The sequence below is a fragment of the Dendronephthya gigantea genome, unplaced genomic scaffold (assembly GCF_004324835.1).
Source record: "Dendronephthya gigantea isolate DGI-Jeju-01 unplaced genomic scaffold, DenGig_1.0 000130F, whole genome shotgun sequence".
Classification (NCBI taxonomy): domain Eukaryota; kingdom Metazoa; phylum Cnidaria; class Anthozoa; order Malacalcyonacea; family Nephtheidae; genus Dendronephthya; species Dendronephthya gigantea.
Window position 1 is genome coordinate 215,653 of NW_021163140.1, and position 144,179 is coordinate 359,831.

General features: G+C 36.7%; 15 protein-coding genes, 2 long non-coding RNA genes and 1 pseudogene across 18 annotated transcripts; 13 read left to right on the forward strand and 5 right to left on the reverse strand.

Annotated features, from left to right (window-relative positions):
- Nucleotides 1-1,396: 1,396 nt before the first annotated feature.
- Nucleotides 1,397-2,617, forward strand: LOC114536070. Its single transcript, XR_003688389.1, has 4 exons — nucleotides 1,397-1,469; nucleotides 1,911-2,015; nucleotides 2,174-2,282; nucleotides 2,484-2,617. It is a non-coding gene; the product is annotated as an uncharacterized LOC114536070 (long non-coding RNA).
- A 5,919-nt stretch (nucleotides 2,618-8,536) lies between these two features.
- On the reverse strand, nucleotides 8,537-10,509 carry LOC114536101 (uncharacterized protein K02A2.6-like). Its single transcript, XM_028557453.1, has 2 exons — nucleotides 10,197-10,509; nucleotides 8,537-10,134 (listed from the first exon to the last, which is right to left on the reverse strand). Exons 1-2 carry the CDS (start codon nucleotides 10,507-10,509, stop codon nucleotides 8,537-8,539), a joined length of 1,911 nt encoding a protein of 636 aa, XP_028413254.1.
- A 1,064-nt stretch (nucleotides 10,510-11,573) lies between these two features.
- LOC114536102 (angiopoietin-2-like) lies at nucleotides 11,574-17,168 on the forward strand. Its single transcript, XM_028557454.1, has 9 exons — nucleotides 11,574-11,853; nucleotides 12,055-12,219; nucleotides 12,331-12,388; nucleotides 14,917-15,025; nucleotides 15,343-15,373; nucleotides 15,904-16,110; nucleotides 16,198-16,281; nucleotides 16,709-16,870; nucleotides 17,104-17,168. Exons 1-9 carry the CDS (start codon nucleotides 11,574-11,576, stop codon nucleotides 17,166-17,168), a joined length of 1,161 nt encoding a protein of 386 aa, XP_028413255.1.
- A 14,835-nt stretch (nucleotides 17,169-32,003) lies between these two features.
- LOC114536103 lies at nucleotides 32,004-34,206 on the reverse strand. Its single transcript, XM_028557455.1, has one exon. It carries the CDS (start codon nucleotides 33,300-33,302, stop codon nucleotides 32,004-32,006), a length of 1,299 nt encoding a protein of 432 aa, XP_028413256.1. The 5' UTR covers nucleotides 33,303-34,206.
- Nucleotides 34,207-34,824: 618 nt separating this feature from the next.
- Nucleotides 34,825-50,647, forward strand: LOC114536086 (ancient ubiquitous protein 1-like). 2 transcript variants are annotated; one of them, XM_028557436.1, is made up of 15 exons: nucleotides 34,825-35,587; nucleotides 39,468-39,517; nucleotides 40,926-41,063; nucleotides 41,292-41,376; nucleotides 41,790-41,858; nucleotides 45,784-45,923; nucleotides 46,500-46,539; nucleotides 47,229-47,273; nucleotides 47,567-47,640; nucleotides 48,089-48,155; nucleotides 48,346-48,433; nucleotides 48,704-48,865; nucleotides 49,333-49,439; nucleotides 49,915-50,024; nucleotides 50,138-50,647. In XM_028557436.1, the coding sequence occupies exons 2-15, from the start codon at nucleotides 39,474-39,476 to the stop codon at nucleotides 50,172-50,174; spliced, it is 1,206 nt and encodes a 401-aa protein (XP_028413237.1). In that variant the 5' UTR covers nucleotides 34,825-35,587; nucleotides 39,468-39,473; the 3' UTR covers nucleotides 50,175-50,647. The 2 variants fall into 2 exon arrangements, with proteins under 2 accessions (XP_028413237.1, XP_028413238.1); XM_028557437.1 differs by lacking the exons at nucleotides 34,825-35,587; nucleotides 39,468-39,517 and adding an exon at nucleotides 40,614-40,646.
- On the forward strand, nucleotides 36,674-37,714 carry LOC114536087 (nucleoporin GLE1-like). The gene is made up of 2 exons (XM_028557438.1): nucleotides 36,674-36,847; nucleotides 36,960-37,714. The coding sequence occupies exons 1-2, from the start codon at nucleotides 36,834-36,836 to the stop codon at nucleotides 37,660-37,662; spliced, it is 717 nt and encodes a 238-aa protein (XP_028413239.1). The 5' UTR covers nucleotides 36,674-36,833; the 3' UTR covers nucleotides 37,663-37,714.
- LOC114536088 lies at nucleotides 37,766-38,460 on the reverse strand. The gene is made up of 2 exons (XM_028557439.1): nucleotides 38,430-38,460; nucleotides 37,766-38,316 (listed from the first exon to the last, which is right to left on the reverse strand). Exons 1-2 carry the CDS (start codon nucleotides 38,455-38,457, stop codon nucleotides 37,898-37,900), a joined length of 447 nt encoding a protein of 148 aa, XP_028413240.1. The 5' UTR covers nucleotides 38,458-38,460; the 3' UTR covers nucleotides 37,766-37,897.
- A 699-nt stretch (nucleotides 50,648-51,346) lies between the features above and the next one.
- On the forward strand, nucleotides 51,347-56,042 carry LOC114536092 (tetratricopeptide repeat protein 1-like). The gene is made up of 8 exons (XM_028557443.1): nucleotides 51,347-51,852; nucleotides 52,463-52,523; nucleotides 52,634-52,746; nucleotides 53,239-53,275; nucleotides 53,385-53,474; nucleotides 54,505-54,563; nucleotides 55,467-55,521; nucleotides 55,734-56,042. The coding sequence occupies exons 1-8, from the start codon at nucleotides 51,358-51,360 to the stop codon at nucleotides 55,847-55,849; spliced, it is 1,026 nt and encodes a 341-aa protein (XP_028413244.1). The 5' UTR covers nucleotides 51,347-51,357; the 3' UTR covers nucleotides 55,850-56,042.
- A 755-nt stretch (nucleotides 56,043-56,797) lies between these two features.
- LOC114536093 (tachylectin-2-like) lies at nucleotides 56,798-60,432 on the reverse strand. The gene is made up of 2 exons (XM_028557444.1): nucleotides 60,359-60,432; nucleotides 56,798-57,659 (listed from the first exon to the last, which is right to left on the reverse strand). Exon 2 carries the CDS (start codon nucleotides 57,649-57,651, stop codon nucleotides 56,929-56,931), a length of 723 nt encoding a protein of 240 aa, XP_028413245.1. The 5' UTR covers nucleotides 57,652-57,659; nucleotides 60,359-60,432; the 3' UTR covers nucleotides 56,798-56,928.
- A 1,855-nt stretch (nucleotides 60,433-62,287) lies between these two features.
- Nucleotides 62,288-63,549, forward strand: LOC114536104. Its single transcript, XM_028557456.1, has 2 exons — nucleotides 62,288-62,521; nucleotides 62,665-63,549. Exon 2 carries the CDS (start codon nucleotides 62,830-62,832, stop codon nucleotides 63,547-63,549), a length of 720 nt encoding a protein of 239 aa, XP_028413257.1. The 5' UTR covers nucleotides 62,288-62,521; nucleotides 62,665-62,829.
- An 822-nt stretch (nucleotides 63,550-64,371) lies between these two features.
- Nucleotides 64,372-65,904, forward strand: LOC114536105. The gene has a single exon (XM_028557457.1). The coding sequence runs from the start codon at nucleotides 64,372-64,374 to the stop codon at nucleotides 65,902-65,904; it is 1,533 nt and encodes a 510-aa protein (XP_028413258.1).
- LOC114536077 lies at nucleotides 65,904-68,727 on the forward strand. The gene is made up of 2 exons (XM_028557431.1): nucleotides 65,904-68,464; nucleotides 68,608-68,727. Exon 1 carries the CDS (start codon nucleotides 65,964-65,966, stop codon nucleotides 67,458-67,460), a length of 1,497 nt encoding a protein of 498 aa, XP_028413232.1. The 5' UTR covers nucleotides 65,904-65,963; the 3' UTR covers nucleotides 67,461-68,464; nucleotides 68,608-68,727.
- A 7,528-nt stretch (nucleotides 68,728-76,255) lies between these two features.
- On the forward strand, nucleotides 76,256-77,439 carry LOC114536078 (vicilin-like seed storage protein At2g18540). The gene has a single exon (XM_028557432.1). The coding sequence runs from the start codon at nucleotides 76,594-76,596 to the stop codon at nucleotides 77,320-77,322; it is 729 nt and encodes a 242-aa protein (XP_028413233.1). The 5' UTR covers nucleotides 76,256-76,593; the 3' UTR covers nucleotides 77,323-77,439.
- Nucleotides 77,440-83,632: 6,193 nt separating this feature from the next.
- On the forward strand, nucleotides 83,633-85,632 carry LOC114536106 (annotated as a pseudogene).
- Nucleotides 85,633-86,595: 963 nt separating this feature from the next.
- Nucleotides 86,596-95,680, forward strand: LOC114536091. Its single transcript, XM_028557442.1, has 2 exons — nucleotides 86,596-86,754; nucleotides 90,330-95,680. Exon 2 carries the CDS (start codon nucleotides 90,338-90,340, stop codon nucleotides 93,491-93,493), a length of 3,156 nt encoding a protein of 1,051 aa, XP_028413243.1. The 5' UTR covers nucleotides 86,596-86,754; nucleotides 90,330-90,337; the 3' UTR covers nucleotides 93,494-95,680.
- A 1,450-nt stretch (nucleotides 95,681-97,130) lies between these two features.
- On the forward strand, nucleotides 97,131-115,386 carry LOC114536107. The gene is made up of 14 exons (XM_028557458.1): nucleotides 97,131-97,212; nucleotides 99,677-99,755; nucleotides 99,942-100,089; nucleotides 100,218-100,339; nucleotides 105,024-105,232; nucleotides 105,425-105,617; nucleotides 105,762-105,856; nucleotides 106,068-106,140; nucleotides 107,333-107,557; nucleotides 107,695-107,733; nucleotides 111,259-111,393; nucleotides 112,464-112,551; nucleotides 112,648-113,022; nucleotides 115,307-115,386. The coding sequence occupies exons 2-14, from the start codon at nucleotides 99,684-99,686 to the stop codon at nucleotides 115,384-115,386; spliced, it is 1,854 nt and encodes a 617-aa protein (XP_028413259.1). The 5' UTR covers nucleotides 97,131-97,212; nucleotides 99,677-99,683.
- Nucleotides 115,387-116,545: 1,159 nt separating this feature from the next.
- LOC114536108 (techylectin-5B-like) lies at nucleotides 116,546-120,882 on the forward strand. Its single transcript, XM_028557460.1, has 4 exons — nucleotides 116,546-116,632; nucleotides 117,705-117,792; nucleotides 117,889-118,263; nucleotides 120,518-120,882. The coding sequence occupies exons 1-4, from the start codon at nucleotides 116,546-116,548 to the stop codon at nucleotides 120,772-120,774; spliced, it is 807 nt and encodes a 268-aa protein (XP_028413261.1). The 3' UTR covers nucleotides 120,775-120,882.
- Nucleotides 120,883-126,048: 5,166 nt separating this feature from the next.
- LOC114536074 lies at nucleotides 126,049-129,613 on the reverse strand. The gene is made up of 4 exons (XR_003688393.1): nucleotides 129,516-129,613; nucleotides 128,425-128,534; nucleotides 126,641-126,752; nucleotides 126,049-126,135 (listed from the first exon to the last, which is right to left on the reverse strand). It is a non-coding gene; the product is annotated as an uncharacterized LOC114536074 (long non-coding RNA).
- Nucleotides 129,614-144,179: the final 14,566 nt, after the last annotated feature.

Sequence of the window (144,179 nt, forward strand, 5' to 3'; positions counted from 1 at the left end):
TCTTATTCTCTTTGAGTGCCACGTATATATATATACATATATATTTAGAGGTTTAAAGGGTCTTAATTTCCAGTGGAATTATACACACTTCAAATTCAAGCCAATATCGTCGTATATCGTAAACTCTCTATATTATTTGACTGGCGGCGCCGAGCTAACCACTTCGAAGATAGTAAACACAGCGCCTGCCGGCAGTTTATAGTGATTTGCGAAACAACTGTTCTGTTTATGTATGATCCTCTAAAGTCAAGCATTTCCTTTCAGAATCTTTCTTCGATTTCAATGGCATATATTTTCTTATCTCCATCAAGTAAACTCTTCATTTCAAAATACTTGTTTATTTATATGAGAACGTGGACATAAGCACATGCATGAACGCGTTTAAGCTATGCAATGACTTTGCATTATACGGCAAAAATTATACCAAATCACAATTTTAAAATGTACTATATCCTATTCTCCAAAAGACGCATGATTCATCTTAAAAATTAATTCATAGCTGAAAAGCATAGCATGGGAATATGGGACTCAATGCGCTGCGTACATTGAAATGCTACTGTCGGAAACGTAAATGGTCGTGCACCTACAAAGACTTGTGCATCTGTAGGTACTGTGAAACATTAACTGACATAATCAAGTAAAAGTTTGAAGATGAAGTCAGCGCTCAGTTGCACTTTAATCTAACTATATAGCGATAAAGTAAAAACGAAAATAATTTTGTGATTTATACATAAGACATATAGACTTGACCTTAATTTATATATCAGACCCTTCTGTTTGAGCGTGTCTGAGGTTTCTTGTTATGTTCATCAATCAAATTATTTCCATTAAACGAAATGCAGCAGTAACAGGGTCAGAGCTAGGAGCTTATATTACATTTAATTGAACTACATCTGAACGTCTCGGTAGGTCTTCAGGAATAAATTAACGTAAAATGTATTTTGCAAATTACGAACATCTATATACTATGCTGCTAGCCACATATTTTTTAGTATAAGCTTAGCAAGGAGCGTCTATGCAGATGTCACTAATATAGAAATATGACGTCAGTTCAATGCGTCTATAATAACACCACGCATGCACCTTGATTATCACCTAAAATGTTTTTTTTTCTGCTTACTCTAAGGAATAATGTTCTATAACATGCCAACAAGCATTATACTTTTAGACCTATAAGCATGTTTTCATTATAGTCAGGTTGCAGATTTAATCGAATTACTCAAGCAAATTCGTTAGTATTGCGGCCTTCGGAAAAAACGTTACTAATCGATATTGTTAATTTACAGCCGACATACTCTTATCCGACATATACATAGTGAAGTGAATATTTATATAGAAATAAATATGACATTTTCGGACCAACGGATAGCATATATACTTGAGTCAACGGGACCCGAAGTCATTGACGAACTGAAGTTTCTCTGTGAAGTTTTGAGATCTTTACTGTTGTTAGACTGCAAATATCTAAGGTAAGCTTCATCTTGTGTTTGAATAGTTAGGATATTTATATTTGAATATTTATGTATATTTATTTGGATATTTATATATTCTTTACTTGGGTATCTGGTATAGTTGTTTTAAAAATTAAATTTTCCTGCTGAGAGAATCACGCAATTTGTAATATCAGTGCAAAATATTGATTTGCACATGTATGATTGATTATACGGAAAAATTTATGCAAAATTCCCATCTGATCAATTGCTTTTTATTTCAACTATTCAATGTAACTACCTCATCTTTTCAATCAATCAAGCGAGTGAACATGCACCAGTTAAAATAACTTTCCCAAGTTTTTCCAGGGGCTTGCAGAATTGCAGTAATCACTCGCTGCGATAAATAGATAAATAGCTCGTGTTTTTAATTCGTTCTCATTGATTGACATTATTCATCTCTGTCTTGTTAATTTCTAGATACATTCTCTACACAAATGGATTTCCGTCTGAATATTTGTCTGTTGTTCGTACTTTTCGTGGCATTTTCAGATGTTGAAGGCCATGAACCTGTACAACAAAAAGGTAATATTATATTTTTAACTGTAAGGGAGGGTAATAAATCAAGTTAGGGTAATATGGAAGGACGTCAATTGGTTGGGTTGTATACACAAGTGTGTCTTTAAGAAGAAAGAGAAAAATTATCAAGAAAAGTATAACAAAGGATACTGATTTTCATTTAGCTTGTAACATTGCAGTGGGCGGTTATTGTATCCCTGGGGGTGAGCTTTGTCCTCCGCCCGATGTTCCGTGTGGCTATGAATGTCCTGAACCCTTTTATCAATGCTGTTGGTATGTATTTTATGTCCGGCATATTCGTTACCATTTCTGACACAAGGAGAGATTCATTTATAGCTATACGTATTCCGTGTTCCGTATTTTCATTTCTGAATCCAAATCCTTCCACTAATTCTTAAAGCACTTGAAACAAAAACTTTCGAGGTTTGTTTTATTAGTTTGTTTCCACAATATTTTAACTATTTTTCTTTTCAGCTGACGTGATGGAAAATAAAACTGGAATGGTGTAATTTGGCATCTGGTTTTTTCAGTTTACTTTGATTAATTAAAGGGGTAGATTTAAAGTTTGAAACATTACAGTTTATATATTTGGGCGAATAAACGAATATGTCTCACAGTTTCTATTATTCTGATTTTTTATTCCAACGCAACCATCTTGAGGTATTACGGCTAATTATTTTGTGCACAGATTTGGTTTTTAGCCCTAGCTAGCAGGCAAATCATTCAAAATCACTACAATTTCACGCGTACATGCGTTTCCTATTTGCATCAACTAAACTCCAACTCAGACCCATAAGTATATATATACATTATTGTTTTATGCACACTGTAGTTTCGGCCTTAACAAGCATTGATAAAGTTGAATATATCTTACATGCTAAAAGGTGGAATATTTTCAAGGCGTCCAGACATTTCTGACGCTTTTAAACTACAAGGATCAGGCAGTATTTTGTCTTTAATTTGCAATCGATCGCTCAGGTCAAGCTTATCTTTGTGGAAATCATGGCTGAAAGCTTCAATTTTAGGGCTGCTTGCGCAAACACAACCAAATCTGCCTTTTGGTTGTTCGCTGCCGTTATTCCTCTGTCCAGGAGAAAGTTTTTCAGATTATACACATTCTTATTGTGCAGGGATTCATCTATACTGTTTTAGTATACACCCGACTATTGTCTATTACAAATCCTACATTCTGATTGGCTACTCAACCATCGTCTATTCGTGATAGTGCACGTTTGGGAAAAATTCGCTCGCGCGACCGTATAAAATTGAATTAATTAAATTATTTTTCGGTGTAATTTTGCGGTGTATCGATTATTTCCTCGAAATTAATATATCTAGGTACAGGGTGTATACTAAAACAATTAGACAACTCGCCTTCGTTGCCTATGAGCGGATAGTCAACTCAGGCTTCGCCTTCGTTGACTATTCGCTCATAGACAACTCGGACTCGTTGTCTAATTGTTATATAGTCGCGATATCCATTGTTGGGCTTGTAAAATATATTGTTTTCAATGTTTTGCTTGTCCGAACTTTTTCCCGCAATGCAGATTAGCCAATCAAGTCTTTCCACGCGAAACCCACGGGCCGCGTGCTGAAAGGTCTATTAACTCTATATTTAGAACCAAATCCGAATCATCTTCATCTACAAAACAATGATTTGATTAACTACGCAATGACGCAAATGCAACGAATAACAACGATATCAACCTAATAACAGAGTAAACACTCATATGGAACTATTGGTGGCGTATGGTAATTAAACACATAATTTTTCTGTACCCTGTTTTTTAGTGCGCGTGAGCTAGAAGTGATCAAATGCGCATTGGATTTATTGCTCAAATATTTTCGATTGATTTGATCTTTACAATAATCTAGGCACTTGCCGAGCATGCGCACTAAAAGTAGGTACACTAGTTCTTGCTCTGTTTCTTTTAGTTACTCTGTGACCACCTAATTTATTCAAGTGTAACAATAAGTTTTTGTTTCAAATGAACATGCACTCAGTTCTCTACTCGCTCTAAATTCTTTGTACGATTTATTGGTGAGATCATCACAGAAGCGAATGTGTGTGCAAACATGACTGTTTTTTCCATGCCATGCGTGTTCCTTACATTTTTTCTAAAACTGTTCTCTGTCTGTTTTACCTAAAAACATGTTTATGTAATTTGGACATGCTTGTGAATTCGTAAACAGCACTAGATTTGTTTTGTTTGGCAACTGGGTCCTTAGTGTTTGTGTACATACTTAGTGTATTCAGACAACAAAACTAAAATTTAGTCAAGAACACAGTCTGTTCATTTAAAACAATGATTTATTCTTACGCTTATATTAATTAGGTTTTGTTTAAGTTAGCGTTGTTATATTCTTGACATTTTGCGTAATTGCGCAGTTAATTAAATTTTAAAACATGCTAGATATGAGGATCACTCAACCTCGCAAGCCAGGCTCTTTTATCACTCAGAATTGAATATGAATATAGAGTTTAAAACTGACTATTTTCTAAAAATTTTTATTACCACAATGAATCTATTCGGAATCATTTTTATCTTATAGCATTGTACACATGCATGGTCGGCAACAAAGCGGCGTATTCAAGTGATTTAAGTTGAACTTGAACTCGGCGATTTAAACATAACATGCATAGCCTAATACGTCTTCAACTTTAACTACGAAATATATAAAATAAACCGTAAAGCTAAAATCTTCGCCATCGTGGTTAATTATTAATGATTTCGAAGTTTTCGAGTCTATATGTTTGTGGTATGCACTGTTTGTATAATATTTAATTTGTGTAAGTAAAGTTTTACTGTGGTATAATCTTACGGTTCCTAAAACGCTCCTATAACCTCTCTGCAATAAAAATAGTATTTTACACTCTATGCTCGACTGAAGTAAGTTAAAAAGTTCAGTTTGCTGTGTTAATATGACGCGACGTCATGTGACTTATACGTGTTCTATCACCTGCTCTGTTGACTAAGCGTCATTTCAGCAACTGCATGTCGAAGTAAGCACAGTTGACGACCTCAGGCAGTGATGTTTAAGATAATAACTTTACTTCCACTGATTGTTCAAATTGCATATATCATTTCACACAGCTGTCCTCCCGGGATTTATACTATCATTTCAACAGGTAAGTCGTCAGACTTTTTCTCTTGTTCTAGCGAAGTCATTTTCGTAGTGTTGAGAAAAATTGAATTCTTCAAATATTCGTGTTTAATAACTTTTTATATAGGTGGTCTGGGTTTATCTGCTGATGAAATCATATCGAATCATACCATTAAACATGGAATTGTCCCGATAGAATGTTACGAGCACTGTCAGAAAGAACCGGGTTGTCTTGGATTTAACTACAGAGACCATGGCCAGAAAATTCGGACATAATTAACATTCTACTTCCGCCTAAATTTGCATATGGTGTTAAAATAAAGCTTCGTGAGTTTATAGTAAACTGTAATGTGCACAGTACTAAACGCTAAAAATACACCTTTAGGTAGGTCAATTATAATTTGCCTTAATTACTCGTTGCAGAGCAAGTTAATCTTAATATTTTTATATAGTATTTCAAAATATTTTATCAGTATTCGTCCTGCATTTTCAAAAAAAAGTTTGATTATTTATCACGTTGAATACCATATAAAACAAAAACCGTAATAGCGTAGAAATAAAATAAAAATGCAGAGCCAACATAAACCTTTACCAGCAAAATATTACCTCAGGATCTTTAATATGACACGAATTACAAGAAACAACCAAGGCAAATTGCAAAGATGCAATGATTTTCTTAAATTTTGCGAAATTTAAGAATGCGCAATATAATTTATAGTTCTGCAAACGAATAATATTTGAACAGATATGCAAATTTGCTACGGCAATCTGCATATTCGATGTCCGCAATTTCTGGCCATGAAGATCAATGTTGTGAACTGTCAACTGACCAACATCATTGGAAAGAAAGATCACACCGCACGGAGAAGGCGAATGGATTTTAATGCTCGATGATAAAGCGGTATGTCTATGCAATTGAAACTTTTGATCAGGGTTCGACGATTAGACCGACAATAGCGTCCGGCTTTAGCAGTAATGCGCTATATATACCAAATCAATACTGTAACGTGTTTGTTTATTACGATACTTTATAAACTCAACGAGAAATCGTGAAAATGTAGTTACATGCTTACAATCTATATACTCTATTGTGTCTGCCTTTGTAATTGTCTCGCACACGCCGTCTGCTGCGCCTGTCCATCAAGATTGCGTCGTGACGTCACCTCATAATATCGTGACATCTTTCCCTTTTCTTTTCCGACAAAACAAAACAAAATATAAATTATGGAATAGATATGTATACAATCTTACTAAGGTACTTCAAGTTCGAATTGTCCAATGCTTTCAGTTCATTCCATTACATATTCCTTGTGCCACCCAGGTTTGCATCTTACGCGTTCTGAGCGTCGTGGTGGTTTTTCGCTGTTCTCAGCCGAGGGTGCACTGTCTAATGATGGTGTGTGTTCGGGGTTAGCTTCATTCTCCACCAAACGGTTCTCTGGTTCCCTTCTGCTCTGCTCAGGTTCAAACTCAGGATCATTCCCAGCAACAGGTGGTGTTGGAGGTCTTTCTTGCGATGCCCGTAGTTGTCGGCGATTTCGGCGGTACTTCCTACCGCTCACATCTACTTCGTATGATCTGTTGTCTAAAACCCTGGTACAAGTTCCAAGCGTCCATTTTGTTGCGTTTGGCAATTTCATTCGGATAGCTTGACCTTTCTTCAATGGTTGAAGAGGTTGGTGTGTCTTGTTATAATGGTGAATTTGTCGCGATTTCCGAGCAACTAGTTTATCTCTTGTGCTTTCACTGATTGGCTGTTTGAGAAGATTTTATGAGTCGGTAGCAGTGTTCGCGTACGCCGCCCCATCAACCGTTGGGCAGGAGATGTTCCCAAACCCTCTGTGGGGGTATTCCTCCAATCTAAAATCGCCAGCAATGGGTCTTGACCAGCAGCTTTGGCTTTTGTCAACAGCATTTTGCAGGTCTTGACCGCATTCTCTGCCCGGCCATTTGATTGCGGGTAGCGAGGGCTCGACGTTACATGTTTGAACTGCCAATCATTTGCGAATGTTGAAAATTCTGCGGCGGAAAACTGAGGTCCGTTATCGGTTATCACTGTGTCCGGGATTCCATGTCGTGCAAACTGGACTTTGCATGCTACTATAACTTTGTCGGCGGTAGTTCTCGTAAGTTCTTGGACCTCGAAGAATCCACTCCAGTGGTCCACGAGAAGGACAAAGTGCTGTTTTCCAAGCTCAAACAGGTCCATACTAACCGTTTCCCAGGGACGAAATGGTAGTTGGTATGGTTTTAATTCTTCACGACATTGTGCAGGTTGATGCGCCTGGCACGTTGGGCATTTTGAAACCAAATCCTTAACCTCTGCGTTCATTAAGGGCCAATACAATACTTCTCGGGCTCTTCGGAGACAGCCTTCTATTCCAATATGAGATTGGTGAATCTGCGTCAACATTGCTTTCCTCATTGATGTGGGGACTACTAAACGTTCTCCAGCGAAAACTAGTCCATTATCTACTACAAGTTCACTTCTTTTGTCGTAGAAGGGTGACAAGTCCTGGCTGCACTGTCTCTTGGATAAAGGCCAACCATTCTTTACAGCGTCGATGATGCTCTGCATGGTCTTATCTGACGTTGTCTCCCGTTTGAACTGCTCGAGTCTGTCCGGCGAAATCGACAGATTCTCTGTATGGTCGATCTCTTCCAGGGCTCGTACCTCCGTTGTGTCATGACTCCAAGATTCAGTTGTGTTTCGATACGCTCGACTCAGTGTATCCGATATCCACATGAGTTTGCCTTTTTTGTATTGAACGTTGAGATTGTAATTTTGGAGGGCCAGCAGCATTCTCTGCAACCGTTTGGGTGAGCTATGTATAGGTTTGGTAAAAACCGCTTTTAGGGGTTCATGATCTGATTCTATGGTAACAGCTTCTCGACCCAAGATATACTGATCAAATTTACTTGTTGCCCACACGATTGCAAGTAACTCTTTTTCGATTTGGGCATATCGAGTTTCTGTATCTGTAAGCGCCCTCGAAGCAAAAACGACAGGTTGTCCGTCTTGCATTAAGACGGCTCCTAGACCAGTGTCACTAGCATCACATTCGATAGTAACTTCCTTGTTGACATCATAGTATCTTAGGACCGGCGTTTTGACTAGTGATTTCTTGATAGTGTCATACGCTTGCTGGTGTTGCTCGAGCCAACACCATTCTACGTCTTTATCTTCGAGTCTTCTCAGCGGTTCGGTCATGTCTGACAATAAAGGTAAAAATTTTGCCAAATAGTTTATCATCCCGAGAAATCTTTTGAGGCCTTTTACGTCAGTTGGGGCCGGCATGTCTAAGATTGCTTCAACTTTTGCTGGGTCAGCTTTGAGGCCGTCAGCGGTAATGAGGTGTCCCATGAAACGGACTTCCGTCTGTGATCTCTTCATCTTCGATTGATTCAGCTTTAGGTTCCACTCACGACATTTCTGGAAAATTAAACGCTCGCTCATTCGCTTCCAAGCTTCGATCAACCTCCTCATCTGTTTCTCCAAATCCCGCGATAAGGAAATCATCTGCTATGACTTCAACCCCATTGAGATCTTGAGCAAACTCGTGCATTCGCCTTTGCCAAACTTCGGGTGCACTCGAGATTCCGAAGGGCATGCGAGTCCAACGGTACCGTCCGAAAGGGGAGTTGAAGGTTGTCAGATAACTTGAGGCTGTGTCAAGTTTGATTTGATGAAATCCGTCCTTAGCATCGCAGAGTGTGAATTTCTTGGCACCCGCCAATCTTGATGTGACTTCGTCCACTGTAGGTAGTTGATAATGCTCGCGTCGTATAACACGATTAAGGTCTCGTGGGTCGATGCATATGCGGATCTTATTCGGCTTGACAACTGCCAACATGCTGGATACCCAACAAGTGGGTTCTGTAACAGGGACAATGACTTCTCGATCGACTAGTTCATCTAGTTTGGCTTTGATTTGGGATCTTAATGCGACTGGAACTCGTCGAGGGGCGTGGATAACTGGCTTCGCCGAGTCTTCTATAGTTATCGTGTGCGCTCCTGGTATCTCGCCTAGGCCATCAAAAACGTCGGCATACTCGTCTGCAACATGCGGTTTGTCCTTTGGATGCTTTATTGTCAGTGCCAGAATGTCACATTTACTCAAATTGACAACACCTAGAGCAATGCTTGTATCTAACGATAGTACTGGTTGATAATCTCCGTTGATAATATTAAAATTCAAGGTTCTTTGCTGATCTCCGAACCATACAGGCAGTTTAGCTCTTCCGGTAATCTTACGGTGCTCACCTGTGTAAGAAACGATTTCCTTCTTGCAGGGTTTTAGGCGTTGCAATTGATTGTCACCAGTGACTTGTATATATAGGCTTGTCGGGAGAATATCACATTGCGAACCAGTGTCTATTTGAAATTGAACCGAGTTTCCCGCCTCTGGCTTCGAAATTTGCAAATTAATCACAGCTTTGCGTGCTTTAGACTCGTCACCGTCCGAAACAGAGCTGATACAGTAACGATCTTCTTCGGGTTTTTGATCGACTTCCGTAGTTTGGTTGATTTCTGTTCCTTTGCTATTTTTTCCTCGACATTTCCGCGCAAAATGATTCATCTTATCACAGTTAAAACACTTTCTTCCGAACGCTGGACAATTCCGTTCGTCGTGAGTCATACCACAATTCCCACACTCCTTAAGCAATCCTTCCTGTTGGCGGTTTCGCATTGGATATCTAGGCGGTTTTGTCTTCCGGGATTGTTTACTTTCTAAACCAGTATCTTTTCCTTGTGTTCCCCTAAGCATGTTTACACAATCCTCTCCTGTGCTCATTAGCTTGACTTGTTGTTGTGTTTGTTCCGCGGCTTTGATAGTGTCCACTGCTTTCTGTAAGGTGAGATCGTTTAGCCTTAGTAAACGTTCTCGGACATGATCATCGCGAATGCCTAAAACAAGCCGATCCCGTAAAATTTCGTCTGGTGTAATCGTGTCATGAGCACAATTTCTAGCGATTGTTCTCAGTTCTGTTAGGTAGGTTGCAATGTTCTCTCCTGGTGCTTGGTTTCGATTGTTAAAACGGTATCGTTCATAGATTATTTGAGTTCTCGGTGAACAATACTCATCAAATTTTGAAGGACAACATCGACATCATTTTGATTCTCATCTTCTCCCCATGCAAATGTGTCGTACGCTTTGACACCGTCCTCGCCGATTACGCTTAATAAGGTTGATACTCTTACAATACCCTCTTGTTTGTGTACACCAGTTGCAATCTCGTACCGTGTCCATGATTTCTTCCACGACTTCCATGTAGTTGCCAAATTATCGTCGAATATGAGCGATTTCGGCGGTGGCAAGTTCGATGGCGCTACATATATTTGTGGCGCCTGAGCCATTTGTGGCGCTTGGGCTTCTCCTTGAGGCTCGACCATTGTTTTATTTCAAAGATCCCACTCCTGACACCATGTAACGTGTTTGTTTATTACGATACTTTATAAACTCAACGAGAAATCGTGAAAATGTAGTTACATGCTTACAATCTATATACTCTATTGTGTCTGCCTTTGTAATTGTCTCGCACACGCCGTCTGCTGCGCCTGTCCATCAAGATTGCGTCGTGACGTCACCTCATAATATCGTGACAAATACCTCTGTAATATACAGACTTGGGCAATGTGCGAAAATTCGCAAACAAAAGGTGTAGAGAAAATAGTGAGTAAATCTTTGGGAAAGGCGGGAAAAATACAACTCAGGCGATAACGTTGTAGCTAAGCCTTGAAGTCAATGAGTTCAAATTATGCTTATTCTTTCAGTATATTTATGCAAAGTATTTTCTTATTAGGAAAAGAGAAGAAATGACATTTTAAACTCAGGTATGCCCAAAATATGAACTTTCTTCCACACTATTTTGCCAAAGAAAAGTAATATTATATCTCTCTTTTATACCGACGGGCCATATTTATGTTTGCTGTGGTAATCAAAAATTAATATTTAAGCAGCAGGATCTCCATAAAAAATTTAAAAAGCCTACTTCAAAATATTTGGATTAACTTTTCTGCTTACTAGCAGTAATATTTTAAAGTTCCAGTACTTTGTATTGTACAGTTTACTATATATAAACTCACGATCCCAAATTTAACATGCATCTTCTCCACTTTCAAAGCCACAAGCTGTGCGCATCTGTGTCACAAGGGGATGAGAAAATATGGTGTTTACACAATCGATCCTGCAATCGAGAGAAATTATGACCTACCTACTAATAGTAGCATTTTACTGTTTACTAAATAAACCCACAATGCCAAATTTAGACATGCAAATTTTCGAAGTAGCTAAAATGTTAATTTTGTCCGAATTTTTTGTCCATGACATCGCTAAACCTTAATGTTTTCCACTTAAAGCCACCAGCTGTGCACACCTGTATAACAAAGGAGTGAGGAAAGATGGTGTTTATACAATCGATCCTGATGGCCTGGGGTCGTTTCAAGTCAGATGTGATATGAGCACAGACAGGAGAGGCTGGACCGTATTTCAAAGACGACAAGATGGAAGTCAAGATTTCTACCTTGGATGGTCAGACTATAAAGCAGGCTTTGGTGATATTAACGGCGAGTTCTGGCTGGGGCTTGATAAAATACGTTATTTGACCAAATCTGGCCAAAATGTTTTAAGAGTTGATTTGATGGATTTTAATGGCACTGAAATTCACGCTAAATATGGGACGTTTAGTGTGGCTGATGAACCAGACAAATACAGATTAAGTATTGGCAATTTTTCAGGTATGCCAAATGATTTAATTAAAAAAAATGTTTTGAGCAAATTCATTACTTTTTCTTCAAATCTCAAATATTTTCGGGCTATTTATATCCTGATATTGTGACATATTTGAACGCAATTTTCAGAGGTTCACACTTAGTTCCTTTCCGGAAAACATTACTAGAAGACAAAATAGTGAATTGAGCATATTACTTTTTTAAAAGGTGATGCAGGTGATTCTCTGGCTGACCACAATCATATGCAGTTCACTACCAGGGATAGTGACAATGATATATTTAAGAGTGATAACTGTGCTGTGAAAAGTAAAGGAGCTTGGTGGTACAACAAATGTCATCGTTCCAGCCTCAATGGCCTGTACCTGGGTGAAGGTGAGAATGATTTCTCCGGAATAAAATGGAAAACGTTGAACCATTATTCAATGAAAAAGACGGAGATGAAGATTCGTTCACACAATTTTTAACATAATTTCTGTACAACAGTTAAGAAACAAACATTCACTAAGGAAGGCAAAAAGCACGTGTGTGATATTCGGGATAGGTTTGGGGATTTTCTTTCAAAAAACATAAGCAAAGTGCAATGTTTAATTAATTATAGTCATCTTAGTCTGGATGGAATATGCTTTAATATTTGTTAAAATTTAATTATCTTGACGTAAACGTTCCCATGTAACTACCGTAAATTGAAGTAAATAGGAATTCATGGAATCGCATTATATATTTGTTGTTAATTTACAAGGTTGGACAATTCAGTCTAAATTTTAGTCGTTTCCCAACTTGGAGAGCTTTGTAGGTTCAGTTTCCATACACAACCAACGAATAAGTATTAATCAACAAACGACTCACGTTCATACTATAATAGTCTTTTAATCGAATAGTCTAGTTCTTGCATATACATATAGTGACGCAGGTTGAAAACCGTACTGTCCTCCCGAAGTTTATATTTATATTAACTATCAGCAAGAATGTGTGTGTGTTATATACCAAACTATATAATTATATTCATGAATTGTCATCTAAGCGACGAATCTGCGTAAAGTATTAATAAATGAATCTATGTCTAGAGTTGAAGCAACTTCAGTATGTAGCGCACGAGTGACTAAGCAGGTAAAAACTACACCATAAAACTTGACAATACTTCTTCCTCGTTTAACTTCAATTGGGCCAAAAATATCAACTCCAACTCGAGTTAACGGAGGTTCATCCGGTATTAAACGTTCCACAGGTAACTTTGCCAACTTCTGATTTTCAACCTTCGCACGGTATTGTTTACACTTGACGCACTTGTTCAAAGTCTCTCTGACAGGCTGACAGCTGCATATATTGCCCCTTATGATCCAATGTTTCTGACGAAAACTAGAAAGTACATGATTTTTTCCTAAATGCCCCAGTGTCTCAAGTTCTTGACGAATTAATAACTTCGCTAAAGTGCGACTTACGTGGCACAATAATGGAATGTTTCACTTCTTCACAATCCGTTGCATGACTTAGGCGTCCGCCAACTGTCAACAAACCTCCCTTTAAATGTGAATCTAACTTGTACAAAGGACTTGTTTTCTTCGCCGTACACGTTGTCTTTTGCCAACACTTGGTTTTCTTTCATTTTCATCACATGGTTCTAAACGACAAATTTCGTCCAAGAAAAACTGACGCTGAGCGTAACGTAAGTTTACTTCTTTGGATTCCTTCAACTCATTCAGTGTAAGTGTTCCAGCATGTGTTCGATGAGTCTGATTCAAATTACCAGGAGCTAGTACTGAACGACTCGCACAGAGGTTCTCAAGAATGCGTTTGAAATTTAGTAACCAGGCAACACATCGCTTAAGCTTTTGCTATTCAAGCCAATATAGCCTACTATGATAATCTTTATACGAATAGTCAATTTACATTCATCTAGTAAGGCAGGTTGAAAACCGTACCGTCCGCCCGAAGTTCGTTTTATATTTTGAATTAAATATGTTAATTTGGCCACTACAGGATCCTTAGTGTTTGTGTACATATTTAGTGTATTCATACAACAAAACTAAGGTTAAGTCTCACTGAGAGCGGGTAAAAAGCACAGCCTGTTCATTTAAAACATTAATTTATTCGTACGCCTATATTAATTATTCATTTGCGTAATTGCGCAGTTAATTAATTAAATTTGAAAATACGCTAACGTCATATCTTTTAAAATATTTGTCGGCTAAAGATGATTCAGAATAGTATAGAATTGAAGAGATATAAAGTTTATATTTGACTATTTGTCAAAATTTTTATTAGCACAATGAATCTATCTATTTTAAAGCATTGTACACATGGTCTTGGTCATGAAGCAAATTTATTGCTCGGCAACAATGCGGTGTATTTCAAGTAATTAAAGTTGAACTTGAACTCGGTGTTTGGAACATAACATGCACAGCCTAATACGTTTTTAACTTTATAACTACGAAATATATTGAATTACATAAATAAAATAGACAGTAAAGCTAAAATCTTCGCAATCGCGATTAATTAATAATGGTTTCGAAGTTTTCGAGTTTATATGTTTGTGCTCTGTACTATTTTTATAATGTTTTATTAGTATAAGTAAAGCTTTACTGTGTTTTAAACTCTATATGTTGGACTGAAGTAGGTTAAAAGTTCAGTTTGCTGTGCTCATGCATATGACGCGCGTCATGTGACTTAAACGTGTTCTATCACCTGCTCTGTTGACTAAGCGTCATTGCAGCCACTGCATGTCGAAGTAAGCACAGTTGACGACCTCAGGCAGTGATGTTTAAGATAATAACTTTACTTCCACTGATTGTTCAAATTGCATATATCATTTCACACAGCTGTCCTCCCGAGATTTATACTATCATTTCAACAGGTAAGTCGTCACCCTTTTTTTGTTCTAACGAAGTCATTTTCGTAGTGTTGAGAAAAATTTAATTCTTCAAATATTCGTGTTTAATAACTTTTTATAGGTGGTCTGGGTTTATCTGCTGATGAAATCATATCGAATCATACCATTAAACATGGAATTGTCCCGATAGAATGATACGAGCTCTGTCAGAAAGAACCGGGTTGTCTTGGATTCAACTACAGAGACAAGATCAATGTTGTGAACTGTCAACTGACCAACATCATTGGAAAGAAAGATCACACCGCAATGACGGGAGAAGGCGAATGGATCTTAATGCTCGATGATAAAGCGGTATGTCTATGCAAATTGAAACTTTTGATCAGGGTTCGACGATTAGACCGACTATAGCGTCCGGCTTTAGCAGTACTAGTAATGCGCTATATATACCAAATCAATACCCCTGTAATATACAGACTTGGGCAATGTGCGACAATTCGCAAAAAAAAGGTGTAGAGAAAATAGTGAGTAAATCTTGAATTAAACGAAACCTTTGGGAAAGGCGGGAAAAATACAACTCAGGCGATAACGTTGTAGCGAAGCCTTGAAGTCAATGAGTTCAAATTATGCTTATTCTTTCAGTATATTTATGCAAAGTATTTTTTTATTAGGAAAAGAGAAGAAATGACATTTTAAACTCAGGTATGCCCAAAATATGAACTTTCTTCCACACTATTTTGCCAAAGAAAAGTAATATTATATCTCTCTTTTATACCGACGGGCCATATTTATGTTTGCTGTGGTAATCTAAAATTAATATTTAAGCAGCAGGATCTCCATAAAAAATTTAAAAAGCCTACTTCAAAATATTTGGATTAACTTTTCTGCTTACTAGCAGTAATATTTTAAAGTTCCAGTACTTTGTATCAATTTGTACAGTTTACTATATATAAACTCACGATCCCAAATTTAACATGCATCTTCTCCACTTTCAAAGCCACAAGCTGTGCGCATCTGTGTCACAAGGGGATGAGAAAATATGGTGTTTACACAATCGATCCTGCAATCGAGAGAAATTATGACCTACCTACTAATAGTAGCATTTTACTGTTTACTAAATAAACCCACAATGCCAAATTTAGACATGCAAATTTTCGAAGTAGCTAAAATGTTAATTTTGTCCGAATTTTTTGTCCATGACATCGCTAAACCTTAATGTTTTCCACTTAAAGCCACCAGCTGTGCACACCTGTATAACAAAGGAGTGAGGAAAGATGGTGTTTATACAATCGATCCTGATGGCCTGGGGTCGTTTCAAGTCAGATGTGATATGAGCACAGACGAGGTGGGCTGGACTGTGTTTCAAAGAAGACACGATGGAAGTCAAGATTTCTTCCTTGGATGGTCAGACTATAAAGCAGGCTTTGGTGATTTGAGCGGCGAGTTCTAGTTGGGCCTTGATAAAATACATCGTTTGACGAAATCTGGCCAAAATGCTCTAAGAGTTGATTTGGTGACCTTCAAAGGTGCTAAACGTTACGCTAAATATGGAACGTTTAGTGTGGCTGATGAATCGGACAAATACAGATTGAATATTGGAAGTTATTCAGGTAAACTCGAGAATTCCTATTGGCCACTTTTATCTTATATATATGCATGCAGCTATTACATGAACTGCGTAAATTGATAATTTTTTATCTGCTCTTGAGCAAGCGAATAATTTATATAGTGTACATAGGGTGTAAGCCAAAGCAATTTTAAACTTGGTTTCCTCGGCTAAAGTCTTACGTTTTAATTCATGATCAAGGCCTGGAATCATATGATTACTGTTTTTGCTTCGAATCGTTACTCAGCAATCAGCATGCATACATTGGTGAGATGCAAAAATTTGTAAGGTAATTTAAATGATATAGCCAGAACGGGCTCTCAGAAAAGGCCTCTTACTCTAGAAGAGTCTATTAGTAGTAAAATGAGTAAACTAAAAATTTCGAGCTATAAAGTTTATACTATATTACTTTTTGTACGTTTTCTTGAAAGGCGACGCAGGCGATTCTCTTGCTCTTCACGATCAAATGCAGTTCACTACAAAGAATAATGACAATGATGCTTCGAGTAGTAATTGTGCTACCGTGTCCAATGGAGCTTGGTGGTACAAAGGCTGTTATGAGTCCAACCTCAATGGCCTGTACCTGGGTGAAGGTAAGGTTAATGGCTCTGGAATAAACTGGTACCGTTGGAAAAATCAGCGCTCTATGAAAAAAACGGAGATGAAAATTTGTCCAAACTGATTTTAAGATACTCTTGCACTTCTCGAGTGTGGTACATTCACTTGTTGTTGTTGTGATCAAATAGTACAGTGATGTAGAAGTAGTAAAATAACAATATAGGTGAATTTTAGTTACAAATATCTGTATCACCTGGTATCATTTCAGATAAGGTCATTCGTAAGCTCAAACTGGATGAATGCATTTATACCGAATTGTTGCAATCATCTTAGTCCTTAAAGTCCTTGATTTTTCACACTCATTCGCTACATTATGAACAATTTTTCTTTAACTATACTTGATGTGACATGGCCATAAATTGCGGACATGGAATTATTGGAATATGCAGATTGCCGTAACAAATTTGCATATCTGTTATTTGCATGATGTCTTCATGAGTGGCTACCTTTTTGAACAACCCCTGTTTATTGCCAATTCGATAAAAATGGACCCCATTGGGTAGAAATGGCGTCAAGGATGGTCACACATTGTAATAACAACCGGGGCACACCGATAAATTACGCATAAATCAAATTTGCGGGTCTTCTCTACTTTTCTTTCCCCCATCCTTCTACGTGTGCACTTCAGTTTCAAGTTTGGGCAGATGCGAAGATCCCGTTTGCTTTTCAGATCACACTAGGCGACGAACAAATATAAAGAAAAACAATAAAAGAACATTTGAAAAGAAAGATATATTAAACAAATATAGAAAATCTAGAAAATAAAGCTTTTTAAGTCAATCGTCATTCTTCAAAATATACTAAATTTATTAATTGCATCTTATTTTTTGCAACAAACTGAACGTAGTTAAAACATTTCCAACTGAAGTTCGTAGATGAGTTACAGTATTACTTATTTCATCATTTATATCAGCATTTTCGCGCCGCTATTTCCTAGCGCCAAAAATGTCACCAAAATGACAGTAAGGAAAATTCTATAAGGAAATTTCTTTTGAAGCAAAACTGTTCATGTTACATTGCTTTCTTTAGAGAACAACGAGGAGATACGGGTCTGACTACATCACGGGCGTTCTTTGAGAGCGCCCGCAGTAACTTTGTAATGCGGATAAACTGCTATTAGCAACCTTTCCGGTCAGCAAACATTCATAGTAATTGCGTAGTAATTCATTCATAGTAATTAATAACTCCTTTTTAACATATTGCGGGAAATTTTGTATGTTAAACGATGTAAAATAAAATAAAGCAAATTATAGACCATCGATTTTAGAATTTCAGGCAATGTTTGATTATTTAGATTATTAATTCAGAGACAAACGTAGTCTTATCACTGCCAATCAAGAGCCGGAATCGAGATTCAGTTGAAGTTTGAATACAATGATCAGCTAAGATACCAGATAAAATGGCATCCGAAACAAATATTTCGATTACGATGTTTTACTTCACACGGTTGTATGTATTAATCATGTATTGGCAGCATTGCGTTGAAGCATTGAAGCGAAGATAATATAAATAAATCAATACATCAGCTAAAACAGAACGAAGTCAAATTTAAATAATTCTTTGCTGTCCAAAACTGTTCGTAAAACCTTTCAAAAGTTTTTAATTCGTAAAGGATTGTACGTGCTTACGTGTTTCCGCACCTTATTCATCCATTTTGAATCGAAGTTAACCGAGGATTAGAAAGTTAAACCACCTAGCTAGCACGGTTAATTTTTTTATTAATTTTAACACAGGGTTAACGCTAACCGGGCTTTGTGCAATGCAAATCAACCGAGGTTTGAAATTTAACTTTGGTTTAAGTACTTTTAACCCTGGGTTAGCGTTAACCTGCTTTTGAACAACCGGCCCCAGAGCTTTAAATAACCCAAATGACCCTACACCCTAATCATGCAACCTTAGTTCATTATACAGTTTTATATCAAGTACCCTCTGGTATTCAAATATCAGGCCGCGTTACAAAGTTACTGCGGGCGCTCTCAAAGAACGCCTGTGATGTAGTCAGACCCGAGAGTTAAGCCACATAAAATTCACACTGGGCTTAATATTTTGTATTTTTATACACATATGGGACTTGAATGTAATTCTTATAACACAGGAGCGTACAGCAGTTAAAGTTTATACAAATTATGGCATTTGCAGTTTTTTTGATACACCCTGTATATGTATATTTGGCACTACTGTAGAGACGAATTAGCGGCAAATTTTTACAGTGAATAATGTCTCTCTTATTCTATACTTATTCAACAACACTTAATAAGTGTGAATATCTTATCTCAAAAAATATTCACGCAATATTCGAACATATTCTAGGTGAGAACATGGGGTGTGTTTTATTCACAGGTATTCACGTCGGAATACCCCTAATACCCCTATTATTAATATATATATATATATATATATATATATATATATATATATATATATATATATATATATTAGGATGAGGATGGTACTCGGGAAAGGGAATGATTTGTAGTAGGATGACACCGAGTGGCAGCCCGCCATGGCAAGCAGAAAATTCTACTTGACCACGGCAGGATGTGGTCAAGTAGAATTTTCTGCTTGCCATGGCGGGCTGCCACTCGGTGTCATCCTACTACAAATCATATATATATATATATATATATATATATATATATATATATATATATATATATATATATATATATATATATATATATATATATATATATATATATATATATATATATATATATATATATATATATATATATATATATATATATATATATATATATATATATATATATATATATATATATATATACACCCATTTGCAAAAACGTTGGCCGCAGATAGACAGACAGATAGATACTCGAAGTCTAATTAGAATTGCATATGATTACATTTGCATGGGATTTCAATCATATTACACAACATATGCAATTCTAATTAGCTTTTGGGTATTTATCTATATATCTATCTGCGGCCAACGTTTTTGCAAACGGGTGTATATATATATATATATATATATATATATATATATATATATATATATATATATATATATATATATATATACATATATATATATTATAGAATAGCTACCTTCACTCTCATAGTGTCTTAAATTCATCAAATTCTATTGAATTATGAGTGGTTTTATTGAATTTATTGACAATTCTATACATAATATACAGTACTGTTCAGAAATATCCTATCAAAAACCTATCCTATATATCCTAGGTCAAACCTCGGTCTGATCACCGTTAAAGCGAGGTCAAGGTTTTGGACAGTTTTGGTGGCATCCATGTAAATTTAAATCCGTGGTGATTTACATATACAAATAAATTCTTATAATGAATTTTGCGTTTGTGCTTTAATGCGAGGCCAGTTGTGTGGATGTCTTCAAGTGTTCTTAACTCTTTCAGGCACTCATTATATTTATCATTTCCGACACTGATGAAAAACCATCAGTTTAATCGTTGATGGCTTGATGCACATGCAAATGTTTTGTTACACAAAAACGTCCCATAGTAAACGTCTCGCATCATACATATTCTACAGTCTTTACAATTGGCATCAAATTTTGACAATGACTAAACGCAGAATATTTTGAGTGTACGTCCTTCACATTGCGCTAATTTCTGTGAATGTAGCGCTGTAAAACATATAACAACTGCGTAAAATAGACAAAACATGCACTTCTCGATAGTATAAGGCAAGGGAAGCGTCTATGTATAGTCACTCACTTCAGTGGGTCTATATACATAATAAGCGATGATTTATAATAGCATAGCCCCGATTGATGATAAATGTAAAAGCATGCATGCAACTTGATTAACCCTAAACTGTAATTTTATAATTTTTTCCCGCTCACTCTAAGGAACAATATTCTAGCATGCCAACAATCATATTATTCATATATACTTTCAGATCTATAAGCATGTTTTGTTATGTTCAGGCTTGCAGCTTATACTCATATTACTCGGGCAAATTTGTTAATGCTGCATGGCCATCAGAAAGAATGTAGGCTACTGATCGATATTGTTAATTGACAGACGAAAAACTCGTATCCGACAGAGTGATGTGAATAGTTCTATGAATATCCCTGTCCTTATTGGTGGATTTTAAGTATTGTTTTCCTAGTGATTTGAGTGGGGGTCAACGTTACTTGCTTCGACCCTTATGCTGAACAGGACTGAACAAATTATACGAAATTGCGTGTATTTGCTACGAAGTACAAATCAACACATACAGTGAACAATTAATCACTCCAATTTACTGTGTCTGGATTTCGAGATGACCCCCTCTAGAATTATGTTGTCAGATGCAACTCAAAAATATTAGAACAGCATTTTTAGACCAAGGAATAGCATATAATACACGGGTCAATAAAATCCTAAGTCATTGATGAACTGAAGTTTCTCTGCGAAGTTTCTCTCTGAAATTTTTACTGTTATATATCAGACTACAAATGGAGGTAAACTTCATCTTGTGTTTCAATAGTTAGGATATTTATGGTTTCTAGTTCTGTACCTGGTGATCTGATATAGTCATTTAAGAATTAGATTTTCCCGTTTAGAGTAAATCGCACAACGATTGTAATATGCAAAATATTTATTCGCACATGTATATATATAATTTACTCAGTAAAGAACAATTTCTACATCGCATTATAGAAATCGTTCTTAGCTTACTCTAAGGAATAACATCTAGCTTACCAACAATCATATATACTTTCAGATCTATAAGCACTGATGTTTTTATTATGGTCAGGCTTCCAGGTTATAATCATATTACTCGGGCAAATTCACTAATATACATGCATGGCCATCGGAAAGAACGTTACTGATTCATATTGTTAATTGACAGACGAGAAACTCGTATCTGACATATAGTGCTGTGCCGGAATAGTTATATGAATACCCTTCTCGGTATATTAGACCAACATTCTTAGACCAACGAATAGCATATATACTCGGGTCGATAGAACCCTAAGTCATTGACGAACTGAAGTTTCTCTGCGGAGTTTTGAAGACTTTACCTGAGGTAAACTTCTTATTGTGTTTCAATATAGTTAAGTAATTTATTTGGAATGGTTACCATACAGTTATTTACCTGGTGATCTGATATATCCATTTAAAAATTAATTTTTTTCTGTTGAGAGTAAGCCACACAGTAACTGTAATAAGCAAGATATTGATTTGCACATTTATGATTATCATTATACGGAAAAATTGATGCAAATTATTTTATTTTAACTATTCCATCATTTTAATCAAGTGAGCGAACGTTAAGATTATAAAATGCGCGATGCAGTGAAAACCTTACAGGCGGCTTTCGAAAGCACTACAGCCAGGCTTAAAAATGTTACAATCCGCAATTTTCACAAAGAGGGCTGCAGGAGTGCCGTAATCATTCGAGAATCGGCTAGGTTATGATAAATAGATCAGCAAATTCACGTCGTATTTTCATTCTGTTCTCATTTATTCGTGTTACATTTGCCTATGTCTTGTTAATTTCTAGATATACACTATCCACACAAATGGATTTCCGTCTGAATGTTTGTCTTTTTCTGATATTTTTCGTGGCATTTTCTGATGTTGAAGGCCATGAATCTTTAAAGCTAGAGGGTAACATGTTTAACTATATATAAGGGAGGGTCATATAGCAAGCTAGGGTATTATTAACGGACGTCATTTGGTTGGAGTGCATATATATATAAATATATATATATATATATTTGTTTGTAAATGAATGTTCTCCGGATTTAAAATTTTTTATTGAGCTTTCGACTCGGTCAGTACAATTTTAAATCCGCGGAGAACATTCATTGACAAACAAATATGCCTGGATTACAAATCTTTAAACATAAATATATATATATATATATATATATATATATAATTATATATATATATATATAAATATATATACACACACACATATATTTAAGAATAAGAATAAAGGGGAAAAATTGTCTGAAGGATACTGATTTCCATTTAGACTGTAGCTTGGGAATTGGTTTTTGTATCCCTGGAGGCGAGCTTTGTCCTGATCCCTATGAACCATGTGGATACGAGTGTCCAAACTTTGAACAATGCTGTTGGTATGTATTTTTATGCCATATTCGTTACCAATTTTCACACAAGATGATGTTAATTTATAGCTACGTATTCTGTGTTCCGTGTTTTCATTTCCAAATCCATGCAGCACTGATTCTTTCATTGCCATCCGGTTGAAAACTACGCACGCAGCTAACTTCGATTTTATCCGCAAGTATTTTATCAAAAGAAATTGTATTATCTTAAAGCTAAAACACTTATCTATTTGTATAATCTTGCCTAAAAACCTACAAATATTTGCAGCTTACTTTGTGATCAATATTTTCATCTATTTTGATTAAAATACACCGGTTTTGGCGATTTGTTGTGATATTTTCAACAAACATGTTTACAAACGGAAAATCCGAAAATTCGCATACAACTATATCACCATATTGGCGAAAATTTGACGAAAAATCGAAAAAATTTTGCTCCAAAAAGGCCGAATATATGACTTCTTGGGACAATTCTACCCACTGGGTATCAGGTTAACAGAAATATTTATTAATTTCCAGATTATAACAGAAGCAATTGGGTTATAGTATTTTTCTTAAGCTATATTTTGGTGGTATTTTTGTGTTTATTTTGCCCGCGCATTCGCAGAGTTATTGGAATTTTAAAAAAGTCGGATCGACTCTAGAGTCCGAAATTAATCTACACCGGACGGGAATGCATGCATGAGTGGAGAACAAAAACTTTCGAAGTTTTTTTTATTAGTTTGTTTTAACATTATTTTACCTCTTTTTTTTCTTTCCAGCTGACGTAATGGAAAACTAAAACTGGAATAGTCTCATTAAGCAGCTATTTTGTTCTGTTTACTTTCATTAATTAAAGGGGTAGATTTAAAGGTTGGAAAAAATTCCGGTCTATATAATTTGGTGAATAAACGAATTTGTTTTCAAAGCTTCTGTCATTCTATTATTTATATTTTAATTAACGAAACCATCAGGAGGCATTACGGCTACTTATTCTTCGCACAGGTTTTGCTTTTAACCCTAGCTAGTAGGCAACTATAGCTATATAATTCAAAATCACCAAAGTTTCACAACTGTACCGCTGTATGCGCTTCCTATTTTGTTTGCACTATGACTCAGACCATTGTCAAGGAAACTACATGAAACTACAGCATACTAGAAATACATGCATGCAGCAACTCCTCCCCATTTCAAACAAAGCAATTTTTTCCCGAGCTAGCCAGACCTCAATATAATAGATGATGTTTCACATTTTTCGAAAACAAACGCGGTCGTAAAGGTGGAATGAAATCACCGTTTACCTGCTGCAGGCGTTCCATGCAGTTATAGTCATATAGACTTATAGTTATTAATAATACTTCACTATAGCCAAACCTTCAAAGCAGCAAAAATAATTTTAATCTCCAAACACAAAACGTCGTCAAATACTGTTTTTCAGTTATTAAATCATGCTGTGATTGCAGTGAATGCAGTCGATTCTATAAAAGCTTCAAAGTGATATTTGTTTTATCAAATCTCCGAATTACACTTTCAAGTACTCTTCTTGAAGTTAAAACGATGATTTAAAGCCTTAAATAGCCGGTGAGGTATTCGCAAAACGACATACCAAGTTAATAAAATGCATTCTTATTGCAAACAGGGAATAAACAAAGTAGAAACCTACTATTTCAAGGATTATAAAATACGAGTTGTTCACCGCTTAACTTTCACAACTTAACTTTTCCAGTTCTGATCATATTTTAATCTTTTCCCAGTGTTTATGTAATTTTATTTGATCCGCATTTCATATTGTGTTTACGAGACATTTTTTAAAAATACAGTTTGCAAAATGACAGTTTTATTGCTGACGTTTTTCATTGAAATACAAACATTTTGTCTTAGCCAATCAGCAAGTTGCTAATCACCAGTCCTTACTCGTTCAAATTTTGCATGTGCACATAAGTGCCATGACCATTGAACGTCCAAGGTCCATGACCACTGTCTATATGAAGAGAGACCCAAGATTTTCTCTCCTTCCTGGGTGCGAAGCTTGCTGACAAGAAGAATTATTCTCCAGCTATGGCGGTTAGCTGTGTACGACGAAAGATCGCCTTTGCATTGCTTGGAGCTCGTGTGGTGTGTGTTCGTGTCAGTCGAAGTTGGAGGACTGTGTCCATCACATCAACTAATGACATTACTTTTTCTGAATGAAACTCGAACATTGGCGAGTTTAGTTAAGTTGTTTTTGTAAATAGTCTGTAGAACCGTTATACTTAGTTTTAATGCATGATCGATTATTGTAATTTTGCCCGTAATACTAATAAACGTATTTGAAACCACTGTCTATGAAATTTGGACAACTTTGGATTCCGCTATGTTCTGTCACAATAACCGGGGGTAATTTCCAATCTCCGGGCCGGCTCAGGGATAAAGAGCAGTCTCGCACCCAGGCGCTTTTAAAGGTAAAATATATAACGCTGCATTCAGATATTGTATAGAGGTCAGCTGAAAAAAGCAAGCGCGCGGGGGTGCTTGGGGTGGTTTTGTTAAGCGAGGAAGCGCCCAGTGAACTCTATATATATGGAAGGCTCGCTCTAGTACATTGCGTAATCTAAAAGTGAAGCCAAACATGGCGGATCATGAAGGCTGCTTGGGTACCGAACCAGACCTCCACGCACGAGCTGTTAAAATTCCAAATGGCGGCAACGTGTAGGAGTTGAACTCGGTCAGTTTTGTAAACACAACACAAATATACGGCATAAGTTACCTCTCTAGAAAGAATAACATTGCTATGTAAGGTTGTAACAAATTGTATGTATTCATTTTTAAAAACTTCGTAATTTTAAAACTTTGTAACGTCCGAAATGTTAGCTTTTTTATTTTTCGTCATAGTTTTATAATTCGCGTTTTTAATTTTCACGCGCGGTTCGCGCATTTTATGCTTCGTGGAGGACTGGTTCGGTACCCAAGCAGCCTTCATGATCCGCCATGTTTGGCTTCACACTTTGAACTGGAGCGAGCCTTCCATATATATAGAGTTCACTGGAAGCGCCTGGCAAAAAATGACGGATTTCTGACAAATCGTGACCGATTTCTGAAAAACGTTTGTATTTTGCAGTTTTTACTCATTATTTATAATATTTTTACTGGAATCGACTGTTGATGGGCTAGCCAAGTATTAGGAACGTTTCCTTTGGCGAAGAATCGTCTGAAAGTACTTTTCTTCAAATATTTTCCGTCGGAGTGACAATATCGTTGAGTACTCAAATAATTTCACTCTAGGTAAAATCTTATCGCAAAAAATTCCACCAACTTCTATTCTCCCAGATACCTACATCAGAGAATCAACACAGGAATTTACTTTTAGTGAGATAAGTGAATTAGAAGTCTTTCAATTGTTGACAACAATGTCACTTAATAAGGCAACCGGAATAGATAAACTTCCAACAAAACTTGTCAAATTAGCAGCCCCGTACATTACTAAATCACTTACTGCAATATTTAACAGGTCTATATCAACTGGAATATTCCCTTGCGAATGGAAAGTTGCCAGAATTACCCCAATTTACAAAAGCGGTGTTAAATCTGATATGGATAATTATAGGCCTATATCTGTCATTTCGATAATTGCCAAAGCAATGGAAAAACTTGCATTTAACCAACTTTATTCATATCTACAACAATCAAATCTTTTAACAAATTCACAACATGGTTTCAGACCTCTCCACTCAACTGTCACTGCATTAGTAAAAATGACAAATCAGTGGTATCGAAATATGGATGAAGGCTTGATCAATGGAGTTGTTTTTCTGGACTTAAAAAAGGCATTCGATACCGTTGACCATAACATATTACTTAAAAAATTATATCTTTATGGGGTGAGAGGTAAAGCCCATGATTGGTTCAAGTCGTATCTAACAAATCGTATCCAGTACTGCCAGGTTAATAGTAAATTATCTGGGCCACGTACAATTATTACTGGCATTCCGCAGGGCTCAATACTCGGTCCTCTATTATTTCTTATTTTATTAATGATCTTCCTAATAGCCTACAAAATGTGGACTGCGATATGTTTGCTGATGATACTGAAATAGGAACTGCAGGTAGAGACATAAAATCAATTACAGAAAGCTTAAACACTGACCTGGCCAATATTTCAGACTGGATGTCAGCCAAGAAATTAAGTTTGAATAAGAGCAAAACTGAGTACATGATAATTGGTTCTCGCCATAATATTAAAAAGTGTGCTTCCGATTTACTGATTGAAATTGAAAACACGCCTATTAAGCGAGTTAGCACCACCAAATCACTGGGTCTGATGCTCGATGAGACCCTGACTTGGCATTCTCAAGTAGAACTCATTACGAAGAAAGTGAACAGGAGTTTTTATGTTCTGAGACGACTTCGAGAGTTCTCAGACTTGAAAACTCTTGTTACAGCTTATAAAACCTTGGTCCAACCACACTTTGACTATTGCTCACAAATATGGGGATGCCTTGGAATTACGTTGCAAAATAAACTGCAACGCTTACAAAACAGGGCAGTCCGTATCATTACAAAGCGTGGTTATGACTATAGGTCTGTAGACATACTTAATGAACTTGAGATGCCAAATTTGAGTGTTAAAAGAAATAACCAATTATGCACTACAATGTATCAGGTAAAAAATAGCTTAGTTCCTGACTATCTCATTGACCTTTTTACGAAAACAAACGCGGTGCATGACTATCAAACTAGACAGGCTGAGCATAATCTTCTACCACCTAAGCCAAATACAAATTTTGGTAAAAAATCCTTTTCATACAGAGGTGCAGTGGCTTGGAACAATTTAACATCTAATCAAAAAAAACTCTGAATCTATAAAGTGTTTCAAAAGTAACTTGGTAACTAGTAATATGTCTTAGTGTGATAATTGTGATGAACAACTTAATAATTAGTAATATGTGTGATAATTGTAATTTTCATTTCCTCCTATATTCTATTATTTAATACTAGTATATAACTTAATCTTATTTTTAACTATAGACGTAAATGCACGGCCTATTGGAAGATCACTTTTCACTCTTGTAAATATTTCTTTCTTAAACCATTGTGAAATAGTACCGTGGGTAAATTAAAATTAAATTAATAATAATAATAATCGCCTGCCGTATTTACATATTTACTATTGGGAAGAGCGAAAGATAAACTAATATTCGTTTGTTTACAGGTTTTAATAATCCGATGATGAATTCAACGCGATATGGCAACAACTTGAATTTAAAAGTAAATTGATTCCATACGTGATACTTTAATATCGGATATAACTTGTAACATGAAATGTTCAATATTAATCAACCTATAACATTTTCAAAAACCAGTGTATCAGTAAAAACCTGAATCTAATTCAAGTAATTATAATGTATTAATTATTAATATCTCCAATTCACAATATATCATTTATTGTAAATTATTGTAATATAAGAAAAATTATTGACTGGAATCAGACCTTTGATCACCACTGTATACGCATACGCTCTCATTTTATATTTATGTATATACATGTATATGGTTTTATTTCAAAACGTCACACTTCATATCATAGTATAAAAGTTCTAAGGGTAAATCAAGCCCCGTTTACACTACATGCAGTCAATTTATCGGCACGGCACGCGGCTAAAACTGTTACCCGTACCCATATCATCTGTGCCCGACCTTTGTTTTGGTAGCCTGGGCTTCAATTACGATTTTGTGGCACCTCACTCGATGTAGGTAAATTCTAAAGGTCTTATAATTTTAAGTGAAATCATACGCAGTTGAGAAACTATCAACTATCGGTCCTCCGGCATGAATCAAACCTACGCTTATTCGATGCCGGCGAAGTAGTGCTCAGTCTTGCCACAGAGGTACACAGAAAAAACATCCATTTTAGCATTCGATCGCTTTATCCTTATCTACTTTTTTAACAATTTTAAAGGAGGTAACTGATTTAACGCCAGTGTATTTATTTCAAAATAACTAAAGAGTTTATTTATAACTAATAGTCTAAATATTTAGTTCACATTAAAATATTCAACTACAGTCATTTAATCTGTTTAAAAGTTGGCTGTCAGGGGCCGGTTGTATCAAGCCCGTTTAGCTTAAACGGTGGTTCAAAATAGAAAGCAAGTCAATCGTTTTACTCAACAAGCAAACTAAATGTTTTCAACCTTAATACAAAGATATACTGTTTACAACTCGTATTCAATGCATAATATCCAAGTTGACTCATTCAAGGGAGACGAAAGAGCTTTATTTCATTTTGACTTATCCATGAACGTTTAAGCTACACGCGGGCTTGATACAACCGGCCCCAGACCCAGATTAGCTGCAGGAAATCCAGGAATACGTTAGTTATCCCGGCACCGTCATTGCTGCCAGGAAGAAAACTAAAGGCTTCGAAAAACGGTATTGCAATGACAGACTGGAGTAAAGTACGCGTTTAACTCGTAATTTAAAATATAACAATTAAAGCCATTGATTATGGATTTTTCAATACAAAGGCCATTGGGAATGGCAAAACAGTACTGTACAGGGTGTCCCAAAAAAAACGAAAACTATTGAAATCCCCCATAACAATGCTATTGTTATAGTTTGAATGCCTAAGCACTCTGTTGGGCCCACAAGTGTATAAATCGGGGTTGCCATAAGCATTTTTATGCATGCATATGATGCAGTCAAATTTGCTTGTTCGCAAAAATGATATTTATTAACAATATTTACAATTTACAAATATGGATAACATTATTTAAAGTGCATATCAACCAATTTTTTTTATTTCATAAATGGGAAGTATAGGTGGCTAATAATGAGGATTCGTTTTGGTTTTTGATGATTTTATATTTTTTCATGTCTTTTTCTGACCAAATACTGCGAGATTGTGAATGTTGACCGTCAGTTAAAGGATAAGCGGAAAACTGGTACGAGTGACGTAGCGCGAGGAACCCGTGAAAGCTTCGCGTACCAATATACTATTAATACGGTATTGCAAAGACTTGTATATGATACATTTTAACTGATAATACTACATCAACAATGTCTAAAACATCCCCTGACTCTGAAAATGACTCTATTCCGGATGATGATTTAGAATATAACTATTATCCGGGTAAATATACAATTATTGAAACGGAGATATTTAAGTGGATTTGGAGGGTTTCAACTCGATACTTTACGCGACGATGCTGTTTTGTCCGTGAACTCTGGCTATTTCGACTTTGTTCACCTGATGTAGGAGCGCTCGTGATTTTGTGAATTGTAGGAACAGCATCTTTTTTCAACACTGGTCGATTTACGAAAGTCGATCCAGGAATTGTAATGAACGGACATTCAAAATCCTCGCTCCGAAAGTGCTGCGAGCAAAGTCTGGAATTCGCTGTTGGAGATTATTTCGCCCGCTTTGTCTGTACAAAAGTAACCCAAATTCGCCGTCGCTTTCTGTCTAAATCGTTGTCTCCAGGGAATTTATGAAGACCAATGTTGTTTGAAGGGTCAGGAAAATTCGAGCAACCACCAGCAACACATCTATTCGGCATTTTGCCTCGTTTATAAGGGTTACCGAGAGTTAATTACACAGCACTTTGTGCGCAAGCAATACCGTGTGCAACTTTGTATTAAAAAAAACAGCAAGCACGGCAGGACTAAGGGTAAATACAAACTCGCCAAATGTATTTAACTTTTATAATTACCGTGCTAGCAAGTCGCAGTTTGTCATATTCTATTTGCGTGGGGGCATAATTTTGTGGTCGACCACAAACACAAACATCCCATGTAAACATCGCATCATATTACCTTCAGAAGCTTGCCTAAAACTGTATAAATTATACAATCTACATGCGACCGTTTCGCGCACTCAGATTGTTCCCTTTGTTGATTTGCATAAACTGCGTCAGCTATATATTCATTTAAAATCGCAATTTTCGCATGTTCCTAGATTTATATATGGTGCGTGAACAGTACCGACTGTAGCATTGTAAAGCTACGAAAAGTGAACGCTGTAGCTTCTAGCCTGCTTGTAGAGTGTATTCAAATTTGCGAAATATCGCAGGTCGATGACTTACTGAATTTATTTTGTTATGACTGTGAAAGCAAGTCACAGACTGTGCTATTTTATTTGTGTAGGGACTAGGGCATTCAATTCCACGGACGACCGCAAAAAACAAACCATGATGTATTAAACATGCGTCATATCGACATCCGAGAGACCATCTAGAAATTTGCAATCTATAATTGCTGCCTTAAATGCGGTTTCACCTACATACATTGATTTCCTTTATTTATTTACATAAACTGCGTGCACTATACATTAAAATGCTCTCATGATGTTTCTAGGCATAAACTAAAAGAGTAGATCAAATCTCAAATTCGACAGTGGAGCATATGTCTAGATACAAATTCCAAATGAATGTTCCTCGCCGGTTCCTCGCGCTACGTCACTATACCCAGTCTTTTGAGATTTTAGTTTCCACGGCCAAAACAATATGGCGACCCAAAATCGCTATTTTCTATGCAATTTTGGCTTCCAAAATCTATCAAAAACGATGCATATCGAACTCGTTCATACAAATTAGGTATATTGGCCACCTATACTTCCAATTTATGAAATAAAAAAAATTGGTTGATATGCACTTTAAATGTGCATCTCAAGGACCATGTCCTTCGACATGTCCCCTTTGTCTAGCAACACAAAGCATTTAGCATTTTATAAGTTGCATTAAATCCCCACGGGCTGAAATTCGTGAACACGGCATTCAAATTTTAACAATGAGTGATTTCAATAGTTTTCGTTTTTTTGGGACACCCTGTATAGTAATTTATTCTCCCTTATCTGGGATCCGCCTGCAGGCATGGATGTCTTGTCACGGAATATATTTAATTAAGGCTGAAGCTTTAATGCGTTCCAGACACCGTCTGAATAACTTTGAGCGATTTCCGGTGAAATAATGCTGTCATCGTAGCAGAACGTGTAATGTAGTTTGCCGTTTAGGCCAATAATGTAGTTCCCAAAAGTTCCAAGCCTTTTGTGAATTGGTGTACCAACTATTAACTTTTGGAGATGAAATAAGTCTTCATGCAGGGCTGTTTTTCGTCAAGACAGACCCAACATTCGATAGGGTAAGAGACGACTTCTTTCGAGACGCTAGTTTAAGACTGCCTTCATGTAGAACGTTTTTTATAAACATTTGGCTGTCGGTTTCGACTTTCGATAGAAATTTCAAGTGCTTATCGCGGCCAATATCGTGGCGGATATCTTGCGTTAACGAGCGAGCGAGTTTCCAGAAGTCTGTATTTGACGTGGGCAGCTCGATGTCGTAGGTCAGTGCACCATAGTGGCTTGCAACATAGTCGTTTGGGAGCGTAGGCTGATGATTTTCGCCAACGGACGTGAGACATGTGATATCATTTGTTGCATTAGTGGAGAATTCAGTGGTCTTGAGAAGACCGCTAAACGAATAATGACAGGCAGCTAGGATGGCCCCGGTTATACTGCAGTTGTTGTTTCCACATTGTTGAAGGAGGGAGACTAGCTCGTCGGCTGGTATGGTACGGATAAGGACTTTCGTTCTTGGTTCTGATTTCAGTGGATCATCTTCAATCGTAGGAAACTGGTTTAGTACTGGGTTAATGTAGTCCCGCGAAGATATAATCCGGCTTGGTGTAGAGAGATTCTTAAGTTTGTGTGATAGAAGCGACGCAGAGCTCGGGTACAGTGGTAAACTCGGGATATCTTCTACATTCGGTGCGGTTCCTTTAGCGATGTTTTCAAGATAGCCAAGAGTTTGCCTTAAAACCGCGACAAGACTTCGCCCATTAGCAATAGCGTGCGATATCGCTAATGCCACTCCTCCCGTGTACGTTTCGGAACTTGGATGAAAATTTGCGGGAATCAACATGGCTTTCCAGAGTGGTCCATCATCACGGTCGAACTTCGTATTCGCGAATATTTCCTCTGTGATTGCTTCCGTGTCGTTGATGTCTTTATCCAGGGTCGAGAAGCCAAAACTAACGCGTCCTTCCTCGCTTTCGAAATATTTCACGCCTGCGGTTTCAGTTATTGTTGCTCGTAGCAAAGGTTGCTGGTAGGATACCATGGTTAGGGCTTCACGCAAAGATTCTTCTTCAATTGGAACTTTCGATCTTACCTCAGTTAAAAAGAGATACGAGAAACCAATCCCGGCTTTATGGCATTCGTGAAAAAGGGACTCGAGGCCGTCAAGAGGACGCCTGCTTATAACACGTTGCTTGTAGACGTTGTTTGGTAAATCCGTTATTTTGCTTTCAAGCTGTTTCGCATAACTATGGGCACGAAGAATTTGAAGATATCTCGAAGCTAAAAGCACTTTACGTTGAAAACAACTGCGCAACATTTTTTTATTTCAATGTAGTGATTCAGATGCAAATACTTCCGTGCAGAACTTGCAACCCAAACGGGGACCTCACACTATTTTATGCAACGCTAGGAATCTGAAATATCCTTATGTCACGCAAGGCTTTCTTCAGTTCAGATGTATGCATATTAAAATAGTTGTAAACATAGGAATATCAACTGGTATGCCAAATACCAAAATTTAAATATGAATAACAATTCATTATCTTCTAAAGGCATTCAACGTCAATGCAATGGCATAATTATGCTGGCCATTGAAATTTAGAGATTATACATTAGATTACATTAGTTAGGAATTCTATTGTTAGAGTCCCCAGCCTGACGATTTTATCCGGGCCTTTAATCGCTATGTTTAGGAAAGAGGTTCTCAATTCCCCTTCACTGACACCGTTTCACAAGGTGCCGCATGGAGTATGGATTCGCTAACAGAGAGCAAGGTGGTTATATTTTTTTAAAAAACGCATCGTTATGTTGCTATTTTTGCTTATGAAATTAGCGCTATGATAGCAAATAGTCGAGTAACACAAAAAAGATCGTGTTTTTAGCCCGCTCGGGGCTTTTGAAAATGGATCAACTCGGGAAATTTAACTCGAACATTTGTTGACCTCTTTTTGCTTTAGTAGACAGATCCATAGAAATGATTGCAGTTGCGGCAGTAAGTTTAAGCCTGTTTTCCGCTAGGCGGAATTCTCCGCGGGGAGCGGAATTTTTCTTTGTTTTCTCCGCATTTGTTTTGCATTAATGCGCGCAGATAATAAAAAATCCATAGACATTGCATAACATATTTCATGCAAAATGTGAAATAAAAACTACAACCAACTCTAACAACTTGCCTTCCACTCCTCTACTACATGATACACAGTGGCGTAGCCAGCCCGAGAATTTAGTCATGCTATGCTAATATTTTGGTGTTTATTGACTGTGAAAACAATGAATTTCTAAAGAAATTAATAATGATAATAACATAAAATTTGCATAGCATGACTAAATCGTCAGGCTGGCTATGCCACTGATGATACACATTCTTGTTAGCGTGTTCTGCACTCACATATTGTTTACAATAGTACACACCAGCTCCACACTGAAGGCAACGGAAATTTGCTTCTGATGTTGCACATTTGCTGCAAAGTTGTCCATCCGGAATCCACTCTAACTCAACGACTGCCCGTAACATTGCATCACGGATGTCTTCCCAGCCTTGGGCGGCTCGTTGCTGTTTTTTTCGGTACTGGGTGACTTCGTCTTCGCCCTGATCATCATCGCTCTCTTAGCTTCCTCATCATCACCCTCATGTCCATCATTCATTAAAAATGTTTTTCGGTTCTCCGCCGTATCCATTCTAAACGTTTCCTCGTTATCTCCGACCTTACCCCTTTGATTTGAGTCCACAATTTCTGGCGTTGTAAGGGTAACTCAGGCGCGGATCTAGACCGTATCGAACGTGGCTCGAGCCACGGTCAGATTTTCCCATCCAGAATTTCCCATCTGCAATCTAATATTCACACATTATTTAGAAGTACATATTAATTCTTTGAATCACACCAAAATTAAGGAAATATATGTCTAAAACAAATAATTTGAGTAATATCTTTCGTAATCGTTGTCATATTATTACCAATTCCTGCTAAAAGTGGTAACAAATTCCCAATTATTATTCCTTGTTTCATATTACGATTGTTCAGTTAACACTGAACTATAAAATTTGCCGAAAGGTTGCCGAATTGTGCCGAGTATGTTCGGAAGCTAGTCGTGCATTCGAAGCTGCGATCACAGCAACTAGTTGACACGGTCAGCGTGCAGATTATTGCGCAATTGTTACTAAATATAGTAACGCTCGGACACGGTGCTGTGTAGCAAACCAATCACAGGGCAAGCTTTTGCCACGTGAGCCACGGTGCGACACGGTGCGACACGGTGGCCTGTTTTTGATTGCGCAATAAGCATGATAAACAATAAAGTTCGACACTTCTCGACTTCGAACTCGGATATAGTTTATACATAACACGTTAAATTGGTCTGTTCGCTGCATCCTGGCTGATTCAGGCTGAATCGAATGCATTAATACATGAATCCGTCGAAATTTTTTAAAAGCAAATCTAAGCGAGCATATTTCAGGGGAAATATCGCTCTTCAGGCTACAACATGATGGAATTATTACTAAAGACAGGCTTCGCTCGCTCGCGTTTACAATCGCAACGACAATTTTTAAACTGCTATTTCCCAAGAGACAAATACTGAAAAATCTTTACCCAATGTCCTTGTAAGGTAAGACTTTTAGGTTTTAAATCGAACTATGGGCGCTCTCCTTTATACGGAAAAACGGCCAGACCGGTTCTGTTGTATTTCGGTAGTCGGTACAGACAAAAGTATATCGTTATTTACATCTGCCTATCACGGGAAATGCAGTTTCACCGCTATATTCTTAACGAAATACTCTATTTCAATTTAAAATATGACCGGTCTGACCTTTTTGGCCGCTTAATGGAAAGCGCCCTATGATACAAATTTGCATTTACGCTGTGAATAATTTGTGTATGCAAATTTCATGTTGAGTGTGAGTGAAATATCCGTAAATACCTTAACAAAAATTTTGAAAATGGTTTTGTGGTTTTATGAAAGTACAGGGATTTACAATATTCGCTTTTAAACGTTCCCTGAAGAATATTGTAGAACCAAAGCTCAGAAAATGTTTGTTTCGGAGGGTCCATAGCCCCTTCGCCATACGCCCCCACAACCCCCCCCGACCGGAAAATTTCTAGTCCAATATGACACGGTCAGATTTTCGGCTGGATCCGCGCCTGAATAAACTTTTCTTTTCTGAGCGGATAACGAGCTACCGAAGGACACAATTTCTATCGCCGGTAAAGTTCGCTTCAAATTACGCCGTCTTTTCATAACGCGACCTTATATACTTATTGTTACAAAGAAAAAGTATCAAATTGAAATTTGATAAAGCATAAGAACGGTTGTTAAGACTGCTATTCCACTCGTTTTCGTACATGGACTATTAATACCTAACTCATTTGCACTTTGCAGCCGCCATGTTTGTGGATGGTGGTTTCAAGTAGAAGGACTGGGACGATTGGTTGTTGAACTTGCCAGATTAGACGCGCGAGATTGGCCGGGATTAGTCACCTGCCTACTATAACAAATGCCGCCTGAAACTAATCTCAGTTATTATAAAGATAGATTCTGGGGAAACGGGTGCAGGGGTGACCTCGTTCCATACAAGGCGCTAACCAAGCCTCAAACAACCGCCCCAGCAGGTGGACAGCATACTGCTGACGGAGGCAAAAAACAACTCAGCTTAGGATTAGATGCCCTCGTTGTCGAAGACCTAATAGCGACCTTAAGATTAGACGACGGTTAGTGGAGATGACGGTAACCGGAAATGAATTGAACTATTGAGCATGCGCAGTAAATGTTTTGAAAGAAATTGCTCCGTCCACATCACGACGACGACGCCATTTTTGCTGTTTTGCCGTTCACTAGAAAACGCCTCTTACTTTTCATGGATCCAAAGCCGTAAGTTTATTAATTTTTGTCTTTCTCGATTTGATGGAGAAATATGATTTTCCTGTGTGAGTTTTTCGTCGAATCAATGTGTAAATTTCGATTTTTCCTTGTATCTTTTAAGGAGGCAAATGGTTTGGTCGCGAGACCATGACGAGCTGTTGTGCAGGGAAATCCTGGTCGTAGATCCCTTTACAGGCACAAGGCGAAGGACAGTACAGAGGGGCACTAAATGGAATGAGATTGCACAAAATCTCAACAGCGTTCAGCACGTATCGTTCCGAGTCAACCAAAGGTCTGTGAGAGAAAGATACAACTTACTCTCAAGAGAATTTCGAAAGAAAACGAAGGACGAAGAATCGGCCAGTGGCATCGAAATTGATGACGTTAGTGAAATCGATAAGGCCCTTGAGGATATCGTAGAAGTTGAAGATGCAGCAGATCAAAATCAGCAGGATGTTACTGAGCAAAAATTGCAAAAAGAAAATAAAGATCGAGAAGATGCTGAATCGATTCGATTAATGGCCATGGAGACGTTGGGTGAAACTCAAAAACGAAAACTCGTTGATAATAAAGCCAATAAACCAGTAAAAAGGCGATCAAACGGCAGTGATGCAGTTAATTATTTGAGGGAAAAATCTGCTGTAATGAATGAGTGGAAAAAAGAAGAGTTAGATTTGCAGAAACGGAGGCTGGAAGCTGATAGCAAGAAACATGATGAACTCATGCAAATGATGATGAATCAACAACAAATCCAACAACAACAACAAAAGCAACAAAATGATCTTATTCTGACTTTGTTAACACAGCTGAGCCATAGAAAGTAAGCTATGACAAACTATTATATATATAAAGTGTTCATATTCCATTTTAGCTTGGACTATATTGAAATATAGTTTTTAAAAACTGTTAGTTTTTACATAGTATTTAAAAAAAACAGTGAACATTGTTTTGTTATTCTATGAAGTCTTGAGATAACTAAACGTTTAAGGTTATATGGTTTTAATATTGTACTGTACTTTACAGAGTGTGCAATAAATGTTTTATCTACAATGTCTTTAGTCAATAGTTCCCAAAATACTCTTGTAGAGTGGGAGGGCTTAGACCAAAATACTCTGAGGTTTGATTTCCATAGAGGCAAGTTAATGCATTGCGTAGTATTGCACAAACAATATACATTTTCCCAACACAGCTCAGGCCAATTTTTAAATTCTTTTTAAAATCCATGAATTTAAAATAGTTCACGATGTCTCCAAAAAGCCATTCAACTGCTATGCGAACTTTGCTCATAGATTTGTTGAATTCTTTCATCGGCTGAGTTAAAACAGCATTTCTGAATGGAGCCTGCAGGTGTACCCTTAATGGGTAAGCTGGGTCTCCATATAGACATAGAGGTTGGCCTTCTTCAGTAAAGCAAAATGTTTGAAGTTGGTTTAGTAGACCAGATTGTGCAAGCATAAAAGAGTCGTGCCTTCTTCCCTCTGAACAAATTAGAAATAATGCACCATCATGTATATACATAGTTAACCCAAGAATAAACCATGCTAAATTGATCTTTAAAAATAAACAAAAAAACTGCTCAAAACCTACTCACCCATAGGTCCATACAAATGACCAATCATTCCATTTGGCAGAGCAACAGATTGAATTTAATAGCATGGACACGTTTGTGACCATTGTAGACAGCTCTTTGCAGTTTCCCTGGCCGACAAATTGCTCGGACAGTTCCATCAATAAACCCAACACAGTTATTGAGTGCAGCTCCTTTTAAAAAATAGAACTAGCATAATCTTTTAGATTATCAGGGCTGAAAAGCATTTCATTCCAGTGAGAAACTCGGTGGCCGTGGTGATCATAAATGTAGTCTACAACTACATTTGTGATCATGCTCAGTTCAGGAACTGCCCTGCCAAACAGTGGTATCATGTCCGAGTATCTGCAAGGATAGGCAAAGCGTTTCAGAACAGCACATAATCCTTCAAGACCATCTGCCTTCGTTCCTTGAGGACATTTAAAATATTCAGGTATACCAAGAGCTTCAGCAAGCTCAGGTATATCATTTTTTCTGAATCGCAGCTCAGCTTCGCATTCAGTGTTTTCCAACTTTTCCAGACAAAATCTGCCGTATTCTTGGTAAGGAAACGCTGGATTTTTGGAAAAATTACTATCATACAACAACACAAACTCTTCGTCGTCGATAATGTTATCAAAATAGCTTTCAACTAAAAATTTTCTGGTCTTTTTGAAAGTTGTCATTTCGATTTTTGTGAATTCCCCGTCGTCTGTTTATTTTTTAATCTTAAATTTCCCGCCCTCAGACGACGACGGTAAGGCTAGATCCAGTCCGTAACAACCGTCGTCTATTATCCGTCGTCTAATCTTAAGGTCGCTAATATCAGACGACGTCTCCCTACGACCATCAAAATACCGAATTATCATTGCAATAGTCCATATTTCAAGTTGCACTAAGTATCCCTTTATTCACTGACCAAAATGTGCGACATATATCGGCACTGATCTTAGAACAACTTTGGATGCACATCTGTCTCATATAGCCATTGTTTTATAAATATAAAGGAGTGAAAAAAGTATAAATCACGTACCTATAATATCAATTTATAAAATCCTTTAGCAAACTATGGGAGCAAGTAGCAGAATAGAAGATTTGTTTGACCATAGCAGGTAGTAAAATTGAAATCGAATATATAAATTTGGCATGTTTGATGTTTTACGTTCTAAGTTTATATATTGATTTTGACATAATCCACTTGGTCAATGATCTAATGTATATATAAAGATAAATATTTATTATTCTTGTCGTCTCAATGTTACGTTATTTCATGAAAGGGAAGAAAGCTTTCATTATGTGGCTGTTATCAACTCTGCAAAATATGAATAATTTGGGGGGTCATTGATAGGATTAATTTAACTAGTTTAAGACTTTAAGCACTGCATATCCTATAATTATATGTTATATAACTTATATTTTAATATATATCACTGACAGGATTAATTTATTGCACACCGTACGTTATATTTACAACATAAATTAAATGTTGATGATGTTCAAGGGCAAGGAAGGCATAAAAATACAACTGTTAAGTTGAAACAGAATTAAGACATTGCAGAAGGTGCATGTTAATTAACTGGATCTAATAACTTAAATCTTTTCTTCCTACCACCAGGCACATTCTCTGCCGCATCCTCTAGAATTGTTTAGGTGTGGATTTTTTCGTTTATTCAACGTTCCTGTTTCCGCCTTTATAATATGCATTATATCTTTTAAGAACCTTCAACATTAATATATTTGAGCCTGAATTAATGTATCATATAGTGTACTTTTACAGATGTTATATTATATACTGTTAGATTTTCAAAAAGTTGTACAAATGAAGGACAGCAAAAAGTTACAAACCTCCTATAGCTATATTAAAGTGACAGCCACAAAATTTACATTTCAGAAGATATTTAAACCGGCAGCCTAAAATTTTTTGAACAATTTATGCATCTATAGGGCTAATTATATTACATATTTTTCAAATACAATTGTTATTCATTGTTATTATACATGGTAATATTTTAGTTAGAGATATAAACTGTCAGGATGTTTCTCTTTTGTATGTATATTGCAAACATTTGCTGCTAATTTATTGCACACCAGAACACAATTGTAATTTAATTGTAGTACCAAGTATTACACAGAGTCTAAAATCTTGTCTTCTGTTAAATAATTTTCTCAAGGTGGTTTTATAGTTTTAAGGCTGCATAATTCAGACTGGCACCAGTGACCAAGTCAAAACTGGTTCATACGGTAAAACATAATGAGCACAGCACCCTTGTTATTATTACTACCTCTGGAGATATAGTGCCTGTTCTTTTGCATTGTTGGCAATTTCATTTGGAAATATCAAATTGTCCCACTTGTGAAAAAGTAATGGGCACCATTGTCAGGCACTCAGTCTGAATGCAACCTAAAAATTCAAATGCTTACACCCCTTTTTCCTTCCATCATAAATACAGTACAAATTAATAGGGTTGCCTTTATTTTTACTACTTTTAGCAAGGAGTGACACATATACAATTTTTTTAGATTTCCTAAAGGTCTGGCATTATTTTTCTTGCCATTTTATGTTCCGCTTGGAATTGTTGTCATGGTCATTCGGATATTTTTTGCAATTCAGCTATATTTTGTGTTGATTCTAGTACCTAAATCATGGGTAATTAGACGGTATGTATGAATTCAATGGGCCAGTTATTTATATAGTTTGTTGATACGTACTCCTTAGAAAAGATTTCAGCCAAGAATGAGGTTTTTCAGGGATTAAATTAAAATTATGCATTATTTTGAATTGCCCTCAACCTCCCCCGCCCTGCAATTATATATTTTCTTAATGTGTGGTGCTGACAATATCTAACATTTGATAACGACAAAAATTGGATTTTCTTTCCGTTTTAGAATACTACTCCGTGTATCTGGTGCTCTCACAGGGCTGATCGTAACACAAGAAGGATTGGATACAGTTCATGCAAATCAATGTAAAGTAAGTAATACTGTATATAATTAACAATTATTGAATGAGGTTGAGGTTGTGAACATTGGAACTTCGAATTGTTTGAATGGAATGATTCTTGAATCTCTCAAGATTTACTTTTTTTACTTTGGATTGTCGGCTAGCCATGGTTTTTGGTACAATCAAAAGTGTACGTACTTGAGATTGTTTTCGTCCTCATAATTTTGTCCTCGAAATATAAAAATTAATACATTTATTGTGTAATGAATGGCGTGCGCATGACGTGCACACTTAACGAATGTCGAGACATTTGGTCAATTTCGAAAATTAGTACAGGGTGAGCCTTAAGTATCACGTGTACTTATTATATGCAGAGCTTTTGGTCGGTTGACCCGGGCCCTCATCCATGCATTTAAAATAAATTTTCGCTTCTTTTTCTCTAGATGATAATTTCAAACCATATATGTCACGTAGACAGTCTCGCCTTTGAATCTCTACTCTCGTGTTTTATGGTAAGAGTTTGCAAATATAGCAATTAGTTTCAGTCAAACCCCTTCGAGTAACCGTGGTCACACTAACGTACAATACTCTACTTCATATAAGAATTTTTGAGTGTGAACCTGTACGTGCTGCAAGTATTTATAAAGCATTTGAAGGTTTTGTTTATAATAAAGCCAGAACTGCTCCGATTTTCGAATTAGTAACCACTTTGTGTGCCTGGGGTTACTGTGCAGTAACATATGCGGAGTGGTCTTAAGTCTTCTGTCTGTTGTGTGGGGTATTAAAATCAATCTTTACTGATCACAGAGGTAGCTACATATATAATGGACAACTTTCGCTTTAGACTAATTTCTCACCTCAGCGATAGGAGGGACATTTTCTCAAGTTCACGAATTTTGTATACTTTTTTATTACGGCCGGAAGTGTTCCACGTGTAATACAAAAGTATGCAAAATTTGCCAACTTCGCGTGGCTATAGTTTCCGTGTTTTACAAAATTTCGCAGCCAAACCTTGTGCTTGCACTAATTGAAGTAAGATCTTTCTAGCTGTAATGATTTATTTTCTTCCAGTTGTTACTTTAATCAAAAAATTAGTCTAAAGCGCAAGTCGTCCATCGTAGCTACTTTAACAACCGCCTCCCAGGTTGACAATCTTGGCAAGATCCTTGCAAGATCTTGGTAAGATCTTATCACAAGATCTTGTCAAGATCTTATCAAAATCATGCAAGATCCTGCAAAGATTTTGCCATGATCTTGCAGGATCTTGGCATGATCTTGCAGGATCCTGCAAGATCATGGCTGTGATCTTGGCATGATCTTGGCACAATCTTGCCATGATCTTGCCATGATCTTGCCATAATCTAGCAAAATCTTGGTGAATCCTAGAAAACCTTGGCAAGATCCTGAAAAACCATGGCAAGATTGTGATAACCTTGGCAAGATCTTACAAAACCATGGCAAGATCCTGCAAAACCATGGCAAGATCTTACAAAACCATGGTAAGATCTTACAAAACCATGGTAAGATCTTACAAAACCATGGCAAGATCCTGCAAAACCATGGTAAGATCTTACAAAACCATGGCAAGATCTTACAAAACCATGGCAAGATCTTACAAAACCCTGGCAAGATCCTGCAAAACCATGGCAAGATCCTGCAAAACCATGGCAAGATCCTGCAAAACCATAGCAAGATCCTGCAAAACCATAGCAAGATCCTGCAAAACCGTGGCAAGATCAAGATTGATTAGGGAAAAAACATAGATACACTCTGTTGCAGTAAAAAAACTTTATTAACGTTTGGTTAGATTAAGGGCATGCTCTATGTTTTTATTTGTATGCAAAAATGTTAAATTGTAGTATTGTTCTGTTACTGTTCTGTTTTATCATCTGTGGTGTTTATTACATCGCTTCATGTTTCCTCCGTTTTTCTTTCTTCATATTTCTACCTATGTGAAGCATCCATGATCACTTGGTGTTCTTGGTGTTAGTGTGACTTTTTTAACCTGTCCTCGCCAAATTTGATATTGCATGAGTACATCTAAATGTTAAAAAAATATTATATAATATTGCATATATTTTACCCTGCGTCTAAGGCCTTGCCATGAAGTTAGGTAAGTTTATTGGACATGCATTGATCAGCATAATATAAATTCTTACCAAACAATTCAGTGACTGTTTTGGCATCCAAATGTTGCTTGCTGGACTCTATTGCATAGGATTCTGTCCTGCATCTCAGCTTCAGCCTTCAGTGAAGATGTGATTGATTGCGCACTTTGATGGCTTTGATATTCATCAAGTTAATACGGTTGTGCCACTAGAAGAATAATTGATCATTAGAATCATGATACATGGCCATAATAGATCATTTTTTGAATACTTTACATCTACTTTATGTCCTATTTGTTACAACCTGTTATTTTGTTTATTTTGTTATATTTTGTGATTTCAAAAAAAGTTCTCTAATAACTTGAGAATGCATGAACATCGCGAATCTTCTTCGCTATGAAAATTTTTGCGAATTTTCCGTAATTATGTAAACCTACCAATATTCATAATGCATCCAATGAGAAGAAGTGAGTCCTTGTCGGGCTCGAATGTTTAACATAATGAAGGCTTTATTTGAATGACAATCCCGTCCAGCCAACGCTAAACTACCGCTTGCAATTATAGTCCTATAGTTTCACGATAATGAAAATGCTATATATATTACGAGATAGTGTGGCCCGTTTCCTTCACTGCTGCCGGTAATTCCTGTACAATTTAAATATAACTAAAACTACAAAACAAAACCAGTTTATGCTACCAGCATACAAACCAGCAGTAAAGGGTTAATTTTATCGTGTTTATACTAAACTACTTACCCGCTGTTACAAGTTATTCCTCCGCTTCTTTTCATACCAAAACTAATTCACTTCAGTATGGAACCATCTGTATGTTACTTGGCTTTCGAATGGTACTTTATGTGCGTTGGTTTGTAAATCCGCGCTTCTTGCGCCTTTGCGCCAACGGTGAACGGTAGCAACGGCGTGAATATTCAAATTTCAAAATATGTGCCGCCGCAGGCGAGGTATGTTATTAATTTAACCATAGCGTGCACGAATTTAATTGATACCAGCTGTGATTATTGACGTTTGTGGTACTTATAGAATGTGATAATGAAATTAAACTGGCAGGTAAGAAACTTGCTCCATCAGATTTGTCCCATTCAAGATGATGGAAGAATCTTCCATCACCGTAAAATCTTTGCTTGATTACGGTAAAATCTTGACAAGATCACCATGAAATCTTGGAATGATCGCCGTGAAGTTTTGGCAAGATCATAAGGAAATCTTGGCAAGATCATGCTGGATTCTTAATTAGTAGGATCACCGAGTAATCCTGGCAAGATCATGCTGGATTATTGGCAAGATCACGGGTTAATATCTCATATGTAGCAAGATCATACCAAGATCTTAGCAAGATCATACTAAGATCATATGTAGCACGATCATACCAAGATCTTAGCAAGATCACACCAAGATCTTGTCAAGATCATACCAAGATCTTAGCAAGATCATACTAAGATCATATGTAGCACGATCATACCAAGATCTTAGCAAGATCACACCAAGATCTTGTCAAGATCATATCAAGATCTTAGCAAGATCGTAGCGAAATCCATTCCAAGATCTACCAAGATCTGAGCAAGAACACACGAAGATCTTGGCAAGATCATACCAAGAATTTAGCAAGATCATACCAAGATCTTAGCAAGATCATACCAAGATTTTAGCAAGATCGAACCAAGATCTTGGCAAGATCATACCAAGATCTTAGCAAGATGATACTAAGATCATATGTAGCAAGATCATACCAAGATCTTAGTAAGATCATAGCAAGATCTTAGCAAGATCACACCAAGATCTTAGCAAGATCATACCAAGATCTTAGCAAGATCATAGCAAGATCTTGGCAAGATCATGCCAAGATCTTAGCAAAATCACACTTAGCTCATATGTAGCAAGACCATACTAAGATCTTGGCAAGATCATACCAAGTTCTTAGCAAGATCTTAGCAAGATATTCATATCAAAATCTTGCCAAGATCTTGGCAAGAGGATACAAGATTTCAGCCAAGAATTTCCAAGATCTTCACATCTTGCCAAGATCTTATAAATATCTTGCCAAGATCTTACTATTTCCAAGATCTTGGCAGGATCTTTCATGATCTTTCAAGATCTTGCAAGATCTTGACAAGATCGTCAACCTGGGCTTCCATCGTTTACCGCTATTAGCTCTTTTATAGACAATATTTTATTTGCTCGAGAAAACCTATCTTAGATCATCTAAATCCTATACTTTTTTTGACATGATGTTATTCGATTCAATTTGCATTTCGAATTCAAAGCAACTTTTATCCCATCGACTATACGGCCAATAATTTTTTATCTTTTAGAATATAGAAAAGAACCGAATACCAACATTTTTAAGATGGATTTTGAAATATGACGAAGTGAAGCCAGGCGATCCTGTTCCTTCCCTGGTCTTTGCTGAGGGGGCTAGCACAAATGGAAACAGCGGTATTCTAAGATTCAGGTGTGTATCAAGTATGAAGAAGTGTACATACAATCGCTGTCATCGTGAAGTAGCTAATATTATACGCGAGAACACTGCATGCCATAGCTATATACTTTAGTGTAAGAGGAATGTAATTAGACAAGAGAAAACTGCGTGATCAAGGTTTTTCTTTTCGAAATTCTTTTAAAAAATGCTCTTCAATCTTTTATCAAAACGACAATAAGTGAAATAATATTTTACAGTAGCTACTCGTAACAGAGAACTGGAGATTATAAAATGAGGCGATTTCAAAATAATTGCATGCAAATCCGCGCAAAGGTGGTCTGAAGGTCTGTTCACATGATCCAATTTTGTTTGATCCAATTAACCTCTGATGAATGTTTTATAGTCTGTTGTCTTGTAATGTATATGAGCAGCAAATCCACTGAAGCCAATGCACTACTGCTTTATCAATAACCGACTATATTCCATACGTCAGAAGTGAATAGGATCCACCAAAATTGGATCGCGTGAACAGACCTTAAGCGAAGGATCGTGTGCAATTTTTGCAGTGAAATAGAATTTTAATGTCGAATTACAATTTCTATTATTTAGCTCATGGCCATTTGACATCAAGAATGAACCATTCTTTGTGGTAATTGAGTTTCATTAAGTTAAAGTGACTTAATTTCAGTTATTATTTTAGATCTCAATTTAAGGCCTTACATGCTAACCGCTTTGGTTCTTTCGCTAGAATCTTTCGAACATCAAATTTTACGTTCAAATATCAACTTGGGAGCTCTTTTAAACTAATATACCGAAATTCATCTTACAGTACACGTATTGTGTCTTCTTCATACTAGTACAGAGGGCAAGGCTAAGCTATTCTCTTTGGTCCCTCTTCAATAGATTCCAAGCAGCTCTGACAGTAGCATGGTTGATGATATTTATTGATAATAGGCATATTTAAATCGAGGACGCGAACGTCAAAGAGGACGTGGAAATAACGAGTAAATGGCGTGATACGCCTATACATAGACATGCCAATTTCCACGCCATTTATTCGCCACTACGAAAATTTATCCTTACGAAGTCTATTATTTATATTTTACAGTAATAATTCCATGTTCTGTAAATCTTAAATACACGGATTGCTTGCTTGAGATTAAATTAGGATTTGGCTTAGCTTTTGGACGAGGGTTAATCCTGATAAACCATAATCCCAATGTAAGACCTAATCCTAACCTAATCTCAAGGATTAAGTTCCTTTATTTAAGATTTACTGAACATCAATTATTACCATCTTTACTATGTGTTGTGATTCTATATATTCCTCGTATATAGGCAATTTTAACTATATCAAGACCGTACTTTGTACAGATCGCTCCAGTAAGTAGCCATGCAGTTTCGCTGTAAGGGCTGTTTTCCAATGTTTCGTTTTTTGTACGTACGTACACGCGCGTGAAAATGATATCAAAGATTGAATAGGTTGATGATATGCTGTGTTTTTTCTGGCCTAAAATTAATTATACAACAACTTAGAAGGCTTTAAGCTTGTACGTCGCCGTGTACGTACCTGCAAAAAAACGGACAATGGAAAGCAGACCCAAGTATGAAAGCTACCGTTTCATTTTCCACGATCCCTTTTGAAGGTAGCTAAAATAATCGCAACTCTTTTGTAGTCGGTTCTTGGAGGAAATTGGTGGAGTGATTTTTTATGGCTTCTGTTCACTCCCTACACTCATTTTAGAATAAGGTACTATACTACAAATATATATACAAATAATATTATGTTTGCACGGAAATAGCATCTGAGGAGACAGGGCTAACCGACTTCGCAATTAACCCTCATTAATGGCTCCTTTCTACACGTCCTCTTAAAATAGAAAACTACTGTATGACGAACGCCATGAGGAATTCTATGCTGAAATTGTTAGAATGTTTTCCACGCTGAGCAAGTTGCGCGCTTCCAATACTCGAGTTTTAAGTTGAAATACATATGATATTGCTTGAGGCATCAGTGTGGAAGTTTTAAAATTGAACGAAATTTATCACTTCTGTTTCATCAAATTTGTGTATCATCCTGCAGTGGAGGACTTAAGTTCATCGTTTCAAAGATCTGTGCCTGTGGGGATATACAAGATTCTCCCTCAGCCTGGCCCCAGAGTTAGGCCTACGGAATAAGGTGTTAATTTTTTTTCTAGGTTCGTGCGAGCGCCTGAAAGAGAAGAAAAATTATCAAATGAGGAATACAGTAGTGTTGTTCAGAAAGTACGTTAAGTTGCATATGTATATCGGTGACGTGCAGTCCGTTAAGCGCACCTGCATGTTCAGAAACAATGGAAAGACCGCTGATTTAAAAATCACATCCCCTTTAAAAATTGAAGTAAACTTTTCTAGCTTGACAGTGTCTAGTTTGCATTTAAGTATGGCACTGATGATGCGAATCTGTCTTCTTTAGTTTATGGCAAGCAAACTTGGGATAAATGCAACGAAATTTGATGCAAAAGAGAAAGTAGAATATGCGAAGAGATATCTACATGAACAAGGTAATTTATTAGACGACATTGTGATACATTGAATCGTTAATTTGAAGTTACGGCCGTAGCTACGTACCGCGCGAGATTTAAAAGCACAGAGCCAACGCTAAAATATGAATTCGGACCGCAAGAAAAAAATAAATCTATTATTTACCAGTTTAGTTGGTCCGTATATATAGGGAAATATTTCCCTCGGACTCAAAAACGCGAGACCTTGGGAAATATTTCCCTAAACGGACCTCCAATCTGGTAAATAACATATATGCTATATATTTTCAGGCAGACAAAGCCGTGAAAGACCGAGCAGAAGAAGCGCTACATCTTCCAATTCATCATCTACAAAACAAACTACAGCTGTGGATGATACACTAGATATCATGTTGACTCAAGTCAAGGATGTTCTACCTCAGGTTCCCATCACCGTTATCAGAAATGATATAAGTATGTTTATTATATTATCACAAAATCATTATAACGCGTAGATTCCCATTATCATTTTGCATATACTCGCATCTAAATCCCTGCCCGAGAACACATTTTTCTCAGCCGTTCCTCGTTTGAATTTGAATTTGAGATAATAAGATTTCCTAGTTGGAATTATGACCCTTTTAAAGTTACCCAGTATCGAATGAAGTGCCACAGAATCCTAATTTATTCCTTCTTACCTACATTTATCAAGAGGAGTTTGGAAATCTGAACCTTAGGCTTAGAAACCTGAACCCTAATTCTAAGGGGTTCTAATTTACCAATCATGCATACAGTTCACCTTCAAATACACCACACACACACACACACGTCTATATGGCCACTAAACGCCATATTCTAATATACCAGTTCCATTGTTTCTTCAGACATCGCTATTGCTTGTCAAATAACTCAGTGTTCATATATTTCCTTCTTTTTTGAAGAAAAAACAAGATGTATTGACACAACGATTAGTAATATCCTGGAAGGACGAGTAGTTTATACGCCAGAAATACCAGGTCAAAAAATTGAAGAAAATGCGCAACCAAAGGTGAAGTCACAAACGCTACGCTACATAACGTTTCATTTTTCCTTTTTGGTCGAAAATTATAGTTCTCAAACAAGTTAAGAACACAATTAAAAATCAAACTTCCCGAGAAAAGCATCAACCTCAAGCAATCTCTATCAAGGCTTGTGACGTCCCCAGAGTACCTTTGCGCGTTCCCTCACGTCGTGTCCTAAAACCCTTGGTTCGATTTTGAAAAACGTTGCAACAATCTTTTATTTCTCCTGACATGCTATATTAATTATTTCTTACACATTTGGTCCCAACGAGCAGCCCCTCCATGTTTCTTCAAAATAAACTCTTATTGCTCTTCCTTGACCGAAATATTTTCAAGGACAGGTCCGACAGTTCAAAGATATCTGTTTGTATAAGATAATAATTATTTCACACGTCCTGTTCATCCTCTCAGAATACTTATAATAATGTACCTCAAAAATGACAAAGTTCTGCTTGATTGTAGAATAATCCATCAAATAGCAAAGTTGCAGGAAATATGTTTGGAAAAGACTCTGCAGAAAGGCACTTATCTTTTCAAGAAAAGAAAAAGGCGTTTATAGAAGCTGCAAGACAGTAAGTCAAATACCAACTTGCTGTGTTTGATGTTTTTATTCCAATTACTTACTCCGTAAAATATACCATATACGTTCACACCCTTCATATATATCATCCCTTTCTTTTTTTAGAAAGTATATTGCGAAGCATAATCTTGATGTTAGGTGAACAGCTATGTTTTCCAGATGAAAAGATTTTGTTAAACTCTGTCACCTTATCTGCGTGTACGGTGAAATATGAACTTTCCAAATAATACCAAAAGATTCTGTATTAATATTGCAGATAATGCAGTAGTTGGGAAACCAGACTTAAACATACCAGTCAATGCAGTTATAATAAGGAACAATATACATATTGGTTAACATGTGTGATTTAGGGTAAAAGCATGAATTGAGGATCAAGTTCATGCAGAGATTAATATATTTCTCGATCTTAAACAAGGCCTTATGAATAAAAACCGCGGTAGCATTTTCCCAGGTATAGCATTTTTCATTCTTTTAGAATTCAACAGTGGTGCTTGGGCAACCCCTAGAATGGTTGTGGTCTATAATGTTCTGTGTCCATATGTATGAATGTAATAAAGTGTTCTGTCATTTTGCTGTCAACCCAAATAAATAACTTGTATGTACATTTGGATGTATTGTATATATACTTGATATACTTGAGAAAAGAGTATTTATTCTGGTATTACTCTGTAGGATAATGTCTAGCCATATCATTGACTTTAAGTTCTCTGTAAGTTTTCACGAAAATTATGAAATTTCAACTCGAGAATTTCTTATCTGTTTTGCCATATAAGAAAATACTATAGAATAATCCATCGTAATTATAGCTACTCTGGCCTTTTGATTAAAAGTATTCACCACACAAAGATTACATTCACAACCCTTCTGTCAAGTTTTCTTAGGTTATGAGTACGTTTTCTGATTAGAATGCAGAGCCACACAGGAAAGTTTTGGGGCGGGAAAATGATGAATAAGTGGCCCGGCAAGCCCATAAATAGCGTTCGCGTAATTTATTCACCATTTTCACGTCTTTTTCGGGTTTTCCGTGCTCAAGCTATTAATGCCATTCTAACATTGCGCAATGCATCGCCTGACGCTTGGGTATGGGGATAAATCGTTATTGAGAGATTTGGTGGCATTCGTTTCCCCCAAAATTTTAAAATTTTTAAAATTAAATCGAATTAAGTAGAGCATATGCGAGCTCTTTCGTTTTGGGTGATCCAGTTTTGTCCGGTCAGCGTTGATTTTGGCACACGCATTATGGTCAGTTGGAATATTTGTTGAATGCTTATCAATACTTAGTGTAACTAAAATATCACATAATTGGCAATTTTTCCTTTCAAAACATGGCGACACCACAGAATGAATTAAAAGTGAATCTGTCAGAAGAACTGTCGTCGAAGGAAAAAGAAAATGGATCAATTTCTTGCGAGGAGAAGATTGCTGTTGTAGAGGATAACATTGATACAGAATCGTGTTCAAATAAGATGAATTTAGACAGGATTGATGATGCGAATGAATTGTTGAAGAATGCTGAATCAGAATTCTTAGAATGTACCGACAAAAATATGTTTGATCAAAAGTGTGAAGGAGAGAAAAACAGTAGCATAGGTAGCGCCGTTAGCGGCGCTGTGAGAACAGGAGAAGATTGCTGTAGCAACACCGGCTCAGTTGAGGATAATGATTTGGATAAAATTAGGAAAAACAATCAAGTGTCTATGTCAAGGGATAGGAAAGTGAATGAGACATTATTAGAGGAAGATGAGATAGGGTGTTCTGGGGATGAACAGGAGCATTATGAGTCTGCAGAAGAAGAACATTTAACACCAGAAGAAGCTAAGGTAAGAGAATGTCCATCCTGAACCTGCCATATATGGGAATTACGTACATAACATGGAACCATTCCATTAAAAGTCTTGTCCTTCTATGTCATATGAATGTATGTGGTGTCATTGGTGATGTTTATTGTTGGGGGTAATTGATAAAAAAAAGATTTTCTCTATGCAAACAATTAACAAAGTTTGAAGATTGCACTATTACATGATGAAGGTTGTGTACCTTGAGAAAAAAATGAGAAAAATTCTAAACATGGAAAATGTAGGCAATTTTCAAATTTGTGGGCCCTGCTTAGTTATGAGCAGAACTGATGCGTGCACACCCAACAGAATATTACCTTTAATTAAGAAGTCAGGCTAAACATTCCAAAACAAACATGTTTGGTTATAAAGCTTAAATGTTTGTTTTTATAACCTTATAACATCCTTTATGTTTACTTTTCATTTTTAAAGTTAAACAGTTAATCAAAATGCACAATGTTTTTAAAAAGCATAAACAAACCTGGAAAATACTTAGTTCATGCTTCATAACTCAATGCAAATGCTGGTAATACTTTAGTTTGTCTGTGCATGGTAGAATTATGCCAGCTAACTGGTTTTTAATCACTTTTATTAGGAAAGAATGAATGAGGCTTTAGAACTCAAAAAGGAGGGAAATGATCATTTCAGAAAACAAGGTTAGTATACTTTGAAATTACATATAAATAAAGGTTACATTTAAAAATACCTAGGTACAGTCAAAAAGCTTTATGGACTTTACATCAAACTCGTGTTGTATTTTCTGCAGAGTATTTTGAAGGTAAAGAACTGTATACCAAAGCTATCAAACGATGCCCTAAGGAATTCACAGAAAACAGATCAATATTTTATGCAAATCGAGCAGCGTGCTTTCAGAAACTGGTATGTCCTCTCTGCAGTATATTATTATGTGTACTAAGAGCTGCATTTTAGGAATAAAGATACCTCCCAGAGTGTCTCAAGTGAAATTCCTTTAGCAAGTACAGCATTGAACATTTTGCGAGTTTTATTTTAATATTAGCTACCTTTGGCTTTGGACATCGCAGAGCCATGCAAAAGTAACTAACACATATTGATGAGATTAATCTTTTCCACATTCATTTTTGCAATGTCACAGTGGCTCAACAACAAAGACCCTTCATTTTCACAAGAGTAAAATGAATTCTTGACATATACGGAGCGCATCACATTTAGTTCACCATTTTTTTAGACCTCCCGTAAACTTATCACAGTTAAACTGTCTGATAAAAAGTTCTGCAGTGTCTTAAATTTCCGGTGAATCCTCAGATGTAGCTATGGTATCTTTACTGAAATACATGTATATTTTGCAGTTAATCGTTCCAACATTTCCTTTTTTATTTTTTAATATTCAAGGAAGACTATGAAAATGCTATTAGTGACTGCAGCTCAGGTATTTCTGACACAACATCTTCCTGGCATTATTCAGTGTTTTTAATTTCAGTGTGTATTCTTGCAGAGGTCACACCGTTTTTCTTAAACATTTTTCAAATATTTTTAAGCACTGGAACTTTCTCCAAGCTACGTCAAGGCGCGACTAAGAAGAGCACAATGTTATGAACAGGTTGAAAAGCTCGAGGAAGCTTTAGAAGGTACCGTAGCTACATTTTTGTTCGTCCGCATTTCCTCTATCCGCATTTTAACACTTATTCACCGCGACCTAAGGAAACATTAGAGAGCTTAAGCATGCGACGTTTTTGTCAACACGGACGTCACGCGTACAAAATTTAACGGCTAAAAATGGCGTCAGCCGTTCTTGCTTAAAATCTACGACGGGAAACTGCACGGACTGCGGTTTCTGATTTTAAACAAAAACGGCTGACGCCATCTATAACGCCAAAATTTTGTACGCGTGACGTCCGTGTTGACAAAAACGTCGCATGCTTAAGCTCTCTATTATGTTTTGTGAACCCGGGACCATTCGATATCTCACGAGGCGAAATGTATTTGTTTCTACATTCCGAGGCTAAGCCTAACTTATGCCAAACCCTTGCTTTGCCACAAAATTTTCGTATAATATTTCGAATCTTAGGGCGCTTTCCTTTAAGCAGCCAAAATGGTCCGACCGGTACCGGTTATATTTTGAATTGAAATTCCATTAATAATATAGTGGTGAACAGCAAAAGAGTATTCCATTAATAATATGGTGCTGAAACAGCAAAAGAGTGTTCCGTTAATAATATAGTGCTGAAACAGCATTTCCTGTACCAGGCAAATGTATGTACAGTACATGTAATAACTGATTATTGACTGAGCGTGAGGTCTGTAGCTAAGTACTGTGAAAATATCAGACCGAGGTTTTTTCACAGTACAGATCAAACAAACGAGGTCAATTATCTGTTTATTATATGACTGAACTGCATGAGACATCGGGGATACTGCTTCAGATACGGAACTTAGAGTACGGACCACGATCCGTATATAGGTTTTTACGGACCGCTCGTCAACCAATGAGAATACAGGATTTTGAAAAGCCATATAGTAAATAACGGTATACTTAAATGCAGATTTCTTAGAACACTCTAAAATACCAGTAATCTGTCCTCGCGTATGACATTTTAGTTTTCAAATAGACTGCCATTCAAGTCTCGTTTCCATTCAATTTTCCCGAATGTGTTGTAGATTACAAGATTGTGTTTGAAAGTGATAAATCTTGTCAGCCCGCGAGAGAAGCTATTATGGTAAGATTTGTTATCACTATTTTGACGTTGTTGGTTTCATATAAATGAAATGTAAAATTATCAATAAAACTCGAAATAAGTGAGCTGACAGCAATCTTGGACACCTGTAGCCCTGTTTAAACTCCATTTTTTTTACCACGGCACGGCTGGAATGGAAAAGCCTGAACACTAATAAAATTGGGCATGGAGACCATTTTCGCCGTGCCATGCAGATAAATTAAGCGTTTATAAATAAAACGGCGGGCCTATCATATCGTTAAATGTGGATACATTGAGGTCACATGCTGGATTAATCCTTTTTAAAACTAATCTTGGGTGGCAATTATAGCCATATTTCACGGTATATAATTATATGCTTCAAAACTTTTTTATACAACCCACTATTTCAAGTGCAGTTTTAACCTTTTATTTCAAGTGCAGTGTTTTTAGCCACAATGTCCAGTATTTGATAATTAAAAAACTCGCGTAAGCCCGGTCGTAACGTTAACATGCACATCTCCAGAAATTCAAGATGGCGACAGGCTCACTACGTGATTTCCGTCAAAATATTTCGTAAACTAAGCAAGATACAAAGAATTGTTAAAAAGGGTTCATTAATAGTTTTAAGTTTGAAATGAAATGAAAGGAAGTAATTCCATACGTAGAAAGCGTAGTGGAGAACCGTCGCGAAAGAAAATCGCCTCTACCACTCACTTTCTAAACTGTTCATGCAGGGTTAGATCCAGGGCAGTTTTGTACAACGGGGGTGCAGGCCAGTTCTTGGGCATTTGTTAGGTCAACCTTGTACCAAGGGTCTGGCTTTCTCTGTGCTCAGACTCTGTGGGGAGGGGAAACCCTGGGTACGAAGTTGTTGTTGGCACGGTATCTTTACTAAATAAATTTTTACCTTACCCTGTATTGCAGAGATTGCCGGAAGAAATAAAAATAAAACACGAGAAGTTAAAAGAAGAAATGATAGGTAGAATAGCTGATGTTCTATATTTGGAAACACGTTGTAATATCATGGCAAACATGCAATATCCTAATATTCCCAGGAAAAGTATTGTTAACAATGCCGGTGGACTTTGTTGATTCAAACCCCCCCCCCCCGAAAGATGCACCTTTACCTTTCATATAGCTAGCAACAATATCACACGTTGCATAACCACGTAATAATTTTGATTTCTTCAGGCAAATTAAAAGACCTTGGTAACATGGTGCTTCGCCCGTTCGGTCTTTCAACAGATAACTTTAAGCTGCAACAGGACCCAAATTCGGGAGGATATTCAATAAATTTTCAGAAATAACATATTCTAATGAAATAGAAACATGCCAGGTAATTAATTGTTCAGAGGAGGTCGAATGCTGGCGGTCGACCATTTCAAGAAATCGTATATATCTCTGCCTAATCGCATATACTAATCTTTTGCGAAGCGTTGAATACTGGATCTGCGAAAAGACATTGCTAACTATGGTTACGTCAGTGTGACCCACGGACGGAGGGATGGGTGGGGCGGGGTGAGTGTCGGGGGGTGCCAAAAGCTGAATTAAATGGTAAATTTAAGTAAATGATATTTCCTCTCCATTGGATTTAGTTTTCATCGCGCGTCTAATGACCGCTTTAGGAAATCTCTTAAGACGGCCGCTATTTAAAAACACTTTAAAAAACTTTACAGATCACCGGCGCGACTCGTCTTCATGGGATTTAATTTCCCACGGGCGGAGAGAGAGAGTGCGCCCACGGTAACCTATATTTTTGCAATTTTCAATACTTTTTCTATAAATGACCACTCTATATTACATTACACTAGCCGATTTTCCAACGTTTTAAATCCAGTCGAGTGGTCAAGTGGTTTATCTCTCGTGCGCGATGCTTAGGTTCGAAAACGGGTCGGTACAGTTTTTCTCAAATTTTTTTAAAATTTTTCTATCTTTCGAATATTTGCAAATGCAGAAATTGAACCACTGACAATACCTTTTGGGTAGTTTTAGGTCAGGGTTTGGGTCTGGTTTATTTTCGCAGTTTACTTTGTCATTTCTAAGAGTGGTAGAGTATAAGAGTAAGAGCTTTTGATGGGTGGAATATAGGTGATCTTCAGGCGACCCTCTCTCTCCGCCCGTAGAAAATTGAACCCATCCTTCATTCGGTTTCAAAGTTAAAGATGGCTGCGAATTCATCGTTCTGGTCTACTCACAGTTCCCCCTGCGACCATTTCACGAAAAGGTGTTAGAGATACGAGATTTACAATCAACTTGGAAATGTTTATTTCAAAATTCAAATGATACTTACAAAATATATCTACCAGTCAAACAACTGTTTTGTAGGCGTATAATGGTTATATGCTTGCATAACATAGTCGCTGATTGTTCAATCTAACTGAAAATATCAAAACAGAAACTTAAAATCTGCCCAACCAGCGGTGCCAATCTTCTTTGAACGCGCGGTCCAGTTGTCTGCACCATAAGTTGGAGCTGTGGCTTTGAGAAAGGTTCCATCTTGTGGAGTGGCATACAGGTAACCAGCTGGACCAAAAAATAGGAACTTGAAACTTGCCCATCCTCCGGTACCAATTTCTGTGGCACGAGCACTCCAGTTGTCACTACCATATGTTGGTGGGTAACTTTTATAAAAAGACCCATCTTCTTTAACTGCATAGAGGTCAGCATCAGGACCAAAGAAAAGGAACTTGAAACTAGCCCATCCTCCGGTGCCAATCGTCGTTGCACGGGCTGTCCAATTATCTTGAGCGTGCGTGGGAGGAGAGCCTTTCAGAAAGGTTCCATCTTGTGGAACAGCATACAAATCACCTTCTGTGTCGAAGAACAAAAATTTGAAACTCGCCCATCCGCCAGTACCAATCTTGGTCGCACGAGCGACCCAATTATCTTCGGCATACGTGGGAGGTGGGCCTTTTAGAAAAGATCCATCTTGTGGAACAGCGTACAGATCACCGTCGGGACCAAAAAATAGGAACTTGAAACTCTCCCATCCCGCAGTGCCAATCTTTTGTGCGCTGCTAATCCAGTTGTCATTGGCTTCCACTGGAGGGCTGCGTGTGTAGAAGGAACCTCCACTTTCAACAGCAAACAAGTCTTTTTTGCATGCCATGATTCACCCTATGAGAAAGATCAGCTGTTTTGAAAAATGACAGTGAATGATAAAAGAATGACTGGCGCAAAGAGAATGCCAATTTTCGCCAAATCAAGCGTAAACAGCCGTAGATTTCATTTGTAATGTAAACATGTAAATCAAGGCCTATAGACCTTTTCGGTAATTACGTCACAAGGGCTCACAACATCGTTTTAAGTTTAGAACCACCTTAAACGAGATGGATTTAAATTTCATTTTACGTCTGGCAAGCTATATGTGCAAAGATGCAATTTCGGGTTATGGCTCATTTCAACATTTATTGGTCAAAATGAAAAAACGTGTGCTTCTTCATGCATGTGTGAAGAAGGCTGCTTTGTATCTTTGCACGTGGCTCGTGAGAGTAAAACTTGAAATCCATATCATTTAAGGTGGTTCTAAATTTGAAATGTTGTGATGTTGAAATTTTATAACGTAATTACCGAAAAGGTCTATTCAGACCCCGTTTACACTAGAACGAAAGTTTCCGGATTTGTAAAATTATCCGGATTCATTGTTGCACACATGTATCGGATTCGTCAGGCGTTTACACTCACATTACTTGTTCTTGGAGGATTGTTTGGTCGTCACGTTTGAATTTCTTCGGATTCGTCGTGCAAAGCGTTTACACAAGAAAATTTTCCGGATTCAAATGTTTCTGCATGGATACGAAGTTTCCACAAACTTTTACGGATTCAAAGTTTCCGGATACGGCTTAAAACCGAATACATTTTCGATCGGATTCGTTGATGCGTGTGTAAACAGCAACATGAGTCCGGTACTAAAACATTCCGCTTTCGTGATGAATCCGGAAACTTTCGTTCTAGTGTGAACGGGGTCTCGAACGAAATTTTAAATGTACGCTGTGTTTCGTCAGAACGCAGAGTTGTTTGAATCACGCCGCCCAAACCACTCCTATTTCTGACGACCATGCCCATTCCTTTACTCTTACATTAAACTAATATCAAAGTTAAGGGTTATTATTGAAGATATTAGGAAGTTTACTTCGTGCTAGTTTTAGCCGGGAGCCTTGCAAGAAAGAAAGCTTGATATACACGATATATTGCAATAAAACATCTATTGCAAACAAACTAAGGGGCTGATTACATGGTATCGCGGATGCTCGCCTTCCAGAGCTGTACTCCGCAAGTCTCAAATTTTGAACAAACTAGAACCTTTCTTTATATTAAATCTTTCACAAATCACTTTTTCTTTTTTTCCAATCTCTCCCGAATCACATTACCTCTTCTGAATTACTTCATTTAACTGTCCGTGAAATGTACTAACAAAATAAAAATATCCCTAGTCTTCGACATATTTCAGCCCAGCCAACCGGGCCAAAAGTATTTTTCAATTACGTGGCAAGCTTTAGCGCTTTAGCCCCGCCTGGGCTGTGTTATCACGCGTCAGAATAATTTTAAATCCCGGTCCACCCCTGGATTATACCGAATTCAAATGGTCACGAAAACGTTTTAAGCTCTTTTACGGTATCTCTGGCCCCAAGAAACTTTTTCCTTTTGCAAATTATGTTAAACAATCATCTACTAGTGGGTTAAATTCGCGTTGATATAGTTAATTTTTTATTTCGTGACTATGCAAATCTGGTATAGTGTAAGTCATGCTATGCCGTGACTTTTAAGTTCTAATCATCATTCATTTCTTTAGAAATTCATTGTGTTCACAGTCAGTGAACACCATGCATGCAAAATATTTACAGCATAGCATGACTAAATTGTCGGGCTAGTATGGAAAGCTATGACTGCCTTGCCGTGCTTGCCGTAGCCAGCCAGGTTGTTTAGTCCTGCTTTGCTGATATTGAGCGTGAAACAACAGCATGACTGCCTTATGTGCTCAATGATCTTTATATCTTGGGGCGGGTTGTATCAAGGCCGTTTAGCTTTAACAGTGGATAAGTTTAAAATAGAAGGCAAGTCTATAATTTTGTTCAACAAGCAAACTAAATGCTTTTGACCTTAAATACAAAGATACTGTTTACAACTACAGATTCAGTGCATAATATTCAAGTTGACTAATTCAAGAGAGTTGTTATTTAATTTTGACTTATCCACCGTTTATGCTAAACGGGCTTGATACAACCGGACCCTTTTTTTTCACGCTCAATATCACGCCACTGCCGGGATTTTTAAAGGCAGACACAATTCACAATTGCAATTTCACATAATACTCTTAAGTCAAGACGGCCTCGTGAGATGCAATGAAAATCAATTATAAAGTTAAGCAACAATCCTGGACAAAACCTGTTAATAACACTGTTGGTAAAGTACAATTTTCATTTCATTCCGATTAACTTACTTGTTACATGCGATATTCTCCCCCCATCCCCTTGGCAATGTTGGCAATGTTGGGTTTAGCAAGCAAAGGCAACTTGAAAAGATATCCAACATTGATTGGGGGGTAAAGGGGGGGAAACACTTGCTTCAGGTTGCACCAAAACATTTTTTTAAGAATTTGAATACTTTTATTAACCGTTTTGTCCAGGATTGAAGCTACAAAAAAAGAAGGATCCCTGTGACACCGCGCCAAGGTCTTACATAAACCTAGGGCAACCAAATTTCATGTCCATGTTCACGTTTCGAACACAATAGAAAGCTTAATATATACACAATGTATCGCAATGAAGCATCTATTGCAAACAAACGATATAATATATACTAAGTTACTAACTTACCTAATCAATAATTGATACAGAAATTTTTTTAGGTCTTTACTGCAGCAGTATCAGATAGCGTTTGAATGCGGTTTAATAATAACCTTTTACACAACGGAAATATTGGTGTCTATGTGAATAAATTACATGCAGTGATGCATATTACCAGGGCAGGGCGGTCAAACGACATCACACAAGTTTTTGTTTTCTTTGTCGTGACCTTTTCTTCAGAAAAGAAAGTAATTAAACGACATAATAAGTAGATTATGTATATCTTGTATTCTGTCATGTTAATTTGTAAATAATTAAGCTATATATTCATTGTGGCCTCTTTTGTTTATATATACCTTATATCTTATATTCTTCAGAGTGTAAATGATTGTTTCATTCGCATTTAGCACTGAAGATGGCTTATAGTTAAGTCGAATTAACAAATTATGTCGGAAATTGTAATCGTGTCTGTCTTAAAAAATCCCGGCAGTGGCGTAGGCATGTTGGCTGTTTAGTCCAACTTTGCCGATATTGAGCGTGAAAACAATGAATTTCTAAAGAAATGAATGATGATTAGAATTTAAAAGTTGCGGCATAGCATGAATAAGGCCCTGTTTACACTATCAATTTGCATAGTCACGACATCACAAATTAGCTATCAACGCGAATTTAACCCACTGGTAGATTACTGTTTAACATAATTTGCAAAATGAAAAAGTACTTTGGGCCAGAGATACCGTAAAAGAACTTAAACATGTTGTCGTGACCATGTGAATTCGGTATGATGCAGGGGTGGATCTAACACTAGTACACTAATTTGCATTGCAAAACAAAGTGGTTATTTTTAGCAGTTTTCTTGTGTCATGCAAATTAGTGCATTCACTATAGTGCTAGACCCATCCCTGCATTATACCGAATTCACATGGTCACGACAACATGTTTAAGTTCTTTTGTACTTTTTCATTTTGCAAATTATGTTAAACAATAATCTACCAGTCGGTTAAATTCGCGTTGATAGCTAATTTTTGATGTCGTGACTATGCAAATCTGATAGTGTAAACAGGGCGTTAGTCATGCTATGCCGCGACTTTTGAGTTCTAATCATCATTCATTTCCTAATTTATTTTCTTTATTATAATTCTTTTATTCCAATCGACTTAAATATAATCCATCTTCAGTGCTAAATGCGAATGAAACAATTATTTATAGTGACGAAGAGTAGAAGGTATATTATAAACAGAAGAGGCCACAATGAATGTATACGACATGTAAAAGGACGAAACTCCGCATTGTCAATAACAACTTAAGCAAAATCACAGTCGTTCCCAACTTGGCCTTGTATGATGCTCAGACGGTAGAGCATCGTTCTAGAAATGCGAAGGTCGCGGGTTCGATTCCCACCGCGGTCAAGTAGAATTTTCTGCTTGCCCGGTTGGTCATATTTGTGTTGAAGAACAAATACACCTTACATATATATATATATATATATATATATATATATATATATATATATATATATATATATATATATATATATATATATATATATATATATCCAAACAATGTGCCCTCCCGGGTATCACCAGAGCGCAATGATGACTCCTGCACTTGGGACACAGGACGTACGGTTACACTTACACATTGTTGGAATTGAATAGTAGAGTCACCAGAGCGCTCAAACTTAAACAAGCGAGCGTTGCATAAAGCTTACGGTGAACGTCTTGCGATGAGACTCTCCACACAATTCCTAGAGCGCTCTAACCGCATGCATATATATATAAATATATATTGCTCTATTTGCTTGCAGTATTGAGCACTCTTTTATCTCATACGAAGAATTTCTTAATAATTGTTTATATATATATACATATATATATATATATATATATATATATATATATATATATATATATATATATATATATATATATATATATATATATATATATATATGGATTGACAGTTTATATACACGTGCGTAGACACGAATGGAACTCATTATAATTGAACTTTGAAACTATGATGACAATATTAGGTATCAAATAGCAATCATAGCATTAGCATATAGACGCACAGCGAGACGGAAAAGGTGTAAATATAACGCATGTTTTGTTAAATAAGTAAATGAAAGAAAGACGGGCTAACCTGAACGATAAACGATGAAATAGACAGCTAAAGGATCTCGCCACAGAAGTAAGACATTGACTTTATATTCTAGTTTGTTTACGCAGAATTTATGCATTGTATGGGTAATTTATACGCCACACGTGCGAACATTTATAGGCTTATATGCATGTTTACTTTAATATTTCTTTGTATTAATTTGCTCTATTTAGATCGAATTGTTATTATATAATTTATAATGCGATTTGCGAGACTTCTTTGGTTTAATGTCTGAGATTACTTGCTAACCGGTCGTCTTGGTTCCGACGAAACACTATTCGATTTCTTGCTAACCACGGTTCGAAGGAATTTGAGACGAATTATACTGTAAAACGACAATGGAAAATATGACATCGAAAGACGGCAATTGCGACGATTTTAAGAAAGCTAAGATGAAACGACGAAACGGCAAAGCAGCATTAACACGGCTCGGGAAAGTTATAATAGTCCAAATCGAGGGGAAACGTTCGACCGATGAGGTTCAAAGGGCGCTTGATAATTATGAACACGCATTTGCCGACCTGGAAGCCAAACACGAAGAAGTGACAATGCTAATCGAAGATGACGAACAGTTCAATGAGGAAGAACGATATATTGAACAATGCCAGGAAACCTTTCTGCGCTTAAAAATTGACGCGCAAGATTATATAAAGCAACAGACGAAAATATCAGAGATGAAACAAAATACTGTCGAAACCGGAAGCGTAAATACTCCCGCAGAGAACTTGTCGAATGAAGAACAAATTAACGAAATCCCGGCCGGCGAAGAAAGTCATGCATCGATACCGAATGAAGAAAATCAAGACAACCAGATATCAGCACCAGTAGCTCAAGAAACCCAAAGTCATCCTGTACAACCCAGCACATCTATTAATGATTCATCGTTCAACACAACTGAGAACACCGCGGAGACAGCAACTCATATAAGCAAAGGAGAAAGCCTATTTCGAATTGAGAAGCCAAAGATGCCAAAATTCACTGGTGACGTCAGAGAATTTGGAACTTTTAGAGCGGACTTTAAGCACTTGGTGGAAATTACAGTAAACGTGATGCAATAACCATTCTGAGGTCTAGTCTCCAAGGAAAACCGCTGGAAATGATCAAGGGAATTGGTCAAGACTATGATGCCGCATGGGAATATCTCGATTCCGTGTATGGAGATCCACGATTTGTTGCTGACATCATCACTCACGATATCTCCAAGTTTAAGCCAATAAAGGACGGAGAAGATGCCCGGTTTTGCGACTTGGTCCATTTAATAAAGCGGAGTTTCAACACCCTTAGAGAAGTAGGACGGGAGAATGACATGGATAACAACCACATGCTGGCTATCATTGAACAGAAAATGTTTACCGACGATCGCAAAGTCTGGTCACGCTATTTGGAGAGTTCAAAGAGTCAAGCCACATTGGAGTCGTTAATTTCCTGGATGACAAGTGAGATGAAGTCGAGAATGAGAGCAACGGCACCATTAAGAAGCTCATGGCAGTCACCCAAGCATGTTGGACATGTTACTGGAAAAGAAGATGGGAAGCCAACAAACCATAAGTGCTGGTTCTGCAAAACGTCTGAACATTGGACCGATCAATGCCAAAAGTTCCTTGCCCAGAGTGCTAGCGACCGCCTGAAAGTTGTGAAGGAGAACCATGCCTGTTATAGCTGCCTGAAGCGAGCTGGTCGTGGTCACAACATGTCAACCTGCTCTCGAAGGCGCCAGTGCAGCGAGACCATCAGCGGAGTTCAGTGCAAGCATTACCATCATCCACTATTGCATATTTTAAACATATCTGCTGTGTCATCTGTTACTACTAGCGGAGAGACTATGTTACCGACTATTCAGGCAGAAATCCTGGGACCAGAAGGTCAAGAAACAGGCTAATATGTTACTAGACACTGGTGCTCAAATCAGTTTAATACGGACATCAGTCGCTGAGGAGCTGGGTCTCAAAGGCAAGAGTGTCACAGTAACAATGGCGAAAGTTGGAGGAGAAGAAAATGAGATGTCAACAAAGATGTATCGATTCCAAATTCGATCCCTCGAGAACCAGTCCATCCACACAATTGCAGCTGTGGGAATCCCAAGTATCAGTGGTGATATTTCCGGAATGAAACTTGATGGCATAGCTGAAGCTTTCAACCTTGAAAGAGAGAAATTACGAAGAGAGAATGGTCCAATAGATGTCCTGTTGGGAATTGATCAACCGAAGTTGCACACTGGTGAGACAAAAGAAGCTGGTAATCTTGTTGCAAGATATTCGCCATTGGGATGGGTTGTCTTTGGAGCCACGTCTGAAAAGTGTGACGTCAGTCAAGTCTACCATGTCAAGTGTTCAAATCCCATCGATATGACCGACTTTTGGACCACCGAATCAATGGGCGTGGAAGGGAATATGTGTTCTTGTGAAAGCAAGAAGTTAAGTCCAGTTGAAGCCTACGAAGCCAAGATTATAGAACAATCCTGCAAAAAGATTGGTAATAAATGGTTAGTTTCATACCCCTGGGTCAAAGATGCATCTGAATTACCGGATAACAGAAGCCAAGCGGAGAAGAAATTGGAAACAACCGAGCGTCGATTAGCCAAGAACCCAGATCATGCAGAAGCGTATGACAAGCAGATGAGGGAAATGAGTGAAATGAACTTCTCTCGAAAATTATCAAGTGAAGAATTAAAGTCATACAAGGGACCAACCCACTACATATCCCACCATGAGGTAGTCAGACCCGAGAAGAAGAGCACCCCCATCCGAATTGTTTTCAATTCCTCAGCATCGTATAAAGGGCACCGCTTAAATGATTACTGGATGAAAGGACCCGATTTACTAAATAATCTGTTTGGAGTTCTCCTACGATTTCGAGAAAATGAAGTGGCTATCAACGCGGATATATCCAAGATGTATCACAGAATCCTAATCCCGGAAAGAGATCAACATGTTCACCGATACCTGTGGAGAAACATGGATACGGATCGAGAACCTGATGTTTATGTCAAAACAGTCTTGACATTTGGTGACAAACCAGCCCCAGCCATGGCACAGACCGCGCTGCAAAAGACTGCTGAAGAAGGAGAAAAACGCTACCCTGCAGCTGCTGAAGTCTTAAAGAAGAATACTTACATGGACGACATATGCGATTCGGTCCATTCTGAAAATCAAGCAAGAAAAATAACAGCAGAGATTGACGAAATCCTTCGCAACGGTGGTTTTAACGTGAAGTGTTGGCTCTCAAACCGGTCATTAAAGAAGAATGATGAAAGCGTTATTGAAAAAAGTGAATTGGAATTAAAGCTCCTACAAGGCCCAGTTGAAGAGAAAGTTTTGGGAACTGTCTGGAACCACCACGACGACGTTTTTGGGTTCAAAGTGATTCCTCCTGAACTAGTTAAACTTACGAAGAGAGCAATACTAAGCAAGTAGCTCGGATCTACGATCCTCTAGGAGTAGCTGCAGCTTTCCTGATTCGCGCCAAAATAGAGATGCAAAAACTGTGGTTAGAAGGACTACAATGGGATGATGAATTGCCGCCGAATCTCCAAATAACGTGGATACGATTCTTCCAAGAGATGAACGACCTGAACAACGTCACCTTCGAAAGGTCTCTTACGCCAGATTCCGTGATCGGAGCGCCAGTACTATGCATTTTCTCGGACGCATCGATTGAAGCCTTCGGAGCATGTGCTTACATCAGATGGGAGACAGAAAACAACACCTTTGTAACCAGGTTCATCGCAGCAAAGTCAAGAGTAGCCCCACTGAAGTCGCTGACCATACCTCGTTTAGAGCTACAAGCAGCTGTCCTGGCGACACGATTATGTTGTTCTATTCTCGAAGAGTCTCGAATGAAGTTTGTGAAGATAATTTTCTTCTCTGACAGCCACATTGTTCTTTCATGGATCCGTAACCAACCCAGAGAGTTTAAGCCGTTCGTTTCAGCCCGAATTGCCGAAATCCAGAGCAAGTCTGAACCAGATCAGTGGAGACACGTTCCTGGAGAGCTAAATGTCGCTGATGATGTGTCGCGAGGAATACCTGCTCTGCAACTGACAGGCAGATGGAAGTATGGCCCCGAGTTTCTGAAGTTACCGGAGGAAGAATGGCCGAGCGAGTCGTCTTCTGCTACCATCACTAAAAGCGTGGATATCGATCAGTCTGAACGTCGAAAAGTTCAACCTGTCTTTCAAGTAACCCAATCGCCAGAAGTCATTCCGTGCAAGAAGTTTTCCAGTTGGGGGAAACTTATCCGAGTCACAGCCTATGTGTTACGGTTCATCAACACGCTACGAAACAAGCATCAAAACAAAGACAACACAGAAACGACCCGACCGAAAGACACCTCAGATGATAGATCAATCTCAGCAAAGGAGTTAGAAGATGCCGAGTTGTATTGGGTCAAACAAAGTCAGAAGTCACTTCATGATCGCCTGAAAAAGGGAGAACTGAAAGGACTCACCCCGTTTACCGATGACAACGGAGTTATCAGAGTCGGAGGTCGAGTAAGCGAAGCCGTAATCTCGTACGATGCCAAACATCCAGTTTTACTCCCACGTGAACACTGGATATCCCTGCTGATCACTCGTAACTTCCATCGAAACGGCCACTCAGGAGTTGCAACAACCGTTGCAAAGATCAAGAAAAAGTTTTGGATTATCCGATGTCATGATCTTGCCAAGTCAATAAAGTTCCGATGCGTATGTTGTCGCCGAATCCAAGCCAAAACCGAGGAGCAGTTCATGTCAGACCTACCAATTACCCGACTGGAGCCATTCACACCACCCTTTCATCGCACGGCATGCGATTACTTCGGTCCTTACCAAGTTAAAATTGGCCGAAACAAAACAACCAAACACTATGGCGTACTGTTTACATGTCTGAATACTCGTGCCGTACACCTGGAAATCGCAGTGGACTATTCCGCTATGGAATTCTTGCAAACCTTACGTCGATTTTCGCAATCCGTGGACAACCGGCTCTGATGATCAGTGACAACGGGACGCAGCTGGTGGGAGCTCAACGTGAACTCCGAGAAATGATAGAAGGATGGAACGAGAAAGAGTTGAAGGAATTCAGCGCCGAGAAAGGAATGGAGTGGAGATTTATTACTCCTGCAGCACCACATCATAACGGTTGTGCTGAGGCTCTTGTCAAGAGTTCGAAGAAAGCATTAAAGATCGCGATTGGTGAACAAATTTTGGCTCCGTTCGAGCTGTACACATGCTTGCTGGAAGTTAGTAACCTGATTAATCAGCGTCCTATTGGAAGGATCCCCAATGATCCAGATGACGGTTCTTTCCTTTGTCCAAACGACATTTTACTTGGTCGAGCATCAACAATGGTACCACAAGGGCCATTCAGAGAAACGAAGAATCCTCAACATCGTGTTGAATTTGTCCAGAAGATCATCGATAGTTTTTGGAAGCGTTGGAGCAGAGATGTATTTCCCACCTTAGTTCCCAGAAAGAAATGGACTACTGAAAAAAGAAATGTACGAGTGGATGACATCGTCGTGGTTCAAGATACGAATGCGATTCGTGGAAACTGGACTACGGGCAGAATTGTTAATGTATATCCTGGAAATGACGGACGAATTCGTAACGTTAAGGTGAAGACATCCACATCGCACTACGAAAGACCTATTACAAAAGTCGCAGTACTGTACCCTGCAGAAGGATATGAAGATAAGTAACTCACAATTAGTAACATTAAGTGATGAGGAAGAGTCCTCATCGGGGGGGAGAGTGGATTGACAGTTTATATACACGTGCGTAGACACGAATGGAACTCATTATAATTGAACTTTGAAACTATGATGACAATATTAGGTATCAAATAGCAATCATAGCATTAGCATATAGACGCACAGCGAGACGGAAAAGGTGTAAATATAACGCATGTTTTGTTAAATAAGTAAATGAAAGAAAGACGGGCTAACCTGAACGATAAACGATGAAATAGACAGCTAAAGGATCTCGCCACAGAAGTAAGACATTGACTTTATATTCTAGTTTGTTTACGCAGAATTTATGCATTGTATGGGTAATTTATACGCCACACGTGCGAACATTTATAGGCTTATATGCATGTTTACTTTAATATTTCTTTGTATTAATTTGCTCTATTTAGATCGAATTGTTATTATATAATTTATAATGCGATTTGCGAGACTTCTTTGGTTTAATGTCTGAGATTACTTGCTAACCGGTCGTCTTGGTTCCGACGAAACAATATATATTTATTTATTGCTTAATAATATTTACAAATCGCTACTCAGAGTTTCACGCTAATGCGATTTTCAAGCGATTGAGATACTACTCTCTAAGCTCTAACGGGTTTGTTTGGTTCGCGTTCTGGTTGCTGACGCGGTCTTCTTGCGTTTAAAATTCCACGCGCTGAATTTGTTTCTGTGACAGCATTTCGAGAAAAGCTCATTTCGTTTGTTCAGGAGATTTTCCGACTTTGACTTTATAATTTGAAGCTTTTCCTCTGTGCAGAGCTTGCAACGCTTTCCGCCCGGAGTATAGGCTTGTGCACGCTTAATTATTGACCATTTTATAGCAAATTCTTTGCAGGCATTCTTTAGTTTCCACACATATTTTGATAGTTCAGTTTCCGATGAATATTGGAGGTGCCTAAATGATTTAATGTGGTTTCCATATCTCTCTTTAAAGGTGTTTGATGTCATTCCTATGTATGTTTTTACTAAACAAAACTATCAAAATATGTGTGGAAACTAAAGAATGCCTGCAAAGAATTTGCTATAAAATGGTCAATAATTAAGCGTGCACAAGCCTATACTCCGGGCGGAAAGCGTTGCAAGCTCTGCACAGAGGAAAAGCTTCAAATTATAAAGTCAAAGTCGGAAAATCTCCTGAACAAACGAAATGAGCTTTTCTCGAAATGCTGTCACAGAAACAAATTCAGCGCGTGGAATTTTAAACGCAAGAAGACCGCGTCAGCAACCAGAACGCGAACCAAACAAACCCGTTAGAGCTTAGAGAGTAGTATCTCAATCGCTTGAAAATCGCATTAGCGTGAAACTCTGAGTAGCGATTTGTAAATATTATTAAGCAATAAATAAATATTTCTGCTCTGTTACTTCTTTATCATCGAGCACTCTTCATATTAACAACAAAATTGCATTTTTGTTTATTTATTTATTTATATATATATATATATATATATATATTTTTACGAGTGAGAAATTCGACTCTAAACATGTTTTGCACTTCGGTTGCGCTTTGGGTGAACGTGTAATTTGTTACAATAAATACTCGCTGCTTTGTTGTATATATACAGGGTGTCCGCTCTATTGGAATCAGAATCTGATTGCCTCTATCCTCCCAGCGGAATTAGTATCCTCGCACCGATATTTACACCCACGATGTGCAAATGCGAAATCAAAGTCGTCCGCCATTATGCAATGGACCTTACGTTATGACACCGTGGACCGTCTTCTACGTTATGCGCATGCACCAGTGTGAACTACTAAGATCTTGATTGGTCGAGACAAAAATTTGTATTTTCAAACGTCAATGAATAACTGTCATTTCGCAAAATTTTGAATTGATGGAATTTATAAGTTTATATTTTCATAAATTAATATGGAATATATGTATATTTAATTAAATTAGAGGGAAACTCGAATGTAGTCCAAACTTTTCACGGTTTGACAAATAACAAGACCTAATTTTCGACTTAATTCAATCTGTATAATGAAGTCGGAAGATTTAACACTTGAAAATATTTCATCGGCACAGCTTTAAAAAGAAATTCTTTTGTGGTAAACACAACTTTAATATTCTCAAATGTATTTCACTATAAATCTGAATGTGTTATGTGACTATACGACGTTATGATTTCATTTATAAATTCCGTTTTCATAATGACAAAAAGAAAAGAAAATCAAAATATTCGCGTGCAAAAACCAGTTGAGGCGTAAAATAAAACTTCGGAAGTTGTATGAGACGTCTGATGTTATATATTCACGGTAATTAATAATTCAAATAATTTACCATAGCACTGACTATGGATGAGTAACTTAACTTCCAGAAAAAGGTAAGAATCTTGTCGTATTTTTGCGACTTTTTTAACAAAATATGCCAGATAAACATCGATTGCAGATCGATTTTTTTTAAATATACGGCCTCAGAATAGACATACCAGAAGCCTCACTCTGCATTTGGCGTGAGAAAATTTTGACGCCACCTGACGCAAGCCAAGTACTGGAGCACATGCAAGCATAATGGCGCTTAATTTCCAGTTTGTGTCTTGCCCACGGAATCCAGGTGTGTGCAGGAACTTTTTCATAGGGGTGCAAAGCTCCTGCACACACCAAGATGGCATAGAATTGCGTAGAATGACGCGTGCGCGTCTGAAAAATTTAGGACACGAAAACATTAGCAAAATCCAAAGAGTGAGGCTTCTGGTATAATATCTATTCTGTGATACGGCCGTCGTGAGTTGCTCTGACTACAATTCTTCCACGACCATAAAATATTTCCATACTTTCCTCAATTTCTTTTTTCCCCTCCAAACCTCCAACCCACAAAAATTTTCTTACTATCATGTTACCATTCCTTTGATAATTTAACATAGAAGTATTATTTTATATGAATAAATAAGGAGAAGACACATTACATCACATCACGCTACATTAGTTAGCATAATTGATTGTCACATACATTACATCACAAAAGACGACTTCTATGTACATGGTTGAAAAAGCGGCACTGTAATAATGTATGCATCTTGCCCAAAAAAAATTATCTCAAGTTAAGTTCATGTTATCACATTTGTGTATTACTGAGATGGCTATGTACCATTAGTTCATATGGATTACTTGACTAGTTGTTCGTTATTCCTCTTTCGGAAAGCGACAATTGTCGCAATCTACGTATTTTTGGCAAAAACCAGTGTGAAGTAATGCCACTTTGTTTTCTACTTACCCTTGATATATTAAGCTATCCATAAAGAGAAATCCACAAATCAAAAGAGCGTAATTTTAAGAATACATATTTACTCTAGGCTAATGATTGTCGTAAGAGGGAGTGAAGTACAAAAACATCAAAGCTGAGAATGAACTCACTAAAATGTAGATATATTGCCAGTACTACTGCTAAGGTAGTCAAACATTCAGATCAATTGGCAATGGAATTTCTAAAATTCTAGATCTACAGGATGTCTCAAAAAAACCCGCAACCACTTAACTTATATAGTCGCACCATAGTTCAGCTAAAATGACTTTTAGCATTTTAATTGAAGGATTAAGAGCCATTTTCAATGCCCAGAGACCAGAGGTGCTTATCTATTGCGCTTTAGAGCTGTATTAATGTTCTTTCATATTTAAGTGGTTGTGGGTTTTTGAGACACCCTGTATTCTCCCCGCCGCGATATGTTTTACCATTCAGTAATTAGTGCAACACAGCAGACAGTGTAGTTGATCGAGCTCATATCACAAGCTTTGATCTTTTTCGTTTATATTCATATATTGTAGATCAATGCCGCCCTTGAGAAACTTACGGCTCGTTTGAATATCTTGTCTCGTACTCTGGAAATTAAAGGTTTTAACGACAAAGTGTTGAGTTAAATTAAAGGCTTGTCAACATTAGCGTAGCCAGCCTGACTATTTGTCCCGGAATGTTAATATTTTGGTATTTATTGACTGTGAAAACAATGAATTTCTAAAGAAATTGATGATTATAATAACACGAAATTTACATAGCGGGACTGAAAAAATCGTCAGGCTGGCTAAGCCACTGCTTGTCAATTGTTTATACTTAAACATAAACTCAACAAAGTTGTGCTTGATTTCATAGCAAGTTGTGCCCATTACTATAAACATGGAATGAGAAATGATGGCGTTTATACCATCGATCCTGATGGGTTGGGATCGTTTCAAGTCAGATGTGATATGAGCAGAGATGGTGGAGGCTGGACCGTGTTCCAAAAAAGTCAAGATTTCTACCTTGGATGGTCAGACTATAAAACAGGCTTTGGTGATCTTAATGGCGAGTTCTGGTTGGGCCTTGATAAAATACATCGTTTGTCCAAATCTGGCCAAAATGAGAGTGGATTTGGTGGATTTTAATAGTGCTGGAGGTTACGCTAAATATGGAATGTTTAGTATCACCGATGAATCTGACAAGTACAGATTAGACGTTAACAGGTTAGTATTCAGGTAATCAACGTCTATGGTAATATTTGTTTCCAATACTGCACAAAAGTAAGCAGCTAACTGATAGGAAAATAAAATTGGTCCAGTAATAAAAGCTAGCAATAGAGAGTTTAATATGCACCAAATCTACGATGCGGACGTGACATAAAAACTGCTACTAGTGTTAGGAAACCAGTATTGATTTGTTTTACATACGGCTCTGACTTTCTTCATTAAAAAGAGTCTATAATTTCCATCTCTGTTTGGGAACTGTGGAAATTACAGCAGTATTACTTCACGTCCGCGTCGTAGATTTGGTGAATCTTAAACTCGCTTATGTTTTGAGTGTACAACTTCGTTCTTAATTTACTCAGGCTAAAATACAAATCTTTTACAAGTCAGCAAAGAAAATACAACTTGGTGGTGTACAAGAAGATGAAAATATAACTTTCTGTTGAGATATTTATTAATTGAGTTTTTTTAGCCAACGCAGGAGACTCCCTTGATTATCACAATCAAATGCAGTTCTCTACCAAGGATAGTGACAATGATGTCATTAATAGCCGTAACTGTGCAGTTAGCTACAGTGGGGCTTGGTGGTACAAATCGGGCCATGATTGCAATCTCAATGGTATATACAAGGGTAGAGATCAAAGTAGTGACAGTGGAGTGACATGGTACTCTTGGCGTCAATATTATTCCATGAAAATGACGGAAATGAAAATTCGTCCCAACACGTTTTAAGGCCTGCACAAACTTTATTTAAAAACTGTTTTTCCATCAAATTTGATGAAGTGAAACTGTTGTGTAACAATGTATGGTCTAATTTGATCGCTGATAAATATTTTTTGCCCAATGGAAGGTTGAAACAGGGGCGCAATCCAGTCCCTTTGTTATTCGGTAACTCCTTGCTACTCGCAAATTGTAACAATAGTCGATATCTGTTCGCATGATTCCAATGTTTTCTTTTACTAACATATGTTTTATATATAAGCTGCATATAGTACACATGAAAAATACAGAAATGTTTAACAATTATTCGCCTGATATTGTTGTAAAGACTAAAGCCCCTGTTACACTGTGCAATTTTTCATGCAACTTGGAATACAATTCTACTTTTGAGAAATGTAAATTTGGCCAAAGTTTGATCAAAAGAAAATGAGCAAGTATCTTGCTGGCGAACTATTCCTCCACGAGTGAAAATCCAGCCTTAACGAGAGATGACAAGAAATGGTGAGAATGAAGGAGAGTTGAAGAGAAATTATGAAATATGAGTGAAGTTGATGAGCCAAACTAAATAAGAAATAAGTTGCCATGGTCTACTTACATCGTAAAACAGAAACACAAGTCTTCCCGCTGTGAAAAAGTCGACAGTTTCGCAAGCAAAATAAAGCAATTAACGTACGTAAGACAATAGGCCATTATGTCACGTGTGCATGACGTGTTAGCACGGGACAATTCGCGCACGCAACAATTCGCGCACGCGAGGGCCATTTTCAACTTGACGAATTTTCTTTTCACGTGAAAAAGAAATACAGCAAAGTAACTTACCTGCAAAAATACTTTTCAAAACTATATCATTTCACTAGCGAAACACTTCGACGGGATTTCTGATTTAGCTTTATTATCATCTCGTTAGTGTCGACGCGACCAGAATGCGACGTATGCATGTAACCTGGGCTTAAGTATCTTTGGCGTGCTCCAAAATCTTATCTATTCGTAGAGGAACTACACGTTATAATTATAATGGTAGAAATATAGAGGTAAACACATGGTTGCGAAGAAATATGAAATAAGTGAGATATCAATTTCTAAAAGAGAAATAATTTATAAAAGTTCAAGGCCCTTGTGTTAAGTTAGTGTACCTTTTTACCAGAGCGAGTCAAAATTTATGCATTCCGATTGGGTTACAGAAAATGTAAATTAACTAACTCGCTGATGGGTTTAAAACGAAATTCCCCCTTTTTCACATATACATGTTAGTGATCTTACCTGTTGCAAGGTGCGACGATAGGGAAAAACCTGACCGAGGTCATGAAATGACCAGACGATGAGGAAACGGCACTCCAGTATTTTCTTGGGAAGTACAATATACTTTAATTTACATTTTAAAGTGCTAAAACAGGGCAACCTCTCTGGACTTTCCCATCAGGCTACAGCCCCTTCGGCAAATATTTTAACCCAGGCTACGACTGCACAGACATTCTGAACAGGAATTTGGGGGCTCGAGATGGATTTTGTGTGATAAAATTGCATATATATAATCAATACATTGTTGTTGGTTTTTTTTGTAGATCTATTGTGACATGACAACAAATGGAGGGGGATTTGCGCTGATTGGTAAACTCGACAGTTCTGTGACATGGAAAGTTCCATCCAAAAACACAACAGTTGATCCATTTGGTGAACCTCAGTGGTCCAGTGATCTCGTTGACGCTCAAGTTCTTGATTTCAGAATACAAATATCCACAACAGAAAATCTTGCTGAAGCAAAGGCTCACTGGTGATAACATCGGCTTTTACATAATTATTGATTGTATTAATTTTAATTAATTTCCAACAGCTGTTCTCATGATTCTAGTAACTCGGCACATTTCTATGATAAAATGAAACATATTACAAACAGGGGTTAACGTGGGTTAACTGAACCTTTACTTTGCAGGTCCTACAGACTACGAAATATACGTCCTCTGAAAAATTTGATGATTGTTAATCAGGGGGGTTGTGGAGCAACGTCGCCAGGCATTGGTGATATCGCTTATGTCAAAGATCTCCGGACTGGAAAAATTGTTGCGACAAAATTTCGCTGCTCAAAATTTGGAACGTATACGCTGATCCTTCTCAAAAATCCGGATGGGTTTGTTCTTAAAATTGTTGGGTTTGCTAATTTGTTTCCCTCAGCTTTTAGTGTTTGGTATGAGAACGAGCGGCATAATTGCTGGTAATATTTATTTCCGATGATTCACTATTAGTTATATTTTCTGTTCATTTCAAGGCCATGCTGAACGAATGCTTTGAAAAGCAAGCCCCAAAGGCTTTGCTTTTCACCAAAAGTATCCTATTCAAACAGATTCTTCTGGATCTTTCAGGTATGACAAATCGAATGACTTCAAATAACCGTTTCATTCTTATACATGTATATTAATTAGGGTTAGACTCCCTAAGCACTCCCCCCTCGCGTTTGCTGTTTTAAGCTGATCTGTATTACGTAACTGAATATATAATGTAATCCCCGTGCCGGTGCGGAGCACCGTGCGAGGGTACTAATTCCGCCCGGAGATTAGGAATTACACCCGGGACCCGGGAGAACATAGCGGAATCCAAAGTTACCACTGAGCTATATAATAGAGAGCTTTAGATTTGACTACGGCTCCCGCTACGGCTACGAGATTCGTCATTTGCGCGCCAATCACGCCACGGTCAGCTATCGCTAGTAGGGTTTGCGCGAAAACTTTGTAGCCGTCGCCTCGTCTAGTACGACATTTTTTAAAAACTTGGTAGTCTCGATTACGTGGTGAAGCCGTGAAGGAATTTTAAAAGGTAAGGCGTTATAGCTAAGTGGCTATATTCTTATTATTATGCAGAATATTTTCTTATGAACCGGAAGTGGAAGGGCCCCCTGTCGGTAAAGTCTGAGTACAACTTTGTTTACATTTTGTTTATAAAATTTTCGTCAAGATGTGTCCACTTCTTCGTGTCTACGTTTATGGTTGTGCTGTTTTTCTTGATATAAATCTTCAACCGAATCGACGGCTTCAACTAATGTCAAAATTTCTTAATATTTTAAAAGCAAAATGCTACGAAGACCGTGTTCATATATCAAGCGTTTATTTTTATAAAATACAGTTTGAATTTTTTTATTAAATCAAACCATTTTTATTGTATTGTTTGTATACTTATTTACCATTTAAACAGACATATATTTTATACATAAATTTAACTTATTGTCTTTTTAGATGGAAAGCGAAAACACAAATGAGACGGGGAAAAAGGGTGTCTTTGTTTGGCGCGAATACCATGACAGATATTTGTTGGGGGAAGTGCTAACTTTTGAGCCATACAAGTATCGTTTCGGCTCGAAGGAAAGGGGATCTGCGTGGACTTCAATTGCCGAACATTTGGAAGAATTTGGCATGAAGGTCAGCCAAAGATCGGTGAGGGAGCGGTTTAGTCGGATGATGGATGCATTTAAGAAGAAAGAAGCGGTTGAGAAGAGAGCTAGTGGTGTGGATGTTGACTATACAGAGAAGCACAAAGCATTGCTAGATATCATGGAGAGGATGGAAGAGTGCGAAGCAGAAAGTGAGCAAGAAAAACAGAAGGAATTGCGGGAAAAGGAAACAGCTGAAGAGATGAGGAAGCGTGCGGTCGAGAGGTTTGGTGAGACGAGGAAGAGGTTGAATAGTGAGAATGTAGATGGGGAGATGCCAAATGGAAAACGGAAAAGGAGTGGGGAAATGATAGAAGTGCTAAAGGAGTCTATAAAGGCAACCAAAGAAAGAGAGGAAGCTGAAAGAGAAATGCGAGAAAGGGATATGAGTCTAAAAGAGCAGCAGTTAGCAATGCAACAGCAGTTCCAGCAAAGTCTGTTGGAACAACAGCAGCAGTTTCAAGTGCAACAACAAGCCATGACTATGGCAATTGTCAATGCAATGACTGAATTGGTAAAAACCATTAAAAAGTAAATTTTCCTTTTATTTAACATTTGCATGGCAACAACTTTTTATATTACAACCAGAATATTTATATGTTAATAATATGTACAGTGTAAATATCAATTTATGAATAGGAAATTATTATTTAATACCAATTTTTACACACTTGATAACAAAATTATTCATATCCCGAACACAAAATTTGAGGTTTTGCACTTTTTAAAAAGGAATAAATGAGTTGGGAAATTTTGGGCTTTCCTCAATGCCACAAATCAAAATCAAGCTCTTAAATAAGATATTTTTGCTTCACACCCTATAAGTATAAAGCAATGATTGACAAGGACATGAATATTTTTGTTGTCAAGTGCAGTTATATTATTTACATATTGTTTTAAAAATAATTTAAATATTTTTCAAATGTACAAATGTTAATTGTAATTATTCCACATCAAAATTGTTTGTTTGAAAATATTCCTGAAGAGTCGGTGGGGCAAGACCAAAAAAATATGTAGTCGTGGAACCATGTAAACATGTAAGGGCATTTCTCAGCAAGGCACACACTACATAAATCTTTCCAACATGACTTAAACCAATCTTCAGATTAGGTTTGAAATTCAGGAATGCGAAGTAAGATGTAATATCCCCAAAAACCCATTCGACAGCAACCCGAACAGAACTCATAGACCTATTAAATTCCTGCTCCTCATTACCTAAATTGCCATGTCGGTATGGTGACTGAAGGTGTCTTCTCAGAGGGTATGCAGGATCACCGTATATGCATAATGGTTCACCTGTTTCTGTGTTGCAGTGTTCCTCAAGTGACTGCAACAAGCCAGACATCCTTAGCATGGCTGCATCATGCCTTTTCCCTTCACATAACAAAATGTCCAGTGGTAACATAGAGAACTTAATTCAAGGGGGTTAATCCATCCCCATATTAATTTAAACAAGTGCCACAGTGGTTACATGAAAGCTGATTGAAGAAGCTCTTCATGAGCCTGTAACCCTGGTATTTATAAAATATATAGTCCTGCAAAGTATATACACAAATGTATATACACACATGTTTGTTTACCTATAATTATAATTTGTTTATAACTGCAAAACAGAAACATATACCCACCTACTGGCCCGTAAAGGTTAGCAATAAGTCCATTTGGAGCAACTACGGATTGAAATTTAATTGCATGGACTCGTTTGTGGCCGTTATAAACGTGTCGCTGGTGCTGACAAGGGCGAGCGATTGCTCTGACGGTGCCATCAACGAAACCCCAACAGTTGGGTAATGCTGCTCCGTGCTGATGAATAGCATCTGCGAATTCTTCCAGACATTGAGGTGCAAGCCACGGCTGATTCAATGTTCTCAACAAATATCCGTGTGTTTGGTAGATAAAATCAACAACCTCAGACGTTATTAGACTTAACTCTGGTACTGATCTTCCAAACCGATGTACAATATCACCAAATCTACATGGGTATGCAAAACGTCGCAATAGGATGCATAAACCTTCAATTCCAGAAGCCACCGTGCCATTAGAGCAGCGAAATTGTTCGGGAATCATCAATGCTTCGGCTAAGGCGTCCAATTCTGATTTGTTAACTCTGAACTCGGCTAGGCACTCGTCGTCATTCATTTGCTGTAGCTGGACATTGATGTTATCGTATTGCCAGTACGGAAATTCCGGCGAGGTTCGCTTGGTTGCTTCGTGTATGACAAGAAATTCTTGTGCGGATATATACTTTTGCGTAAATAAAAATGCAGCTGCTTCTAAAAGCGTTTTATTGCAATACATGTCGATGTTGTTAAAATGGATCCAACTAAAAATACGACTACCAGCACAAAAAAATCACGAATGCAGTACTCGTACTCGTAGTTGCAGCCATCTTAACAACTACGCGCTTGACAACGACTACGGCTACGAAGTTTATAGGACCCAGTCTTTTCGCAGTCGTTCACGTAGCGGTAGCGGGAGCCGTAGTCAAATCTAAAGCTCTCTAATAATTCCTGGAGGACCGGCTGCCAAATCGTGTCGCCAAAAACATGGCGGATTTTGAGCTTTGCTGACGCCACATGGTTCTTTTTGCTCATGGTGGTTACCACTGACATACCGCGATCACAGATTACCCAGATGTCTCACTTCTTATTAAAAAAGCGTAAGCGCTTGCTCAGCAAGTGACTAGAGGCATCCCCCCCCCGAAAATTCAAAATGGAGCCGAACTATTTTATACATGGAAAAAAACCTCCTCTTATTTGCTAGAGAAGGCGACTGTGTAGTTACGTTTGTGTCTGAATCCATCATCATCTATACGCGCTTTGGAAAAGTGAGTTTAGAGTACCTCGTTTTCAATATTGTACGAGTGTTTTATCTTTTTTCGATTGTCGTAGGAGCGGAAAATTATAAGCGGTAGAAATCTCCATAATTTCAAACATATTTCTTTTAAAAAGTGTTTGAATATCTTTACATTGAATGGAACTTCCTGTACAAATCAATAAATGTACATATATTCCGACTCATTTGACATATCGTGCAGTTTTTCACTTCAATTCAGTTCGTCTCCATTTTGAAATTTTATTTCGGGGGGGGGTGAATGCCTCTAGTCACTTGCTAAGCGTGCGCAGAAAGCGATGCGCAGTGACGAATCGCTTACGCTTTTGAGTCAGAAGTGAGACATCTGGGTGTTAATCTGTGCCGCGATACAAGGTGAAAAACTGTGTCCATCTCCCTCCCGATTTTTATGAAAATATTTTCAGCTTTCTGTACATATTTTTTGTTTTTCATATAAAATGGATGAAAGTGTTTCTCTTTTTCCCTGTTCAACAAATGGAAAGGACACATAGCTTCGTGCTCTGCGTCTGACGTTTTGAATGGCTTAATTCACTTATCGGGGGAATGATTTTTCTCATTCGGCTGTTATTTTATGGCATCCAGGTAAGCCGGTTTTTATAACAATTTCAGTTTTTTGCCTTTGGACTCGAATATAAACTGATTACCAAAGGCTCTGAGCCATATAAATCCATCAAAACTTATGGTACAAACAGCAAATATACTATTTTAGACCTTTGGTACATGTGCAATGTTATATACTCAAACAGACGAAACAGTCAAACTTTATCATTTTTCTTGACTTGTGTGGAGAAGGAATTAAATTCCTGGCAATGTCAATCTTTAAGTTTGGTCTATTTTGTTTTCATGATAACAAACAATAATGTAAATAGGTAAACCTTCCCCTCAGTGAGTCTATTAGATTCAAGCAATAATTACATGATCTAACTGACAAAAGTGCTGAGTGGGTGCTGATACAAAGTAATGCAAAGTAATTGCTGCAAACAGTGTAAATTTCAAGCTCTGATGATGGTGACTGTTAAAACCTAGTTAATATATTATCTTGTTTGCCTTGTCAAAATCAAATCAATTATCATGGCTTATATTAATTGATTTTTTAACTTCTTGCACCTTGTGAATAAATCTTGATTATATTTCCATTTATATTTTTCAGGATGAAGATGCTATGAAATAAAGCAAGCTAGAGATGGCTTATTAATTAATGAAATAAAGCAAACTAGAGATGGCTTATTAATTAATTGTCATGCAATTTGTGGGAACATTGAACTGAGATGTATTAAGCATATTATACACATTGTTATGAATCTGCATTGTTATCCTTGATTACCATGTTATCTGATTTTGTTTTGGCTGGTATTTTTAAAACCATTGTTATATTTATAAAGGAAATAAATATAAAATGCACTGTGTGCGCAATGTATCTTCAATCTGTAGCCACTTTTATAAGTTTCTGTTTATGGTATCAAATTTCAAGAGGGCTAAATTCAATGGGCTAATCAGGAGTAATTGAGTCTATGGAGGGATGAATATTATTTATTAATAAGACCAGGGGTCCAGGGGTGCAATTAGATAATATTGAAAACTTTTATAGCCCATTGAGGTACAATTAAGCTGATGACCTTAATGAGAAGTATATTATGCAAATATGACTCATGGTTGAAACTATACTCTTGCACTTAGTCAGCTGCCAAGCATCTTGCCCCTGAGCTTTGGCCTCTGTTTCTTTGGATTATACCTAGATATATTGTCCTGAAGACATTCAAAAAAACATTATTAATTGCATACTTTCAGTAATTCTGCAGTTCATGCAGGGTTTAAAAAAGTCTAATTGATGTCCATAAATATCCAGTTTTCCCCAAAATGTCCGACAATAGTGCCAAAAAGTTCAAGCATTTTTTATAGGAATGTATAAATAATGAAAATATAAAAAAAACACCTGTCAGTTCGTGTCAGAATTAAAATCTTCAATTTTGTCCACAATTTTTGAACGTTTTAATATATATTTGTTCTTGCGTTGGCAATAACAGCGTCTACGACTTGTATTCATTTAAAAAAAACGCTTTATATTTCAAAAAAATGCAATTAATGATGCTTTCATGACTTTATATTTTTTATAAAGTCATATGACTTTAAATTTTTTTATAAAGGCCAGGGGGAGAATCTGTTGTTTACTAAATCCAGGGGGGAGAACTCCCTTGTAGCGGGCTCATATTTGAGCCCGGTCAGTGGTAAATACCATGGCCAAAAGGAACCATGTGGCGTCAGCAGAGCTTCTGCGGTTGCGCAGAAGGGCGAAGTCCGCCATGTTTTTGGCGACAAAAAGATGGCGGCGAAGTTACCGAAAAATGACGAGCCGGTCCTCCAGGAATTATTATATAGCTCAGTGAAAGTTACCCAAATGTCATGGACGTTCAATGGTCATGGTACTTGTGCGCATGCGCGAAATGCGAACGAGTGTAGACTGGTAATCAGCAACTTCCTGATTGGCTAAGACGAAACGTTTGTGTTTCAGTGAAAAACGTCAGCAATTTAACTGTCATTTTGCAAACTATCTTTTAAAAAAATGTTTCGAAAACAAAATATGAAATGTGGAATCAAAAAACAGATAAAACACTGGGAAGAGTTTAAAATATTATCAGAACTGGAGGAATTAGCGGTGAGAAGGAACAACTCGATTATAATCCTTGAAATGGTAGGAGTCTATTTTGTTTATTTCGAGGTTTATTTCGTGTTTGCTGTACGAATACATTTTATGACCTTGGTGCAGTATGTCGTTTTGCTCCGTTTTGCGAAGACGTGACCGACTATTTAAGGCTTTACATCATCGTTTTAACTTCCAAAAGAGTCCTTAAGAGTGTAATTCGGAGTTTCAATATAACAAATATCACTTTAAAGGTTTATATATAGTCGACTGCAATCACTGCATGAATTTAATAATCGAAAAACAACATTCGACGTTCACTGCTTGGTTATTTATATTATTTGGGCTGCTTTGATGTTTTGAAGGTTTAGCTATAATGAAGTATTAACTCTCACTTAAACTGTGAAAGTCTATAACTTAATGCAACGGAAGGCAGCAGGAAAACGGGTGATTTCACTTCACATTTACGACTTTGTTTGTTTCCGAAATATTTGAAACATCAGCTATCGGCTTTACATTTAGGACATTTCATAATATTGAAGGTTAGGTCTGGCTAGATCAGGAAATATTTTGCTTCGTTTGAAATGGCGAGGGGTTGCTGCATGCATGTATTTCTAGTATATTTTCTAATACAGCGCCTGGGGACGAGGCTGGTTAGGTTCGTAAGTAGAATAAAGTTAATTCTGTTAATTCATTTTGTTATTTTACTGATATTACCAGCTACAGTGTGGTGAAGGAAACATCTGGAATCAGTCACAATTCAACTGCATTTATCGGCTGCGATAAATGAGTGGTAGGTCAATAGAAGCGATGTTAATCTAGAATTCATTGTAATGAAGAATTTATTAGTCAGCAAAATTCACTAGATAGGCTATCACAATACGATAATAAAACGATAAAATTCCGTAATACGAGATGTGTGGATTTTTTATGGCCTAACGGAAAACTACGCCTAATAAGGCTCGCGGAGCCTTTGTTATTAATATTCTGTTTCGTATTCACCGGATGTGACGTACGCTAATAGTGGTGACACTGATTGTCACTGGTGACACTGGCGGTTTACGAAACGGAAAATTGCGTCGCCGCCTTCGCGAAACTTACAACTCGTTTGGATAACTTAACTCAAACTGTGGAAATTAGAGGTTTTAATGAACAAATTAACCATGTGTGTTTTAAATTGCATGTCACTGCCACATAGCGTTGTTATAGTGCCTGTAAGCTTTGTAAATCTAACTAGTTAATTGTTACTGATTTTCTAGCAAGTTGCGCCCATTATTATAGACATGGGATGAGACATAACGGTGTCTAAACCATCGATCCTGATGGTCTAGGATCGTTTCAAGTCAGATGTGATATGAACACAGACAGGGGTGGCTGGACCGTGTTTCAAAGAAGAAAAGATGGAAGCTTTCAAGATTTCTTCCTTGGATGGTCAGACTATAAAGCAGGCTTTGGTGATCTTAACAGCGAGTTCTGGTTGGGCCTTGATAAAATACATCGTTTGTCCAAATCTGGTCAAAATATTCTAAGAGTTGATTTGATGGACTTCACTGGCGATAAACGTTACGCTAAATATGAAACATTTAGTGTGGCTGATGAATCTGACAAATACAGATTGAGTGTTGGCAGATACTCAGGTATAACAACTACACATCAGTTGGGTACATTTGGCAGTATCCAGAGGTTATTATAACATATAAGCTGGGGTTGCTACCACTTTTTCAAATTGTAAGAAAATTTTTGGAGATGGAAATTATGATATGGGTAGCTGTAGATATACAATTATTACTAATTTCCTTCTCCAGAAATTTCCGTACAATTTCAAAAAGTGGTAGCAACGCTAGCTTAGAATGACCCCTGGCAGGTTCTTCAAATGTCTTAGTTTCTTTCTATATATTAATGGCAACCCGACCTCCTTATGGGGACAGCTAATAATATACAAAAATCAGTTATGGAATCCTTGATTTGATAAGTATGATACTGTTTATTATAACTAATCTAATTAACGTTGTCCTTTAAAACCATTAATAATTAGACCCGATTCTAGTAATATTTAAATGAATTTAATTTTTGCGTGCTTCAGCAGTGCTGTGAATATACAGGGTGTCCCAAAAAAAATGAAAACTATTGAAATCACCCATAACAATGCCATTGTTAGAGTTTGATGGCCTAAGCACTCTGTTGGGCCCACAAGTGTATAAATCGGGGTTGCCATAAGCATTTTTATGCATGCATATGATGCAGTCAGATTTGCTTGTTCGCAAAAATGATATTTATTAACAATATTTACAATTTACAAATATGGATAACATTATTTAAATGTATGTGCATCTCAAGGACCATGACCTTCGACATGTCCCCTTTCTCTAGCAACACAAAGCATTTAGCATTTTATAAGTTGCATTAAATCCCCACGGGCTGAAATTCGTGAACACGGCATTCAAATTTTAACAATAGTTTTCGTTTTTTTGGGACACCCTGTACAGGGTGTATAAAAAAAAACATAAGCTCAATAGATTTTATGCCCCTGCCCCTGGGATTTTAAAATGGCTTCTAATCGTACAGTTCAACTGCTAATGGTCAAATTAATCAGCCAAACTAATAATGGTGCAGCTTACAACCGAACAACGAGCTTTTATTGTCGTGCATGATAACTTGAATGCTAACTGTCGACCTTGTAAAATAAATTGTAAATAAAATTTTACTCGTTAAATACTCTCATTTCAGCTCGTTGGTTTACGCACCCGACTTTGTTTACCGACGATTGTGCCGCTAGAATATGATTACAAGCTTTCTCGCATTCCAGGGGCCAAACGTCTTTTGTGTTGTAGAACAAAGAGGATATTCATGAATATTAAGTGGTTGCGTTTTTTTTTATACACCCTGTAGATCCGATAGTTCGAGAGGTGTCTAATTAATATGCATATACTCGTTCTGCCCGACGGATTTCCTTTGTAGGGCATAATTTTGCGTTCTCAGAAGACATCCACCGAGCTGGACTGCATATATACCTGCCAGTTGTCGCGCTAGTTGAAAACAAATTCAATGTATAGCTTCTAGGGTTTCGATGGTTATACTTATTCAGCCTTAATTGAATCTTTAAAAGGTGACGCAGGTGATTCTCTTTCTTATCACAATCAAAACCAATTATTCTCCACTAAGGACAATGACAATGATGAGTGGATCAGAAACTGTGCTGCGAGAGTGAAAGGAGCTTGGTGGTACAACGCATGCCATCAATCCAATGTCAATGGCCTATACTTGGGTAAAGGTCAGAATAGTGACACTGCAATGACATGGTCAAAATGGCAATCGTCCAAGCTAATACTAAGATATACCCTCTTTTATAATTAAAGCTTACCTATTACATATATCTATTAGTATGGAAGAAATCGCACAGCAATTCCTCGATGTTACAGGCATAGATACGTTTTGGCCAATTGGCCCTACGCTGTACGTTAGAGTTTGAACCAAAAGCGAATAGTAAATCGTTTTTAGAGGAAAATCGTATTTATCGGGTCCATTTTTTTGTGATAATTTTAGGGATTTTTCGAATCATCAAGTCAAATAAAATTATTCTGAAGGAAAATTAGTATTATTACGACGATGACCAGGTACGCTGAAACGGCGGGGATCAGTAGAAGCAGCCGCACCCCTTGCCTTTTACTAGCAAGGGCGAGGCAAAAATTGATTTTTTTCAAAACAAGTCAGAATTTTGTCAAAATATGGCTAAATTTCACTTGTAAAAACTCGAAAAACCCTCTAAAATGACTATAATAAAGTGGTAATTACACTTCGTGTCGTTCACTTTGGTGTAAAATCAAACTTGGGAGTGAGATTTTGTAATCACAAGTTTGATATCACACCAAATTGCACTCAGTTAGATTACCACTATATATCACCGGTAAAAAGTGCGACCGACGATCGTGACGAGTAGCACAATCGTTTGGTAAAAAGAATTTTTTGAGCAATCGTACCGAAGGCGAAGTTAATTTGAGTATATTGCGGCAAAAAATCTCCCTCTGTTCAGACTGTTCTACCATAAAACTAAGCTTAAAGAAACGTTCATCCATTACTTACTAGACCATCGATGAACGATTCCAGTTAAAAATTCTAAATAATGAAAAAAAAACTGCAGAAATACAAACGTTTTTCAATTATCGGTCACGATAATTTTGTCAGAAATCGGTCATTTTCTGCCGGGCACTTCCTAGCTAAACAAAACCACCCAAGCACAATTCCCAAGCACCCCCGCGCGCTTGGTTTTTAGCCGAGATCAATACTAAAGCGCCTGGGTACGAGCACAATGAGCTCGAGTATAAAATACTAAAATTGTACATGTATCTTTCAACGAAACGTCGGAAACGAAACAATTTTGATTGTAAAACTGTAAAAGCCAATCGCCTACGTGGAATAACTAACCGGGAGATGAATATCCCGTCATTTGAAATGACTACACAACTGCTGATTCGCTAGGTAAGTATTTCAACATTTTTCAAAACTTTTAGTATATAAATTATGCTGATAAAACACATTCATAAGTCTATGACTTTATCATATATTCTTCCAACACATACTAAAACTGGGAAGAATGATTAATTATAGCATAAAATTTATATCCTAGTGATTATACAGTCGACTGCTGTGTACCATAACGACCGTGTCAGGCGTTTTGTACAGTGTACACAGCCTATCATCAACTAGGCCACCCAGTCGACTGTATATAAACCGGCATGATATTTATAAATTTTATATTCTAATTCATGTTCCCAGTTCAGAACATGTGTCAGAAGAATAGAAAACGTATGAAGTAGGTATGTCAGTCAGTCATAGACATAAAAGAATAATATTTTCTATCAGTTTTTTGGATATGATCATATAACAGTATAAAGAATTAAGATATGAAATTGACAAAGGAATAAATGGCGTATGCCAAATTCATTTATTAATATTCTGTATCTGTTAATTTTCTGCATGTCTATATTGATTATCTGTGTCTATCTTCATACAGAATAAGTCCGGTTTATTGCCTAGATATTTTCCATTTCTCCATTACATGTAAAACAGTCACAAATATCTTACAGTATCATTCTTATATTATTAAATCATTGATTGTTTGAATAAAACCTTATTGTCGATAGCTCAAGCATTAGCATATTCCTGTCCAAATTGGTATGCCAAATATTCCAATTTAGATATGGTAACTTGTTTACAAATGTGAACAGTAATATAAACACAGGGCACACCATCTAGATGAACTATGTAGACAAAGCAGAATTGTGCATTTAGAAATTGCATGAATGGGAATTGGGAAATTATTTATTTGGTAAAAGAGTGCAAAAGAGCCCTTTTATATGAGCCATTGTATTTATACTAACAGACACACGATGCTTCAAGTCGAACAACCCATTTATATTTCTCTAAAGAGAAGAACTATGCAGATAATTTGTTTTGCCAGATGACTGTCTGTTTGCCCGTGTTTACCACAGACGAACTGGAAGACGAACGTGGGCAAGCAAAAGATAGTTCTTTTTATAGTTTGTCTGTGTCATGTGTGTGCTAGACAATTGAATGAACCGTCTCTGGTAGTAGTATGAATCAGACAAATTTTTCATATTGTACACACAAACCGATTTCATTTATTTCTGCAATTGCTAAAATGTTTGGCAGGCTTACTTATGACCAATTTTATACTTATCTGTCAGCAAATATGCTTTTAAATCCAAATCAATCTAATTTTCAGGCAAATATAGCACCCTTACCTCTTTATTAGAAGCAACTAATAATTGGTGTGTCAATATTGACAGAGGCCTTATTAATGGTGTTGTCTTTATTGATTTTAAAAAGGCTTTTGACACTGTTGACTATGAAATTTTGCTTGCTAAATTGCAAGCATATGGTGTAGATAACCTAACATGACTGTGGTTTAGGTCTTATTTAACTGATATTGCAAGCAAAGATGCCTTGTCAATGGTCAGTTTTCTGGTATTTCAACCATATCCAGAGGAGAATTCCTAGTTTTTAGTCTACATAAGTGACCTCCCTAACTGCCTGTATGATGGTGTGCCTAGGATGTTCACTGCTGATACTATAGTAGTCACAGTTTAACTGATCTCCAAAACCTTATGATTTCTAGCCTAATTAACTTAAATATATGGCTGATAAACAGATTACGTTTGAATATTGCTAAAACAGAGTTTATGATCATTGGTTCTTGCGGCGCATCAAAGGCTTTGAAATGATGACACATAATAAGAGCATCAGTTGTACTTGTTCCTTCTTTATATGAACATTGATCACATTTTATTATTTTTTTTAATACTGGTGAAATCTCTTTCTTAAGTATTATTACAGTCGAGTACATTCCATAAGAGGCTTCCTGGGGTATTGGGTTAAGGTTGGCTGTTTTCCATAGAATGGGGAACACATTGTTGTTCTGATGATATGTTGAATATCTTTGTTATGTATAACTGGAGCTAAATATTTTGCAAAATCTTTCCATAGCCAATATGGTATGCCATCTGGTACTGTCAATGTTTTCTTTTTCCAAAAACCTTTCTTCCAGAAACCTCTCTAACCTTTCTTAATTAGGCTTGTTAGTAACGCGTTCGTTGATACTTGGTTGGACTTTGGAAACTATCTTCTTTTCAAGGTTAAAGCATCGTTCGTAGTTGTAATCCATCGATAAATTTCAATCATACGATTAACGTAAGGCCTCGGGCGGTTTTTAGTAGGACCGAATCAGAATTTGGGATTTCTACTATGATCGATGCCAATTAGGGTAAAATGGAGAATCTAGGTTGCAATCTTTTGGTGGGCGCTCTACTGCAAACTTCTTGTATACAGATACGCTGTTGATCTGGACATGGCCATTTAGTAATTTTAATCTTTTGTACAATGAAAGGGATTTTCACCGGACCTTGTCTTTAATTGTCTGCTAATTGCTACTCAGTGTTTTCAAGATAGATGTCTCCCCAGCACAGATCTCGATTTTCTCTGCAGCCTCGCAAAGCGAACTGGGTAGTTTTATTCCACCAAAGAATGTCGACATTTGCATGGGAATTCAAAAGCCGCGTTTACACTTCAGGCCTAGACCTGGCCTGGACTAGGTCTAGGACAAGTCTAAATAATATGTGCCACGTTCACACTGTCTTCCTTGTTGCTGATATCCGATAGCCAAAGTAATGAACAAAATACTTGGAAAACGACCCGAAACACGCCGAAAAGTGGTAATGCTATATGTATCCTATACAAATCATACTATTAAGTTAAACATTTGCCAGGACTAGGTAAAGGTTGTTAACATTACCAAAATCTTGCCCCAGGTCAGGTCCAGGCCACCTTTTGCTGTTGGCCTGGATTTTGTGGCCTAGACCAGGTCAAGGCCTGGTCTAGGTCGGATAAACAACGTTCACATCTAGGCCTAGGCCTGGTCCAGGGCAAGTAAAAGTACGTAGTTTAAACGCGGCTTAAGTACCAGATGCAACACTTTGATACAGCAAATCTACTTCTTCATCAGTCAAGGATCGAGCAGCACTTGGTTTCCTTCCTTTGCCGAGGCTCTTTAGATCTTACTGTTTAGCTTTAAGAACTTGTCTTGATTTATTAAACAAAGGTGCTTCCGTTAGCTGTTCAGGGTAACATCTTTCCTTTTTCTAGCGGCAGAACGAGGCAAAGAAACTACGCAATGAAAGCGGAATTATTCAGTAACAATACCTCGTAGTGACTCGTCGATCGCACATCCTGAGCGAAATGTTCTTTGTTTCTTCGAAACAGTCATAGTTTTTAATCTTGTACAGTTACTGTACCTGATTCCCACTGTATATAGGGTGTTTAGAATTGTATTATTATCTTATTATTTTATAAGATAACGTTATGATAACAAACAATAAATCTCGCGCGCCTAGACCGCAAATGTTTTATCACGTGGTACATTTGAACAAATCAAGTGTGTTTCCGTTCGCGTGCAGCCAACAGTTTGAAACAAGCTACAAATATTTTTAGATGTCTTCTTTCTTCTCTGTTTAAAAATTGAATACAAATGTTTTTAGGAGCGAAAATGTCTGGTATACCGTGGGAAGACGAGGAAAGTCAAAACTACATTCGAGCGGAACATATCGTCACGGTTGCTGTAAAGAATGAATTAAGGAGTTTCTTTATTCAGGAATGGAACAAACGTTACCAGGCTTCTCCTGGAGAATGGGATGATACTAACGTAAGTGGTTCTCATTTGTGTAATTTTGAGAAATTGCGGGTAAGGCCAAATAAGACTATGCTCCAGACCAAATTTAAACATGGAGATACAAATGAGTGGGATTGTACTGTACTTTTCGATGCAATTCTTTATTCCCACTCTATTGGTGCAAGTCTTAATCCAACGCAAAAGACTGAAATCGATAATCTCAGAAAACTACGTAATGAAATAACTCATAAACCTGTAAAAACGCTCGATGAAACAGACTTTCAAATGAAGACAACAATTGTTGAAAATGCATTGAATGCACTGGGACTGTCAATCAATGAAGTCGTTCGAATAAAAAACCTCTTTGCATCGTTTAAAGTTCTTCCTCCCAAGCCAACTCATGAAGTCGTTTCCCGTTCTGACGAAGTACGCGAGATAAGAGAAAACCTTGAAAAGTTGCACAGTGATAGCAGCAGAAAACTCACATATTTCTACATCTCTGGGAATCCAGGCAGTGGAAAATCGCAACTCGCCAGACAAGTTTGTGAAGATATTTGCAATGATATCGATGCGAAGGACGAAGCGATGTTTTTAATGACATTGAATGGAAAAGACCTAGATTCTCTATTTTATTCGTATGAAGATTTCTGTCGTCGGGTAAATTGCAACGAAAGCGTATTAATTAATGTTTCAAGCTCTTCAAAACCAACTGATGAGAAGATCAAGGATTTGAGATCACAGATATCCAGCAGAATTAAGAATTGGAAAAAGTGGTGGATTATTGTGGATAATGTGGAAAATCTTGAGCTCATTTCCCCATTACTGCCTCTAATAGGCGACGAAGTTTGGAATAATGGTCAAATCATATTGACAACACAAAACACAAATGCGATTCCATCAGACGGCGTATCAACTAAGCATAATTCAATTAGTGTTGGTATGAGAGACCAAGACTGTCGCCAGCTTCTTAGTCTGTTATCAAAAACAAACGACAATAATGCATTACTAGATGAGGTGGCAAAGAAATTAGATCGTCAACCACTGGCATTGGCTGCGGCAGCCTTGTATATGAGACTAGTCATCGAAAGTTGCCCTGATTTTTCGTGGCGGGAATATTTAGATAAAATAGAAAAAGGTAAAAGAAAATCTACGGAAGAACGTCTTCGGAAGACAAATTCAGCAGCATATCCATTAACCATGACTACAGCCATGCGTTTAGCTGTTGAAAAATGCGCGGAATATGACACAATTCTTGACTATGCATTCAAACTTTTCTCTTTGATATCTTTTGAACCACTACCACTTGATCTCGTTGTTAAATTCATTCAACAACAAGACGAAGACATAGATACCGTGGATATAATTCTTGCAATACGTCAATGCTCGCTGTTTATTTATGTTGGAAAAAGCCAGAAGGATATTCGCCTTCATCGTGTTGTCCACGAAACAGTCAAAACATTTTGTCTTTTAACGGAATCAGAAATTGAAAATTTAACCAAGACTGGAATTTCAAATAAAGCGCAAAATATAAGAAGAATATTTCATGTTGTAAAAACATTGTATTCTTTCCAAAATAGGGAAGATAAAATTAAATTAATCCCTCACTTAAAAACATTTTACCCGGAAATTATCAAATTGTTACCAAAGGAAACGTTATATGAATTATATATAAGCATTGATAACAATGAAATCTGTGCAATGTATCGATTTTTCGCGGACACTCTACGTTACTATTCCGAGTTTAATCTCTCGATAGAATTTCTTCAAGTGGTACTGAGACTTTATTCAGAAAAATTAGGATCAGACCATGTTTACATTGCTGATTCTTATTGTGACCTGGGTACTGTGTACAATGATAAAGGTGATCAGGAACAAGCTAGTTATTTTCTTCATCAAGCACTGAAAATTGGATTAAAACAACCAGAAAGGGATAATGTTAACATTGCTCGTTATTACAACAACCTGGGTAGCTTTTACCGCAAGAAAGGTGATTTTAACAAAGCTAGAGAATGTTATGGGAAAGCATTGCAAATTAAATTGAAACAATTAGGGCCAGATAATATTGAAGTTGCGGATTCATACAACAATATAAGTACTGTGTGTTGTGATCCGGAACGTGCTGGTAATTATTATCAGCAGGCACTGGATATTTTTTTGAAACAATTAGGTCCCAACCACATAAAAGTTGCTGGCACCTACAACAACCTGGGTATGTTGTGTATTTATAAAGACAAATTAAGTGATGCTCGTACCAATTTTCTGCGAGCACTGACAATTCAAGAGGATCAATTAGGGCCAGATCATATTGATGTCGCTAGTTCATATGATAACCTGGGTGAAGTGTGTCTAAGAGAAAGTGATCTGCACCACGCCAAGGAATATTTTCAGAGGGCACTTGACATTCGATCGCGACAGATGGGGGCAAATCAAATTAGCGTTGCTACGTCTTACGACCACCTGGGTAGTTTGTGTCTCAAAAAAAGGGATATGGACTACGCCAGATATTTTCGTCAATTGGCATTTGGTATTATTTCGCAACAGACGAAACAAAAGAGCGTTGCCACTTCCAACAACCAACAGGGAATAGTGAGCTTCAAAGGAAGGGATCTAGACGACGCTAGAGATTATTTTCAACGGGCACTTGATATTCGATTGGTTAAGTTTGACCAAAATCATATTGATGTTGCTCGCTCATACGAAAACCTGGGAGAAGTTTGTCTTCGAGAAGGTGATATACCGCACGCCAGCAAGTATTTTCGACGGGTATATGATATGCAATTGGAAAAGTTTTGGGCAACTCAAATTGGCCCTGATGTTTTATTCGACTACCTGGGTAAAATATGTCTCAAAGGAAAGGATCTGGACCACGCTAGAGATTACTTTCAACTGGCACTTGATATTCGATTGAAAAATTTTGGGCGAAAACATTTTGACGTTGCTTCTTCCTACTACAACCTGGGTGCAGTGTGTTTTGAAAACGATGATATTGAAGATGCACACAAGCATTTTAAACTAGCCATGAAATGCCGTTAGAAATATTACAGCACACTCAAATGTGATTAGTATAGGTATATGTATAATGTATAATAGCATGGTTTCGAGTGTAATTTGCAAAAAACATGCACTAGTGAGTTTATCAAAAACTTCAATTCAATTTGAAGTCTTTGAAAAACTCACGAGTGCATGTTTTTTCCAAATTGCACGAGAATCTCTGCTATTATACCTATTAATAATATGCATTAATGATCACGGAGAATGCTTTACAGAGCACTAAACCTACTAACTTATGATGCCCTCTGGCGATCGGTAGGGATGGAGACGGTAACCGGCGTTGCGAACCTGCTTGACGATGCGAACGAGCTAGGCGCCGTTGATGTGAACAGTCTACGTGCTTGTCCTCGGTCTTGAATAACACATCGCATCTTGGACGTAAACGGAACCCTCTCCATCCCGTGATCACACAGTCACACGCGAGTCACATGATGTGAGGACACGTGGAAAGAAAGAACGAACAGTCAAGGACAAAGAAGAAAACTTACCTCGACAGAAGGAACCCGTACCTGATACGCTCAATAGAACGCCAAAAACCAATGACAACAATACACTGCTGATCTAGAAAAGGAACGAAAAAACGACTGACCCGAAAAAGTGCCATCCCCTGGTTGGAAAAATGTGGTGATCGGCGGTGAACATGGGGGACGGAAGGTGTGGCAAACGAACAGTTAACAACCGGCTAACTAGACGGCAAACTTTATATATACATACCAAGGGGTAGATACCTGCTGTATACAAACACCGATCATGCTATGCTGCGAGCATTTTCACTCCATTAAATTTCCTTTATTATGAGTAATAAAACATTAAAAAATTTAGAGGCACGTGCTACATAATTATGTGATAAATAATTTATTCAATTAACATAATTCATGCGCAGTCGTATGTTGTTTTCAAATCATGTCAAAATAGAACTGTTTCATGATTAGATTATTATTATTTATTATTATGTTTCATGATTAGATTATTATTATTGTATATTAGATTAGAGATTTCCTTTTTTCGGCACTGGGATTTCCTAGAATTTTTTTGTGTATATTATTATATGCGTAATTAACATATTATTATATGCGACATGCCTGAAAAAGAGGTTGGGGATAAAGTAGAGACTGTTTAGCACAGGCTGTTGATTTGTATTAGCGCACAGTAGCGTAGCCAGCTACGCCACTGTTCGAGCATGCACTTTTATTATTTCCTTAACTTTAACTACGGCCCTTTTTACCAACATAATTATAATCAGCGATGTTTTGCAGGGGGAACGCGGGGGAACGGCGTTCCCCTTGTGAAAATAGGTAGTTTACGATAAACGACACGCTTAGCTCGACGTCGCTAGTCAATTATTTTGCTTGAAATAAGCTACAGGAAATTGATTATGCTGCTAGGACTCTGAAATAATCATACAAACGTTTTAATTGTGCAGAGAACCTCCGATATCTAGCTGATATTGCAGTTTCATTTAAGCCATCGCGTTGCCGCTGCTTTCATGTCATTGAGAGGCCATGAAAATGCTTCGTTTGAAGGCGTCGCACGAATGACAACGCTGCCATGGACCACAAATTATGCATAGCTATTGTCTCGCGTGTGGAGTTTCTTTGTTTTGCAAGCGTCGTCGAGCTGGCTGCGTCGTGAATCGTAAACTCCCTAACCACTCGTGGTGGAACGGTGTTTCCCCAAACGATCGAGAATTATGCTGAGTATAAAACTCAGGAAACTTTTATAGCACTTTTACAAGTGTCTGAAGGTGGCTCGATACAGTATATTTAGTGCGCTCTTTCGCGTGGAAACATTAATAGCCTCGCGACATTTGTCTAGTTTTATTTTCGAACGCACTGCCAAAACCAGCGAGAAACACAAACATAAATGCTGCTATCAGAATCAGAACAGCATACGCGACGCGTGTTTGTTTCACGTGATGCGTGTTTTTGACCCCCCCGTGTTTTTGACACGTCATTAAAAAATACCATTTAAAATTTCTTCTAAGTAAAATAATGCACAAAAAAATTGGGGGTCACCGTGCTTCTTTTCCAACTATCCGAGGCAATTGGTCATTTAATTTTGGGGTGAATTTTGTACACGTATGTTGCCATACCAACGGACGATCTGTAACTAAAACTAATACGATTCAAAAGTAGAGATATCAAAATATATAAAAACCCGTTGTTTGAACGTGTCAAAGTAATGAATAAATGTATAAATTTCATCAAAATTTTGCGAAATGACAGTTATGCCTTGACGTTTCAAAACACAATTTTTTTTTTGTCTGGACCAATCAAGAGCTTAGTAATTCAGACTGGCGCATGCGCATAACGTAAAAGACCATGGCGTGAGGTCCATTATGGCGGACGACTTTGATTTCGCATTTGCACATCGTGGGTGTAAATATCCGAGCGGAATTAGTACCCTCGCACGTGTTCCGCACTGGCTCGGCGATTATAAAATTAAGTCGGTAAGTATAACGATTAACGCCCTCTCTAAAAGTGTCCTGATTTAAACCCATAAGATTTTGTATGCATAAAACTGCATGATGTAATCTGCGAGGATGCCCATATTTGTGACTAATTTGGCAGACTGAGTATAATGACCTTGGTGAGTATAATGACCTTGGTGAGTATAATAACCTTGGTGAGTATAATAACCTTGGTGAGTATAATGACCTTGTTGGGTATAACTTTAATTAAATGTCAGTATTCCTAAATTCAGGATCTTCTTTAACAATAGTTGGTTACAAAGCTTAAATTTTATGGAAATCACTATCCGGTTGATAGCGTTATCCGGCATTCATATACAACCGGCCCCTGCAACTATTATTAGTTATCCAAACGAGTGCTTTGTTTGTCTATGACGATTTTCATAAAAGAATAACGAGCGGGAAAAGGGGGTTAGATAGGAATTGTACAGGGGTAACGGTGCAAGAATCCGTAGAATTGAACAGAATAAAGAGTTTGGCAGCGGATACATCAACATTTCGACCATGCATCATCAAACCGTTACATCGGTTATCAAAGCAAAAAACCGTTACATCGTTTATCAAAGCAAAAAACCGTTACATCGTTTATCAAAGTGAAAGAACGATAATTTTTTTCCATGCAGTATACATGAAATAATATTCACGGAAAACTGCATGCGCTGGCAAACGTTTTATTCTGTACACTTCTGTCCACATTGTGCCCTGTTACCCCTATACAATTCGCACTTCCATTGGAACAATGAAGGTTTTTTGGTGTCAACAGAAATTTGTGAAAAGCAAGTCCCCTTGGAGAACGAAAGTAAGAAAAATTTTATAATCGTAATGTACAGTAGCTAGACCTTAGCTACTGTAATGTACACTAGCTAGAATATAAAAAATGAAGATGTGAAAGCCAGTTTTCTACCCGCCTATATATGTTATCGCATTTTCGTTCAGCTCAAAGCTGAGAATGAACTCACTAAAATGTAGGTATATTGCCAGTACTACTACTAAGGTTGTCAAACCGCATTTCAGAGCAATTAGACAATGGGATTTTTGAAATTCTTGATCTATTTTCCCCACCATACGTAATGGTGAATTGATGAAAGGTTAAAGTGTAAACATTCCACGCATATTTGATTCGTGGAATCGTTTTACCACTTAAGTGCAACACAAAACACAGCGGACGGTGTTGATCGCGCTGATATCACGAGCTTTACCTTGAATTTATCATCGTTGAATTTGATATCAGGTAAAAAGCATATGCTAAAAAGTAATAATCATTGTTCCTAAACATAGCATTCGTTAAACCGCTACAATGCTGGAGTTTTAGTCAGCAGATAGAAACTGTATATTCAAATGACGCAATAAGTTTGCGACTAAAGGCGTTTTCTGTTAAGTTATTGTTGCGTAAATAATCAGGGCCGTAGCTAGAAGCTTAATTTGGGGGCTGCATATTCATATATTCATCTTATGCCCAATTTCTTTTGTTAAGAAGTAACTGATTTCTATGATATGTTACATAAAAATATGAATATACACTCCCCCCAAGTTATATAAGCTGTCAAGCTAATGTCCTGTAGTTATTCTCGTCTATTTAATTATAGGGTACGAGGATAAGCGGTCTAGTCACAGTAAATATTTGAATTTTAGCGACACTAGCACGTAGGGTATATAAATGCGAATGATTTAGGAAATCGCAGTTTTATATGTGGTATAGTGGGCCCTTGCAAGTGCCTAGACTTTGCGTCTTAAAACCGGTTGTATGCAGGTCGTAGTTTGGTATAAAGCACTAGTGTAGGTGATATTCAAGAATACCCGTACACTGAGTGCTTGCGAACATTTTAAGGCTGGTCTGAAAAGGTAAAAGATATAGCTCAAACAAAGCAAATGAGATTTTAACAGCAACATAATAGACTTGATTTCAATCAACAGTTACTGTAATAAATATGAGAATGTCGACTGCATCTGTTTATACCCACATTATAATCTATTCCGGAACTGCTATGCGTATTCAGAAAATAAAAACATATGTCAGAAAATAAAAACATATGTCGATACATGATTGTTTAATAAATGCCCGTTATCATATGGTACATGATTTTTTAATAAATGCCCGTTATCAGTTGCATGCTATTTAATGCCTCCTATTATACAATGCGTGCCAGAATTTTATGCAAATCGATTTTTGTGGTGTGACCCTGGTTGTTTTCAATGAAAAATAATGAAAATTGGTCCGCTATATGGCAACACAAAAACATTTTGTATGTAAAATTTTAAACCGATCTGCCTAATAGTGGCAGATAAACAAACGGCGGCCATTTTTGTGACCTCTTGCCCAATTCAGCGTGCCAACTTTATATGCAACTCATTTAAAATATCTCAAATATGGACGGTGGAAAATAAAAACAATAATTACTTTAGGAATATTTAATTTGAAACAACAAGAATACACAACAACATCTTCAGTTTGCTTTCATAGTTGTGAATTGCGGTGCATTATCGCTCATGAAAACCATGTTTTTTTCCGAATGTCAAAGTCTTCTTTTTGAACCATGGAACGAGGTGCTCCTTTAGGAAGTCAATGTAGAATTTGGCTGTCATCTTGACTACTTCAGTGCGAGTCTGAATGGTCCAACCAATTCATTACCAACGATTCCCGCTTAAAACACAACACCACCACCCCCTTGCTGACGCCCAATGCGGTGAAGACCCTCCTTGCAGAACCATCCTCTCCTCCATCCATCAGGTCCATCGAGTGTCACAGGACACTTGTCGGTGAAAAGAACGGTTTGAAAATTTACCGTCATGTTATTTGTTGCCCAATCCATTCTCTTCTTCTTTTGGATATCTTTTTAAGGAGGGCGAACTTCCGGCTTTCCACATTTTCCAAACTTCCTCAGGATACGGCAACGAGTTGATTTTGGTACATCAAGAACGCTTTAAATACTTCTTTACCTCGGCGGACTTCCCTCTTGATCTGATTTATCGCTCGATGCGAGAAGGTGCGTGCTTCCGAATTTTTCTCTTATCAGAACGTCCATTGCAACGAGCGAGGTTAATGGCAATTGTTTTAATTGTGCGATGGCCACGGCCAATTCTTTTGCTATTTCCAAGGTAGATATTTTATTGTGAAGATCTACCCATGGATCGGTGTTCCTATATAACGTACGAAATCATTACTTTTCATTAAAAACTACCGGAGTTACAACACAAAAATTGATTTCCATATAATTTTGGCCCGCAGTGTAAATTATTCATTCATTTATTTATGTGTCTATTATATTAATGACAATCCCTATTCTAAAGTGATGATAATCACAGCCATAGGCCCATAATCGAATTTTATAAAATGACCTGACCTTTTGGCTTTTCTGGGACCGGTTGTATAAAACTCTTTAACTCCATTTTGCATAGTTAAATCCAATATCAGAAATACACAACTCTGATTGGCCAATTCTGTCCTTAGTTAACTAGCCTTTCATACAACTGGCCTGTGGGGTTTAAATATTTTGGGAGCAGATCGTGGATACATGCATGCGGTAGTTGCATGTAGGTTTTTTAAAATAGTGTTGTAACTAGTCGTGAAAAGTAAAGTGGTTAATACTGTGCAATATTCAAGACCGCTTAATTGGGGGTGTGTATCACCGGCCCTGACTATGATATTTGGGCGGTCTTCAGTTATAATTTACGGTACAAACAAATTGGTGTTTTAGTGTGAATATGTTTTGCTTAAAACTGTTGGTAATCAACGTCTTGATATCCTGGAACTCATTTGTCTCACCTGAAGTAAAGGTAAGATAATTGGAATCCTAATTGGCTAATTCCCAATTGTCTCCTCAGCATTGTCTATTTTAACATAGCCAACTCTCATCAAGTCTTCTCAATTCAGCCAAATTCCGAATTATCAGTTTAATATGATTAAAATTGATGCTCCTCATCTGAACGAATCAAAAAGAGTTTGTTGATGTATTTTACCAGAGTGTGGACATTCAAACAGGTTATGATCCTGGCTCGTGTAGCAAGAAGGAACGTGGTTTGTTAAAATTGATCAAAGATCGTTCCAACAATGATAAACTGTTAATTTGCGCAGAACAAAATGCAGTTTATGGCTGGAAAACAACGGACGGTAATGTTCGGAATGTGTAATTAGTGTTATGATAAAATTTCCCTTAATATTTCCTATGGTTCCCTTAATTCCTGAATGCTGATAGGTTTTTCCATCCGCTAATCAGTTGGACATCCATTTTAACTTAGGTTCAAATCCATCCGGCGAGTACTTCAACCCAGGCTACGACTGCACGGATATTCTAAACAGGAATTTTGAGGCTCGAGATGGATTTTATTGGATAGATTTGAATCGTGCTAAACCTAAGAGGGTTGGTGAATATAATTGAGTAGTATAGAGAAGGGGGGTTCTGGAGCAGGCGGTGCACGAGGCACCGCCGATGATGTCGTCGAGTCTTAAATATTTTAATTTATTCAGGTAATTCTAATATAGTTGAGATTTGCCGGTTTGTTACTCAGCATTTTTGGTTTATTTTCATGCGACTTCGCTACCGTTGATTTTCCCGAAGTTATGCGTGGTCTCCACGCAGGGTGAGAGTGTGACGTTATTAAACCGTAATTAAGTACACAGTAAGGATTTGCGAGAAAAATATTTTATTTGTCAGGTAATACACGTTTAGTATATCAACATTTTAATAGTAGCCTATGTTTCTTTCCATAGCATTAGGACTGTTTATTTTATTACATGATATTATAAGAATGTTTCTTTCAATCCTACTAGGACTGTTCGTTCATTTTAAGAGTTCATCTCTTAAATAATCTGAAGGGAACAGGTTTTTTATTTTTGTTTGTGATTACATTTGTCTCTCCAGCTATAACCCGTACGCTTCTACTTCAACTTTAGGACAATGTTGATAATATGCGTCGGCTGCCAAATGCTTCCCACAGGTCTCCAGCCATACTAGATTTTTTTATCAGTATTTGCGCTTTCGGGCATCCAAAACACTCCAAATTGATGGATGGAATGTTCAGGTTTTCGAGGAGATCCTTCTCGTAGTGCCCGCCTTTATACGCAATTGTTGAGTGTTCGTTTTTTCTTAAACGGCGGTAAAGGAGTGCAACAATTTTCTCCAACTCCGATATTGGCAAAGTATCAACTCCGGCAGGTACGTCAAAGGGGAGCTTGTGGATGTGTTTTTCTAAGTAACTACATGTCCGTTTCTCTTTTAGCGTTAAATTACTCCAACGCAGACCAATGTCAAAAAAGAAGGAGTTTGCAAAGACGTCACCAACTTTTAAAACACCTAGCTCCTTACATAAAAAGTTTCCACCAATAAGGTATCCGTCCATATCAATGATTGCGACAATATCTTCGAGAGAAATTTTGATTTTGATTTACCAAAATGTAAGTTCGTTGATCTTTTATATACTGTAACCTAATCCAATTTCCATCATGCATATATAGATATATTACAAAACGTCACAGGTGTAGCGCTACGGTGTGCGCTACGGTGTGCGCTACTCTCACGCGTGATGATGTGCGCACAAGCATTTGTTTACACACATTGTCAGTTGATGACTTTGTCCAAACGCGTTTATGCATACATTACTGGTAATAGGTTTTAATGACAGGACGAACCTGAACATGTTCGCCTCCAAACAAAGAGTAGCTTGCACATAAATATCGCACATCCAACAGATATTGCCCGAGAAAACACAGATCGAGTTGGGATTAAAAATGTTAGCCTATACTCGCGCGGTTCAGTTATACATAACCTTTGGGTGATGATGGAACGTGTGCAGACTCTTAAAGGCCTTGCCATTAAAACTGTGCTCTTAACGTTATCGGAGACTCGGAATGACTTCGACACTGAAAGACAAATAACTGAAAAGCTAATGTGGGTGACTGAGTTTCTGATAGAGGATGAAATAAATCCAAAGACACTGTTAACAAAATGTTTCTTATCCTCATGTTTCAAAGTTGGATTCCGCACAAAACGCAATCATAACTTCGAAGAGAAAAGCAAAGTGTTTCGTGTTTATTCAAACAAACCACCTATGTGACACAAGAAATACGGTTACCATATGAACGTCAAAAAAACAATCGAGTATTTAAATGTGCACACTCCGGACGCATGGTGTACGATCTATGATAATGACTGGTGGATAGAAGTCACCGACTGTATGCTGAGACGTGATCAGATGTTTCTGCTAGACTCGTTCATATTTCCCTCAAACATTAATTTCTACTTATTGATGATTGCACATTTCATCAAAATACAACAAACCGCAAGTTTAAGTGATTATAGAACAATAGTTAATCGTATCATAAATTACCATCTATTTAGTAGTCGTAAAGTACCTAAACTATATTAATCAAAATTATCTTTTCCTAATAATAATTGGCTCATTTTTTCGTGGGTCAGATATTTCATTAGGCCCGTTTGGGCCCTATATGGCCTTATATGGCACTATGAGGCCTGATGGCCCGATTGCTGACTTGGCGTCCTAACCCGCAAATATGGACAAATATTCCATTAAACATCTACGGGAGCAAGTAAAACAGGAAATGCAGGGAGAGAACGCACACCCTTGTTGGAATCGGATTTAATTAGTTGGAACACGAAGACCTTGCATGGACTCAGCTTGGAACAACTATCCGATTCCAACAAGGGTGTGCGTAGAGCCAAGCGGTAATTCTGCCAGGTTTGGCATGTGCTTGTAGGGGATCATTTTCTCTCGTATTAGTATTGGTAGAGCTGGTGAAGACGTTGGCAACTTTGTCATGTTGGCTTGTTCTCTCCCTGCATTTCCTGTTTTACTTGCTCCCGTAGATGTTTAATGGAATATTTGTCCATATTTGCGGGTTAGGACGCCAAGTCAGCAATCGGGCCATCGGGCCTAATAGTGCCATATAAGGCCATATAGGGCCCAAACGGGCCTAATAAAATATCTGACCCACGAAAAAATGAGCCAATTATTATTAGGAAAAGATAATTTTGATTAATATAGTTTAGGTACTTTACGACTACTAAATAGATGGTAATTTATGATACGATTAACTATTGTTCTATAATCACTTAAACTTGCGGTTTGTTGTATTTTGATGAAATGTGCAATCATCAATAAGTAGAAATTAATGTTTGAGGGAAATATGAACGAGTCTAGCAGAAACATCTGATCACGTCTCAGCATACAGTCGGTGACTTCTATCCACCAGTCATTATCATAGACCGTACACCATGCGTCCGGAGTGTGCACATTTAAATACTCGATTGTTTTTTTGACGTTCATATGGTAACCGTATTTCTTGTGTCACATAGGTGGTTTGTTTGAATAAACACGAAACACTTTACTTTTCTCTTCGAAGTTATGATTGCGTTTTGTGCGGAATCCAACTTTGAAACATGAGGATAAGAAACATTTTATTAACAGTGTCTTTGGATTTATTTCATCCTCTATCAGAAACTCAGTCACCCACATTAGCTTTTCAGTTATTTGTCTTTCAGTGTCGAAGTCATTCCGAGTCTCCGATAACGTTAAGAGCACAGTTTTAATGGCAAGGCCTTTAAGAGTCTGCACACGTTCCATCATCACCCAAAGGTTATGTATAACTGAACCGCGCGAGTATAGGCTAACATTTTTTAATCCCAACTCGATCTGTGTTTTCTCGGGCAATATCTGTTGGATGTGCGATATTTATGTGCAAGCTACTCTTTGTTTGGAGGCGAACATGTTCAGGTTCGTCCTGTCATTAAAACCTATTACCAGTAATGTATGCATAAACGCGTTTGGACAAAGTCATCAACTGACAATGTGTGTAAACAAATGCTTGTGCGCACATCATCACGCGTGAGAGTAGCGCACACCGTAGCGCACACCGTAGCGCTACACCTGTGACGTTTTGTAATTTATCTATATATGCATGATGGAAATTGGATTAGGTTACAGTCATATATAAAAGATCAACGAACTTACATTTTGGTAAATCAAAATCAAAATTTCTCTCGAAGATATTGTCGCAATCATTGATATGGACGGATACCTTATTGGTGGAAACTTTTTATGTAAGGAGCTAGGTGTTTTAAAAGTTGGTGACGTCTTTGCAAACTCCTTCTTTTTTGACATTGGTCTGCGTTGGAGTAATTTAACGCTAAAAGAGAAACGGACATGTAGTTACTTAGAAAAACACATCCACAAGCTCCCCTTTGACGTACCTGCCGGAGTTGATACTTTGCCAATATCGGAGTTGGAGAAAATTGTTGCACTCCTTTACCGCCGTTTAAGAAAAAACGAACACTCAACAATTGCGTATAAAGGCGGGCACTACGAGAAGGATCTCCTCGCAAACCTGAACATTCCCTCCATCAATTTGGAGTGTTTTGGATGCCCGAAAGCGCAAATACTGATAAAAAAATCTAGTATGGCTGGAGACCTGTGGGAAGCATTTGGCAGCCGACGCATATCAACATTGTCCTAAAGTTGAAGTAGAAGCGTACGGGTTATAGCTGGAGAGACAAATGTAATCACAACATCTGTTCCCTTCAGATTATTTAAGAGATGAACTCTTAAAATGAACGAACAGTCCTAGTAGGATTGAAAGAAACATTCTTATAATATCATGTAATAAAATAAACAGTCCTAATGCTATGGAAAGAAACATAGGCTAGTATTAAAATGTTGACATACTAAACGTGTATTACCTGACAAATAAAATATTTTTCTCGCAAATCCTTACTGTGTACTTAATTACGGTTTAATAACGCCACACTCTCACCCTGCGTGGAGACCACGCATAACTTCGGGAAAATCAACGGTAGCGAAGTCGCATGAAAATAAACCGAAAATGCTGAGTAACAAACCGGCAAAACTCAACTATATTAAAATTGCCTGAATAAATTAAAATATTTAAGACTCGACGACATCATCGGTGGTGCCTCGTGCACCGCCTGCACCGCCTGCTCCAGAACCCCCCTTCTCTATACTACTTAATTGGCTACAACTTCAATGCCAGGAATTTTGCTAAAAGAAGTAACTATTTGATTTTTTTTGTAGATCTATTGTGACATGACAACAGATGGAGGGGGATTTGCGTTGATTGGTAAACTCAACAGTTCTGTAACATGGAAAGTTCCGTCCAAAAACACAACAGTTGATCCATTTGGTAAATCTCAGTGGTCCAGTGATCTCGGTGACGCTCCTGTTCTTGATTTCAGAATACAAATATCCACAACTGAAAATTTTGAAAAAACCAAAGCTCACTGGTAATAATAGCACTATCGCATTGTTAGTAAAAATAATGAAAAACTCGCTTCAACCCTATACTATTCAATCAGTACGTATAACGAGTACGTAACAGAAGTCGGACAACTTGTACACCGCTTCCTAAAAAATTTTTAGCCTGTATGCCTAAGAAGATAAGTCTGACGGCTACATCTTTGATCCTTTTCTTGCAGGATTTATCGGCTGCGAAATACGCGTCCTTTAAAAAATATTATGATCATTAATCAGGGGGGTTGTGGACCCACATCACCGGGCATTGGCGACATCGCATATGTCCAAGATCTTGGAACTGAGAAAATTGTTGCAACAAACTTTCGCTGCTCACAGTTTGGAACATATCATCATTTTTTCCAAAAATCCGGATGGGTTTGTTCTCAAAGTTGCTGTTGTTGTTTACGTTTTCATTAGACGCAATCTGTTTACCTTTGTGTATTCTTTAGAGTTAGCACCATTGCACCAAGCACCATTGTTTACTGACTTATAGTTCCTAAATTACGTTTTCTTTTTAAGGCAATGATGAACGAATGCTTCGAAAAACAATGTCCCCAAGGTTTTGCATTTCACCCAAAGTATCCAATTCAAACTGACTCGTCAGGATCTTTTAGGTAATGGAGAACTATAATGAGTGCAGAAAAACTTACTAAACCTTTTTTCTTTTGAGACTTTTTTTTAAGATGACAAATTAATTGGTCGATACCAAATAAAATTAGTAGTTTTTTGTAGTATCGTCAAAAAGTAGTATTGTGCTTTCTACCAAAAATGTTACTGGGTTTACTATCATTGATTAACTGATTTCAATTTTTTTCATATTACCAGCTACAGTGTGGTTAGCAAAACATCAGGAATCAATTACAATTCAACCGCATTTATTGGCTGTGACAAAGGAGTGGTAGGTCATAACTTATAGTATAGAAGTATACTTATTAGTATAGAAGTGCTAGCATTCAGGGGTGTAACCAGAAGTCTAGAACGATAATTTGGGGGTGTTTATTCATACATTCAGTTCTATTGTAAGCTATTGCAGTTACAAAATATATCCGTGGGACAGAACTGATTATATAAATAAACACCTCCCTCCCCAATTATACATACATACATACATAAACAATTTATTTAATGACGCAATTCTCATCACCATTTAATTGATGTTCTTCCTGAGAAGTGTCAAAGCAATAAGACATATTTACAAAAATGAAGACATAAAAATTGATAAAAAAAAACAAGCAAAAAACTTTGAATAGAAGGTTTCTTGGAATGTCTCAGATAATATGTATTGAACAAACTAGGCTTCAAGATGCCCTTTAAAAGCACTTAAAGTAGTTGATAGCCTTGCATCTGTTGAGAGCGAATTCCATGTTACTGCTCCACTATACTTAAACGTTTTTTTTAAGATATTCGTTCTTAGGTGTAGGGATAATCAAATCAGTTTCCCTATTTCGTAATTGATAGTTATTTTGAATATCATTCATTCGAATAAAGGACACCTTTAGGTTGAGGGCAGTGTGGTTAGTTAATACTTTAGAATAGATTTAGTTTTCTTTTGTCTTTCTTCAATATGTTTCCAAGACTGAGCCTGGAAAATATCAGAGGAACGAGTTTCATAAGATGCCCCTGAAATAACTCTTGCAGCTCTGTTTTGAAGCTTTTGGGGCTTCAGCTATATCTTTAATAACCGGCATATTTGTTTACATTTTTTAAGCAAAGCCAATCAGAATGTCTAAATTTTAATGCTTCATGTAAAATGGTAGTGAATTTACCGTTTTACTGGAAGTAGTCAAAATTTATGCATTTTGATTGAGTTACTTAAAATGTAAACAAACTTCCTAATTGGTCTGAAACGAAATCATCCATTGTTCAATCGACCCCTTTTGTTTGCTCATGGCAGAACCCTAATTAAAAATTCGTCTAAATCTCCCGTTTTTTACATATTTCTTAGAGAAAAAATATTCAGGATCAATTAGGGAGACATTTAAGATTGCATCCGTTGGACTCTTTAATACAGGACAAATCGTTAATTTCTGTGTAGTGGACCACCTTATATGAGATAAAAAAGTAATCAAGGGTATTATCTTAAATTTTAGTGCTGCAGTTGTTTTAGTCCACCAGATAGCACAGACGATCTCTGTGGCACCGATTGTAAGGCAAAACCTGGCGCAAATGTGGTAAAGAATGTTTATTCATGGTTCTGGGTGAGATCATCTTCTCCAAAGAAAGTTTGGAACAAATGCATGGATTATAAAGTTTCTGAAGCGAACGGAGACGAGGTCTGGTACAAGTTGGTTGGTCAAAACGCTGTCCCTAAAAGAGTAAGTTGGGCTTATTATGCAAATAGAATTAAACTTATGACATTTTATAGCCTCGAAAAACTTTTTACCTGACATAATTCTACTCCTTGAAATGTAATTGTTAGCTTATCCAGCATAAAATATTTCATTTCCCTTAGGGTCGTTGTTCCTCCAAGGAACCACTTTTAAATGATGGGGTAAGTATTGCTATTCACGAATGAAAACATAACTACCACCTTGTTTAACAATTATTTGCCGAAGGCGAGGTGAATATCGCTGAACCGAGACGAAGTCGAGGTTTTTATTCAGCGATATTCACTGAGCCTAGGATGAATAATTGTTTTAGTATAATTACAAAGGTAATTTTTTGTAAAAACGAATCTGTTGTAGAAAATAAATGTTTTACAAACGTGAAACAAATATCTGGACAGTTTTACAGCGATTTATATAAAACATTTTTCGTAAAATAAAGTTGATAAGCGTTCTACAAATTCAAAGTAGTCTTTTACTTTGAAAATAATTTTAAGCCTAGCTTATTTTTTACTTCTTTTGTGCTTTCAGGTACAGTATTTTCGTTAAAATAACGTGTTTCTTGGCGAAAACAACACGCCGGCATAATGAAAAATCCGCTAATTTGATCCGGTGATTATCACGTATCAGTGAGCCTAAGCAAATGACGTTTTTGACAACACAAACGCCATGAGTAGCGTCAAAAGACTGGGTCATAAGTTGTGAATGGTTAAAAACAAAAACTTCACTTCCGGTTAACGTACGAGTTGTCAAAAACGTCACTTGCTTAAGCTCACTATTATCATATGGCAAGCGTCACTTCTGGTGTTATGAAGCTCAGTGATTGGCTGAGAACAATTTTCAGCCATCCATTACTTTCCCGTAATGGACCGGCACTTTCCCGTAATGGACCGGCGTTACCGGCGGCCATTACGAGATGAAAAACAGAGAAATTCTGAATGAAAAAGACACAAATAACATTTTCAAGAAAAATTTAATTGTTTTTGAAATTAATAAGACGTCTCCAGATAGTTAGGTAAACTAAATATTCAATATTTTGTTTTCGTTTTTATCAAATACGTACCAGGCTACTAATACGAATTCATGCATTTCTGGTTTGTTTCAAGTGCAAATACATGCCTTATTATGTGAGAGCGAAAATACACTTTTGGTTCTTATTGGGTTACACGCGTACGGTGTTTTTTATAGTAATAATTCCTATAAAATAAATTGATGCATATTTTAATTTACACTCTCTTTGTTAGCTAACTTTCCTAAACAAAGATAATTTGGACATAACTTTTTAAGAGGAGATTTTTTGCCCAAAATCGCTCAAAACTTAGCAACCAGGCCTTCGCTAAAATATGCTTCGCAGCCATTTTGAATTTACAAGTTTGGTAAAGTTTTCGTGTCGAGAGACCGAGCTGTTTTACTAACTTTTGGAGAATTTCAAAAGGCGAAAAGCTCCTGGAAATAAAGAAGAACATCAGGTGAGTGTTCCTTCAATTTTTTTAGTATTTTGAATGATTATAATTTTCCATGCGTACATTTTATTAGTGCGAAGGAGTGACACACAGTCACACACTAAAGTATAAACATATTGAAATATACTGATTAAGTTTGATTTTAGTGATTTAGAATTAACCTTGTGATAAATTAAAATTCTCAAATGTCAACGTATTTATTCCTAGGTCTCCAACACATATTGGAAAATATGAACAATAGTTTCAGATACTGGTCAGTAAACTACTAAACTCGCATAGTGGATGGTTATGTCACTTTAATATGTGTAGTAGCTTGAAGATACAATAATAAAAAAAGACCCTAAATAATCTATTTCAAGAAACAACACAAGAAAGAAAGAAAAAGTCAAACTATTTTCATTTATTTCAAGAACAACCGCCCTCTCTATTTTAACAGTGAATTCCTTGTGTGGTGGGTACATAATATGGGACATGTAGGACAATTGGTGGAACAATCATGGGACAATTTATTCCAAAATTATGCAGCTGTACATATAGTGTGATATATGTGTACATATAGCTGTACGTTATAATGTGACTTTGTTGTTAAAATATATCTTACTATATAAATAATTTCAATAAATAGTGTACTACACTTATACTGTAATAATTAGGAGGGAGTCTAAATACTTATGAATACTTATAATATAATTATAATACTCATATTTGTGAATACAGAGAAAATTTGATTTGAAACATCTGCATTGTTTTTTATGGTTAAACACAAGGAAATGTGATGTAATACATAATCCAAGCACATTTCTTTCAAGTGAAAAAAACCTAACAAAGCCACCTTAACTACATTGGCAACTACCAAAGTTATTGTGCCACTAGTTATTGTTTTCACAGCAACCCCTTATAAATATAATTGCCTAGGTACTTCTATTGTATCAATAATATTGTTAATACAGGTGCCACTTCATTTGGTATACTAATGCCTAAAGTAAATACACAACATATGGTTGATTTTAAAAATGTCAAAAAACGACCACGGACCTACCACCCAAATTTGAACAAAATTGTATTTTTTGCACTAAACTTAAGGTTTGCATAAAGTCCTATGGATTTTGTAATATGAACTAAGGAAGGTGTCTATATGGCTCAAAGTATCTCTATTCAAATTCTACTCAAGAAGTAGATAGCTATTCTGAAATGTCAGGTAAATATGTGCTGTGATAATTGGAAAATTACTTGATTTTGAAAATGTCAAAAAACGACCATGGACCTACCACCCAAATTTAAATCAAATTATACTTTTTGTAAACTACAATACCCAGGGTGTATTGCAAAATATGAATTAGTTTGATCGGAAACAGTATTGGTGTAATTTACCAGTGTTGAACATAGGTTTTAGCAATAGACTAATGTTTTAAGTTCATGTCAAATTAAGCAAAACCTCAGCAATTATTTTAGGTATATCTAATGTTTGGATTTTAAAACTAATGCATGCTTTTACATAAAATACATCTATTGCAAAAGAAAATCACGTACAATACAGTGTTTCCGTCTAATATTTAAGATATACGGTCAAAAATGCTGATTGTAATACATTTTTCCGATAGCAATTCCATTTTTAAATTGTTTGTAAAATAAGATGATATATTAATAAGATTAGGCACTAAAAGTTCTACGAAACTGCAATTTTTGAACACTGCGGATATGTCAAAGGATTACATTATATTTTATTCATTGTGATCACAGGCAGTTACCTAGCTAAAAAAACAGTAAAATGATAATCATACAATCCTAACTTCTATGAACTGCAATCATAGCGAACTCTTGTATAACATTCCGCCGTCCTTAATTATTTGGCAAACCGTGAATCCATTTTGTCTAGGAGTTTCATATCTTTAGATGATCACATGCTTTTTGTTTTCTGTTAATTTGCATAACTTTCCGAGAGTTATGGTTGTGAAAACGGCACCGAAACACTCATACTATTTGAAATCCGGCCGCCATGTTTACATGGAATTGCTTCTATCAACTTCCATACTCCAGGCTCCAGCAATCTGATTGGTTTTGAGCGCTCAATACGCGAGTTTGTAAAAAATCTCCTCTTAATTTCTTTTGCTTCGGCTTTAATAGATATATATCCTAGTCTTTTTTGGTTATGGAACGCTGGGTGAAAAATCCAGTGTACTAAAATTATAGTACTCAATTCTATACTTTTAGTGTATTTTTTTCAATTAGATTGTAGTTGTTCCTGACAATTTCACAGCTAGCAACATTCCCGAGGTTTCAGGGTTATTAAAATATCGCAAGGACAATCAGAAACTTTATGTGCGATCCAAAACTAGCTGGAATATGATTGCAGAGGAAAAAAAGGTACTTATCAGCATTAAGGATTTTCATTGTTTCACCATCAATAATTGCGGATTACGGGTCAATATATGCTCTTAAACTTGTTCTGACAGAATGTTTGAACTTGGAATGGCATTCAACATTTAAAAAATTTGAGCCCCACTCAGTGGCGTAGCCAGCCCGACAATTTAGTCATGCTATGCTAATATTTTGGTGTTCATCGACTGTGACAACACTGAATTTCTAAAGAAATGAATAATGATAATAACATAAAATTTGCATAGCATGACTAAGTCGTCAGGCTGGCTACGCCACTGGCCCCACTATTATAATATATTCGTAATCGTTCAATATGGAGACAATATAACAAGTTTTTAAAGAAATCAAAAGTAATATAAACTTATAATTCGCATAGGTTACGCTCCTTGTCACAGTCAGTGTGACCATTTTTAGCTTAATTATATAAGTTTCATATCTTCAATATGATGTGGAATGATTTTTCTAAAATTTCCTGGCAATGAAACAGAGCTATATCCTTAAATCCTTAATATACAAGCCTTTTCACTGACGCCATCGAGTTTTATCACATGTATATGCACAGACCAATAAAACCAATGTTTCGGTGATCGAAAAATAAATTAATGGGGAAATTTTAACAGGGAAATTTTAACAACGTGTAGGAAAAACCGCAGTTTACTCTGCAAAAAAGTTCATTGAATACTCACACCAAAAATGATATTTCAAAGCAAACCAACGAATTCATTGCAAAACCCATTATTGTAACACGTAATTAACTTCCACAAGGAGGTTTCGTGACCATTGCTCTATAAAGACGGACAAGAACGGCGGAAGATTGTTAGGTGGGGGAATAATATTCATATATTCACGTTCAGCATGATTATTTTCTTTTGAAATTGATTGTTTTTATGGTCTAACAAGAATATATAAATATTTGCCCCCGGCACTTAAAGATCTTCCGCCGTCCTTGAAGACTGTGATTCCCTGAACTGCAACTGTAGTATACTTTCCATTGCTATGAAATAAAAAACACAGCAAAAACGTCTGTACCTAACTTCTATGCTTTCTGTTTGTAGCTTGACCAACTCAAGGCCGCCCTCTCAAGACTCGAGTCGAAGCTTACGACACGTTTGGATGACTTAACTCAAGCTGTTAGAATAAAAGGTTCCAATTACCAAATACATTAAGTGGTGTTATTTTCAGTATTACTACACAGTTGCTACAGTTAAATTCTATACTGATAATTTTCACTGATTGTAGGAAGTTGCGCCCACCATTACAAATATGGAATGAGACATGATGGTGTTTACATTATTGATCCTGATGGCCTAGGATCGTTCAACGTTCGATGTGATATGACAACAAATGGAGGTGGTTGGAATGTGATTCAAAGAAGACAAGATGGAAGTCAAGATTTCTACCTTGGATGGTCAGAATATAAAGCAGGCTTTGGTGATCTTAACGGAGAGTTCTGGTTGGGACTTGATAAAATACATCGTTTGTCTAAATCTGGCCAAAATGTTCTAAGAATTGACTTGATGGATTTTAATGGCGCTGAACGTTACGCAAAATACGGAACGTTTAATGTAGCGGATGAAAGCGATAAATACAGATTGGGCATTGGCAGATATTCAGGTAACCACGCTCTTGTAATACATTCCCTAATCATCGCGCTAGTCTCGGTGTTGATGTTAAAAGAACGAAACTGCCTAAAGTTTCTAGCATAACAATTGAGCTGATAAACGGCTTAGGGCCGGGTCGACTTGACAACAAGCTGAGTTAATTACATCCATTGGCCGTGATTCCCGAAAACTGGGATTGATTTGTATTGGTGAAAATACTCTATTATGCTTTAGTGAATCCTGGTTTCCATTAGGTCGTGATTGCCGTGAACATGTCAAGGTAGCTAATGCAATAGAATATTTTACGCGTACTTTTATCTGAATAAAGAAAGAAGAATAACTTGCCCACGACAATTACGACAAAATGGAAACCAAGTTTTAGCGAGACATCAGCTTAGATATCGTAAACTTTTAATTGCAACTGATAATACACGTTGTATCAAAATGAAAATTTACTCTTGGCAAATTTCTTTTAGGCGGACGCGAACGCAACGTTAGGGCAATCTTTTAATACAAATCGTTTGAATTCGGTACAACAAGGTGGAATTTCGTTTTAAACTAGAATGCATATTTGTTTGCATTTCAGGCAAAGCCAATCAGAATGCCTACATTTTTGATACTTCATGTAAAATGGTAAATAGTAAAAGTTTCTTTACCGGAAGAAGTAAAAATTTATGCATTCTAATTGGGTTAATGAAAATGTAAACAAACTTGCTGATTGCATGGTCTCAAACAAAATTTCCCTTTTCCCTTTGTTCTGTACACCATTGCTTGACACAAGTCTAAAAATGGATCATAGTTTCAAAGTTTATCAAAGTTTCAGACTATTCGACTTTAACTGACTATTAGGCCTCTTAGGACTTTTTAGGCCGCGTTTACACTTCAGGGGCCGGTTGTTCAAAAGCCGGTTAACGTTAACCCTGCGAGCTAGGTGGGTTAACTTTTTAATCCTGGGTTAACTTCGATTCAAAATTGGTGAATCAGGAACAGAAACACATAGACACGTATAATTCGTCATGAAATAAACACTTTTGAAAGGTTTTACGAATAATTTTTACAGCAAAGAATTATTCAAGTTTGACTTCGTTCGGTTTCAGCTGATGTATTGATTTATTTATCTTCGCTTCAATGCAATACACGATAAATGAATACAACCGTACAAATTGAAACATCGTAATCGAAATATTTATTTCGGATGCCAAAATTCGACTCTTTTGATTGGCAGCAAGTGGTAAGGCTATGTTTGTTCCTGAATTTTGAATAATCAAAGAATGCTTTTAATTTTAAAATAGATTGTTTATAATTTGCTTGATTTTATTTCACATCGACATTGTTTATCATACAAAATGGCCCCTCATTTCGAATCTGACAATATATCCTCGTCTTTCGACTGACAATATATCCTCGTCTTTGGACTGACAATATATCCTCGCCGGGTAAAGTTTCGACGATCGTTTATTGACCGTTCTTATATCCAATTTAGTCCTTAAAATACATTTAATCTTAGGTAAAATATTTTAAACGTAGGTTAACTAGCCCTACCGCTAAACCTGCTTTGAACAACACAGTTTTAACCCAGGTTTAGCTAACCTAGGGTTCGGATTTTAACCCAGGTTTAGCACTAACCCAGGGTTAAATTTAACCTGCTTTTGAACAACTGGCCCCAGGTCTAGGACAAGTCCGGGTAATACGTGCTACGTTCACACTGTTTTCCTTGTTGACGATATCCGATAGCTTAAGTAATTGACAAAATACTTGGAAAAAGACCCAAAACACGTCGAAAAGTGGTAATACTATATGAATCCTATACAAATCATACTATTAATTCAAAATTTGTCAGGTTTCAGCAAGCGGGATCCCGTTTTAAGCGGGACGTTTTTTGTCATATAAACGGTCGATCTCGCTTGACCGTGACAATATTACGCTGACTTTGCATTATTTGATCAATGTCACTGAACAATATTGTATTTCCGGGAGAAATAGCCGTCCCGGGTATTCCCGGGAGAAAACATCCCCTTTGAAAAACAATCAAGTCTCGGCAAACGTCCCGTCCCGCCTCTCATATTAACTCTATATAAACAGGGCCTAAGTAACTTCCTGAGGGATATTGATAATGTAAATACAATATTTATAATGAAAGTAGTGCATCAAAAAATACTAGCTGTTACTGTTAATGTAAAAATATGCCTCCATCAACGCAAGCAAACTCAATTTTAATGATTAATTTTACGTGGTTACCGTCATGCAAAAAAACAATGTTAAAAAATGTTACGAGATTTTTGCTATTTTTTTTAAAGGTGACGCAGGTGATTCTCTTGCTTATCACAATCAAATGAAGTTCACTACCAAAGATAGTGACAATGGATGCTTGGGGTAGTGATTGTGCTCATGAAAACAAAGGAGCTTGGTGGTACAAAAGCTGTGATTATTCCAACCTCAATGGCCTGTACCTGAGTGCGGGTCAGAGTAGTGGCACAGGAATTGTTTGGTGGAAGTGGCAAAGGAATTATTCTTTGAAAAAGACGCAGATGAAGATTCGCATAAACCAGTTTTAAGATACTCCTGATAATAGAATCATCGAGAAACTTGATTAACTTCTTGCTTTGATGATCAAAATAAAACGATATGTAACTATGGTTGATTGTAAGTGACATGGGCCTAAACACAAGATATATTTCGGGTGGGGGGGGGGTGCACTAGGATAAAATTTGGTAGTGGTTTTAGGGAAAGCCAGATATACTCGTGCCCATTTCATCCGTGTTTGGCCTTTGTTTTGGTAGGTTAAACACTAATAACGCGTTAGGTTAGAAAGGCGTCTTTGATCTCTCGTAGGTTTCCCCTGCGTCGACAAGTAAAATAAAGCAATTAACTTAGGTAAGACATTAAGCAATGTTTGATTTGTGACGTGATTATAGCACAAGACAATTTTGGTGTGCTTCCTCCCTCTTCAAGCCCGTTTTCCACCTTTTCACTTGAAAAACCAGTACAACAAAGTAACTTGCGACAATACCTTTCAAAATCATATCATCAGCAAAAATCGCCAGTGTAAACGATCAGAATATCGGGCAACTTTGCGAGGGATCTGGTGGTAGACCGAAAAGTGGAGGACGCAAAGACGTTTTGTCGCGGTTGCAATTTGTAGCCTGGGGCCGGTTGTTCAAAAGCCGGTTATCTTAACGCAAGGTTAGCTTAAATTTTCACATCAATTTTTTTAATCGCAATTCTTAGTTTGTAAAGCCTTTAAACAAACAGCAGTGCAGAAGCATATAAACTCGCTCTTCGAGCTCGGTCGGTTCAAAAAGACCTCGGTCCGATATTTCTCGGTAAAGACCTCGCGCTCGGTTAGTAAGAAGTTATTAACGAAAACATATTTTTGAACGACTTAATGATTCTTGCTTGTCAGATGATCTTAATGTTATGTGGTCTCGATTGTTAACTAACCTTACACAAGTCCTAGATAAGCATGCACCTCTTAAGAAGAAACGTATAGGTAAAAAGAAGTCTCCACGAAGGATAACCTCGGCGGTTCTAAAAAAATGAGAGCAAAGGATTATTTAAAAAAGCAATATGACAAGACACGAAATACTCTTTACTGGGAACGATACAAAAATGCTCGTAATGAGGTAAATAATATTATAAAGCAAGCCAAATGTGAATACTTTAAAAACAGAATTGATTGGGTTTGGTAAAACATATCAGAACATGCGTGGCTTAGATATACGTGTGACAGAATGAATTAAACAATGATTTAAAAAATTTGAGCCCCACTCAGTGGCGTAGCCAGCCCGACAATTTAGTCATGCTATGCTAATATTTTGGTGTTCATCGACTGTGACAACACTGAATTTCTAAAGAAATGAATAATGATAATAACATAAAATTTGCATAGCATGACTAAGTCGTCAGGCTGGCTACGCCACTGGCCCCACTATTATAATATATTCGTAATCGTTCAATATGGAGACAATATAACAAGTTTTTAAAGAAATCAAAAGTAATATAAACTTATAATTCGCATAGGTTACGCTCCTTGTCACAGTCAGTGTGACCATTTTTAGCTTAATTATATAAGTTTCATATCTTCAATATGATGTGGAATGATTTTTCTAAAATTTCCTGGCAATGAAACAGAGCTATATCCTTAAATCCTTAATATACAAGCCTTTTCACTGACGCCATCGAGTTTTATCACATGTATATGCACAGACCAATAAAACCAATGTTTCGGTGATCGAAAATAAATTAATGGGGAAATTTTAACAGGGAAATTTTAACAACGTGTAGGAAAAACCGCAGTTTACTCTGCAAAAAAGTTCATTGAATACTCACACCAAAAATGATATTTCAAAGCAAACCAACGAATTCATTGCAAAACCCATTATTGTAACACGTAATTAACTTCCACAAGGAGGTTTCGTGACCATTGCTCTATAAAGACGGACAAGAACGGCGGAAGATTGTTAGGTGGGGGAATTATTCATATATTCACGTTCAGCATGATTATTTTCTTTTGAAATTGATTGTTTTTATGGTCTAACAAGAATATATAAATATTTGCCCCCGGCACTTAAAGATCTTCCGCCGTCCTTGAAGACTGTGATTCCCTGAACTGCAACTGTAGTATACTTTCCATTGCTATGAAATAAAAACACAGCAAAAACGTCTGTACCTAACTTCTATGCTTTCTGTTTGTAGCTTGACCAACTCAAGGCCGCCCTCTCAAGACTCGAGTCGAAGCTTACGACACGTTTGGATGACTTAACTCAAGCTGTTAGAATAAAAGGTTCCAATTACCAAATACATTAAGTGGTGTTATTTTCAGTATTACTACACAGTTGCTACAGTTAAATTCTATACTGATAATTTTCACTGATTGTAGGAAGTTGCGCCCACCATTACAAATATGGAATGAGACATGATGGTGTTTACATTATTGATCCTGATGGCCTAGGATCGTTCAACGTTCGATGTGATATGACAACAAATGGAGGTGGTTGGAATGTGATTCAAAGAAGACAAGATGGAAGTCAAGATTTCTACCTTGGATGGTCAGAATATAAAGCAGGCTTTGGTGATCTTAACGGAGAGTTCTGGTTGGGACTTGATAAAATACATCGTTTGTCTAAATCTGGCCAAAATGTTCTAAGAATTGACTTGATGGATTTTAATGGCGCTGAACGTTACGCAAAATACGGAACGTTTAATGTAGCGGATGAAAGCGATAAATACAGATTGGGCATTGGCAGATATTCAGGTAACCACGCTCTTGTAATACATTCCCTAATCATCGCGCTAGTCTCGGTGTTGATGTTAAAAGAACGAAACTGCCTAAGTTTCTAGCATAACAATTGAGCTGATAAACGGCTTAGGGCCGGGTCGACTTGACAACAAGCTGAGTTAATTACATCCATTGGCCGTGATTCCGAAAGGGATTGATTTGTATTGGTGAAAATACTCTATTATGCTTTAGTGAATCCTGGTTTCCATTAGGTCGTGATTGCCGTGAAATGTCAAGGTAGCTAATGCAATAGAATATTTTACGCGTACTTTTATCTGAATAAAGAAAGAAGAATAACTTGCCCACGACAATTACGACAAAATGGAAACCAGTTTTAGCGAGACATCAGCTTAGATATCGTAAACTTTTAATTGCAACTGATAATACACGTTGTATCAAAATGAAAATTTACTCTTGGCAAATTTCTTTAGGCGGACGCGAACGCAACGTTAGGGCAATCTTTTAATACAAATCGTTTGAATTCGGTACAACAAGGTGGAATTTCGTTTTAAACTAGAATGCATATTTGTTTGCATTTCAGGCAAAGCCAATCAGAATGCTACATTTTTGATACTTCATGTAAAATGGTAAATAGTAAAAGTTTCTTTACCGGAAGAAGTAAAAATTTATGCATTCTAATTGGGTTAATGAAAATGTAAACAAACTTGCTGATTGCATGGTCTCAAACAAATTTCCCTTTTCCCTTTGTTCTGTACACCATTGCTTGACACAAGTCTAAAAATGGATCATAGTTTCAAAGTTTATCAAAGTTTCAGACTATTCGACTTTAACTGACTATTAGGCCTCTTAGGACTTTTTAGGCCGCGTTTACACTTCAGGGGCCGGTTGTTCAAAAGCCGGTTAACGTTAACCCTGCGAGCTAGGTGGGTTAACTTTTTAATCCTGGTTAACTTCGATTCAAAATTGGTGAATCAGGAACAGAAACACATAGACACGTATAATTCGTCATGAAATAAAACTTTTGAAAGGTTTTACGAATAATTTTTACAGCAAAGAATTATTCAAGTTTGACTTCGTTCGGTTTCAGCTGATGTATTGATTTATTTATCTCGCTTCAATGCAATACACGATAAATGAATACACCGTACAAATTGAAACATCGTAATCGAAATATTTATTTCGGATGCCAAAATTCGACTCTTTTGATTGGCAGCAAGTGGTAAGGCTATGTTTGTTCCTGAATTTTGAATAATCAAAGAATGCTTTTAATTTTAAAATAGATTGTTTATAATTTGCTTGATTTTATTTCACATCGACATTGTTTATCATACAAATGGCCCCTCATTTCGAATCTGACAATATATCTCGTCTTTCGACTGACAATTATCCTCGTCTTTGGACTGACAATATATCTCGCGGGTAAAGTTTCGACGATCGTTTATTGACGGTTATATCCAATTTAGTCCTTAAAACATTTAATCTTAGGTAATATTTTAAACGTAGGTTAACTAGCTACGCTAACCTGCTTTGAACACACAGTTTTAACCCAGGTTTAGCTAACTAGGGTTCGGATTTTAACCAGGGTTTAGCACTAACCCAGGGTTAAATTTAACCTGCTTTTGAACAACTGGCCCCAGGTCTAGGACAAGTCCGGGTAATACGTGCTACGTTCACACTGTTTTCCTTGTTGACGATATCCGATAGCTTAAGTAATTGACAAAATACTTGGAAAAAGACCCAAAACACGTCGAAAAGTGGTAATACTATATGAATCCTATACAAATCATACTATTAATTCAAAATTTGTCAGGTTTCAGCAAGCGGGATCCCGTTTTAAGCGGGACGTTTTTTGTCATATAAACGGTCGATCTCGCTTGACCGTGACAATATTACGCTGACTTTGCATTATTTGATCAATGTCACTGAACAATATTGTATTTCCGGGAGAAATAGCCGTCCCGGGTATTCCCGGGAGAAAACATCCCCTTTGAAAAACAATCAAGTCTCGGCAAACGTCCCGTCCCGCCTCTCATATTAACTCTATATAAACAGGGCCTAAGTAACTTCCTGAGGGGATATTGATAATGTAAATACAATATTTATAATGAAAGTAGTGCATCAAAAAATACTAGCTGTTACTGTTAATGTAAAAATATGCCTCCATCAACGCAAGCAAACTCAATTTTAATGATTAATTTTACGTGGTTACCGTCATGCAAAAAAAACAATGTTAAAAAATGTTACGAGATTTTTGCTATTTTTTTTAAAGGTGACGCAGGTGATTCTCTTGCTTATCACAATCAAATGAAGTTCACTACCAAAGATAGTGACAATGATGCTTGGGGTAGTGATTGTGCTCATGAAAACAAAGGAGCTTGGTGGTACAAAAGCTGTGATTATTCCAACCTCAATGGCCTGTACCTGAGTGCGGGTCAGAGTAGTGGCACAGGAATTGTTTGGTGGAAGTGGCAAAGGAATTATTCTTTGAAAAAGACGCAGATGAAGATTCGCATAAACCAGTTTTAAGATACTCCTGATAATAGAATCATCGAGAAACTTGATTAACTTCTTGCTTTGATGATCAAAATAAAACGATATGTAACTATGGTTGATTGTAAGTGACATGGGCCTAAACACAAGATATATTTCGGGTGGGGGGGGGGTGCACTAGGATAAAATTTGGTAGTGGTTTTAGGGAAAGCCAGATATACTCGTGCCCATTTCATCCGTGTTTGGCCTTTGTTTTGGTAGGTTAAACACTAATAACGCGTTAGGTTAGAAAGGCGTCTTTGATCTCTCGTAGGTTTCCCTTGCGTCGACAAGTAAAATAAAGCAATTAACTTAGGTAAGACATTAAGCAATGTTTGATTTGTGACGTGATTATAGCACAAGACAATTTTGGTGTGCTTCCTCCCTCTTCAAGCCCGTTTTCCACCTTTTCACTTGAAAAACCAGTACAACAAAGTAACTTGCGACAATACCTTTCAAAATCATATCATCAGCAAAAATCGCCAGTGTAAACGATCAGAATATCGGGCAACTTTGCGAGGGATCTGGTGGTAGACCGAAAAGTGGAGGACGCAAAGACGTTTTGTCGCGGTTGCAATTTGTAGCCTGGGGCCGGTTGTTCAAAAGCCGGTTATCTTAACGCAAGGTTAGCTTAAATTTTCACATCAATTTTTTTAATCGCAATTCTTAGTTTGTAAAGCCTTTAAACAAACAGCAGTGCAGAAGCATATAAACTCGCTCTTCGAGCTCGGTCGGTTCAAAAAGACCTCGGTCCGATATTTCTCGGTAAAGACCTCGCGCTCGGTTAGTAAGAAGTTATTAACGAAAACATATTTTTGAACGACTTAATGATTCTTGCTTGTCAGATGATCTTAATGTTATGTGGTCTCGATTGTTAACTAACCTTACACAAGTCCTAGATAAGCATGCACCTCTTAAGAAGAAACGTATAGGTAAAAAGAAGTCTCCACGAAGGATAACCTCGGCGGTTCTAAAAAAATGAGAGCAAAGGATTATTTAAAAAAGCAATATGACAAGACACGAAATACTCTTTACTGGGAACGATACAAAAATGCTCGTAATGAGGTAAATAATATTATAAAGCAAGCCAAATGTGAATACTTTAAAAACAGAATTGATTGGGTTTGGTAAAACATATCAGAACATGCGTGGCTTAGATATACGTGTGACAGAATGAATTAAACAATGATTCCGACACCAACACCATGCACGCAATCAATGTTAATTCAATCTTTCGTTTAACACAAACATGTTTTTATAGAAGTAGAATGCATATGCATAATATTGTATAGTGGTTTTCTTTATTTTTTTTCATATATGACATTCAAACTTCCACTTATAAAATAAAGTTTGTGATTGTAAGTATATTTACGTTTTGGTGTCAGATTGAAAAAAGTGCTTTGTTTTTATGATGATTGTGTTTCAGACAGCCTAACTTACTTCACCTACTTATTATATCTAATTGATTCCTTAACTTGATTACACCTTGATTCACATCATTGATTAACATATATGATTGACGATAGTATGAACAGGATGTCGGTTCCAATTACAATCACGGTAGTTTTGTCATACATCCATCCAAATCAGCTTGAATGTGAGAGATCGATTTTATGTATTTATCAGTGCGAATGTACATTTTAAACATATCAAATTTCCAAGTGCCACACAACTCATCTCATCGTCGTCATGAATATTCTTACAATGCAGGAAATAAGTATAGTTAAATATACGTATAGGTATACCACGCCAGTTACTTTTGGTTATTTGGAACCTACGCCTAATAACCAAAACCAAAACCAAAAAACAAAACCTAATAACCTAATAGGAAAAAAACTAAAGAAAGCGAGAATGCTCTTGGTAATATATCGGCCACTGAAATGCAACACAGCGTGATAATGGGAATATAATTAGGCAATACTGCAATAATATCAAACTGATTTTTTAATTTAATGATTCCCTGTAGGGAATCAGGGCTGGTAATTTATATTTTCTTTCATGTGGAACGTAGCCATATGTCAGAGGAAAAGGACCTACGCATAAGATATTTAATCCTAAGAAAGCAAAGATGAGTCATGGTTCGAAAGGAGGCTAGAACAAAAGGCGAATATAGCTGGAGAAAAAATCCTTGAGAAAGTTCAAGTCCGTATTCTTTGAAATACAGATGTATACAAAATTCATTATTTTTACCTCAACGCAAGGCAGTTAGTGCTGATTCCATGTCCAAACGCCGACCTGACTATGTATGTTTCAATATCAGTGTATATATAGGGTGTACAGATGCACAGGTCTTTGCAGGTATATGCACGCGTCATAAACATTTCCGACAAGGACTTTTCAATGTATACGAATTGAGCAGCATGCAGGTAGATTAATGTCCACAGAAAATGTATTTTGTGGAAATGTTAATACTTCATCAAAAGGCATCGGTAATTACGAGCTGGCCTGCGCTATGCTATATAGCTATATAGGGTGCGAAAATGCATAAAATAGCTATATATGCATAAAAATAACGAATAAACATGCACAACGATAACTTTTGTTTCACCCGAAACGTTGTTATCAAATAACGCTGCATGTAATTATATACTGTATAGTATTTCCTCTGATATAGAAAGTTTTTAACGAATTTTACGTCTGTTAGAGAATGCGATCCGTGCATGTGGAACGTTTTCGTGTTGTTATTCGGCCTATAATGCAAGGTTTAGATACATGTGCGCGGTTTATACATTACTCATGCATCGTGCATTATTTCCGACATTTATATAACAACCATTGCTGGTAATTCGTTTAACATGCAAAACACATCTAATGCATATACATATAATATTGTCTTCAATTTTTTTTCATACATATACATTCAAACTTCCATTTTTTTACTGTAAGTATATTTATGTTTTCGTGTTGATGATGTCTAAGTGTATCGGGTCTATAAATTATAAAAATAAGTCGAGAAGTATAACGCCATCTCTATGCAATATTCGTATTTATATCTCATTTATCTGATCTATCCCATACGATTTTGCACGCACAATACTGCATCATGTAATCTGCACGAATGCCCATAATCGTGTTATCGTGCCTAAATTTGGAGGATAATATAAACCTGCACGATACTATCATTATCTTGGAATGAAAGAAACCATATTAAGTGATTGAATGGTTTTGAATTAGAAGTAGCTACTAAGGTAAATTCCGATTATAGAAATTTTCCTTCTCTAAACTATGCACTTTTGAAAAAATCTGTTGATACAAAATAAAATGCTTTTTGTTCCAATGGAAGTGCGGATACTAGGCTCTTGCATGCTGAGTATAATACCCTGACTATTATTAGCTATTGAAAAGAGTGCTTTGATCCTATGACGATTGTTTTGGTCTATAAGAATAGCGTGCGGATTGAATCGTATGCCTATATAGGGGTAACAGGGCGTAATGTGAACAGAAGCTAATGTACAGAATAAAACGTTTGCCAGTGCAAACATCAACATTTCCAACAATGCAAACCGTTACATCGCGTGTAAACTTCAACATAATTTTTTCTTGCACAATGCATGCACAATAATTATTTTGGTTTGGTAAAACACATCAGAGCATGCAGTGGCTAGATACGACATTAACAATGCTTCCGATAACAATCATTGCAGGTTAATTTACGTTAACACACGTTTTCATATAAATGCATATAAATACATAATATTGTGTAGTGGTTCTCTTTAATTTATTCATACATGTATACATTCAAACTTCCATTTATATATTATATAAAATAAAATTTACACTGTAAGTATATTTATGTTTTTCTCTCAGATTCGGAGTGTGTCGGCTCTAATGCCCTGACTATTATTATATAGCTATTGAAAAATGTGCTTTGTTTCCATGACGATTGTATTTGTCGAAGAATAGCGACGGGGGGGGAATGGCGTTGTATAAGTGTAACAGGGCAGTTATAGCAATAGAATTGCGCCGAATAAAGCGTTTGCAAGCGCACACATCAACATTTCCGCGACAATAAGAAGCATTTTAATAAAAATAATACATTTTATATATTCTCAGCTTTCGAAACGTTTCACTGATCAAAGCTCTGCATACTAATGTATCACTGAAATGCTACCATGCGTTATCACACATAATTCGATCTAAAATTTCACTCAGGAAGCAAGCTTATAGTAAGATAGATAATCGAAACAAGTACAAGTGCACACGTTGGGACGGAAAAAATAAAAAAACTATATTCAAATTCCAAGAAGGATCGCTATCAATCTATGATGCTCTTTATCATGAACAGTGGACTTCACTGAATGGAGGTTTGTGGTGAACAAATCGTATGTAGACTGCATTTTGAATCTTTACACTCTAAAATTTTTACCTAGACTGGATTTTGAATCTTTATACTTCTAAATTATCGATATGAACTTTATTTTCGGAAAAATGGAAAACACATAAAATTTGGCTGATTTTAGATGAAGTATAGTTCCCAACAAGATATGGTTATGAGCCAACCAATGCACATGCGGAAGCAGCTGCAATGCTCTGTCTGCAATGCATGATTCCGTTGATAACCTCGGCGTAAGCGACGGAGTTGAAAATTCGCCTAGGTTTGGGTTTTTTTTTTGTTTTTTTTTGTCGTCGCAAGTGTTTTTTGGCGCGATATATACTAGTATTTTAAAAGTGTATGTGACCGTATCTATCTGCGTCACAGTTTTGTCTCCCAAGATCGTGGGGCACAGCTCGAAATCTAATTTTCCGATGCGCGATTTAATTTCGCTCGCATGATACGGAAATTCCTCCAAGAGGAACAAATAAACCGTTCTTTTGATGCTGTTCGATTAATTGGGGTAAGAATATATTTAATACATATATAGATTCTGGTCCTATTGTAATATCGCTGCTATTTCGCAGTTTAACAAGATGTGGCCGTGTATGGGCGCGTTTACATGCACGTCGCAGTTTGCACAGGATTGAAGATTTTATATAAGCGCCAATTCCAAAGTGTAAGACAAAGTGAACGTATCATGCGGTTTATTCACATTTTTGAACAATTGAACTTCTATACTTTTTAAAGTACGATGTGCTTCTGAATTTTTCGATCGAACAACATTTCGGTTCGCTATAGGCATCTAAATGAATATGAACTGTATATTGTTTATGTTCAGAAGCTTTATATTCAAGACTGGCACGTGCGCGGCACGCCGGAGTTGACGCCAGAACAGGCGTCTTGTTGTATTTTAAAATAGAAACAAATAAAATCAAACACTGGATTTTTTTTATCTACGTTTTTATTATTAATCAAAGTAAACTGCATGGACATTTCATAACTGCCATTTCCATTTTATTTTCCAGGCGGGTTAATACTTTAGGCTGAAAAGAAAATTAAAGGTTAGCGCTGAAGTATTGTGGGAAGAACTAATTAAGAAAAGTCTTAAAGCTATTGTTCTTAATAAGGAATTTTACAAAATAGTGCCGGTACTAAAAATCGAACTAGGACCACCGACACAGAACTTGCGGATAAGTGTATTGATTTTTACTTTGTTCTTTCTGCATGATATCGTTCTCTTAAGGCCCGTTTACATTTTTGAAAATTTTCTGCGATTTTTATGTGCGATTTTCTTCTTTTGATAGATGGGAACGAGTGAATTAGTTAGTGATGTTCAAATAAGAGCATTTATACATAAGATTACTCGTAACTAATTACTCCTCCACATATGTAAAAAGGAGAAAATTGTACATAATTCGTCGCAAAAATCGCAAGTGCATGTAAACGGACCTTTAGGATAAAATTGTTAGGTTTAATTTTTCTCTAGAAAATTAAGGACGTGATGAAGTGAAAAAATTGTTTAGCATTATTCCATTAAGAAATACTTACCAACAGCAATGTTCGTTGCCAAAACAAATACCCGGACAGTCTTCTGTCCTACCAAAACAATCTATGCCTGAAGGCAGGCACATACCACGAAGATCATGCTGACAAAAGAGTACTGTAAGATTGAAACATACGGAAAGTATGTGAGAGATTTTTATGTATTTGCGGTTGCCGAATGTTAAATACTACTGCTTTCTTACAGGGCTTTCCAGTTGATCTTAGATCATGACATCATAAGGCGTCTTGACAAAACTAAGTTATCATACGCCTGGGGTTATTTGTCCTTATTCTTCAAACTAATATAGTATAGGGCGAGAAATTTAAGTTCTATTCACCGTTGGGAAAAAATAAGCGTGTTTTCGCCTAAATATAATAAAATTAATCGATATTTTCGAGTGTTGAAGTCATATGCAATGAAGGAAATAATAATTCAATTTTGTCGAAGATCTGGCTTCTGATTGGTTGATTTTTACACCGATATCAGCTAATTCCGTTACATTTCAAGTCGCGCACACAAGCAAGGGACATGTCGCAGTGCTCGGAAGCTTTTGTTCAATTGGCTAATGCTTTTCTATGCTTTCTAAAGAACGAAGCTATGCTATTGGTTGAAACAGATGTGTATTGTATAATATTAGTATGAGAATTTTATGTTGTTCATATATGGATAAGCTTTTCTATTATCCTTTTTTGCATGTTGACTGCTCAAGTTACTTACGCTTGATCTTAATTCATTCATCTAGTTAATATCAAGCAAAAGCCTCGTTCTTGTGTCTATCCATGCAATGTACATTCTACAACATTAAAACTCAATCTAAAAGGGAAGGTTAGGACACATTGAGTTCATGCCATGTTACTGTTTCAGAGCACAAAATATTTACATTTTTCATTAAATATTCACATCCAAAAATGTACATAGTTCTGATTGGAAAATAGCTTAATTTCAATCTTCTCATATAGAAGCCACATAGAATATCATAATTAATTTTAGATTAGATTGCAAATTGATTTGCATGTCTTTCATGAATATTATACAATCATGTATGAAAAATTAATGTCTCCTAGCATTTTCCATTTGTGTGTGGTGAAGTTGGATTTTTACTCATGCATGTAAAGAGTATATTGCATGCACGTGTATAGGTACAAGTTGCATTTGTTTATTGTAAATCCTTTGAATTCAAGTTCAAGATTCGAATAAAAAACATGTAGTTTTTGTTAGATTTAACATGGCAAAATAGGTGGTGTATTTTTGAATTGTATAGAAATAACACATCAATCATGCTTGTTTTCAAATCAGCTCAAGCTCGATATTTATAAAGAAAATCATTCGCGATTCAATCAATCACTTCTTTAACCTATAACGCATATATTTCTTGCAAAAAAACCAATCATTTACCGTTTATTTTTAAAATTTAGGCGCAAGAATGGAGATCGATAGAGCTAACTTTAAAATATCAACATGCAGAGCAATTTGCGTGGCGCGTGGAATGGCGTAGCAGGGGGACACCGCCGCGAGTTCCATGAGTGTATATATACCATTAAACTGCGACCGTTAACCGTGTTGTTGTTGAAATTCATGGCGCTGCATGTGAATGGAATTTTCTTCACACTTTATTGATTTAAAATGTATTGTTGTTCTGTTTGTATAATAAATTAAAGGGAAATATATAAGTAAAAAGATCAAAGGGTAAAGAGGAAATATATGACCTATATTACTAAAGTTTTTACAACAGGCTTCTTACGAAGACCCTGACTAAATAGCGTTACATCCTAATACCGTTAAATTATACCTTCTGCGGAATCACTTTTACGGCCATCAACCGCAGAATATGCGACAAAAAAAAGCAGGAACAGGCAAACATTCATACGGAAATCCATTTGGGTAGAGAATATAAATTATCTGAAATGAATAACACATAGATGAAAAGAATCAATATAATTAATGGAAACTCGGGATAGGAAACATTTATGCGATTAAGGTGGGTTAATTTAACTTAATATAGAATTGCCTGATTTTGTATAAAAAATTAAGATGACCTTCGTAATAGGTAGGATAAGGTTTACGTTCGATGCAGGAATTGTTGTAGTTCTTTGCAATAATTTCAAATTGAAATATTGATCAGACGAGCATTTCGCATTGGTTTTTCCAGTATAATAATATATATGTTCAAAAAAAAAATAGTGTGCTTTGTATATATATACATATATATATATATATTTATATATATATATATATATATATATATATATATATAATAATATATATATATATATATATATATATATATATATATATATATATATATATATTCATATATAATAATTTACCAGCCTGAACTTTGTTCTTTAAATTCAAGAAGTGAACTGTTATGGAAATGCAGGCATAGAAACAAATTTCTCTTAAGCAATATAATTACTTGATATAATCTGTATATATTTATATGTAATTTAACACTAGAGCTTTCCGTTTACGTCAAACATGTATATAGTATATATAACCTTGGCAACAACATAGCGCGACATTTAAATTCACCTGATGAGTGTGGCAAGCGTTAATTGCATGTTATACGAAACAAGTTTGTAGTGAATAATATCTTATGAAGTAAACCAAGTTTATTTTATTTTATCTTTATATATAAATATATATATATATATATATATATATATATATATATATATATAAATATATATATTATATATAATATATATATATATATATAAATATATATATATATATATATATATATATATATATATATATATATATATATATATATATATATATATATATATACACTGTATATCAGAGAGCCAAGTAGCTAAGAAACTGGAAAATATTCAAATGAATATCCTAACAATTCAAATGCAAGATGAAGCTTACCTCAGTTTGTAGTCTGAAACAGTAAAGATTTGAAAACTTCGCAGAGAAACTTCAGTTCGTCAATGACTGGGGTTGTGTTGACCCGAGTATACATGCTATTCGTGTGTCCAAAATGTCAAAATATTGCGGTTTAAGACTTCTGAAAAGGATATATCTTTCTCAGATGAACGCGTAGATGTCTGATATGTGTGTCTAGACTGTCGATTAACAATATCGATCCGTAACGTTCTTTCCGATAGCCATATTAACAAACTTGCCTCATGCAAACAAATGATAACTAGGTGAACAATGTCATTGAGCTCTATTGTGTGAATTGCATTGGAACTACAGGGTGTCTCAAAAAAATGAAAACTATTGAAATCACTCATTGTTAAAATTTGAATGCCGTGTTCACAAATTTCAGCCAGTGGGGATTTAATGCAACTGACAAAATGCTAAATGCTTTGTGTTGCTAGAGAAAGGGGACATGTCGAAGGTCATGGTCCTTGAGATGCACATTTAAGTATTGTTATCCATATTTGTAAATTGTAAATTTTGTTAATAAATATCATTTTTGCGTACAAGCAAATTTTACTGCATCATATGCATGCATAAAAATGCGTATGGCAAACATTTATACACCTGTGGGTCCCAACAGAGTGCTTAGGCATTCAAACTCTAACAATTGCATTGTTGTGGGTGATTTCAATAGTTTTCGTTTTTTTTTGAGACATCCTGTATAGAATGCATAAACTAGACTTTATACTGTTATCCTATATACTTAACCAATACTCCTATTTTCGCGATACGCTGGATTAATCTCTTCTCAAATGAATTGCCTTTACAGTCTGTTAATTAGATGCATGAATATATGAATATTTCCCTCCCGCAATTATCGATGGCTACGCCACTGAGTATTATAAGAATTTTTCTTAATATGAAGTATATCGAGTTATCATCTTCTTACATGAACGCTATAAACAAATGTAAATATATTCTTGTATGTTTGCATGGTGACATAAAATAAGTAAATTAGCCTAGCAGTAATAATTAAAATACTAACAAGGTGTACCTACACAAGCTTATTAACTTTATTTAAATGTATATATGATTGGAAATTTTCACTGCAGAAGAATATGCAGACGGAATACTTACAAAATTTTAGGGGTAGCAAGATTGACATCAAAATTATAAATCAGTGAAATTATGTATACAAATGACTTCTTCTGATGAACTTCGTGTTTGTATGAGGATCAATATAATGCTGGACGTGTAAATGCGTTTAAGTGTTTATGAGCGGGCTCACACAGCATTTCTCCGTGAATACAAGCTAGGCTATAAAAAATAAGCATACATCTGAAATTTTCACTGAACGAGAATATGTAGACGGCCGGAAAACATATTTGAAAGTAGGAATTTAATCTATATATAAATCAATGGTGATGCATCGAAATTTTTAGGACGAATTTCGTGTCTGTTTGAGAATGCGATCCGTGTGGGACGTTTTCGTATTTCGATTTTGCAACATTTTTCCATATAACGCAAGACCTGCATGTGGTTTAGATACGTATGGACGTTTTATACATTAGCATGATAACTTAATTAAGTTCCGGTAATTCAACTTTTCGTTTAACACAAACACGTCTAATGCACATACATATATATTGTAATTGTATAGCGCTTTTCTTCAATTTTTTCATATATATAAATTCAAACTTCGATAGGTATAAAATTTTTGAAAAGTTAAATTAGTCACGATTACGGGCATGCTCGCGCAGTTTTGTGCGTACAAAATCTGATACATGGGTTTAAATAAGGATATCGGAGAGGGCGTTATACTTATCGACTTATTTTTTATAATTTACAGCTGAGATACTCCGACATTTAAGACAAAAACATAAATATACTTGCAGTCAAAAACTTTATTTTATAAATGGAAGTTCGAATGTATATGTATGAAAAAAAATATTATGCAATAAAAATTATAATGTATCATGCATTGTACCTCTAAGATGTGTTTGTGTTAAACGACAGATTAAATTAACAAGGCAACGGTTATTAATTGTCGGAAATGCGTGCTAATGTGTATGGAACGTCCACACGTATCTAAAACACTGGTCTAGTGTTATATGAAAACATTTATGCCGACAACTTTATTACAACTCGAAAATGCCCCACACGGATCGTATTCTCAAACAGACCCGAAATTCATTGTCGAATACATTTCAAACAATAGATAATGAGATAAAAAGAAAGCCTAATGACGTTTATCACCTAATTATCGCCTAATTGTGATGCATGAATTGCATTCTTCGCGACCGATATGCGACTTATAAACTTACATTAACGTAGTGTAAATTTTGCAAATTACGAACCTATCCACTCCCAAAAAAGCATGAGATGACAAGCATGAACTTAGCAGGAACGATAATTCGTGGTGGGAGGGAGGGCATATTCTTGATCTTTTTAAATCGATTGGTTTTACAGTCTGTTAAAATGAATATATGCATGAATATGGCCCCCCAAATGATCAATGCTAGCTACGCCACTGCACTATAAGAGATAAGTAACGTGGGTTTAATGCGTTATAATTAGCGATGGTAGCAGGGAAATGACGAATAATAACGATAAATATATTAAAAGCGTCTTCATGCATCATCGTCACCTTAACCGTAATTTTTTTCCGCTCGCTCCGAGGAATAATTTAACATCATACCAACAACCATTTCACAATTGGGCAACCAGGCCGAGTTGCCGTCATTATTTTAGCGTAAACTATAGCATTACCGAGAACTTGGGAACGCAGTACGTAAATAAACAGAAGTATTGATATTAAATACTATAATAACTTATATTCCGAAAGGACACGCCACGTCACGCTATTACATGCATCATGCATGCGACATTTTTAAAAAGTGTCAAGTTTCAAAGTTCACCTGTTGACAATTCCATGGTTTTAAAAATCAGCAAACTATTTAACATAGAAAATAAAGAAGAAATATTACAGTATATAATCACACCGTTATTTAACAAAAGATGAAACATAATAATATTACTAAGAAAAGTTCGTTAATATGGCGATCGGAAAAACGTTAATAACCAATATTGTTAATTTACAACCAAGACACATATATCCGACACACAAATATTCAACTGCGTTATTTTTGACATAATAGACCCACGAATAGCATTTATCCTCGCGGGCAATGGAACTCTAAGTCATTGACGAACTGAAGTTTCTGCATGTGTGAAGTTTTAAAATCTTTACTGTTGTCAGACTACAAACTGGGGTAAGCTCCATCTTGTATTTCAATAGTTGGGATATTTATTCGAATAGTTTCCAGTTCTTAGCTACTTGGTGATCTGATATTATATATATTTAGTCAACACTTAGTTTAGTCGTTTCCCGTTGAGAATTAATCACACAAATTTTTATTTAAACATGTACTGCAAATTCCGATTCGGAATGCGTGTCTGATCAATAGCTTTTTATTTGAAAGCATTAAAGATATCAAATATTCCATGTAACTATTCCACTATTTCTATTTGAAATCATTGCAAAGAACAACAACAATTCTTGCATCCAACGTATATCCACACAGAAATGATAATGTGTGAGCACGCTCATAAACACTTGAGCGCATCTGCACGTCTTTATATTTATCCTATTCTCAGAGACTCAGACACATGCACACAAAGTTCGTCATAAGAAATCATTTTTATTTATGCATAACTGCACGGATTTATAATTTGCCGATTTTTAAATAAGTATTGAATTCCGTCTACATATTCTCCTGCAGTGAGCAGCATCCTAACCATATATTAAAATTTGTTGAGAGCTTATAAGTGAAAGTAAATGAGAACTTAATATTCTTCTAAACATTTCCCATGCTAATCAGTAAAATCTAGTTTATTAGTAAAATCGGTCACATTTTGGTCAGTTCAAATAAAATATATATTCAGATGATAATGATTAATAAAGCTTAATGTGGTTAATCACCTAATTATCATTTCTTTGAATTGCATTCGCTGCGACCAAAATGCAACTTATGCGAGACAGAAGTTATTAGTATTAAATTTTCATATGCATATATTCCTGAAAGGTGACGCGATTATGACAACATGCGACATTTCTAGAACTGTCAAGTTTCAACTTTCAACTCTTGACGATCCATGTTTTTGAATATCAGTAAACTATTTAGGAAAGAAAATAAAGAAGAAATACAAACTGTCTATTACCAGGATTTTACTAAATACTTTTAAATCTATGATCGGCATGTTTTATTATGACATGCAGACTCGCAGGATCTGATATTACTCAGGCAAGTTTGTTAATATGGCCATCGGAAAAAACGTTACTGATCGATATTGTCAATTGACAGCCGAGACACTCGTATCCGACAGAGTGATGTAAATATTCATATGAAAATAGATAGTTCCCAGTTTCTTAGTTACTTAATGATTTTCCCGTTTAGAGTAAATCACACAATTTTTTTATTTCAAAACTTATAAAAAACGGCCGGGAAATGCTTGTCAGGAATCAGTTGCACTCCAGGCAATCCAGAAAACGAACTTTTTGAAATACTTTCTAATTTAGTGCAAGACCAACAAAGTGCGGAGGCATCTTGCTCTTGAAACTTTGGATTTCAATTGACCGTTGTTCAACTATAGACATGCCGGACTTCGATTGTTTGATCAGACTGCATTAAGAAGAAACATTAACGCTAACTTGATTAATTACGAAGTATATCTGTTCATGTTCTGGCCATGATTGTCTATGGTTGTACGAATGCTAGATAGCGCTAACCACAGATTTTTTCGGTCATACCAAACAGCGGGAAATTTTAGAGTGATCGAAATAATGACTATCCGGTAGACAGCGCTATCCAGCTTTCGTACAATCGACCCCGGATCAATAGCTTTTTATTTGAAAGCAGATTTCAACTATTCGATGTACTGTAAATATTCCACTTTATCAATTTGAAATTATTGCAAAGAACTGCAGCAGTTCCTGCGTTTAACTTAAACCATATCCTACCTATTTCGCAGGTTATAATTTATACGCTTTTTGGTACAAATGCTGACAACAATTTAAAGATGATGTAAAGTCCGTTCCGCGCATATATTCTGCGTAGCAACACATTCCATTAAGCATTAGTGGGAGAGCAACTTTTGGAATGTCGATATTAGCGCGTAGTATTACAAACGGGCAGTTGGGAAGCACAATTATTTTATTTTATGTCGCAAGGCGAAAAGGCTCGAATTGCGAGTGACCGAAGAGAAGGCTGCTAGAAAAGAGAAATATTATGCTGAAAGAAGTGCTTCAAGAATTTATTTGTTGAATGAGGACACCAGATGGCGACGCTATTTGTCGTTGCTACAGACGCTACTTTCTCGCTTGTCCTACAATTACAAATATATAACGTTTTAAACAACAGATTATTTACAAGCTTCGCTTCATATCTTCTTCAAAATATAATATGAAATAAGCATATTCATCATAGCCGGTCGAAGAAAATAGGAAAATTAAAACGATACATACGTCATGTAAAGATTATAATGACAAACGTAAACAAACATTGTTATGCGCAGAATATATGCGCAGAACGGACTTTACATCATCTTTAGCAAATTGACAGCGAGGAGGAGTTGCCCGGATTGTTTTAGTATTAAGTATATCATTTATTGTGAACTGGAAAACACAGTACAAAAAAAACAGAGGTATTAATATTAAATTTTCATAACATATATTCCGGAAAGGACGCGTCAGGTCACGCGATTACAATATGCGACATTTCTTGAACTGTCAAGTTTCAACTTTCAACTCTTGACAATCCATGTTTTTGAATATCAGTAAACTATTTAGGAAAGAAAATAAAGAAGAAATACTTTCTGTCTATTACTAGTTTTATACTAAATACTTTTAAATCTATGATCGGCATGTTTTATTATGACATGCAGACTCACAGGATCTGATATTACTCAGGCAAGTTTGTTAATATGGCGATCGGAAAAAACGTTACTTATCCATATTGTTAATTGACAGCCGAGACACTCGTATCCGACAGAGTGATGTAAATATTCATATGAAAATAGACAGTTCCCAGGTTCTTAGCTACTTAGTGATTTTCCCGTTTAGAGTAAATCACACAATTTTTTTATTTCAAAACTTATAAAAAACGGCCGGGAAATGCTTGTAAGGAATCAGTTTCACTATAGGCAATCCTAACAAGAACTTTTTGAAATGCTTTCTAATTTAGTGCAAGAGCAACCAAGTGCGGTGGCATATTGCCCTTGAAACATTCGATTTCAATTGACCAACTATAGACATGCCGGACTTCGATTGTTTGACAGACTGCAAGAAGAAAAATTGACGCTAACCTGATTAGTTACGAAGTTATCCACGTCTTCTGGGTTGTGTATGGTTGTACGAATGCTAGATAGCGCTAACCACAGATTTTTTCGGTCATACCAAACTGCGGGAAATTTTAGAGTGATCGAAATAATGACTATCAGGTGGACAGCGCTATCCAGCTTTCGTACCATCGACCCTGGATCAATACCTTTTTATTTAAAAGTAGATTTCAACTATTCGATGTACTGTAAATATTCCACTATTTCAATTTGAAATTATTGCAAAGAACTGCTGCAATTCCTGCATTAAACTTAAACCATATCCTATCTATTTCGCAGGTTATAATTTATACTCTTTTTAGTACAAATTTAAAGCAACACGTTTTATTAATCTCATAAATGTTTCAAACCGTAAGTTTCCATGAAAATGCCTTTCCATTCATCGTAAACGCACTGACTGCTCACCTAACAAAAGGGGAATCTTGACCGTCAATATTTACTCCCAATTATCGCGCTATATACAGGGTGTCTCAAAAAAAACGCAACACTTAATATTCTAAAATTCATATTGTTCATAAGCTCAATAGATTTTATGCCCCTGGGATTTTAAAATGACTTCTAATCGTACAGTTCAACTGCTAATAGTCAAATCAGCTAAACTAATAATGGTGTAGCTAACAACCGAACAACGAGTTTTTATTGTCAACCTTATAAAATAAGTTGTAAGTAAAATTTTACTCGTTAAATACTTTCAATTCAGCTCGTTGGTTTACGCACCTGACTTTGTTTACCGACGATTGTGCCGCTAGAATATGATTACAAGCTTTCTCGCATTCCAGGGGCCAAACGTCTTTTGTGTTGTAGAACAAAGAGGATATTCATGAATATTAAGTGGTTGCGTTTTTTTTTGATACACCCTGTACAGGGTGTCCCAAAACCCCCTGAACTATATTGAAGTCCATTGTTAAAATTTGAATGACCTGTTCGCGAATTTTTGCCCGTGAGGATTAACGTAACTTATAAAAAGCTAAATAGGCCTACATTTACCAGAGTGATTTAGGACATGTCCAAGGTCATACACGGCGCAAACAAAAGTCTCACGGTTATCCATATTTGTAAGCGAAAAAAAGCGTATTGGTCAGTAATAAAAGTCATTTGTGGGTATACAAACAAATTTTACTCCCATGCATAAAAGTGCCTACGTCAAACGTTTATTTATATTTTACACTGGGTCCCAACAGGGTGCTTAGGCATTCAAACTCTAGCTATTAATTTGTTATGGGCGATCTAAGGGCCTGTTTACATGGAGCCGAGTTACCCGGCTAACCGAGTTACTCGGCAGCACCGAGTTCTCGCCTGTTCTATATATTGTATGAATATCTCGGTTGACTGTTTATATGGCGCATCCGAGTAACTCGGCGTGCCGAGTTCTCGGCAAACTGTGCCAGGTTCTCGGCAAGGCGAGTTACTCGGTTATACCATGTAAACACTTTGCAACGGGAAACTCGGCTAGGCGAGTAGAATGTTCGCCAAACTCGCATGCGTGTTACGTTTCATTTACCACCATTGTAAAAAAACTTTTTGAAATTTTGCGCCCTACATAGGAAGTACGTCATGTAATTACAATGTACCGTAACAAATACCGAGTTACCTGGTTCCATATAAACACAGTACCGTTTTGTCCCGGCAAGGCGAGTAACTCGGTTAGCCGGGTAACTCGGCTCCATGTAAACAGGCCCTAATATTGCCTGAACAAGCCGAGCAAATACAGCTCCCTCATCAATCAATTTCTGTCACGATTCAGCCGATGCCTGAATTTCAACCCGAAGCTCATGCTTGTCGGTGCAAGCAAAGCAACAAGATGGGACAAATGGCTCTCAAACTTTGAAATGTATATTCTGCACTTTGGGAATCACAGACCCAAAGCGGAAACGAGCACTACTTCTGTCTAGAGTGCGAGAAATTTTTATATGATACTGCCAAACAACGGCAAAAAAGTATTAAGTCTATCGTTGTCGGCAAACTGTGCAACAACCAAATGAGACTTTGGATGCGTTCAATAAGCGACTACGCTGACGAACTGAGGCATGCGAATTCAATAACATAGAATTTGAATTTTGAAATTGAACAAAGATTATTATCGGCGGGACACCTTCTATAAACTCTGAAAGCGAGCGAGGGATCTGACTACACGGGAGTTGTTTGAGAGCGCCCGCAGTAACTTCGTAACGTGGATATATTTGAATACCATTGAGTACTTGATATAAAATGGTATTATGAACTAAGGGTTGATTAGGGTCATTTGGGTTATTTAAAGCTAACCCTGTGCTTAATCTAGAGTTAAATTTTAAACCCCGGTTGATTTGCGTTGCACGATGCCCGGTTAGCGTTAACCCTGGATTAAAATTAATAAAAAAATTAACCCTGCCAGCTAGGTGGTCTAAGTTTTACGTCATCGTAAAGGAAGCAGAAACGAATAGAATTGCTGCAGAAAAGGGGCGAAAATCCAGCAACAAACATGTCCGAACTGTGGACGTAATTACTCCCACGAAGGTCGTTGCCCAGGAACTGGAAAGTCATGCAACAAATGTGGAAAAACCAACTATTTTGCAAAGGTATGTGGAAGTAGTACAAAGAAACCTATAAGTAAGCTAAGAAAACCCAAACACGGATCGATAAAACCCGTTCAACAGGGAAAATATCATCACTCAGAATCAGATTCGGATGAGTCATGCAGTAAAAACGAGGTGAAGAATATAGAAATCCAAACAATGCCAATTTTAAAGTAACAGTGAATGGAGTCATCGTTTAAAACCATGGTAGATACTGGGCTAGTATAAATGTAATTGACGAACAGACATTTTCAAAATTTCCCGAAGTGAAACTTAAAAGCACAAAAACTAAAGCTTCTGCATATAATCTGTCAGAACCAGTCGACTCCCTGCATGGACACGTTCGAAGCCGTTGTCGAAACACGCAAGCGCATGGCGGTGGCAATTTTCTATGTGGTGAAAAGACAGAACTCTGACAACCTGCTGTCACCGTCAACTACCCAGAACGTGGGATTAATCACGTTATATGTAAACAAGGTTTCTACGAAAGATGCTGCCCTCGACACTATGTATACTTGCCAACACAAGTCGGTAATAAATGGGCTCGGAAAATTGAAAGGGACTACACTAAAGCTAGATATCGACAAAACTAAAACACCAAAAGCCTTGCCACAACGAAGAATCCCGTATCACATCAGAGAAAAGGTAAAGACAGCCCTCAAAGAATTTGAGAAAGAAGACGTGATATAGAGCGGGCACCGGATGACGAGGCGACGCTTTTGGTACAACCAATTGGGCAGTTCCTAAAAAGGACGGCAATGTGAGAAAATATTTATGTACGCGTCTTCCAAACGAAGCGATACAGCGCATAACGATACGCACACGTCACCCTATTCCAACCGTCAATGATATTAGCGTTGAACTAAATGGGGCTACATATTTTACAAAGTTGGATCTCTCGAAAGCATATCATCAGCTTGTTCTCGATGAACAAAGTAGATAATATATTACCTCTTTCAGCACTTATGCAGGGTTGTTCAGATATAAACGTGTGAACTGAAGATATATATATATATATATATATATATATATATATACATATATATATATATATATATATATATATATATATATATATATATATATATATACACCCATTTGCAAAAACGTTGGCCGCAGATAGATAGATAGATAGATACTCGAAGTCTAATTAGAATTGCATATGATTAGATTTGCATGGGATATCTATAATATTACACAACATATGCAATTCTAATTAGATCTCGAGTATCTATCTATATATCTATCTGCGGCCAACGTTTTTGCAAATGGGTGTATATATATATATATATATATATATATATATATATATATATACACCCATTTGCAAAAACGTTGGCCGCAGATAGATACATAGATAGATACTTGAAGTCTAATTAGAATTGCATATGATTACATTTGCATGGAATTTCTATAATATTACACAACATATGCAATTCTAATTAGATCTCGAGTATCTATCTATATATCTATCTGCGACCAACGTTTTTGCAAATGGGTATATGTATGTATGTATATATATATAATATATATATATATATAATATATATATATATATATACATATATATATATATATATATATATACAGTCGTTATCATTAAGGTTAAATTGAATATATACCGGGTGTCCCAGAAAAAAGCACTCCGGTAGTCCGGTTTGATTCATAATAGCTTCTAAACTAGCTAAGCTATTAAACTGAAATAACTTTTACTAGATAGAAGGAAGACTAACTTAGATTTTGATATATTACAGTTGTATTTTACTTGAAAATTTACGTTCAAAATTGGTAGTATATTTCTGGATGTGCCTAAATTATGCAAAAAACGCCGTATCAAATATTATTTATGCTTTTCTCAACTGAAACATGCACTATTAGCAGTAAACAAATGACACTTGACAAATTGCTTATTATGAAACGAAGTATTATTATTTAATTGGGAAAATAATACAGCCTTTTTGCAATTACACATATAAGAGTATCAGCGCTATTGTTTTCGTTACGTTTTGTTCGAAAAATGCATGTTGGATGTCCCTGGGGAGTTGCATGTTGTGCCTTATGGAATTATGGTTTGAATGTGTTTTATTTTGAGTTTATCCTGAATATGCCAAGATTAAGTAAAGATCAAAGAGCATGGGTGTGTTTATTTACTGCTAATAGTGCATGTTTCAGTTGAGAAAAGCTTGATTAATATTTCATACGGCGTTTTTTGCATAATTTAGACACATCCAGAAATATGCAACCAATTTTGAACATTGATATCTCGGTAAATTTTGAAATAAAATACAACTGTAATATATAAAAAACTAAGTTAATTTTCTCTCTATCTAGTGAAAGTTATTTCAGTTTAATAGCTTAGCTAGTTTAGAAGCTATTATAAATCAAACCGGAGTATATTCAATTTTTTTCATACATATACATTCAAACTTCCATTTATAAAACAAGGTTTTTGACTACAAGTATATAATACTTTTCATGTTGGATATCGAAGTGTATCGGTTCTAAATTATAAAAATAAGTCGCGAAGTACAACGCCCTCTCCATGCCATGTCCTTATTTAAACCAATACGATTTTGTACGCACAAAACTGCAATGTAATCTGCACGAATGGCCATAATCGTGTCCAATTTAGAAGTATAATATAAACCTGGATGATATTATCAATTCCTTGGAATGAAAGAAACCATATTAATATAAGTGATTGAATGCGATACGAATTAGAAGTACTAATTGGGCACATTCCGATATAATAGAAATTTTCCTTCTCCAAACTATGCACGACCAGCTCAAAAATTTCTGTTGATATAAAATAAAATGCTTTTTGTCCCAATGGAAGTGCGAATACTAGCCTCTTGCTAAGTATAAAGACCGGACTATCATTAGCTATTGAAAAGAGTGCTTTGTTTCTATGACGATTGTGTTTGCCGTAAGCCCACAATTGAAGGAACCTGTTATGGGATGACATCTTATATATATGTATAACTTATAAGATGGCACAAAACGGCCTTATTATAGAATCAAGATAATTCGCGATATGTATCTTAATACACAGATATATGAGATAAACAATACAATGTTCCAACGAACTGTATCATACCGATACTGCGTTAATACCGCGCTCACCATGGCTCAGCAACGAGCATATAGGTGTAAGAAGAACTACAAATGGTGATGTGAAAGCATTTATTAATTTTTATAATAAGAAAGAAGAGTAGTACTAATACACCGATAGCAAACTAGAGTAGACCATAAAGCAATCTACATTCCCCTTGTTATTCCCCCGTATCTTAATTTCTTCATTCTTGCTTTCTTTCGTTCTCATCCTGTAACAATATGAGAAGAATGCGCATTAATTTAAGTCACACAATAGTATTATATAATTATGCTATGCTGCGCTGTGTTGCCCACAGAATAATGAGAAGCTCTTAACTCGTAATTTTGAAAGTGTCACTGCAAATGCAGGCAGATGTGACTATACGTGATATAACCGAATTTAACGAGCTAACAAACTTAGATCGGAGGACTGACCTTTAGGCTCGCTCCTTAGTCTGGCAGTATTAGCTAGGTAATAAACCTGTATACTTCGGGAAATATATACTGTCCAGAAATAACCTAATCGGATCGCGGTTGAACCGAGGTCAGACTGAGATCAAACCGCGGTGAGACGGAGGTCGAACCTCGGTCGAAAATCAGTCTAACAGACATTCTTAAGATGTTTTCGATTTGATTATCGTGTTGTCGTTCTCAGCTGTTCATAACATTCCCGGCGTTCGGAAGCAATGGCATCGCGATCGTGTTTTTTCAAGTCATCCTGGCTGGGGGTCTGTGCCTCGCCCTTTTCCGGTTAAAACGGTCCTACAAGTGTTCCATAAGTTTTAGATCTGGAATTTGAGATGGAAAGCCATGAGAACGAGATACCCAGAACGAGTTTGCTTCTAAAAGATTTCTGGCACATGGAATATGTGCACGTGCTTAGGGTGATTATCATGTAGTTAAACGCGAGATCATCTTTGTACCAGATGAAATGCATGTCCTTGAAGAATTGGATGATACTTTTCTTTAATTATAGGATCCTATTATATCTTTCAATATTGCCAAACTCAGCATGAATTTAGCAACTAAAAGTTTGCTTGAGTAGGATTTAGTTTTTTCGAACGTCTCGAAGGTTAGTTGCATACCACCTTTTGAAATTCTCACTTTTTCTGCGATCTTACGAGGAAAGAATCCTTCAATACTTAATGCAACTATTCGTCCTTGTGCGCCATCACTTCGCCCTTTTCCCACCCATCCTGGGCAGTGTAAAGGAATAAAAACTTTATTTTGTTATAATTTAGATCATTAGGACCAAAACAGTGTGCAATTAATATGGTTTACAGTACTGAAACACTAGCACGCATGTCTTAACTCGAATACGCTGTCAGAATGTAATACTGGAATTCTACAACGACTGGACTCAAACTTTTGCCCCAACAATATGTATATATATATATATATATATATATTGTTTATTTAAGCATTAAAGCACTCTGTGAGTGCATTATCGGGTTTTACAGTATTGAACTTCGAGTTCCTTGTTTTTGAACGAGTGCATGTAAAACCCAATAATGCACAAACAAAGAGTGCTTTAATGCTTTTAATATTCATTTTGAGTAAACTCGTAAAGACTTTATATCATTTTAAAACTTAAATAAACAGCACATGCTTACCTTTAAATACTAAAACACCCTAACCGGTTGCCCGTTTAGTATTTTTCTGTGTGGATTAATCTATAATTACATTAATTTCTTCTTAACTAAGTTCGGCAAATTTTTTGTTTATTGCCGCCATTTTGATCGTGCAATAAATCCTATAACGGCACTGCCGTGGCGTTGTTGCTATATAAAATTCACTCACGTGGTACAAATCGACCAATCAGAACGTAAGTTTACAAAAAATGAATATTAAATTTTAATAAAAACAATAAGAAATAGCGGGCAATGCTATTTAAATGATCTTCAACTGTTGAGTTTTGCCAATCTCTTTTCTCTTAATAATATTTTTTATTATATAGACAAACCTTTAACTAGCCACACGTAAAAAAACATTCAGCAAGACTTTCAAAGTTGTTGTCGTTTCCGAGACAACCGCCATATATAAATGTCTCGCAATCGTGTGAATTGGGATCGTAGTAATATCGTGGGAAGTTACCTCCGCAGGGACCAGGGTCAGCTTCAAGATAGCAAATATCTAGAAAGAAGAAAAATAGTATAGTTAACAACTTAACATAGCTAGAAGTGCAGGCCGGTAACGGCTCAATTTTCAGTTCATTACTTATAGTTCAGTGTCTCTCAAGTCGAGAAATACAATATGGCGGTTGTTTTTATTTTGTCAACCAATTACACAATATTAAGCTTACAAGCCTTAGCCCTGTGATTAGGTGTGGTAGCTTTGGAAATATTTGCTTCGTTTAATTGAAATTTGCGAGGGGTTGTTGTCTTTCTCAGTAATAATTCACGTGTTCCTCAGTTAAATTTTTGAGTATTGCTATATGTTAATTGTTCCGTTTATGCATGTACATCTTATTAGCAACATTACTAGTAATACTGTATGTTACATTTTCCATTAAAGATATATAGAGCTAAAACGAAATGTGCCTGTCTGCCTGTATTCTAAAAACTACATTCTTGATGTTTTATAGCTCTTTTAAAACAATTTGTTGGCATTAATCCTATATAATATA

Excerpts from the sequence above, each read along its gene's own strand:
- LOC114536101 (XM_028557453.1), bottom strand. The coding sequence starts at position 10,509 with ATGGTCGAGCCTCAAGGAGAAGCCCAAGCGCCACAAATGGCTCAGGCG. Across the intron at positions 10,135-10,196 it reads TGTCCTTCAAAATTTGATGA|CACCAGGAGAGAACATTGCA; the intron begins GTATTGTTCACC and ends ATCGAAACCAAG.
- LOC114536102 (XM_028557454.1), top strand. The coding sequence starts at position 11,574 with ATGAGCACAGACAGGAGAGGCTGGACCGTATTTCAAAGACGACAAGAT. Across the intron at positions 16,111-16,197 it reads AGGCTTTGGTGATTTGAGCG|GTGCTAAACGTTACGCTAAA; the intron begins GCGAGTTCTAGT and ends TGACCTTCAAAG. Across the intron at positions 16,282-16,708 it reads GAATATTGGAAGTTATTCAG|GCGACGCAGGCGATTCTCTT; the intron begins GTAAACTCGAGA and ends TTTTCTTGAAAG.
- LOC114536103 (XM_028557455.1), bottom strand. The coding sequence starts at position 33,302 with ATGTTGCGCAGTTGTTTTCAACGTAAAGTGCTTTTAGCTTCGAGATAT.
- LOC114536088 (XM_028557439.1), bottom strand. The coding sequence starts at position 38,457 with ATGATTGGTCATTTGTATGGACCTATGG. Across the intron at positions 38,317-38,429 it reads TCATTTGTATGGACCTATGG|AGGGAAGAAGGCACGACTCT; the intron begins GTGAGTAGGTTT and ends TAATTTGTTCAG.
- LOC114536086 (XM_028557436.1), top strand. The coding sequence starts at position 39,474 with ATGGGAGCAAGTAGCAGAATAGAAGATTTGTTTGACCATAGCAG. Across the intron at positions 39,518-40,925 it reads GATTTGTTTGACCATAGCAG|ATTTCCTAAAGGTCTGGCAT; the intron begins GTAGTAAAATTG and ends CAATTTTTTTAG. Across the intron at positions 47,641-48,088 it reads TACACTCATTTTAGAATAAG|GTTCGTGCGAGCGCCTGAAA; the intron begins GTACTATACTAC and ends TTTTTTTTCTAG.
- LOC114536092 (XM_028557443.1), top strand. The coding sequence starts at position 51,358 with ATGGCGACACCACAGAATGAATTAAAAGTGAATCTGTCAGAAGAACTG. Across the intron at positions 52,747-53,238 it reads CAGCGTGCTTTCAGAAACTG|GAAGACTATGAAAATGCTAT; the intron begins GTATGTCCTCTC and ends TTAATATTCAAG. Across the intron at positions 53,475-54,504 it reads GCTCGAGGAAGCTTTAGAAG|ATTACAAGATTGTGTTTGAA; the intron begins GTACCGTAGCTA and ends AATGTGTTGTAG.
- LOC114536093 (XM_028557444.1), bottom strand. The coding sequence starts at position 57,651 with ATGGCATGCAAAAAAGACTTGTTTGCTGTTGAAAGTGGAGGTTCCTTC.
- LOC114536104 (XM_028557456.1), top strand. The coding sequence starts at position 62,830 with ATGGAAAATATGACATCGAAAGACGGCAATTGCGACGATTTTAAGAAA.
- LOC114536105 (XM_028557457.1), top strand. The coding sequence starts at position 64,372 with ATGTTACTAGACACTGGTGCTCAAATCAGTTTAATACGGACATCAGTC.
- LOC114536077 (XM_028557431.1), top strand. The coding sequence starts at position 65,964 with ATGCAAAAACTGTGGTTAGAAGGACTACAATGGGATGATGAATTGCCG.
- LOC114536078 (XM_028557432.1), top strand. The coding sequence starts at position 76,594 with ATGGAAAGCGAAAACACAAATGAGACGGGGAAAAAGGGTGTCTTTGTT.
- LOC114536091 (XM_028557442.1), top strand. The coding sequence starts at position 90,338 with ATGTCTGGTATACCGTGGGAAGACGAGGAAAGTCAAAACTACATTCGA.
- LOC114536107 (XM_028557458.1), top strand. The coding sequence starts at position 99,684 with ATGTTTTGCTTAAAACTGTTGGTAATCAACGTCTTGATATCCTGGAAC. Across the intron at positions 100,340-105,023 it reads ATCGTGCTAAACCTAAGAGG|ATCTATTGTGACATGACAAC; the intron begins GTTGGTGAATAT and ends TTTTTTTTGTAG. Across the intron at positions 107,558-107,694 it reads AAAACGCTGTCCCTAAAAGA|GGTCGTTGTTCCTCCAAGGA; the intron begins GTAAGTTGGGCT and ends CATTTCCCTTAG.
- LOC114536108 (XM_028557460.1), top strand. The coding sequence starts at position 116,546 with ATGAGAGCAAAGGATTATTTAAAAAAGCAATATGACAAGACACGAAAT. Across the intron at positions 116,633-117,704 it reads ACAAAAATGCTCGTAATGAG|CTTGACCAACTCAAGGCCGC; the intron begins GTAAATAATATT and ends TTCTGTTTGTAG. Across the intron at positions 118,264-120,517 it reads GGGCATTGGCAGATATTCAG|GTGACGCAGGTGATTCTCTT; the intron begins GTAACCACGCTC and ends TTTTTTTTAAAG.